Source organism: Stenella coeruleoalba, assembly GCF_951394435.1.
Source record: "Stenella coeruleoalba genome assembly, chromosome: 12".
Classification (NCBI taxonomy): domain Eukaryota; kingdom Metazoa; phylum Chordata; class Mammalia; order Artiodactyla; family Delphinidae; genus Stenella; species Stenella coeruleoalba.
The window spans coordinates 32,538,206-32,660,101 of record NC_137158.1 but is presented as its reverse complement, the minus strand read 5'-3'; the positions used below and the strand labels follow the sequence as shown (position 1 = coordinate 32,660,101).

General features: G+C 42.2%; 2 protein-coding genes and 1 pseudogene across 10 annotated transcripts; 2 read left to right on the top strand and 1 right to left on the bottom strand.

Annotated features, from left to right (window-relative positions):
* Window positions 1–531: 531 nt before the first annotated feature.
* COQ3 (coenzyme Q3, methyltransferase) lies at window positions 532–100,664 on the top strand. Of its 6 annotated transcripts, XM_079939391.1 has the most exons (11): window positions 735–1,579; window positions 9,876–10,002; window positions 10,879–11,061; window positions 12,947–13,099; window positions 15,644–15,743; window positions 19,035–19,277; window positions 22,241–22,400; window positions 23,636–23,830; window positions 31,781–31,879; window positions 42,513–42,648; window positions 68,702–68,837. In XM_079939391.1, the coding sequence occupies exons 1-9, from the start codon at window positions 1,333–1,335 to the stop codon at window positions 31,852–31,854; spliced, it is 1,482 nt and encodes a 493-aa protein (XP_079795517.1). In that variant the 5' UTR covers window positions 735–1,332; the 3' UTR covers window positions 31,855–31,879; window positions 42,513–42,648; window positions 68,702–68,837. The 6 variants fall into 6 exon arrangements, with proteins under 6 accessions (XP_079795522.1, XP_079795517.1, XP_079795519.1 ...); XM_079939393.1 differs by lacking the exons at window positions 42,513–42,648; window positions 68,702–68,837 and adding an exon at window positions 100,542–100,664; XM_079939395.1 differs by lacking the exon at window positions 10,879–11,061.
* On the top strand, window positions 36,512–113,130 carry FAXC (failed axon connections homolog, metaxin like GST domain containing). 3 transcript variants are annotated; one of them, XM_079939399.1, is made up of 7 exons: window positions 36,512–36,633; window positions 37,109–37,230; window positions 42,513–42,648; window positions 59,359–59,555; window positions 68,702–68,925; window positions 100,542–100,658; window positions 110,716–113,130. In XM_079939399.1, the coding sequence occupies exons 2-7, from the start codon at window positions 37,124–37,126 to the stop codon at window positions 111,003–111,005; spliced, it is 1,071 nt and encodes a 356-aa protein (XP_079795525.1). In that variant the 5' UTR covers window positions 36,512–36,633; window positions 37,109–37,123; the 3' UTR covers window positions 111,006–113,130. The 3 variants fall into 3 exon arrangements, with proteins under 3 accessions (XP_079795525.1, XP_079795523.1, XP_079795524.1); XM_079939397.1 differs by having other exon boundaries at window positions 36,528–37,230; XM_079939398.1 differs by lacking the exons at window positions 36,512–36,633; window positions 37,109–37,230 and adding an exon at window positions 38,566–39,587.
* On the bottom strand, window positions 85,312–86,543 carry LOC307195394 (small ribosomal subunit protein eS12-like; annotated as a pseudogene). Its single transcript has one exon. The product of its transcript is annotated as a small ribosomal subunit protein eS12-like (transcript).
* Window positions 113,131–121,896: the final 8,766 nt, after the last annotated feature.

Below are 121,896 nucleotides of genomic sequence, written 5' to 3'. Positions count from 1 at the left end.
CCAATTTATTGAATATATGGAATTTTGTAAATACAAAAATTTACCAGTTAAACCTAAGTGGATGTAGTAGTGTTATCATTTCAAAGAGGTAAAACTGTGTTAGCTGTAAGGGAGCACTTAACCCTTAACTTTAATGAAAAAAGTTTATATAAAATTGAATTTCAAAGTATTAAATAGATATTTAGTTTTATAGCAAAATAAACTGTAGACTCTGTAACACGTTTATGGGTGAGACCATGGGGATGATCTGAGAAATATCTCACAACAGCCATACATCGCATTATAGCTGCTGTTCCTCCAGTACAACTTGGGTTTAAGTGTCATTGGAAGAGCCTTTTATTGATATTTGTAGAGAAAAGTACTGCAAGCCAGTTTTGCTTTTCTGAGCCAAACTAGTGGGTATTTAAGAGGCTTTTGTTTCCTATTGGTATTAAGGCAAATCACTGATTGCCTTTGTTGAACTGAAAATGTAGTGGAGAGGCTCTGAAGCCCAGTGAGGGGAATCATTCAGAGAAAGTACATGTAAATCAAGCTCTTAGAACTTTAATCATACTTGCACTTTGCTTTTTCCTGCGATCTGTCACTCCAGCAGATATAACACATGCTAAATGTTCTTTTGTGCAGAGCTTTCTGCCTTCAGTTGGAGAGATGGTCATGCATCTTGAGGAGCTCTGAAGACAACTTGAAAAATCTGCAACCACTCTTAGGAGGAGGTCAATATTTTACTAAGAAACCATAAGGGAAAGACCATCACTGAGCAGTAAATTTGACTAATTCAAAGAACCCTTTACCAGTCTGATCCTGCCTGTTAAAAATGTATGATTTTGTCTTTGATGTTGGACATTTATCATTGTTTGTACCCAAGGAAAGGCTGTTACACATTTAGGAGTAAAATGTTAGGTTGCCTGTTCTAACCCTTAAGTGAAGTTTGCCTAGCCTGAGTGATTAACAGTTTCCTGCTATGTAATGTGTGCCCTGTCGGGAACATTATCAGGTCACTCACAGAAAACAAACTTTCAATATAGACTTCTGGCCCTCTGACATTTGAGTGCCTTGAAATGGGAAACAATTCTCTTAGGGAAGAAGTGCTTCGGATCTTTTGTAATTATAAGTTTCGGTCAGTGTCTTACAGGAGTGTCCTTGGGAGACATCTGTTTAATATGAAATAATTAGAGCTATACAGGAATAAAAGCTAGATCACATAGCTTGAAGTGGTATCATTACTGATGGCTACTTTGAGGTGGTCATACAGGAATAGGCATAATGGAGGATCTTGAAGTTAGTTTATGACAACAGAAACATTCTATAGTTTAACTGCATGCACAATTTGACATGTTGAGCGTTAAAAGTAACTACAGTCACACATCTGTAACACCCATCACTGCGACCATGATTAGTTTGGCTCTCGGAACCTTTCTGTTGGGGATCTTTTGCGGGAGGGACCGGAAGAGGTGGATCCTTTATGTCACGATGTGGGGAGGCCGCAAGCTGAGCTCCTCCGGGAGTCGATTTTTAGGAGCGCATAGGTCGGCGTTCCGGGGCACACAGGCTGACTGTCCTCGATTAACGACGTCGGCGGGTGAGTGTGTGGGTGGGGGTCACTCGCACGCAGCCCACGGCGCGGGACGGCTGTTCTGCGCAGGCGCGGGCGGCGGGCTGTCTCGGGAATCCGCGCGGGGTCAGCCAAAGACCTGTACGTCAGGTCCTGGGCCTCGCTGTCCGTAGAACGCTCAGCCTGGGCTCTTACCGTCCCTTACCCAGAGGCTGGGAAAAATAGCTGAGGACTAGAGGTCCTGGCCGAGGAGACCGCAGCCTGCGGGCCGCCGCCATGTATCCAGTGACCTTTGTCTTATTTTCGTTGAGCTCCTGCAGGAGCCGGCCGCCGCTGTGCCGGCTGGATTCTCAAGGTCATGTGCCTTTTTCCTTTGCCCCGGCGGGAAAGGACACCAGCTGTCTCATAGTTATCGCCTTTTGTTTGTGTTTTGTTTGCATGTATCTTGCCATGTTTCAGAATTTAAGGCAGCAATATTATTTTTTGATGAATAGGTTAATTCAACACATTGTATTGGCAAATAAGATCAAGAAAGTAGCACACCGAACCTGATCCTTGTAGAAGACAGTTTGATTATTTAACTCCCAATATTAACCAGAACGTTAAGTTCATTTTTTACATGAAACTCATTTAACAAATACTGCTTGCCAGGCACTGGGAATTTTTAAAGAAGTGATACCTAAGGGCCCCTTTAAAAAAACGTCAGGATGGAACTAAGATCATCTTATAAAGAGCAAAAACTGGGAAACTTAAAGGCCTCCAATAGAATTGACAAGTTGTGGGAGTTCCCTGGTAGCCTAGTGGTTAGGCTCCCGGGATTTCACTGCGGTAGCTGGGGTTCAGTCCCTGGTAGAGGAACTGAGCTTACGCAAGCTGTGTGGCCTGGCCAAAAAAACAAAAACAAAAAAAGAATTGATAAGCTGTTACTCTCAATAGAGTGAAAAATAGTGCAGCCAATAAACATGATTTAAATCAATGTGTAGCCACATGGAAAATGATTAGATGTAGTGTTAAGAAGGTAAGTTACAGAAGACCTAAATAGACATTTCTCTGAGGAAGGCGTACAGATGGCCAACGGGCACAAGAAAAGATGCTCAATATTGCTAATTATTAGAGAAATGCAAATCTACAGTGCGTTATCACCTCACACCAGTCAGAATAGCCACCATTAAAAAGTCTACAAATAATGCTGGAGAGGGTGTGGAGAAAAGGAAGGCTCCTACACTCTTGGTGGGAATGTAAATTGGTGCAGCCACTATGAAGAACGGTATGGAGGTTCCTTAAAAAACTAAAAATAGAGTTACCATATGATCTTGCATTCCCATTCCTGGGTATATACCTGGAGAAAGCTCTAATTTCAAAAGATACATGCACCTCAGTGTTCATAGCAGCACTATTTACAATAGCCAAGACACGGAAGGAAACTAAGAGTCCTTTGACAGATGAATGGATATAGAAGATGTGGTATATATACACAGTGGAATATTACTCAGCACAAAAAAGTGAAATAATGCCATTTGCAGCAACATGGATGGACCTAGAGATTATCATACTAAGTAAGTCAGACAGACAAATATCATATCGTTTATATGTGAAATCTAAAAAAATGATATAAACGAACTTATTTACGAAAACAGAAATAGACTCACAGACATAGAAAACAAACTTACGGTTACCAAAGGGGATAGTGGTGGTGGGGGGGAATAAATTATGAGTTTGGTATTAACATATATACACTAATATCTATAAAATAACAAGAACCTACTGTATAGCACAGGGAACTCTATTCAATATCTTGTAATAACCTGTAATGGAAAAGAATCTGTCTGAATCACTTTTCGGTACACCTGAAACTAATGCAACATTGTAAATTAACTATACTTCAATTTTTAAAAAGGTAAAAAAAAACCTTACAAATCAGTTTGTATTATGAACTTGGAGATATATAGTGAGAATAGAGATACATCAAAATTTTAACAGTGATTATCTGAGGTGGAGTTGGTGATCTATCATTTTATCATTCGTTATATACTTTTCATAATTTTTTTCAGTAAATATGTCTTTTATAATCAGAAATTTAGAAAAAATACAGTATAAATATTTCCAAATTTTGGAAGTGAACATAGAAGGAATAAATATTTGGGATGAGGGAAACTTCTTAAACAAGATATTTAGGGAGCTGTCTTGAAGTTGTCCAGTTTTAGAAGAAGTTGGAGTGGCCAAAGGACCAGCTTGAGTATCAATGAGGAGGTTTCTAGGAAACTGCGAGGTGTTCCTTGAAAAGTACAGTGTGGCTGGAGGGCTGGAAAAGAGGGCAGAGAATGGCCAGGGATAAGACAGAGTTTTTAGGCCATGACAACTACACGAAAGACCACGTACACCTCCTGGGATTGACTTTCTCTTCAAGACAGTGGGAAATTACGGAACGAACAACATACTCAGACTCGTTTTTTAGAAATAACACTTGGCAGCTGTGTAGACAGTGGGACGGAGGCAGACAAGACTAGGCTCAGGGAGGCCTTAGAGTAATCCAGACAATAAATGATGAATGCTGGAACCACGCCGTTGGCACGGTAGAGGGCTTGTTCACTGTCAGCGTGGTATCTGATAGGTGCTGATAAATGACTTTTTGAATAAATTAGATGAAAAATTTCCCCATTCCTTTAAAATTTCAAATACCAGAATGATCACAGATTCGAGGTAAAGAAGGAATTGGTAGCATTCTATTAATACAAACTTGATTAGTTTCTCTCTCAGTTATGGTGAGGTAGATTTTAAGGCCCTTAAGAATTCTGGCCATACTGATGACTGAGGGACTAATTTTCCAGAAATAGGGGAGGTGAGAGGGAGATTGGGGTCATCACTGACCAGAGAGCAAGGACTGTGTTGAAATCTTTGTGGCTCAATTTCATGATAATACCTTACACAGTTGACCCTTGAACAACACAAGTTTGAACTGCACCAGTCCTCTTAAATGTGGGGAGTTTTCTCCCAATAAATATGTACTACAGTACTACATTGCCTGAGGTTGGTTGAATCCAAGGACGTGGAGCAGCAGATGTGGAGGGCCGACTGCAAAGTTATACCTGGATTTTTGACTGCATGCATGCCTTGGCGCTGCTAACCGCCACATTGTTCAAGGGTCAACTGTAAATCCTTATCTGTGTATCACAGTCTACATAATTCTCTGATATCTCATTTACCTACCTAAAGTCATAAGGGAGGTGATATTTGACCTGGGTCTTAAAAAATAACACAGATAGAAATGGTGGAAGAGAGAATAACTTGAGCTAAAGCCTAGAAGCACAAACTTTTTTTCTGAGGATGTTAAAATGAATTTTGGCCAGGCTGTGAGGTCCTATTAAACAAAACAAAATTTTAAAAACATAAAAAGCTCAGGAGAAAAATGTTCAGAGACTATGAAAAGACAAGACATGAAAAATAAATGACCATTTGTCTTAGTCCATTCCTACTGCTACAGCAAAATACCACAGGCTAGGTGGCTTATTAACAAGAAAAATTTATTTCTCACAGTCCTGGAGATTGCAGAGTCCAAGATTCGGTGTCTGGTGAGCGCTCACTCCCTGGTTCATAGGTGGAGCCTTTTGCTCTCTGGGGTCTCTTTTTATAAGGGCACTAAACCCAATCATGAGGGTTCCACCCTCTCAAAGACCCCCGCCTCCTAATACCATCCCCTTGAGGGTCAGGATTTCAACATGTGAATTTGAGGGAGACACAAATATTCAGACCATAGCACCATTAAACTTAAAAAAAGACACTTAACCTCACTCATGATTAATTAAAATTATAGTGAGATACCATTTTCACCTATTGGATTAGCAAAGATAAAAAAAGTTTGATAATACACTGCATAGGTGACTATCAAAGTATTATCAGTGTGGGGAAACCAACACTAGAAACTCATAGTTTCTAGTGAGATTGCAAATTGGTTCAACGTCTAAGAAAGTAATTACAAATTTATAAATGCACATGCCAATTGACACAATTCTTGCGGTTTTACATACAGGTACTCTCAAAAAGAAATTACCTATGTAATTCAAGCTTATGTTTTCAGAATAGCAAAAGATTAGAAATAATTTAAATAAATGTACATTAATAGGGCACTGCTTAAGGCAGAAATAGAGACACATGTAGAGAACAAATGGCATTTACCAAGGGGGAAAATTGGCGGGGGGTGGTGGCGGTGGTGTGATGAATTGGGAGATTGGGATTGGCATGTATACACTGTTGTATATAAAAGGATGACTAATAAGAACCTGCTGTGTAAAAAATAAATAAAATTCAAAAAAAAATAGGGCACTGCTTAAATAAACGATGAGTTACAGCCATACAATGGATTACCTTGCAAACCTAAAAAAAAGGAAGTTCTTTATGCTCTATTATGAAAAAAATCTCCAAGATACATTGATAGGTGGAAAGAGCAAGGTGCAGAACAATGAGTATACTGTGCTACATTTTGTATAAAATAAGAGAGAAATTGATACACAAAAATGAAATATGTATAAAATATCTGGAGGCTTACATGCAAATCTAGTAACATTGGTTGCTTGCAGAGAGGGAAGTTGGATACCTAGAGTCAGGGGGAGGAGAAGCACTTTGTAGTGTCCACTTTTATACTTTTTAACTAAAAATTTTTTATTTTGAAATAGACTCATAAGAAGGTGCAAAAATAATACAGAGAATTTCCATATGCCCTTCACCCAATTCCTCAGTGATAACATCTTACATAACCATAATACATTGTCAGAGTCAGGAAATTGACGTTAGTATGATACCATCAACTAAACTACAGTCCTTTGGATTTCACCACCTTTACATGCACTCATTGTGTGTGTGTGTGTGTGTGTGTGTGTGTTACCACACATAGAGATTTGTGTAATAACCACCACAATCAGGATATGGAACTGTTCCACAATCACAGCGAAACTCCTGGTAATACTCCTTTATAGTCAAACCTTACCACCAACCTTAAACCTTGATCTATTTTCCATTACATTATATTATTATTTCCATTATAATTTTGCCATTTCACAAGTGTTATGTAAGTGGAATCTTACAGTATATACCTTTTGAAAAAATGTTTCTGCACTCAACATAAATACCCTTGAAATCCATCCAAGTTTTTGCATGTATCAGTAGTTCATTCCTCTTGATTTCTGAGTAGTATTTCATGATATGAATATGCCACAGTTTGTTTAACCATTCATCTATTGTAGGATATTTTGATTGATTCCAGTTTGGGGCTGTTATGGATAAAGTTGCTGTGAACGTTGATGTACAGGTTTTTGTGTGGATGTAAGTTTTCACTTCTCTGGGATAAATGCCCGGGAATGCACTTGCAAAGCTGCATGATAAATATATGTTTAACTTTATTAGAAACTGCTAAACTGCTTTTCATGGTGTCTGTACCATTTTACATTCCCACTAGCAATATATAAGAGATCTAGTTTTTTCATGTCTTGGTCCACACCTGGTAATATCAGGGATGGTTAAATTTTAGCCAATTTGATAGGTATGTAGTGGCTTTCATTTGCATTCCTCTAATGGCTACTGCTATTTAACATCTCTTCATGTGCTTATTTGCATCTGTATATCTTCTTTGATGAAATGTCTGTGTCTTTTTATAATACCCGCAGCCATTTTAAAATTGGATTGCTTATTTTGTTTTTCTGTTTCGTTTTACTGTTGAGTTTAAAGAGTATCTTTATATATTCCAGATACAAGTTCTTTATGGGATATATGTTTTACAAATATTTCCTCCCATTCTGTGACTTGACTTTTCTTTTTCTTAACAAGGTGTTTTGCCGAGCAAAAGTTTTAAACTTTGATTAAATCCAATTTAATCAATATTTTCTTTTATGAATTGTGATTTTGGTGTCAGATGTGAGAACTCTGTGTGTAACCCTAAATCAGGAAGAGCTTCTCCTATATTTTCTTCTAAAAGTTTTATAGTTTTGCATTTAGATCATTTTGAGTTCAGTTTTGTATAAGATGTGAGATTTCGGACAAAATTTTCTTTTTTGTCTATGACGTCTAATTGTTTTAACACCATTTACTAAAAAGACCATTCTTCCTCCTTTGAACTGCTTTTGCACCATTGTCAAAATATCAGTTGGGTGAATTTTTTTTTTTTTTTCCCTCTTGACACTCTTGTTGCATTGCTATTTCAGTCTGTCTCTCCTCCAGTACCACACTGTCTTGATTACTGTAGCTCTATGATAAGTCTTAGAATTCGGTATTTGATTTCTGCAGTTTTATTCTCCTTTTTAACATTGTTTATTCTGTCTCTTCTGATAGAAGTTGTTTCAAACATATAGATCAATTTGGGGAGGATTTATGTTGACTCTTCCAATCCATGAACACAGTATGTTTCATCATTTACTAGGTTGTCTTTGATTTCTTTCATCAGTGTTTTATATAAATTTTCAGCATACAGAATCTGAACATGTTTTGAGGGATTTATACAACAATGGAAGTATTCTTTCTTGGACTGATTTTAAATAATAGAGCATTTTGAATTTTGCTTTCCAGTTGTTCATTGTTAATGTATAGAAATAATTGACTTTTTTGTGTGTTGAATTTGTAGTCTGTTACCTTGCTGAACCGACTTATTCCAGGAGCTTTTTATTTTTATTTTTTAAAGATTTCTTGGGATTTTATACATAGACAATCATATCTGCAAATAGGGACCGTTTAATTTCTTCCTTTCCATTCTGTATGCCTTTTATTTCCTTTTCTTGCCTTATTGTACTGGCTAAGATTTTTAGTAGTACATTGAATAGGAATCATGAGAATGGGCATTCTTGCCTTGTTCTTGATTTTAGGTGTAAAGTACTTAGTCTATCACCATTAAGTACTTTGTGAGCTATAGAATTTTTATGGGTGTTCTATCAGATTGAAGAATTTCTCTTTTATTCTTAGTTTGCTGAGAGTTTTTAGTCATAAGTGGGTGTGGAGTTTGTCAAATGTTTTGTCCACATTAATTAGTAAGCTATGTGTGTTCTTCTCTCAACTATTAATATGGTAGATTACATTGATTGATTTTCTACTCTTGAACTAGTGTTGCATAGCTAGAATAAATCCTACTTGGTTATGCTATATTTTTCCTTTTATATGTTGCTGGATTCTGTTTACTAATTATTGAGAATTTTTGTGTCTTTTCATGAGAGAAATTGGTCTGTGGTTTTCTTTGCTGTACCATCTTTGTCTGGTTTTTGTCTGGTTTTTGCTAGAGTAATTTGTCTTCTTGGTGGATTCTCTCTCTCTCTTTTTTTTTAATTGAAGTATAGTTGATTTACATCTATATATGTAGACATTTATATATTTATATTTATATATACATTTATATATACATATTTATATATACATTTATATATAGATGTAAATCTATAGATTTACATCTGTATATGTAGGTTATTACATGTATATATAACCTATATATCCTGTATATAACGTATATATCCTTTATAGGTTATTACAAGATATTGAATATAGTTTCCTGTACTATATAGTAAATCCTTGCTGTTTTATCATAATGTAATGTCCCTGGTAGTTTTCTTTGCTCTAAGGTCTACTTTGTTTAAATGTTTATTGAACAACTGAATGTTCTGCAGCAGAGTAACTAGTTCATAAAGCAGATCCCTGTGTAAGTTGGAACATATAAACTGAATGACTGTTTATTTTAGGAGATATATATGTCTATAAGTGCACATTTTTTTTCCTCTGTAAAATGTGTTGAGCATACATATAAATCCATTTCATGTAGCTAACATGAAAGTGACATAATTTGAGCTGGTTTTGATAAATAATCTCAAAATTAATATTACCCTAGCTTGTGGGAATTCCCTGGTGGTCCAGTGGTTAGGACTCTGCGCTGTCACTGCTAAGGGCCCGGGTTTGATCCCTGGTTGGGGAACTAAGATCCCACAAGGTGTGTGGTGTGGCAAAAAAAAAAAAATTACTCTAGTTTAAAAGGTAATGTAGTTTTAATTTGAATATCATTTTTTAATAATTTTGTGCAGCATAATATGTATGTAAAAACAAATGGCATGAAAAACTTTACCATAGGCATTACTTATGTTTGATGATTATTATTTCAGAAATATGTGATTGGAGTTAGATGGCAGAATGCAAGATTTTTATTTTATAATTTAAAGTAAAATCCAAAATTAAGGGGAAAAAACCCTTTTGTTTATCAACTGTAATATAAGATTGCTGTATAAAATAGTTTCTTCAATTACATGCATATCAGGGATTCATACTGTGCAATGCTTTCTCTAGACATTTAATTTTCTTTTTTCAGCTTATTCAAAAAATCAGCTCAGTTGGACTCTACAAATTAAACCATCGGTTTTCAGTGAATACAGAAGCATGTGTTTCAAATCCTATAGCATGACTTTTGCCTGCCTGAATAGGATGAAAAGTTACAGGTAAGTTTATTCATTACTGTGGCAAATTTTCACATAATTATGTGCAAGAATAGTTTCGTATTGATTGTGTTTAATAAACTTTGTCAGTATAGCTCATGTGGTTTGATTAAGGTAGCTTTTATTTATTTAAATATTCTTATTTTCCCAACAGCTTTTAAATTTGGGAAATTTCAAACCCAGAGAAAATCTGTAATATAGTATACATCAAGTGCATGCCTTTCATCCATATTTAGCGATAGCTTTTATTTTATTTTTTATATATATATATTTTTGCAGTGCGCGGGCCTCTCACCGCTACGGCCTCTCCCGCTGCGGAGCACAGGCTCCGGACGCGCAGGCCCAGCGGCCATGGCTCACGGGCCCAGCTGCTCCGCGGCGGCACGTGGGATCTTCCCGGACCGGGGCACGAACCCGTGTCCCCTGCATCGGCAGGCGGACTCTCAACCACTGCACCACCAGGGAAGCCCCCGATAGCTTTTATTTTTAATGCAAGGCTATATTACTCAGAGAACTACTTTTTACTTACTCATAATATCCTTATGACAGGACACAAATAACACAGTGCTTAGATCATAAATGATTTGGGTGTAACATAAATATAAGGTGGTTAAGTATACATTCTAGATAGTAAGATTGAATCAAAGTAATATCTTTATGTATTCATATATTAGAAACCAATTTCTAACTTTGTGAAAAATATTGCATTGGGTTAAGGTATAAGCTCTGTTTTCCAAGTGCATGCTCTGCTTCTCATAAATGAACTGGCTCTTTTAAGATTGGATGTCTGTAATATCATTCTTACTCAACTGAGCAACCACCTACTGTTAACTATTGTAAGTTAGTCCTTTTTTTTTTTTTTTTTTTTGCGATAAGCAGGCCTCTCACTGTTGTGGCCTCTCCCATTGCGGAGCGCAGGCTGCGGACATACAGGCCCAGCGGCCATGGCTCACGGGCCCAGCCGTTCCGCGGCATGTGGGATCCTCCTGGACCGGGGCACGAACCCGTGTCCCCTGCATCGGCAGGCGGACTCTCAACCACTGCGCCACCAGGGAAGCCCAAGTTAGTCCTTTTTAAAAAAAATTTATTTAATTTATTTTTGGCTTCGTTGGGTCTTAGTTGTGCATGTGGGATCTTTTGTTGTGGCACACAGGCTTCTCTCTAGTTGTGGCGTGCAGATTTTTTTTTTTCTCTCTAGTTGTGGCGTGCAGGCTTCAGAGCACGTGGGCTCTCTAGTTGAGGCGCGTGGGCTCAGTAGTTGTGGTGAGGGGGCTTTGTTGCCCCCTGGCATGTGGGATCTTAGTTCCCCAACCAGGGATTGAACCCGCGTCCCCTGTGTTGGAAGGCAGATTCTTTACCACTGGACCACCAGGGAAGTCCCTGTAAGTTAGTCCTTGATTACTGAGGCTTTGCATGAAGCATGAAAAAGAGGGTAATATTCATAAAATAATATTAAAGAAGAGTGATATTGAAATCTTAAAAGGATATTAAGTAATCAATATAGAATGTAGTCTATGTAGCTTAGAAAAACGTAGTAAAAATTTAAATGGCATTACCTATGCTAATGTAACAACCTATTCTCTTTTACCCAAGAACCTCTGAAGGATTTTCCTATCGTGTACTTTGACATGGGACCTGGTGTAGTGTCTGTCTGATCCCCATTTAGTCCCTGTTTGATTCCATTTGATTAAAAAATATATTTACGTGAATTATATGCTTTTCTGGGGCTTCTCCTTCAGATTATTTATTTGACAAATGTTTCCCGAGCACCAACTGTGTTTTAGGAACTGTGCTTGTCACTAGGAATAAAATGGTAAGCGAGACAGCTTATGTTCTAATGGAGAGACATGATCAACTAATCACATAGGCTCACAAAGAAGTACAGAGTTGTAGAGGAGTTAAAATAGGACAGTATTAGATGGCATTCCATTTAAACTAAGCTCTAAAGGATGAGAAGAAATTAATTAGGTGTGTAGAGGAGGGAGGGGGGAATGTGAGAACAATGTTCCAGGCAGAGGGAATGACATGTCCAAAGTATCTGGGGAATGAACAAGCATGGCCAATTCAAAGAACTTAAACAAGGCCCATGTGGCTGGAGTGGGGAGGATGAAGAGAGTAGTGGGAAGTGACTTTGGAGAGGGAAGAAACTTGGGACCAACTAATTCAGAATACTGTATGCTATGCTAAAGATTTTGGTCTTTTCCCCAATGTCACTGGAAAGCCATGGAAGCATTTTAAGTGGGAAAATAGCATGATCATATTTATATTTCAGAACAGTCACTCTGGGTGCATTGTGGGGAACAGATTAGAGGGGGATGAAGTCCTAAGCAGGCCAACTAATTAGAAGGCTAGGACAATAGTTCAGGCAAGAGATGACGGGAGCTTGGATTAGTATGTTCAAGCAGTAGAAATGGAGAGAAGGCTGAGGCATCTGAGTTCAAATCCTGGCTCCACCACTTAACCTCTCTGAGCCTTCCTTTTCTTGTCTGTGTACTAGAGATAATAATAGTACCTACCTTATGGAGTTGCTGAGGATTAAATAAGATGACATATGACATATAGGGATTTCTTAAACAAGCAGTACCTGGTATTTAGTAAGTATTCAGTAAATAGTTACTACTACTACTACTACTACGTGACCCAAAAGGCCAAGTTTTATAAAGTTTCATTTTTGTTGTAACTTACTTCGAAAGCAAATTAATTTGTTTCATCTGTGACTATATATATATACATATATATATATATATACACATACACATATACACATATATATATATTTATAAGCAATGTGATTATAAGAAAACTTGTTTTGAAGCATCAAAAATGAGCGATACATGTATTTAGAATCTAGTAAATTGCAAATTAGAATATCTTTCTACTTAATATATCCTATGTTACATTTTTTTAAATGGCAGTTTTTGCCTGCCTCTTCCTTCTGATCTCTTAGCCTCCCTTGGACAAGACCGTACAGTACTTCCCGGACCACTGTAGACAGCAGTGAGGTGAAGACCTTCCTGGCCTTGGCGCACAGGTGGTGGGACGAGCAAGGAGTATATGCACCTCTTCACTCTATGAATGACCTGAGGGTGCCGTTCATTAGGTAATATTACAGAAATTCTAGATCTTTTAAAATACAACTCTTTTCAATAATTCATTTTCTTTCGAGTTCATTTTTCTCTCGGTTTATGCCTAGGTTCAAAATGCTGCACTTTAACTTTGCTTTAGAAATTAGGGAGATTCTCTTCAATATCCATTGTTTGACACTATTAATTTTTTTTTTTTTTTTTTTGCGGTACGCGGGCCTCTCACTGTCGCGGCCTCTCCCGTTGTGGAGCACAGGCTCCGGACGCACAGGCTCAGCGGCCGTGGCTCACGGGCCCAGCCGCTCCACGGCATGTGGGATCTTCCCGGACCGGGGCACGAATCCGTGTCCCCTGCATCGGCAGGCGGACTTTCAACCACTGTGTCACCAGGGAAGCCCTAAATATTTTTTTAAATTTATTTTATTTACTTATTTTTGGCTGCGTTGGGTCTTCGTTGCTGCACACGGGATTTCTCCAGGTGTGATGAGCAGGGGCTACTCTTCATTGCAGTGCACAGGCTTCTCATTGCGGTGGCCTCTCTTGTTGCGGAGCACAGGCTCTAGGCGCGTGGGCTCAGTAGTTGTGGCTCACCGGCTCTAGAGCGCAGGCTTAGTAGTTGTGGCACACAGGCTTAGTTGCTCCGCGGCATGTGAGATCTTCCCGGACCAGGGCTTGAACCCATGTCCCCTGCACTGGCAGGTGGATTCTTAACCACTGTCCCACCAGGGAAGTCCCGAAACTATTTATTTTTTAATAGCATCACTCGAGTTCTACACTGTTTCATAAATTAACTTGAAGTATTTTTGGATATTATCGAGTTAATTAGAATTAAATCCACATGAAAAGGAATTAGGGTCCTATGACATCAAGGTCATCTTATAGCATCTTTGGCCTTTAGGCAGTTCTGATAAAGGGAATAGTACTGAGAAAGTTCAATTCAACAGATATTTTTTTGAGAACTTACCTTGTACAGAGCCTGGGGGCTGGAATCTGTAAAAGCTACTGAGATATTCAGCATTCAAAACACAGTCTGTGTGCTTCAGGAACTTAGAGTTTGCCATGGGAGATAAAGGCAAGGGTTCATCAGACTCCACTTATCAAGACTCCACTTATCAATTGTTCATTCGTTCTTCTGTCCATTTGTTTATTTATTTATTAAACATTTTTGAGCAGCCGACATGGGCAAGGCACTGTGATAGACACAGAATATCAGATTCAGACTGCCCTCAAGGAACTTCCTGATTGGTTTTTGCTGGTTTTATCAGTGCAGCAAAAAGGAAAACATTGGCACATTCTTATTACCACTGAATTAGTGGATCATTGAAACACTAAGGCAGAGAAAAGCAGAAATGTCATTCTGTTAGGCTAGATCAGTGGTTCTCAAGGTTAGCCCTGGACTAGCAACATCAGTATCACCTGTGATCTTGATAGAAATACAAAATTCTCAGGTATCACACTGGACCTACTGCTTTGGGGGGTCAGCAGTCTGTGTTTTCCTTCCAGGTGATTCTGATGCACGCTCAGGTTGAGAACTACTCTGTTCCAACTAATGTGACACTACTAGTTAGACATCACACTAGAAAAGACCATCCAGGGCAGTACAAATTATGGTTAGAAGCTTAGATTTTATTCTGATCATAATGAAAACCATTGAAAGGGAGCAATGTGATCTAAACTATGATATAAAGAGGTCATTTTGGCCAATGTGTGAGGAATGGATTGGATTTCATTTGAAATGGGTCCTTCCTGTATATTATAACGTTCTGAAATTATCTACTTAACCACTGTCTAGGTTTTTCTTAGAAGTCAATTAATTTGAATAGCAATAAAAGATTTCCTAAGATGTCCTTACTATATATGATGTTTATTTTAATATAAGTATAATTAGAATTTGTATGTAGTCCAACTTAAAAGTTTAGTTTACGATACTGTTAGCTGTATATATCTGTGTGTGTATATGGGTGTGTATGTGTGTGTGCTTACATTTGTGTATGTGGGAAAATATTGCTATAATTATCTTAGAATTAAGTTTACTTGATTTGGGTGCCTGTTTACATGATCATGAAAACACCACTAAGAAGATGAAGAGTGACTCAATTTAGAAGGGAATGTAGGCAAATTCTGCAAATATAGATCTCCAGTCTGCTTCTACTAAACCCTGTAAAATAACCTATTTGTTGCTGATGTGAAATGGGTCTAGCAAGTACTAGCAACATAGCTAATAATACCGCAGGTGACATGATATCTCAAGTGAATAAAATTAGGTTAATCTAAATTAGATTGTTTTTAAAGTTTTTCTTTAGATTATTACTAAAGTAATAGTTAAGTCATAATTATTACTAGGTTATTTCAAGAACTTTAAACCTCCTGCTTCTGATTAATAAAAATATCTTATAAATTAAGCATAATGGCATTTTATGCTGGAAATAAGTTTTTTTACCCCCAAAATCAATAGTCTATTTAAAAAGAGAGTTTAATATGTCTTTGAAAATTATGCACTTTTAAGACTTTATTGATAAAATTAATGATTTGTTTTTATATATTTTGAATTTTTTTAAAAGAGACAATCTTTTAAAAACAGTTGCTGATCACCAGCCAGGAAAACCTTTGTCTGGGATGAAGATTCTTGATGTTGGCTGTGGTGGTGGATTGTTAACGGAGGTAAGTGATTTACAACTTTCCTGGCATTTTTCTTTTTTTTTTTAAAGGGAACTTTATATTTATTTATTTATTTATTTATGGCTGTGTTGGGTCTTCGTTGCTGTGTGGGCTTTCTCTAGTTGCGGTGAGCGGGGGCTACTCTTCATTGCGGTGCGCGGGCTTCTCATTGCAGTGGATTCTCTTGTTGCGGAGCATGGCCTCTAGGTGTGCAGGCTTCAGTAGTTGTGGCACGCAGACTCAGTAGTTGTGGCTCTCGGGCTCTAGAGCCCAGCCTCCGTAGTTGTGGCGCACGGGTTTAGTTGCTCCGCGACATGTGGGATCTTCCCGGACCCGGGCTCAAACCTGTGTCCCCTGCATTGGCAGGCGGATTCTTAACCACTGTGCCACCAGGAAAGCCCAACTTTCCTGGCATTTTTAACTGGGGAAAAAAAAAAATTGAGAAAATGTGGGCTTATGCCTCTTTTATCCTTTTAACAAATAATATTGTTCATTTTTAAAGCAGGAAGTGTATAATGTTGTTTTTAATATTTTTATGATTATAAACTAGTACATGCTTTTTACTTTCTTAAAAATATATAAGTATTTCAGAAAATTATAGTGAGGATTTTTTTTTTTACACAAAAATGGGGCACTGGTAAAAATAAATAAATGGGACTAATTAAACTTAAAAGCTTTTTCACAACAAAGGAAGCCATAATCAGAACAAAAAGATAACCTACTAAATGGGAGAAAGTATTTGCAAATGATATGATTGATAAGGGGTTAATATCCAAAATATATAAACAGCTCATACAACTCAACATCAAAAAACAAACAACCAGGTCAAAAAACAAACAACCAGGTTAAAAAACGAGCAGAAGACCTGAGTAGACATTCTTCCAAAGAAGATATACGGATGGCCAATAGGCACATGAAAAGATGCTCAACATTGCTAATCATCAGAGAAAGGCATGTCAAAACCACGATTAGATATCACCTCACACCAGTCAGAATGGCTATCATTAAAAATTCTACAAATAACAAATGCTGATGACGATGTGGAGAAAACAGAACCATAGTACACTGTTGGTGGGAATGTAAAGTGGTGCAGCCACTACAGGAAACAGTATGGAGGTTCCTCAAAAAACTAAAGATAGAACTACCATATGACCGAGCAGTTCCACTCCTGGGTATACATCTGAAGAAAACAAAAAAACTAATTCGAAAAGATACACGCACCCCAATGTTCATAGCAGCACTATTTACAAGAGCCAAGATATGGAAGCAACCTAAGTGTCCATCAACAGATAAATGGATAAAGAAGATGTCTCTCTGTCTCTCTGTCTGTCTCTCTCTGTCTCTCTCTCTGTCTCTCTCTCTCTCTCTCTCTCTCTCTCTCTCACACACACACACACACACACACACACAGGAATAATAGCCATAAAAAAGAATGAAAATTTTGCCATTTGCAACAATGTGGGTGGACCTAGAGGGTATTACACTTAGTAAAATAAGTCAGACAAAGACAAATACTGTATGTTACCGCTTATGTATGGAATCTTAAAAATAAAGCAAACAGGGCTTCCCTGGTGGCGCAGTGGTTGAGAGTCCGCCTGCCGATGCAGGGGACACGGGTTCGTGCCCTGGTCCGGGAGGATCCCACATGCCGCAGAGCGGCTGGGCCCGTGAGCCATGGCCGCTGGGCCTGTGCGTCCGGAGCCTGTGCTCCGCAACGGGAGAGGCCACAGCAGTGAGAGGCCCGCGTACCGTAGGAAAAAAAAAAAAAAATCAAACAAATGAATATAACAAAACAGAAACAGATTCACAGATACAGAGAACAAACCAGTGGTTGCCAGTGGGGAGAAGGAAGGGAACAGGTGCAAGACATGGGTAGGAGGATTAAGAAGTACAAACTACTATGCATAAAATAAATAAGCAACAAGGATATATTGTACAGCACAGGGAAATATAGCCATTATTTTATAATAACTTTAAATGGAGTATAACCTATAAAAGTATTGAATTACTATGTTGTACACCTGAAACTAATATAATATTGTAAATCAACTATACTTCAATTAAAAAAAAAGCACTGGTCATTTGAATAGCTTTGGAAATTTTGTTGTCTCTTCTCTCCCAAGATATTAGGCAATTTCCACTGGTTTAAATGCACTGATAAGCTGTCCTTTTGCACTTGCTTCAGTATCAAAACGTAACAGAATTTTGCCTGCTTTGGGGGCTCTCCCCTTCTTAGGTGCTCTAGAGTACTTCTCCCTGTGAACAATACTCGCTTTAGCTGACAGAGTATTTATGCCCTACAGTTCTATTTTGTAATATCCTATCAACACAATAACTTTTTGTTTAAATGCTGCATCATAATCTTTGCTTGAAAGATATTTTAAGCAAACAGTACAGGATACAAATGTAAGTGAAGATACAATGGTGTGTGTTACTGTCAAGGTCATAACAGCCAAGTTGACAGTGAGGTTAACAGAGGCCTTTGATACATAGCTAAGTTTCCATATGCACAGAAAATGTGTTCTTCATATGGCAGTGCGCTGGTTTCTCTTGCCATCAATTATAAAATTTCAGGAAATGTAAAATATGTGAAAATACATCCCTTAGAATCAAGAATATAAGGTGTATCAAATTGTAAATTAGTACACTTTTACTCTATGTGTTCTATGATCTTCTCCGTGTATTATTACAGATCTATGTCTCTAAAGTTAAAATAATTTGATTTATACTTTTAACTTATTAACTAAAGAGTTATAAAATAAATGCTATGCAGTTTTGATCAAAATAAAGGCTATGTTTAAAAATTGGGCATGTCATGGGAAGTGACTGACTATAAAGGCTGAAAGAAGAATTAGCTACGAAGAATCGTTTTTAGTCAGTCACAAGAGAAACTATGGAGAAAAAAATGTGCTTCAGAGAATTTGAGTATTAGAAAATTTTGCTCTTTTTACAATGACATGTTACATTTATTGCACTTTAAATATGTTAATACTGTACTGTGTGCCTGTAAATATATCTAGAGAATGTAGACAAAAATTTCCTCACTATGCTTAAGCAGTTCCTGATAAGTTTTGTTGTTGTTGTGATTATTGTTCTCACTTTTAAGCTTTTTATTATGGAAATTATCAAACATGTACAAACTAGAGAAAATGGTATATTGAACTTTCGTGTACCCATAAATGATCTCCAGCAATTAACACCTCGTGCCTAATCTTGTCTCCTTTTTGAGAAGCTTTTTATTGCTAACGTGTGTTCTATTTTCTTCCTGATGGTAATGATTTCTTATGCCATTAGCCTCTAGGGCGGCTTGGGGCTTCAGTTATTGGAATTGATCCTGTGGATGAGAACATTAAAACAGCACAGCACCATAAATCATTTGACCCAGTCCTGGATAAGAGGATAGAATACAGAGCATGTTCCCTGGAAAAGATTGTGGAAGAAACTGCAGAAACATTTGATGCTGTCGTAGCTTCTGAAGTTGTAGAACATGTGATTGATCTAGAAATGTTTATACAGTGCTGCTGTCAAGTGTTAAAAGTAAGACTTACAGAGTTTACTTATTTGTTTTTTCTTTTGAGTTTGTGTATGTATCCATAGCAATAAATGTTTTATAATACTTGAAACCAGGAAGACAGGTTGAGGGGACAGCATCTCTGCTGGAGATTACTTCTGCCTCTCAGCCTGCCCTCGATATCTGGGGTTTTCCAGATCTAGTATCTTGATGTCCAGGGATCTTGAAAAATGTTGGTGCTGAACACTGCAATACAAACAATAGATTTATAGTGGTGTTTTTCTTTGGTGTAGTCTGGATTAATTACCTAATAGGCATTGAATGACAATTACTAAGAAATTGACTTGGATTAATACTTAAAAATAAAAAACCATTATTAGCATAAATTGGTTAGCCAGCATTTGTTAAGTCACTCTGTATATGTGATATGTGTGACAGTTATCAGCTTATAAAAGAATACTTCATACAAATGATCTCATCAGATCTTACCTACAACCAGGTGAGGAAGGTAAGGCAGGCATTATGACCTCCTTTGACCCAATGAAGATCAGAATCTGAGGTGTCAGAGGTCACATGGTCTTTAAGTCAAAGGTCAGTAGGCACTTAAGTAGGGCTTAAGGCTACATCTTTTTATCTGCTCAGCGGCATGTGGGATCTTTCTGGACCAGGGCTCGAACGTGTGTCCCCTGCATTGGCAGGCGGATTCTTAACCACTGCGCCACCAGGGAAGTCCCTACATTATTATGCTTATATAATTTGACACAGTCCTCTGAAGGTGGTTCCAAATTTTCTTTTAATAAATATTTCCAAAGTATTATTATTACTATATCAACTCTGTTGTTTATGTATTCAAGAGGTAACTCCCTAAGGTCAAGAGCTAAAAGAATTAAATGCTTAGCCTTTATCTAAATAGAGCTTTTAAAAAATACTTTTAAAATAATTTTAGATTTATAGAAGAGTTGGAAAGATAGTACACAGTGTTCCCACTGTGAAGGGTGGTGAAGGGTGCCCTTCACCCAGTATCCCCTACTGTTAACATTCTACATAATAAGGGTAGGAACTGGGGTGAGGCAGGTGTGGCAGAAAGTCAAAGGCGGCACTCGCTATTCTGTGCCAGTCCTGCATTTGCATGCCCCAGAGAGTGAGTGCCTCCTTGGATTCTGTGCCCTCAGTACCTCACTTGCCTCACCGTACTCCTAGCCCTGTATGTAGCCCATGGTATATTTCTCAAAACTACAAAATTAGTTGACATTATACTATTAACTACACTACAGACCCTGTTAAATTTCATTAGTGTTTCCACTAATGTCATTTTTCTGTTGTAGGATCCAATCCAGTATTCCATATTGCATTTAGTTGCCATATCTCCGTAGTCTTCTTCAATGTGTATAGTTTCTTGGTGGTGTTTCCTCTTAAAAACAAATTTTATTAGGTATACCTCCTATTTTCCAAGGAAAATTCCCTAATTATTTCTTTTTGAGTAGTGTCTCAGTCAGTGTGTATGGATGGAAGTTCTCACATATATTAGGGATACCGGCATCATGGAATTTAAAACTAATTTTTGCTTTAATGGAAAGACTATTTAAAAAAAAATGACCAATGCTCATCACTATTTCCTTAGAGTAAGATTTTATGAAACACAGATTAGATATTTATAAGTAATTTTTCCTTTAGCTCTACTGAGATATAATTGACACATAAGTGATTTTTTTTTTTTTTTCGCGGTACGCGGACCTCTCACTGCTGTGGCCTCACCCGTTGCGGAGCACAGGCTCCGGACGCGCAGGCTCAGCGGGCATGGCTCATGGGCCCAGCCGCTCCGCGGCATGTGGGATCTTCCCGGACCGGGGCACGAACCCGTGTTCCCTGCATCAGCAGGCGGACTCTCAACCACTGCGCCACCAGGAAGCCCACACATAAGTGATTTTTAATGAGATATTTTAGAATACTAGAGTTTTACAGAGAAAAGTTATAATGTGTAATGAAGTAGTGTCTGATATTTTAGTCTTAAGGGCACATCCCAATATTTCAGGGCCTTCTCTTATCATTTTTATTTTTGGTTTAGAGTGTTATTTGAGATATTTTCATACATATATATCTTAATATGATTATTTTGGAAGGGGTCTTAGGCATTTTATCTCCATCAGGTGCTAATGAGAATGTGTGGAAGAGACATTAATGTTCTTGCCATTTGTGGGAGTACATACAGGAAACACTATAAATATAGTCACTAAAAAGTGGCAGACTAAACAATCCCGTAAGTGGTTTGCATTCACTGAAGTTCTTATCTTGATCTCTTTATATTCTTTATACTAATGAAATCAAAACAAAACAAAACACTTTCATACCTTAATCATTAAGGCTTTTGTCAGAGAACACTTATTGGCCTTGCCAGCCTGCACAAACCATGGGGCAGTGTGCACTGTACCAAACAAGTTAGGCAGACTTGGCACCCAAAAAGAAAGCAGTGTTGACACATTAAGACATCAGTGTGGACATGTAACAAGGAAGAGCAGCCGGATCTCATTTCTATATTTTTATTACAAATTATTTGATATGTACAAAAGAATGTATAAATATAAACATAAATCATAGTAATGTATGATTTTAGGAGTTAGTTGTAAGCACTGTTGCATAAACTCAGTACACGCATCTGTAGTGGACTGCCCATAACAATGAACTTCCCGAGAGAAAAAAAACCTCTATTTTGGTAGATTATATTTTATTCACACTTGTGGGTTTGTGTTTTGTTTTTTTTTTGACCACGCGGTGTGGGATCTCAGTTCCCTGACCAGGGATCGAACCTGTGCCCCCTGCACTGGGAGCACAGAGTCTTAACCACTGGACCCCCAGGGAAGTCCCCATACTTGTGTATCTTAACTGCACTTAAATTGTTTGGAAGGAAGGAGGAGGGTGGAGGAAGCCAAGCCTTTATCTAACTGTTACTCCTAACATTTAAAATTTTACTTCTACACATATTTTTTTTTAGCCTGGTGGTTCTTTATTCATTACTACAATCAACAAAACACAGCTGTCCTATGCCTTGGGAATTGTATTTTCAGAGCAGATTGCAGGTATTGTACCAAAAGGTACTCATACATGGGAGAAGTTTGTTTCACCTGAAAAGCTAGAGAGCATTCTGGAATCAAGTAAGTATTAAAATTTTTTCCAATTTCCAAGGCCTAACTGAACTTTTAATGTGCCTATAATTATTAATCACATTAACCTAGCACTTAATGAAATAGGCCACTATTCTTTGGATGTTGGTTTTCTCTCCTCAACTAGATCATAAACGCCTTGAAGTTAGGATTAAGTATTACATCCACTTTTCTCTCACCTATGGCACCTAACCCAGGGCCAAGCAAATCATAGATGATCAATGAATACTTTTTGGCTGTTTAGTCCTCACCTGTTTAAGGATGAGGTACAAATGTCTTTTAGTTACACATCCTCAGTTTGTCCTATTGAGGCCGTGCTTGAATCAGCTTATTTTACGTATTACTTCCTTCATAGTCAGATATATTTTGAACTTCCTTGTCATTTTTTTTTTTTTTTTTTTTTTTTTGCCGTATGCGGGTCTCTCACTGTTGCGGCCTCTCCCGTTGCGGAGCACAGGCTCCGGACGTGCAGGCTCAGTAGTTGTGGCTCACGGGCCTAGCCCCTCCACAGCATGTGGGATCTTCCCGGACCGGGGCATGAACCCGTGTCCCCTGCATCGGCAGGCGGACTCTCAACCACTGCGCCACCAGGGGAGCCCGTCACTTTTTATGTAGTGTTTTATGCTAGTTATAGCATGCCTTATAGTACGGTTATTTTAGTGTTCTTAACGTCTTTCTGGCTTGAAGGCAAGACTGTCTCCTTTTTGTGCTCCCCACAGTGCCTAGCTCTGCTTTACACCTTGTGAGCACTTGATTTACCTGTTGAATTCCTGTCAAGTAATAACACTTGTCAGTTCATTTATTTGGCATTTGGTATTCCTCTTAGGCTCATGTGTGTCTCATGCTTTTTGTTCATGTAATAGTATATCAATAAACTTGATTTTACTTGGAATATTATCTGTCCAATGAAATGTGGTAATTTCTTCTCTGCAAGTAACTTTTTTGAAAATAGAGTAGAAAAAATATTTTAAAGATGATTGGAACAGTCAGTTGTTGGCCGGTATTTTCTAAAAACAGCTAACATTTATTGAGTATTTACCAAATCCCAAATACCGTGCTAGAGTTTATGTTCTGCTGCAGTAAAGAATGAGCTGTACATGGCTACAAAGTATTTGTGCCTATTGAGTTAGGAATCCTTTTTTAATTTGGAGAGTTGCATGAGACTCTTGGCATGTGGAAGGTAAATATTTATTAAATATGCTCTGTCTGATATTTTTTTTTCTCAGACGGTCTGTCAGTTCAAACTGTGGCAGGAATGCTCTACAACCCCTTCTCAGGTTACTGGCATTGGAGTAAAAACACCAGCCTTAATTATGCAGCTCATGCCGTGAAATCCAGCATACAGGAACACCCAGCTCCTGCCGAGTTTGCTTTAAAGGAGGAAACAGAAGAGGTCCGAATTGAAACCTCCACCAACTCAGGTGTGCATGAAGAGCTGAAGAAATGAATTGTTTCTAAGGACTGTAGTAAAATGGCTTGAAAGTCTGATGTTTACAAATACACAAAATATACCATTTGTCTTTTTTTTTTTTTTTTTTTTTTTGGTACGCGGGCCTCTCACCGCTGTGGCCTCTCCCGTTGCGGAGCACAGGCTCCGGACGCGCAGGCTCAGCGGCCATGGCTAACGGGCCCAGCCGCCCCGTGGCATGTGGGATCCTCCCAGACCGGGGCACAAACCTGTGTCCCCTGCCTTGGCAGGTGGACTCTCTACCACTGCGCCACCAGGGAAGCCCACCATCTGTCTTTTGAGACGGGATCATAAAGAAAAGAAAGTCAATAGAAAGGGCTAAAACCTTAGAAAAAAGCTTTTGTTGTTTCATCTAATAGCTACCTTCAAGGGATTAGTCTATGGATTAAAAAAAGTTTTGATGAGGTATTATGTGATCTAGGAGTTTAAGTTTCTCAGCCTTTGTTATATAAATAGGGTATACATATTTCACTTCATCTTACAGATTATATGATATTTTTCCCGCATGTATGCACATACATATATACTGTAATGTTTTAATTTAAGTAAATGTGTATCATCTAGGTTCTTCTTTATTTGGTTTTAGTTAAAGGCAGTTATGCTTCTGACTGGTTTTATTTTATACCACTTATATTTAGGAAGATAAAATGTCTTTTTTCCTTTAAATTTTGGTTTTTGGAAAGCAAATTGATTGTTAAATATATACTGGGTTTGGTCAAACATTAGAATCAAGAAATTCAGATTATGTTGGACATTTTTCTCTGTACAGTTCTATAAATGTTTTGTGGTGCCTTTTTTAAGTAGAAAAGATTTTTGAACTCAATTTAAGAGTTTAGTTACGGAAATTTTCTTTTTCGGCTAACATTTTGTAATTAGAGGGACTGACTTGAAATATACTTTCACGCCTCTTGAAGTATGTGATTTTTTTGACTTTTTCTGAAAGTCCAGAATGTATAAGGACTTTGATAGAGGGTGTTGACCAAATATGAGAAATATAGGTTGAACACCTGTGACTCATATAGAAAGGCAGCTTTTACTTTCTAGCCTTTCTCACCATTTTTTTTTTTTTTGGCTGCACCCCACTGGACCGCCGGGAATTCCCTAGCCTTTCTCACTTTTAAGCTCATAAGCTTTCAGTATTTCTTTGTCAATGCCTGTTGGATTGGGCTCACCACGCAAACAATTCCCAACCATCTTAGCTTATCATTTGCATTCCAGGGAGGAAACTGAAATTTAAAGGGTTAAAAGAAATTTTAACTTCAGTTGCTAATGTCTAATTAGGACACTAAAAATCAGGAGTTCCCACTGGGTTTCATTTAAAAGTTTGATTCTTAGTCTGAATTCTAGTAGTTTTGTTACTAAAGCAAAGCTTCTTCATTCTATCTGTTGGGAAAAAAGAAAAGTGTTGGTATTAATCTAAATGGAAAACCAGAAACTGTAAAACTCTTAGAAGAAAACATAGGTGGAATACTCTGACATAAATTGTAGCAATGTATTTTTGTTTTTTTTTTTTTTGGTCTCCTCAAGCAAAGGAAACAAAAGCAAAAATAAATGAATGGAACCCAATTAAACTTAAAAACTTTTGCACAGCAAAGAAAACCAACAACAAAACAAAAAGACAACGTACTGAATGGGAAAAAGTATTTGCAAATGATATGATTGATAAGGGGTTAATATCCAAAATATATAAACAGCTCATACAACTCAACATCAAAAAAACAACCAGATTAAAAGATAGACAAGGCTTCCCTGGTGGCACAGTGGTTGAAAGTCCGCCTGCCGATGCAGGGGAAACGGGTTCGTGCCCCGGTCTGGGAAGATTCCACATGCCGCAGAGCGGCTGGGCCCGTGAGCCATGGCAGCTGAGCCTGTGCATCCAGAGCCTGTGCTCTGCAACGGGAGAGGCCACAACAGTGAGAGGCCCGTGTACTGCAAAAAAAAAAAAAAGATAGATGACCTGAATAGACATTTTTCCAAAGAAGATATACAGATGGCCAACAGGCACATGAAAAGATGCTCAACATCGCTAATCACCAGGGAAATGCAAATCAAAACCACAATGAGGTATCAACTCTCATCTGTCAGAATTGCTATCATCAAAAAGTCTACAAATAACAAGTGTTGGCAAGAATGTGGACAAAAGAGAACCCTTGTACACTGTTGGTGGGCATGTGAATTGGTGCAGCCCCTACAGAAAACAGTATGGAGATTCCTCAAAAAACTAAAAATAGAACTACCATATGACCCAGCAAGTCCACTCCTGAGTATTTATCCAAACAAAACAAAAACAAAAATACTAATTCAAAAAGATATGTGCACCCCAACGTTCATAGCAGCACTATTTACAATTGCCAAGATATGGAGGCAACCTAACTGTCCATCAACAGATGAATGGATAAAGAAGATGTTATTTATATATATGTATTGGGTTGGGCAAAAAGTTCGTTCAGGTTTTTCCACCCGAACAGTTTTTTTTTGCCACCCTAATACACACACACACACATACACACACACACACACAATGGAATACTACTCAGCCACAAAAAAGAATGAAATTTTGCCATTTGCAACAACATGGATATTGTTGGAGGGTCTTAGATGCTAAGTGAAATAAGACAGAAAGATAAGGTGAAGGGGCAAGATACAAGAGATACAAACTACTATGAATAAAATAAACTACAAGGATATATTGTACAGGGACTTTCCTGGTGGCACAGTGGTTAAGAATCCGCCTGCCAATGCAGGGGAGGTGGGTTCGATTCCTGGTCCAGAAAGATCCCACAGGCCGTGGAACAGTTAAGCCCGTGCACCACACCTACTGAGCCTGCGCTCTAGAGCCCGTGCACCGCAACTACAAAAGCTGGTAAACCTGGAGCCCGTGCTCTGCAACAAGAGAAGCCATTGAAATGAGAAGCGCGCGCACCGAAACGAAGAGTAGCCCTTCCTCACCACAACTAGAGAAAGCCCGTGCACAGCAGCGAAAACCCAATGCAGCCAAAAATAAATTAAAAAGTTAAAAAAAAAACGATTAATCTAAGGACTGTGTAATGAAATTGATTAAAAAGCAGCCCCCAAAGGGCATTTATTTTAGAAAGAACACTCTTTCAATTATTAAAAATATACATTGTTAAGTGATGGAAATTCAGTATGATTCAGTAATAGCCCCATTAGGTAGGGACTACCGTCCACTCCATTTCACAGAGATGTTAAATGTATTCAGCCTCTCACAAGTAGTAAGATGCAGACCCAGGCAGTCTGATTGCTGAGCTTGTGCACGTCACCACTTTGATACTTGTACCTAGTATCTGTACCATCATATGGTCATCGTGGTAGAATAACCACACACAACTGGATTATTATCACGTATGTGAATTGTCTGTATGCAAGGTAGCACCTTCAAAAGCATTTAAATCAAACAGCATCACAAAATCTAGAGTCTGGGCTATTTGCCTCAGTTCTCTTAGAGCTTCATTGCCTTTCTATGACTGTAACAATTACATGCTACTGATGGCAACTTAATAAAATGCTTTAAAGACCCCAAATAAAATTATAGCCTTACTTTCTATTATAGTTACAGGTTTTACTATTGTATTAATTATAAATTGAAGAGAAGTATTGAATTCAAGTACTACACAACAAAAATATCTCAGTCAAGCAAAAAAGTAAAAAATTTTGACATCATTTGAAATGTCTTTTTGACGTGTGCTAGGGACACTCAACGAGGGCTTCTGTGCTACCGTTGACCTGGAATACACAATATTGAGAGGCATCAAGTAAAGATTTAGAGAGACTGCTCGGTAACGAGGCATAGGAGTAAGTCATGCTTACTGGAAATATTTTTTAAACCTGGATTGGCAAGGTCCCTGCAATTCTGTAAAACATATTTGTATAATTACAGGCTTACAGACATTGATCCAAAAATCTACGAATCCTAAGAAAATGTCAGTGGAGAAATAAAGACGGAAACGAAACCAAATGAAAGTGTTAGAACAGTCAACACATAATTGCTTTTATTAACTTACAATGCGACTCTATTAGAAGGGAGATTCTTACTTGACTATTACTAATGAGACGCAAATGACATGCAAGTCTTCTCTGTATCCAAAAAAAAAAAAAAAAAAAGCCAAAAATCCTGACACTGATGGTTTGCATGAAAATCAAGCAAAAGAATTTATTGTGAGATCAATAAACCTCTTGTATCCCAGCAAGAAAAGGATGCAGCACATATAAACGAGCCACTGTCTAGGAACTAAAAGCCACCAGTTGGAGCGAAAGGAAGAAAATATGTTCTCAAGATGATGTGAACAGAACTGAGAATGGGGGTGGAGAGTTACAAAGTAAATATGGACACGAGATGTTTCCACTCTGATAGATTTGATTTTGTTTCCCGTTGATAGATGGGACCCAACAGACATAAAGTCACTGACATCATGTAAGATCTGCACATGTCTTTCTGACTCTAAAACAGGCTCTGTATCTGGGGTCCTGATATAGGCTTCTGAGGTTCTAGGAGGCCCCTGAAATAGGGAACAAAGTTTTGCGTGTGTGTGTATTTTTCTGCCGAGAATGTCCCATAGCTTTCATCAGAGTCTCAAAAGTTTCATGACCCCCAAAAAAGGTTAAAGGAGACTATAGTTAAAGTACTGCAGTAGGGAAATATAGTCTTTACTTGACAGAATATGTCAGGAAAAGAAAAATACGGTCACTCTGTCTTCTGCTTATATTTTGTAAAAGTGAACATGAAGGGTGTCACTAGCTGTGAAAGGTGAAAACTGGATCATGATTTAAATTGCCTCTTTTTGGTCATTCTTTTGATATTAAATTGAAGAGACATTCTGGGATTCCGTTTTTAGACTTAGTTTTGTCAGGATGGGATGGTAGAAGTCTAGATTAATTAACAATCAGATTTATGCAACGTTTAAAGAATTTCAACTCATTAAAAAAAAGGATTGATTTTATTATTTATGTATTTATTTTTTGGTCGCGCCCTTGGCAGTGAAAGCACAGAGTCCTAACCACTGGACCGCCAGGGAATTCCCAAAAGATTTATTTTAAATAGAGATAAATAGTTGGATTAGCCACCTAGGTAGCAGGCTAGGTGGGTGGATGGATGAGAAATACGCAACCCAATGTTATCAAAGAGCCTAAGGGAACTGCCTTGTGCGGTGGGATGTCCCAGCAGCTCTCCTCATCTTCATCTGCCCCCATCCTCACACACACCACCAGGTAGCACCCAGACTCACCGCATAGTAACGAGGGCTCTGCGCTCTCAGGCCTCTGGTTGTTTACCTGAGCACCCACAGACCTGGCAGTTTTGCTCTCGTTTTTCCCTGAGAACCAATCAATGGATGCTGAACCTTAACTCTTCCAGAGGCAAATCTCTCCGTGCTCTTGAGATGACATCTTCCTCTGAGATCAATCAGTTCAGGCCCAGGTGACTGGCACTCTACAGACCTGCTGGGGCCAAATGTTTTTGACACTTTTGTAGCCTTATAAGGATCCCTGCAATCCCTAGTCGTTGCCCAAGATTCAGACACCCACACTGATTCTTTTCTATAATCTCTCCCTAAGACTGTTTCTTGAATTTGTCTTCCCTGACTCAACCTCCCACTTCTCCCTTCTACACTTTTCTGCTGTGACCTCTATAAGCACCAGTTCATGATTTATCAACTACCCTACTTCTCAAGTCTGCCTTGAAGTTTCCTTTACTTTCTACCTTAACTGAAACCTGGCTTTCCTCTGAGGATTTGATTTCACCTGCAGCCATTCTGAGAGGAAGTTTCATATTGTCTATGAACCTCAGAGTTGCGAGATGGGATTTGAGTTCTTTTCACTCACTGCCATTACTCTTTTTTCTTTTTTTCTGCTTTTTAAAAATTCTTTTACAGAGGTGGGCTCATACTACATATGAGGTTTTATAAATGTACTGTTTCAAATTTATTTATTTATTTTAGGCCCCGCCATGTGGCATGTGGCACCTGGTTCCCTGACCATTGATTAAACCCACACACCCTGCATTGGGAGTGCAGAGTCTTAACCGCTGGACCATCAGGAAAGTCCCATTACTCTTTTTTTTAATATTTATTCATTTATTTGGCTGTGCCAGGTCTTAGTTGCGGCATGTGGGATCTTTAGTTGCAGCATGCGAACTCTTAGTTGTGCATGTGGGGTGTAGTTCCTTGACCAGGGATCAAACATGGGCCCCCTGCTTTGGGAGCGAGGAGTCTTAGCCACTGGACCACTGCCATTACTGCCATTACTCTTGAATAAAAGCTCTCATGTCTCCAAGCCTCAAGTCTGGCTCTCCTAACCTTTACTCCCTGTTTATTGCCAAACTCCACTTCTGGCCACAACCCTCAATCACAGTGTCTTTGTTCTTACCTAAGTCCTCCCAGCTTCCTGAGTAACTCCAACGTCTATGTGGATGGTTTGTGCATTACCTCATCAGCAACAGAACCTTGTCTCTAGAGACTTCTACCATACCTTTATGGTCAACACCTGAGGTTACCTAAGAACATCTGAAGCCATAGATTGGAACATCCCACTCAGAGGAGAAGGCCTCTTTGAAACTATGATAGAAAACCAAGAAGCCATAGAAGAAAAAATTGAAAAATAGCAAGCTGGGGAAAATGTTTGCAAACTAATTTACAGAAAAAGAATTCTCTTTCTCAATTAGGACCTCATATAAATCAATGAAAAATACTAATAACCCAGTGAAGAAAATGAACAGTTCATAGAAAAGTCAATACAAATGCATCTTTCAAAAAAAATGTACTCAACCTCACACATAATAAGAAACACAAATTTAAAACTACGAGACTGCTTTCTCATTGACAATTAGGAAGGATCAAAATATTTAAGAATATGTGTGGTTAGGCTATGTATGAGAAAAGAGACACTTTAAAAACACTGTCAAAACTAAGAGTGTGTATTGCTCTTTATGGAGAACAATATGGCAACATCTATCACAATTACAATGCATGGCTCTTTTGACCCAGAAATTCCATATATATATGTATCTGTGGTATTCTATGAAGAAAGAAAGAAAGAAAGAAAGGAAGGAAGGAAGAAAGAAAAACGAAGAAAGAAAAAGAGAATGAGAAAGAAAGAAAGAAAGAGAAAGAGAAAGAAAGAAAAAGAAGCTTGGAAGTTCTATGTTTACGATAAAAAAGAAAGTAAGGTGCAGGACAGGCAGTTAAATGATACAATTTGTGTAAAAATAAATAGGAAATGCTTTTATAATGCATAGAATATCTCTGGGAATAAACACAGAAGCTGATGGTTGTATTTGTCTCCGGGGAGGGGTCTGGGGAACAGTTAGGAGGAGACTGTATCCTTTAGCGTCCCAGCAGGAAACTGAAGGCACATGCAAACTGGATATTTTGAGGACCATTTAATAAAAGGACTATTTACAAAAATGCAGAACCCCAGCTCTAGCAACAGCAGGAAGCCATTGCCAGCCCTCTGGCTGAAGGAGAAATGTGTGGACTTAGTTCCTGAAACCCACAGAGGGAGCCACGTGAAGAGAGACACAGCATGGGGCAACTCTGCAGGAAAAGATACTAAGGATTTGTCATCCCTTCCTTACTCCCCTCCGGTCCTCTGATCTCCATCACAGGCAAGCTCCACGACGGCAGCTTGGGTACCCACAACCGCTGCTGTCCTTCACGAAGGTCAGCATCTGGGGCAAGGAGCAGGGTGCATCCGGAGGCGACATTGGTGTGTGTGTGGGGATATCTGGGTAGAAATTGACTTTTCATTGCATTCTTCTCTGTAGCTTTTGAATTTTGTACTGTGTTTATGTATTAATATCAAAAATAATGCATGTGATCCCTTTTTAAAAAGAATGGAGAAATATTTATTCCCCTCTCTGACGATCAACCTTTGCTTCCTCCTTTCACAGCCAAATTCATTGTGGGTGTTTTCTGCACTTACTATCCCACCTTCATTTTTCAAGCCTGGCTTCTGACCCCCTGACACTTGAAAGTGCTCGCCTGCCAAGGTCAGTAATGTCTACGCTGCTGGGCTAAATTATTTTACTTGACTTGTTAGGAGCATATGATGCAATTGATCCCATCTCACACTTTCTTGAGACGCCCTCTTCCCTTGGCTTCTGCGGCCCTACACCTGTCCGGCTTCCCTCCTGGCCTCTCTTTTCTTCTCAGTTTCCTGGTTGGTCCTATCTTCCTCTGGCCATCCTCTAACTGTGGCATTCTCAGGGCTCTGTCCTTGGCCCCTGTCTCTTCTCACTTAGCATTCACCCTCACATTCTCATGTCTACCCTTTAATGACCCCCACCTGTCTCATTCCCAGGCCCAAAGCTCTTTTCTAAACCCACACATTCTGTTGCCATCGGGCATCTCCATTTAGGCATTCAATAGGCTGTTAGGGGTTGAACTGTGTCCCCCTAAAATCCATATGTTGAAGTCCTAATCGTCCAGTACCTAAAAATGTGACTGTATTTGGAGGTAGTGCCTTCAAAGGGATAATTAAGGTAAAATGAGGTCATTAGGGTGGTTGTAATCCAATATGACTGATGCCCTTAGATAAAGAGGAGATTAGGACACAAACGTACAGAGAAAAGACCATGTAAAGACACAGGGAGAAGATGGCCATTAACAAGCTAAGGAGAGAGGCCTTAGAAGAAATCAACCCTGACAACAGCTTGATCTCAGACATCTAGCCTCCAGAACTGTGAGGAAATAAATTTCTGTTATTTAAGCCATCCAGTCTGTGGTACTTTGTTAGAGCAGCCCTAGCACACTAATGCACTGCCCAAGCTAAAAATCTTCCAAACCCTTTCATGACCCACCTTCTTAATTGCCCCTCACTTATCTGAGCCTGGTTATTATTTGAATATCTTTTCTTAGCATCAAGTCAATCTTCAGGAAATGTTTTCTGAGTGTTGCATACTGATTAATAAAATGCCCAAGTCCAGTGGATCAGAAAGTAGATAGGCAAAGTCACCTTATGGTGACAACAAGCTTCCAGCTATAATGTTGGATATCTGGGTAGGGGAGTATTAGATCTCTTCTCCACAAATCAAGCCAAGAAAGCAGAAGCTTTACAGTAAAATTCAGGGTAACATTTTCAAGTAAACTTTATTTTTTGAATAATACAGAGATATTTTAATAAAATAACATTAAATTTCATTATATAAAACCAGCAATAATGCTAACATCACATCCACCTTTTTAAAAAATATTTATTTGGTTGCTCTGGGTCTTAGTTATGGGAGGCAGGCTTCTTATTTGCGGCAGGCAGGCTCCTTAGTTGTGGCTCCAGGGCTCCTTAGTTGTGGCATGTATGTGGGATCTAGTTCCCTGACCAGGGATCGAACCTGGGCCCTCTGCATGGGGAGCATGGAGTCTTATCCACTGCGCCACCAGTGAACCCCACATCCACTTATTACTACAAGAGCAGGATCTTAAATCTCTTAAGCTATATTTTGAAGCATGAAGTATAACATTCTTGTGAAAATGTTGTCCAGGATAAAAGAAACTTATAAAATATTTTATTCACTTGTTTATGCTCTTTGTGTTGGTTCCTGAAAAAAGGTGCCATGATGTCACTACTCCCCCAGGATACTCCGTCTTCTCCCTCTTCTCCATCTAAGGCCCTACCCCACCTCTCCTGCCCCATGGCTTCCGCCCTCAGCTCCTAGAACTTGAGCATCAGATCAGCTTCTCATAAGGCATATGCATTATTCTCTGTTCTAATTGCTTTTCTTGAGTCTTGATTCATTTTCTTTCCATTTCTGATTCTACTGCTGCCCCAACCCTTTTATCTGTGTGTCTAGTGTCCAGACTCAGCAAGAATGGTGACTTAATTGGGTTGGTTAGGAACCATCCAACATGGGGTTCTGTCTCTTTGGGGCAGAGTTTTTGTTTTCTTTTTTCTTGTGTGCTTCATTTTTTTCTTTTTTTTTCTTTTTAAAACATCTTTATTGGAGTATAATTGCTTTAAAATGGTGTGTTAGTTTCTGCTTTATAACAAAGTGAATCAGCTATATGTATACATATATCCCCATATCTCCTCCCTCCTGCATCTCCCTCCCACCCTCCCTATCCCACCCCTCTGGGTGGACACAAAGCACCGAGCTGAACTCCCTGTGCTATGCAGCTGCTTCCCATTAACGAGCTGTTTTACACTGGGTAGTGTATATATGTACATGCCACTCTGGGGCAGAGTTTTTTTTGTTTTGTTTTGTTTTGTTTTGTGGTACGCAGGCCTCTCACTGTTGTGGCCTCTCCCGTGTGGAGCACAGGCTCCGGATGCACAGGCTCAGTGACCATGGCTCACACGCCCAGCCGCTCCACGGCATGTGGGATCTTCCCGGACCAGGGCACGAACCCGTGTCTCCTGCATCGGCGGGCGGACTCTGAACCACTGCACCACCAGGGAAGCCCTGGGGCAGAGTTTTTGATGCCCCTCATAAGCTAGTGTTCTAGACCACTGATAATCAAAGTGTGGTGTGGCTTCACCTGGAAGCTTGTTAGAAATGCAGAATCTCAGACCTCACCCCAGAACTCCTGAGTCAGAATTTGCATGTGAACAAGATCCCCAGTGATTTGTATACACAGTAATGTTCGAGAAACACTGATCTAATTGTCCCTTTTGATCATTGTCGCAGATTCTCAGATGATACGTATACAAAGTTTGGGAAGCACTGATTTATTTGTCCCTTGTCATATCATTATGGCCAGGCTGCAGAGTGACATGACACAGGCATAGCAATATCTGCGTAAAGGAACGGCCTAAATCTACCTTTCTCAAAAGGTGATAGCATAACAGGCAGGCGTTTGAGGCTTTGTAGTCATTGGATTTAGACGTGGTTCAGAAGACTGAGCCACAGACCGATGGCCTAAAGAAGAAATACCATAGACAGCACTCCAGCACTGGTACCTGGGATGAGAGCCATTGTAGGTGGTGGAAAGCCCAAAGGGCTGCTGGTGTGGGACACATGGGGTTTGAATCCTGGCTCTATCATTACCTAGCTCTGGGACTTGAGCTTGTTAACTTACCTCTCTGAGCCTCAGTTTTCTCATTTGTAAAATAGGGATGCCAATAGTTATTTAACACAGATTGTTTTGGCGAGTTACTGAAAAATGTATCATCACTAGACAGACAGGTGTTCAATAAATATTAGCCCCTTCCTTTTTTTTTTTTCTCTTGTAATACCTCAATAGTTAGTAAAACAAGGTTCTTGAAAAAATAAAAATAACAAGATGCCTCTAGCTTGGAGCTAATGTCATGGTTATGACGCCAAGGCTTTCAGAATTGGCTGTGGTGGTGGTAGGGGTGGAGTAAAGACGCTCACTCTGGCTCCCCAGGTCTTCATACAATCTCACTAGGTCCTCATGGCTGGACCTAGACACTCAGGCCAATAATTAGGTACAAACGGATATTCTTTAAATACTGGCTCAACATTTAAATGGAGCATAGGCGGATGCCATGGGGGAAGAACAATGGAGGATCCCTGGTGCCAGTGCTTCTTGCCCCCTCCCTGTACAGAGCCTTTAGTTCGGATCCCAAACCTGTCCACTCTGCTTCCTATGCGGCCTCCTGCTCTCTCTCCCCGGAAGACAGTCTGGTGACCACCTCTGTCTCTCCAGCAGGCCCTTGGGTTCCACTCCTTGCAACCTGCCCGTGGAAGTTTCACTTCCAACCGCATGCTCTGCTTCTTGCTGAGAGGTCTGCAGGGGTGTTTGAGACCCCTCATGTGCTGGTTCTTGGGCGCCAGCCTGGCTGCCCTTATCTGGTGGGGGCTGGCACCGCGCCCCACGTTATTAGCTGTATGACCGCCCTCATTGCCTGTTCTAAGGAGCTGGGGCGGCAGGGGAAGTAGAAGGGCGTGTCCCCCTTCACTCCAATGTCGGCTGTCTCACGCAAACGCGTGGAGGCTTCCTATATCCATCCTTTAACCTTACGAGTAATAACCGCCGCCCCCCCCCACCCCGCCACTTGAATTTTTTTTCCGTTCCTTCAAACGATTTTAAACTATCCATGCTCTTGCTAAAATTTGTGTGTACGTCATACACTTGTATGAAGCACATAGGAACTATTAAAAATGATGTTAAAGGGAAGAAAATTGATCACACAAACACACACATCCACGTTTGACAGATTTTCTGCACCGAAAAGGAAAGGAAAAACAACAGCAACACCCCACATTCCCTGAGTTCCCTGGTAATGATTTCCAAGGGGAAAGACTAGGACTTGGGCTGCGTCTGTCGGAGGGGAAATCGCTCTAGAGGACATTTTTGTTGTTATTTATCAAACCAGACATCCCTCCGTGGGCACGCTGCCGAGACTTAGGTAACTGTGTAATGTGATAAGTGTTTTTATGAGTTATGCAAAGACACAGCGCTTTCCTGACGGCCGGAGCAACGTAATTCGCGACCTTGTCCGGGCCCCGGTTCCCGGCTCGCGCTGGGCGGTGTCTCTGCCCGAGCTCCGCGCGGCCGCAGGTGAGTCCTGCGCGCGCCCAGCTCTCGCGCCTGCGGGAGGGGCTGGAGCGGAGGCGGAGGACTGGCCGGGGGTGGCGGTGGGGGACGGAGATCCGGGCCCGACTGCAGCTTCCTCCGGGGGGAGCCGCATTTCCAGCCACGTCCGCAGCCCTGCCCTCGCGCGCCGAGCCGTTCCCGGCCGTGCCGCCTGGAGGCGCGGAGCCCGCCCGGCTCGCCCAGCCCTGCAGCTCCGGCCGGGGCGGAGGCCGCCGGACCGCGGAGATGCGGGGCGGGGGCAGGGCGCGGGGTAGGTGACTTTATCCCGCCTCTGTTTCCCTGCCCCAGGGAGCAATGACATCACGCGGCCTTCTCCCGGCGCCGACACAAAGAGCGGCGCGGAGAGGCCGCTGCGGGGGGAGCCGGCGGCCGCCGCTGCCGCCCCGGGCCCCGGGGCCCCGCCGGCCAGGCCCGCCGCCCGCGGCCCGCGCCCTCCCTCTTCCTCCGCCGCCGCCTCGGTCGCTGCCGCCCGCGCCGCCCGCACCGCCAGTGCGCCGCTGAGCCAGCGCCCGGCCGCGCCGGCCCCTTCCCATGCGGGCGGCGCGGGCCCTGGGAGGGGCGCCCGCAGCCAGCCGCGCAGCATGCACTGGGGGGTTGGCTTTGCCTCGTCCAGGCCGTGCGTGGTGGATCTGAGCTGGAACCAGAGCGTCTCCTTCTTCGGCTGGTGGGCCGGGTCCGAGGAGCCCTTCTCCTTTTATGGGGACATCATCGCTTTCCCTTTGCAGGATTACGGTGGGATCATGGCAGGGCTGGGCTCCGATCCCTGGTGGAAGAAAACCCTTTACTTGACCGGGGGAGCTTTGCTGGCCGCAGCTGCGTATCTGCTCCACGAACTCCTGGTCATTAGGTGAGCCGGAGAGAGGGCCCCGCGCAGGGGCGCAGAGAGGGACACCTGGCCAGGGCAGGGTTGGCGCGAGAGGGGACCCGTGCCAGCCCCTCGGTCACAACGCCCAAACGCCCGAGTCCTGTCCTTCCCTTTCGCCAGAGGCAGTCCGTGGTCACCTGGCCGTGAGGGGCAGTTTGGAGTTGACAGGAGAATTAAACTGGTACTGGGAGGGAAAAACACTTGCCTCCCTATCATTCGGTGCTAAACGCAAACATTCTCCGGGCTGTTATGGAGCATAATAGTCTGATCTTAACTGCAGTGTGTTTGCAACAATAGAATTAGGTCCTGCAGAAATACTAAGTTACATTTTTATGCAATGCCCTATTTGTTTATAGATGATAATGCTGGGATATTAACCACTAACCTTATCTTTTACTTAAAGGTTAGTTCTCCACTGTCCGTCCCCAAGTGTCAACATCATCAAAAGGCTGAAATTGCAAAAGCTTCAGAGACCTCCGGGTCCCTTTTAGGGATGCACAGCGGAGTGTGCAATTTTGATGCAGCCTTAACCCGGTTATGTGCTAATCTGGTATCTAAAGCTAAGCACCAGCTTCAGGTTTAAATACCATTGTTGTGCGAACAGGAGGAGATCCAGAGGACTGAACTAGCACATGGGCCTGCATGGGAGTTGCCCCAGGCCCTAAACAGTTGCCTCTGCCGCCTGCCGCAGAATGTTTACAGGATTGACTTGGAAATACCAGAAAATGGAGGCCCCTGCTGTTGGTACATCCAGCCGGACACGAGATCTTTGTTTGAGTAGAATAACGCCATAGGCTGCCAGGACCAGTGGTTTGGCTAATTGATATGCCAGTTTACGGTTAAAATTTTCATGTGTTTGAGCCCTCTGTCACTGGGGGGAGGACCAGCAAAGAGCAGTTTTCAATAGCTCAGAATGTCCCTCTTGGCCAATATTTTCTAAAGAGTGAGAAAATGTGTCTTCATGTCTTCTTCCCATGGGGGAATCCTACACAATAGGTTTATAAACAAAGACAGTGGTAGGTGACCTTTAACAGGCCTGCAGGGATCCCAAGAGGACACTGTAGCAGCCTAACAGGTATTTTGAATATTTTTAGTCTCCGAGAGAGTGGAAATCATTTAGGTCTGGGGAAATGTATTGTCTTTCATAATTGGGAAGTTTTATTTTAAGCTTATCATTGAATTCTCTCACTTAGCACAGTGTCTTGAATCTAGTTGAACCAAATTAAAAAAATTAAGGGAATTATTTCTCTAGATTATTTTATATATTTTCCAGTTTTAGAACTCTATTTCAAGCTAGGTTTCAAGCCATATGGAAAACGAAAACATTTGTGCAGTGCTTGAAATGGTAACCCAGTTGTTCTGAAATTCATATTCCAGTCCAAAGCCTTTGGAGGATTCCGAACCATGTGGCTTCTCACCAGTCTTCCACTTTGAGGAGGGAGTGAGGCACAGCTTTACAGGACTGAGTCTCAAACTTGCTTAAATGACCTTGCAGAAATGGGGAGGTGGGTGGGGGAGCTCAGAGTTGACCTTGGGAGCAGGCCACGCCCTGGTAGGTGTGGTCTCTGCGCCCAGAAGAGCCCCTTGCCCACTTGGACACTTACTTGAAAAAGTGTTTTTAATCCTTGGTTTATTCACTTTTGTTTCTTGACAGATGTTTACACTGAGTTGGGAAACCCTGTTGTAATGCAAATAATAAACAAATGGCTGCCTGTTTTTGAGCCCTTAATAGGTGGCTCTGCTTAGAAGTGCTTTACCTATGTGATTGCATTTAACCTTCGCAACTGCCAACTGCCTTTGAATGCTTGATCTCCATTTCTTAGTTGAGGAAATTCAGGCTGAGAGAGGTTAAGCAATTCACCCAAGATCCCTTAGTAAGAGTAGTAGGATCCAGATTCAAATCTGAGAATGTGTGTCTGCGGAGCCCACACTTCTACTACTTTCTCCTAACAAGTACCAATTGTGGAATAAGTTTTGATGGCGGAGAGGAAGCGAACTGGGGCATTGCTCAGGGAAGACAAGTCTGTAGCACAGACCTGAGTTTTTGACAACCGCTAGGGGCACAGAGGGAATAGGGGAAGAAGACCAAGGAAAATGTGGCGCTGGGATTTGCAGCTACACGATAGAGACCTTCACTTGATGGGACATCTAAGTTTCAATTGTTTGTGTAGTTTAGGCAAAACACAAAACAATCTGAAATACGTGGGATGGAAAATCCATCTTGAAATGGCTGAGTTCACTGGCAATCATATTCTTCACCACAGTACTTGGATTTCCTGCTGCGTAGACTTAACCTTAATCTATGGGTACATCTCCAGAGTGGAAAGTAAAGTTGCCAGGTAAGAATTATTTAGGAAGTTTAATTAATGAGTATAATAACCAAAGTAGGTATTTTGGATTTTACTCATATTTTTCCCATCACAGTATTTTTAAAGAAATAGAGTCCCAGCCCTTTACTTTATCCTCCCCTAGTGGAGAGAGCCTTGCAGATCTCTTTAATTCAGTCCAGCATTTGGAAATCTGTTGTTGTTTGTAAATTGAATGACCCAGGAATGACTTGTTACCCATAGCTTGTGTGTACTTTAGGCACATGGGCTCAGCCTGCCCTAGAAAACTTAGGGAATCAGAGCAGCCCATGGGTCATGTGATCTCTATAAACTAACAGCCCATCGGCCGTACACAGAGGCATGGTCATCTGTGATATCCTTCACCATGGGCGTAGGGGTTAGTCTTGCTGCTTGACAGGTGTTCTCTTAGACAGTCCTCACTATAAGGGCACTTTATAAAATGTAGCTGTCCAGATGACCTGCTCCTCTGGTCTTAAATTACAGAGAGAGCTTCCTGACCTGGAGGGAGGGCTCTAGAGCCAGATTGGGTTCAAATTCACTCTGCCTTTAACCAACCATGTAACCTTGGACCTGAGAGTAAGCTTGGTTACTCAGTTTTCTCATCTGTGAAATGGAAATAATAATAGTAGCCTTCCTCACAGAGGTGATTGCATGAGTTAACACATGTGAAATGCTTAGCCAGAGTTCGACGTTATAGTAAGCATTCAATAAAAGATGGCCATCATTAATTATTACAGACTTTCATCAGAAAGTTCCAGGCTTGCGTGGTCTGAGTCAAGCCAGCTACTTTAATAAAATTAACTGAGGTATTGCCCACTTTCGTTGTAGTCGAAGTGCTTAAGAGCTTGGGAACTAGCGTTATTAACAACTTGATCTTAAATTGGTATTCCTTGGGCAAATTATTTAACCTCTCTGAGCTTCAGTTTCCTTGTCTACTGTAAAATATAAGTATGATATAATATTCTAAATTTAAACTGTAGCAATATCCGCTCTGTAGTGGTACTATCAGAATGAAATAATTTAATATGTATGATGTACACAAAGTCATTGGCATATGCTGGTCACATCCATTCTTATTATGACATGGCCCAAGTTAACCATCGGAATTAGATTGTTCTGGCCAGTGGAGCAGGGGATTTTACATTTATCTCCTCTCTTTCATTTCTTAAATTTTTTGCCTGGCTAATTTACATGAAATTACCACTCTGAGTTGAATTACTTGACTGGACAAAGTCAGTTAATTGTCAAAGCTACAGTTTGCACTTTTTAGAAACATAGTCTAAGTGGCATCTTAATTTTAGTATCTGACCTCCCAAACATTTCATCTAAGTGAAAACCTTTGTTTTATAACAAGTATTGTCAGAAGGCAGCAAATATTTTTATTCTTTTGACTAGTATTTTCAAACTTAGTCATTCTTAACTCTGTAAGTGGAAAGGGCGCTCCGGTGGTAAACTTCTCCAAAAGAGTGTGTTTTACTGAATGGAGTTTCTGCAGGAAGTGGGCATCGTTGTGATGATGATATGAAGAGCTTGCCCTTGCTTGCTTGGGTAGAAGGAAGTGTGGGATTACGCTAGGAACAGTGTGAAGGAACTTAGGGAAGTTCCTTCCCTAAGGAACTTAGGGAAGGCCAAGGGGGAAGAGTGAGGTTTATCTGACTGGGAAATGGTTGGGTAGAGTGAAAGATGGAAGTTGCAAAAGGTTCCCGAATGTGGTGTATGAGTGCCACTGTGTGGAATGAGATTTTTTAGTTTAAGGGGATAAGACCATGTCACTTTGAATGAGAATAAAGTCCACCACTTAATGCTTGATAACTCACCAAATGTTTACAGAAATTATCTTATTTAGTTCTCGCGATAATTGAGGCAGAATTGGTACTGTCCTCACTTTCCAAATGAGAGAGGAGGAGAGGTCTTGGGTGACGTGGCCAATAGGAAGTAGGGCTTGCACTTGACCCCAGGTATCCATAAGTGGTATCCAGCGTTTGATCTCCTATGTGGTGGCTATTGAAAAACTCTACCAGGGAAGTCCTCACCACCCAGAAAAGTAGCCAAAGGAAAAGATAGATGTGTGGCTGAGACAGAAGAAAGGGAAAAGGCAGGGGTACTGGGATATATGCTGTGTGGTGAAAGGGGGGAACCTGTGAAGGTAGAGGGGAAGAGAGCATCAGAAGCCAGGTTCCTCGGCACCACAGGTGAAAGGTCAGGTGAGGGCATGGAGAGTTTGGAAGAGGGACCAGAATATACAGAGCCTCAGATTCCCTACAGACTTGAGTCGTGGCAGAGCAAATCTGCACTGTTATTCCGAGGTCCTGTGGATGAATGGACTGTTTCATGGTACAGCCTCGTGGTCAAGAACATAGGCTCTGACTACCTGGTTTAGACCAAGTTCTGCTGTTTACTAGTAATGGCACTTTGGGCAAGTTTATTCTCTGTGCCTCAGTTTCCTTATCTGCAAAACATGGATAACGGTAGTACCTACCTCAAAAGGTTATTGTGAAGATTAAATGAGATAATACCCGTGAAGCCCTCAGAACAATGCCTGATGCACAGTAAGCACAGAATATCTCTTTTTAGCCATCCAACTTGTCCCTGGCAGGTAGACATAGCCAGCTGGAGAAGAGGTGGACCTATACCAGAAAGTACACATCCTGCCCATAGGCCACAGGTACCAGAAAGAGGTTGACATGTTATTCTCCTGAGCCCTTGCAGTTATGGTAATAGCAGAGTTTGTGAGGTTCTCTTGTGTGTTGACCAAGCTTTCCCCCTCTAAGTGCTTGTTGGAGAGGTAAGCCCCTGTGACAAACAGACCTGCTTGTCCATTGAGGAGCTACAGCCCAGCAGGGGCCTCTAAGGAACTAAGGGAACTGCATGTGTAACACGTGGATTGTTCTTTTTTTTCTGTTTTGGTTTTGACAGGAAACAGCAAGAGATTGACTCCAAAGATGCTATTATTTTGCATCAGTTTGCAAGACCTAACAATGGTGTCCCCAGTTTATCTCCTTTCTGTTTGAAAATGGAAACTTATTTAAGGATGGCTGACTTACCCTATCAGGTACTTTTGTGCAAATATATTTTATCCTCGTGGCAGCAATATTGACTAGGGGGGGAAGTACTTAATCTCACAGGGTGGGAAGGGCTCGCTCTTGGTGCCAGAGGGGTGGGTATGAAAGCAGTGGTGCCCAGTCCTTAGTAGATACTTAGGAGACTTGATCCCAGTCTGTTGATTTTTTACATCCGATTTAACGAGTGATCACAAGGGTCTGGGCTTTCGTAGTGTTCAAGGCCATGTTATTTTTTCCTGACATAGAGTATTCTTTGGTTAATAGTTTGGCCTGCTGGGAACCTATAAATAAAGGTGAGCCTGACATGGTTCTTTCCTTTAGGTTTCTATTTGTTGGAAGCATTATATTTATCTCTAATGAATCCTGGGGACAAACGTCCAGCAGGCCACCAAAGAGATACTTGTAGATTTTGTGAGAGTTTTTCCTACTGCTTCTGTTTGGGTGACTTTCAGGGAAGCACTTGCTCATTTCAGCCTTAGAGAGGGAACAGAGGAATGAATGCATTTAAAATATAAATTTTTCTCTGAGTAATGCTTGAGCTGTGTCTCACAAATTTGACAGGTTGTGTTTTCATTGTCATTCAATTATATTTTAAAAAATATTCCCTTATGTTTTTCTTTTTCACCTAAGTTCTAGTCATAGGCATTAAAAAAAACTTTGATTTTTGTTATTGTTTTTGAATTTTGTGGTCAAAGCAGGTAGTCTTTGTGATATTAATTCCTTGGAATTCACTGACATTTTAGCCTAGTGTATGGTTACTTGTTTATAAATGTTGGAAATAGAATCATATTCCCTGGGAGTAGAGCTCTCGCTTTATCTACTTGTTTGAGCATGTTTAGTGTATTGTTTAGACCTGTTATATCTCTGTTTTTTTTTTTATTTAGTTTTTTAAATTAAAAAAATTATTTTATTTTATTTATTTATTTTTGGCTGCATTGGGTCTTCATTGCTGCACGCGGGCTTTCTCTAGTTGTGGCGAGCGGGGGCTACTCTTCGTTGCAGTGTGTGGGCTTCTTATTGCGGTGGCTTCTCTTGTTGTGGAGCACGGGCTCTAGGCGTGCAGGCTCAGTAGTTGTGGCGCACAGGCTTAGTTGCTCCACAGCATGTGGGACCTTCCTGAACCAGGGCTTGAACCCGTGTCCCCTGCATTGGCAGGCGGATTCTTAACCACTACGCCACCAGGGAAGCTCCTCTCTTTATTTTTTGTCTGCCTCTTCTAACAGTTTCTGGAATGATTGGGTTGAAATATTCAAGTGTATTTGTTGATTTCTCTCTTTTCCTGTCATTCTGTCAGTTCTTGCTTTAGGTAAGAGTATGTATCTATTCGAGGTTATATTGTTAGGTCCACATACTATGAAAGATCACATCTTTTACTGCTTTATTTCTTTTTCTGGTATATATACCCATCTCTGTCCCTTATGATTTTTTTAACCTTGAATTCTATATTATCAGATATTCAGATCGATTCTCTAGCTTTCTTTTGGTTCATATTTGTTTGGGATATCTTTCTTCATCCTCTTTCTCTATTATTATTACTTTTTTTTTGTATTTGTCTCTTGTAGGCAATGTATTAGTTATAACCAATCAGAGAGTCCTTAATTGGTGAGTTTAATCCATTTCACTTGCAATGATTATTTTATTAGGACATATTTCTAACATGTTATTTAATATTTTTCTCCTTACTATACTTTGTTTTTTATTTTATCTCATTTCCTGCTTTCTAATAGGTAAAAATGTTTTCTTGTTATTTAAAAACAAATTCTATTTTTGTTGTTATGGCGGTTGCTCTTAAGATCCAAATTTGTGTTTATTTATCCCCACTCACTTCTTATATGGGTCAAAATCTGTGCTTTCCCTCTAATACTACAAGTCTGTTAGTAGATTTGCGTGAACCTTGGGTCTCTTTCTTCCCAGGGCTTATCCCAGGTGTGTTGCTGTTATCTGATATTTTAATTCTGGAATTTTGGAAATCCTTTCTCTTTTTATGGTCCTTTTTTTAGGCCAGAAAACTTACCAAGTTATTTGACTAGCTTTATTTCCCATATATCTTATCCTACAGGATTTATTTATCTTTTTTATACGAGTACTTCCTTGATGAATATTTTGAATGAGCCTTTATGGGGCAAACTTGCAGTGGCTTTGCATGCCCAAGAACATCTTTATTATGCGCACATTTGATACTTCTGTGTCCAGAGTTCGTTTCCTTCAGTGCTTTGAAAATATTACTCCATTGTCATTTTGGTTTGCTGTTGCTATTGAAAAGTCTGATGTTAATCTGGATCTTTTTCTTTCTCTCTGGAAGCTTTTAGAATTCACATTGAATCTCAACATTCTTTTCTTTTTTTTTTAATCTCAACATTCTTAAGTGTCATCATAACTGGCTTGGTGTGGGTCTTCATGTATCTTGTTTGGTCCTTTATAAACTCTTTTCACCTGAAGTCTTTAATCTCTTTTTGATTCTAAGAAATTATCAATGTTCTTCACGTTTCATTTTTTTAAAAAAATTATTTTTTATTTTTTTAATTAATTTATTTTTGGCTGCATGGGGCCTTTGTTGCTGCTCACGGGCTTTCTCTAGTTGCAGTGAGCAGGGGCTTCTCATTGCGGTGGCTTCTCTTGTCGCAGAGCATGGGCTCTAGGTGCGCGGGCTTCAGAAGTTGTGGCACGCGGGCTCAGTCGTTGTGGCTCGCGGGCTCTAGAGTGCAGGCTCAGTAGTTGTGGCGCATGGGCTTAGTTGCTCCGCGGCATGTGGGATCTTCCCGGACCAGGGCTTGAACCCGTGTCCCCTGCATTGGCAGGTGGACTCTTAACCACTGCGCCACCAGGGAAGCCCTCCTTTTCTTTTTTGTTTGTTTGTTTCTCCTTCTTCTTTTCTATTCCTGATTATCTGGATCCTGGAATCTCTGCTATTATTTTATGTGTTTCTGAACCTATCTCTTTATTCTTTTCTTCTTCCTTCTTGGAGAATTCGTCTTTCTGAGCTTCCATTGCATCCCTCTGTTCTCTTCTTGTATCCATCCTATTATTTATCTCATCCATTGTGTTTAACTTCTACATTTTTCTTCTTAACATTTTCCCTTGGTTTGTATTACAATCTCTTCCTTTATCCCTTGGAGGATATTTCTTATGCTAATTAAATTTTTCGGTCTGTCCCAATCATTCTGCCTCATGTTGTATATATTATCTGTTGCCCTTCTCTTACAGTAACTGTACCCCTCAGGTGTCTAGTTATTTTGGTTTGAGGTCTCCTTTTACCAGGGATGTCAGCTTCCCTGCCCAGGAATTTGCACTGGGCAAAGGCTAAAGCTTAGGACACAGGTTGTGTACTTCTGAAGGAGTTTAAGAAAAGTAAGGAGGTGAGCCCCAGGCATCCCCACACCACTGTGGTTCCTCCAGTCTGCTGCCACTCCTCCAAATGGCTCCCACTGGTCAGAGGTTCACCTTTAAGCTCTTACAAAGAAGCAGCATAGGGAGGGGTGGTCTTCTTAGCAGGAAGCAGAGAAGCTGGGAGGTTGGAGGGGGAAGGTTCCTCACCCAGCCAGGGTTTTGGCACCCTGCTAATGATATTACCCCCCAAGTCCTGCCTCCCCATGGCCTGTGCTTTCTGAGCTGGTTTCTGTACAGAAGAGGGCATGGGTGTGGCAGTGATGCTCCTAAGGCAGTGCTGGGACAGTTAAATGACATGCTTAGCTTGGTAAGTTGTCCTCTGGGAATATGACACTGAATCTGGACTTCAGTTAAGGGATCTGACAGGCATGAGGTGTTTGGAGAACAGAAAAAGGGTCTTTATGACGGGGAACTGGAATGCAAGGGGTCAGTCTGGACAGAGAAGCAGGGAGATTATTCAGGACTTTCTAAGCCAGCAATGGAGGAGAAAATAGCAAAAGACCAGACAAGGCTTGAATCATCTACATACATTGGATCGGATTTGAGAGATCCTTGTTCAGCTCGGTGTTGGCTGTCAGCACTTGAAGATGTGTGTCACTGAGGGACTCACGTTGAGGGAAGAGACTGCTTCCTGCGGCTGCCTGTCTCTGGGCCGTTGTCACTCCCCACCAGATCGCTGCATTTAGCTAGGACAGCTTTGGGGCAGTTAGGGCCCCAAACCTGAGTTTCGTGCTCTGCAGCCTCTGGTGGCTTTCTGGATCTCCTGTGCCTCCCACCCTTGCTGAAATCCTCTTGCAGTTGGCAGCGGCTGCAGCAGCTGCCAGGCTGTGGTGCCCTTTCCTTTCTTGCCTTCAAGCCATCAAGCACTGATTGCCCCAGGCTTGTCTCTGCCAGCAGCCTGACACCTCTGGTCATGTTTCAGAGCATGTTGCTGCACGGTTACGCAGTAACGGTTACGCAGTAACGGTTACGCAGTAACGGTTACGCAGTAACGGTTACGCAGTAACGGTTACGCAGTAACGGTTACGCAGTAACGGTTACGCAGTCGGTGCATATACTGCTTTTAGTTAGTATAACTGGAACAACTGGATACATGCCTTGCTATGAAGCCTGGAGAGGCTTTCGAGAAGGGGACTGCTTACCCCCTTCCAAAATTAGTATTTCTTGTTAAGTATATTTTTTAGGAAAGGAGTGTTTTTTCTTCTGTGAGGTCTCTATGGAAAATAGACGAAGGGAGTGTTCAGCGGGGTAGGTAACAGGAAAATGGTTCTATGGCTTAGAAAGGGATGCCCTGAGTCCCCGGGGAGGGCAGCGGGGGGGGGGGGGGGGGGAGGGACGATGCCTTGAGACCCGTGTGCCGTCAGCGAGGGTTTGTGTGCATGTAGGTGGTTCCTGGGAAGTGCTGGTGGGGCTCATTGCTTGGAGGATCAGTAGAGAGGTATTCTGTCATAGACCCAGGGAGCTCTACCCTCTTCCCCTCCTGTGTCCTGTACCTTTTAAAAAAAAGATTAAAATATCATCTTCCTAAGAGCACGACTTTAAGTACCGTTGTTTTTTTTTGTTTTTTGTTTTTGTGGTACGCGGGCCTCTCCCTGTTGTGGCCTCTCCCGTTGGGGAGCACAGGCTCCGGACGCGCAGGCTCAGCGGCCATGGCTCACGGGCCCAGCCGCTCCGCGGCATGTGGGATCCTCCCGGACCGGGGCACGAACCCGTGTCCCCTGCATCGGCAGGCGGACTCTCAACCACTGCGCCACCAGGGAAGCTCAAGAGCACGACTTTATATTTGAAGCTTTTTTATTTTTTAACATAAATGAGATGGATATGAGTATTTGATGACCATTACTGGGAACTCACAAGGGTTTTCTTAAAAAGCCTGTTGTGTTGGTTACAGTTATTATCTTTTTAAAATCAGAATATAAATATTGGTGGGTCAATTTTTAGAACTTTTCATTTTGTTATAATTATAGATTCATAGGAAGTTGTGAAAAGTGTACAAGGAGTCCTGCAGATATGGCTAATTTTTTTTCAAACTAAAAATGGATTTACTGTTTCTTTGTTTTTTTCCTGATTACATATAGATGACATAAGGTCCTTATAAGAATTTCAAACACTACAGAAAAGTGTAAGGGGAAAATGAAAATCGCCTGACATTCTACTAGCAGGAGATTATCATCACTAACTCTTCCGACCATCTTTCCATACTTGTCTTTAGACATACATACATAAAGACATGGTTTGCCATAACTGGTTGTAAAAGAAGCATGTATTTGACACAGTCATTCTTTTTAAATACGAGAAATAGAAAAGAAGGAAAATGGCTCCTTTGGAACTCTCTGCTTTGGCTCTTAGCCCTAACTTCTTTTTTAAAAAAATTTATTTATTTATTTAATGTTTGAATTTTATTTTATTTATTTTTTTATACAGCAGGTTCTTATTAGTCATCCATTTTATACACATCAGTGTATACATGTCAATCCCAATCGCCCAATTCAACACACCACCATCCCCACCCCCCCGCGGTTCTCCCCTCTTGGTGTCCATACATTTGTTCTCTACATCTGTGTCTCAATTTCTGCCCTGCAAACCTGTTCATCTGTACCATTTTTCTAGGTTCCACATATATGCGTTAATATACGATATTTGTTTTTCTTTTTCTGACTTACTTTACTCTGTATGACAGTCTCTAGATCCATCCACGTCTCAACAAATGACCCAGTAACGTTCCTTTTTAAGGATGAGTAATATTCCATTGTATATATGTATCACATCTTCTTTATCCATTTGTTGATGGGCATTTAGATTGCTTCCATGACCTGGCTATTGTAAATAGTGCTGCAGTGAACATTGGGGTGCATGTGTCTTTTTGAATTATGGTTTTCTCAGGGTATATGCCCAGTAGTGGGATTACTGGGTCATATGGTAGTTCTATTTTTGTTTTTTAAGGAACTTCCATACTGTTCTCCATAGTGGCTGTGTCAATTTACATTCCCACCAACAGTGCAAGAGGGTTCCCTTTTCTCCACACCCTCTCCAGCGTTTGTTGTTTGTAGATTTTCTGATGATACCCATTCTAATTGGTGTGAGGTGATACCTCATAGTAGTTTTGATTTGCATTTCTCTAATGATTAGTGATGTTGAGCAGCTTTTCATGTGCTTTTTGGCCATCTGTATGTCTTCTTTGGAGAAATGTCTATTTAGGTCTTCTGCCCATGTTTGGATTAGGTTGTTTGTTCTTTTAATATTGAGCTGCATGAGCTGTTTATATATTTTGGAGATTAATCCTTTGTCTGTTGATTGGTTTGCAAATATTTTCTCCCATTCTGAGGGTTGTCTTTTCATCTTGTTTATGGTTTCCTTTGCTGTGCAAAAGCTTTTACGTTTCATTAGGTCCCATTTGTTTATTTTTGTTTTTATTTCCATTACTCTAGGAGGTGGATCAAAAAAGATCTTGCTATGGTTTATGTCAAAGAGTGTTCTTCCTATGTTTTCCTTTAAGAGTTTTATAGTGTCCGGTCTTACATTTAGGTCTCTAATCCATTTTGAGTTTATTTTTGTGTATGGTGTTAGGGAGTGTTCTAATTTCATGCTTTTACATGTAGTTGTCCAGTTTTCCCAGCACCACTTATTGAAGAGACTGTCTTCTCCATTGTATATCCTTGCCTCCTTTGTCACAGATTAGTTGACCATAGGTGCATGGGTTTATCTCTGGGCTTTCTAACTTGTTCCATTGATCTATGTTTTTGTTTTTGTGCCAGTACTATATTGTCTTGATTACTGTAGCTTTATAGTATAGTCTGAAGTCAGGGCGTCTGATTTCTCCAGCTCTGTTTTCTTCCCTCAAGACTGCTTCAGCTATTCGGGGTCTTTTATGTCTCCATACAAATTTTAAGATTTTTTGTTCTAGTTCTGTAAAAAATGCCATTGGTAATTTGATAGGGATTGCATTGAATCTGTAGATTTTTTTGGGTAGTATAGTCATTTTCACAATATTGATTTTTCCAATCCAAGAACATGGTATATCTCTCCATCTGTTGGTATCATCTTTAATTTCTTTCATCAGTGTCTTACAGTTTTCTGCATACAGGTCTTTTGTCTCCCTAGGTAGGTTTATTCCTAGGTATTTTATTGTTTTTGTTGCAATGGTAAATGGGAGTGTTTCCTTAATTTCTCTTTTAGGTTTTTCATCATTAGTGTAAAGGAATGCAAGAGATTTCTGTGCATGAATTTTTTTTTTTTTTTGCAGTACGCAGGCCTCTTACTGTTGTGGCTTCTCCCGTTGCGGAGCACAGGCTCCGGACGTGCAGGCTTAGCGGCCATGGCTCACAGGCCTAGCCACTCTGCGGCATGTGGGATCTTCCCGGACCGGGGCACGAACCCGTGTCCCCTGCATCGGCAGGCGGACTCTCAGCAACTGAGCCACCAGGGAAGCCCCTGTGCATTAATTTTGTATCCTGAAACTTTACCAGAGTCATTGATTAGCTCTAGTAGTTTTCTGGTGGCATCTTTAGGATGCTCTATATATAGTATCATGTCAAATGCAAACAGTGACAGTTTTACTTCTTCTTTTCCAATTTGTATTCCTTTTATTTCTTTTTCTTCTCTGATTGCCATGGCTAGGACTTCCAAAACTATGTTGAATAATAGTGGCAAGAGTGGACATCCTTGTCTTGTTCCTGATCTTAGAGGAAATGCTTTCAGTTTTTCACCATTGAGAATGATGTTTGCTGTGGGTTTGTCGTATATGGCCTTTAATATGTTGAGGTAGGTTCCCTCTATGCCCACTTTCTGGAGAGTTTTTATCATAAATGGGTGTTGAATTTTGTCAAAAACTTTTTCTGCATCTATTGAGATGATCATATGGTTTTTATTCTTCAATTTGTTAATATGGTGTATCACATTGATTGATTTGCATATATTGGAGAATCCTTGCATCCCTGGGATAAATCCCAGTTGATCATGGTGTATGATGCTTTTAATGTGTTGTTGGATTTTGTTTTCTAGTATTTTGTTGAGGATTTTTGCATCTGTATTCATCAGTGATATTGGTCTGTAATTTTCTTTTTTTGTAGTATCTTTGTCTGGTTTTGGTATCAGGGTGATGGTGGCCTCATAGAATGCGTTTGGAAGTCTTCTTTCCTCTGTAAGTTTTTGGAAGAGTTTGAGAAGGATGGTTGTTAGCTCTTCTTTAAATGTTTGATAGAATTCCCCTGTGAAGCCATCTGGTCCTGGACTTTTGTTTGTTGGAAGATTTTTAATCACCATTTCAATTTCATTCCTTGTGATTGTTCTGTTCATATTTTATGTTTCTTCCTGGTTCACTCTTGGAAAGTTATACCTTTCTAAGAATTTGTCCATTTCTTCCAGCTTGTCCATTTTATTGGCATAGAGTTGGCTGTAGTAGTCTCTTAGGATGCTTTGTATTTCTGTGGTGTCTGTTGTAACTTCTCCTTTTTCATTTCTAATTTTATTAATTTGAGTCCTCTCCCTCTTTTTCTTGATGAGTCCAGCTAATGGTTTATGAATTTTGTTTATCTTCTCAAAGAACCAGCTTTTAGTTTTATTGATCTTTGCTATTGTTTTCTTTGTTTCTATTTCATTTATTTCTGCTCTGATCTTTATGATTTCTTTCCTTCTGCTAACTTTGGGTTTTGTTTGTTCTTCTTTCTCTAGTTCCCTTAGGTGTAAGGTTAGATTCTTTAGTTGAGATTTTTCTTGTTTCTTGAGCTAGGCTTGTATAGCTATAAACTTCCCTCTTAGAACTGCTTTTGCTGCATCCCATAGGTTTTGGATCATGGTGTTTTCATTGTCATTTGTCTCTAGGTATTTTTTGATTTCCACTTTGATTTCTTCAGTGATCTCTTGGTTATTTAGTAACATATTGTTTAACCTCCATGTGTTTGTGTTTTTTATGTTTTTTTCCCTGTAATTCATTTCTAATTTCATAGTGTTGTGGTCAGAAAAGATGCTTGATATGATTTCAATTTTCTTAAATTTACTGAGGCTTGACTTGTGACCCAATATGTGATCTATCCTGGAGAATGTTCCGTGCACACTTGAGAAGAAAGTGTAATCTGCTGTTTTTGGATGGAATGTCCCATAAATATCAATGAAATCTATCTGGTCTATTGTGTCATTTAAAGCTTCTGTTTCCTTATTTATTTTCATTTTGGATGATCTGTCCATTGGTATAAGTGAGGTGTTAAAGTCCCCCACTATTATTGTGTTACTGTCAATTTCCTGTTTTATAGCTGTTAGCAGTTGCTTTATGTTTTGAGGTGCTCCTATGTTGGGTGCATATATATTTATAATTGTTATATCTTCTTCTTGGATTGATCCCTTGATCATTATGTAGTGTCCTTCCTTGTCTCTTATAACATTCTTTATTTTAAAGTCTATTTTATCTGATATGAGTATTGCTACTCCAGCTTTGTTTTGGTTTCCATTTGCATGGAATCTCTTTTTCCATCCCCTCACTTTCAGTCTGAATGTGTCCCTAGGTCTGAAGTGGGTCTCTTGTAGACAGCATATATATGGGTCTTATTTTTGTATCCATTCAGCAAGCCTGTGTCTTTTGGTTGGAGCGTTTAATCCATTAACGTTTAAGGTAATTATCGATATTTATGTTCCTGTGACCATTTTCTGATTTGTTTTGGGTTTGTTTTTGTAGGTCCTTTTCTTCTCTTGTGTTTCCCACTTAGAGAAGTTCCTTTAGCATTTGTTGTAGAGCTGGTTTGGTGGTGCTGAATTCTCTTAGCTTTTGCTTGTCTGTAAAGCTTTTGATTTCTCCATCAAATCTGAATGAGATCCTTGCCGGTAGAGCAATCTTGGTTGTAGGTTCTTCCCTTTCATCACTTTAAGTATATCATGCCACTCCCTTCTGGCTTGTAGAGTTTCTGCTGAGAAATCAGCTGTTAACCTTATGGGAGTTCCCTTGTATGTTTTTTGTCATTTCTCCCTCGCTGCTTTCAATAATTTTTCTTTCTCTTTAATTTTTGCCAATTTGATTACTATGTATCTTGGCGTGTTTCTCCTTGGGTGTATCCTGTATGGGTCTCGCTGTGCTTCCTGGACTTGGGTGGCTGTTTCCTTTCCCATGTTAGGAAAGTTTTCGATTATAATCTCTTCAAATATTTTCTCGGGTCCTTTCTCTCTCTCTTCTCCTTCTGGGACCCCTGTAATGCGAATGTTGTTGTGTTTCATGTTGTCCCAGAGGTCTCTTAGGCTGTCTTCATTCCTTTTCATTCTTTTTTCTTTATTCTGTTCTGCAGCAGTGAATTCCACCATTGTGTCTTCCAGTGCACTTATCTGTTCTTCTGCCTCAGTTATTCTGCTATTGATTCCTTCTAGTGTCGTTTTCATTTCAGTTATTGTATTGTTCATCTCTGTTTGTTTGTTCTTTAATTCTTCTAGGTCTTTGTTAAACATTTCTTGCATCTTCTCGATTTTGCCTCCATTGTTTTTCCGAGGTCCTGGATCATCTTCACTATCATTATTCTGAATTCTTTTTCTGGAAGGTTGCCTACCTCCACTTTATTTAGTTGTTTTTCTAGGGTTTTACCTTGTTCTTTCATCTGGTACATAGCCCTCTGCCTTTTCATCTTGTCTATCTTTCTGTGAATGTGGTTTTTGTTCCACAGGCTGCAGGATTGTAGTTCTTCTTGCTTCTGCCGTCTGCCCTCTGGTGGCTGAGGCTACCTAAGAGGCTTGTGCAAGTTTCCTGATGGGAGGGACTGGTGGTGGGTAGAGCTGACTGTTGCTCTGGTGGGCAGAGCTCAGTAAAACTTTAATCCGCTTGACTGCTGATGCTGGGGCTGGGTTCCCTCCCTGTTGGTTGTTTGGCCTGAGGCAACCCAACAGTGGAGCCTACCTGGGCTCTTTGGTGGGGCTAATGGCAGACTCTGGGAGGGCTCACGCCAAGGAGTACTTCCCAGAACTTCTGCTGCCAGTGTTCTTGTCCCCATGGTGAGCCACAGCCACCCCGCCTCTGCAGGACACCCTCCAACACTAGTAGGTGGGTCTGGTTCAGTCTCCCCTGGGTTCACTTCTCCTTCCCCTGGGTCCCGATGTGCACACTACTTTGTGTGTGCCCTCCAAGAGTGGAGTCTCTGTTTCCTGCAGTCCTGTCGAAGTCTTCCAACAAATCCCACTAGCCTTTAAAGTCTGATTCTCTAGGAATTCCTCCTCCCCTTGCAGGAACCCCAGGTTGGGAAGCCTGACGTGGGGCTCAGAACCTTCACTCCAGTGGGTGGACTTCTGTGGTATAAGTGTTCTCCAGTCTGTGAGTCACCCACCCAACAGTTATGGGATTTGATTTTGCTGTGATTACACCCCTCCTACCGTCTCATTGAGGCTTCTCCTTTGTCTTTGGATGTGGGGTATCTTTTTTGTTGAGTTCTAGTGTCTTCCTGTTGATGATTGTCCAGCAGCTAGTTGTGATTCTGGTGTTCTTGCAAGCGGGAGTGAGAGCATGTCCTTCTACTCTGCCATCTTGGTTCCAATCTTGCAGTCCTCCCTTTCTTGAGCAAGGATTAAATTAGCCTTTTACATGTTAAGATTGAACAATCGTGATTTAACATTTTGAATATAGAAGCTAAAAATAGGTATTGTGAGGTTACGAGGTTAGGAAACAGAAGCTGGTCTTTCCCCTAACTTCTGATGTTCTATTTATTTGCTGTTTTTGTCTGTACACCACCTCCACCATCTTTTTATTTCAGAATTTTTCTAAGCTACAGACAAGTTAAAAGAATAATACAATGAACATCCATATACTCTTCACCTAGATTCGCCAATTGGTAGCATGTTGCCTTCTTTATTTCTCTTTGTATATACCTTTATGAATAATTTTTTTGATGCAACATTTGAACATAATCTGTAAGAATCATGACAGTTCACCCCTCAATTCTTCAGCATGCATCTCCAAAAAAGAAGGACATTCTTCTACAAAACTACTTGTAAAGGGAAGTACTCAGATTCTTCCTTCCTGTGTAGGGAAAACCAGTTCCTCCCTCCGGTGTGTTTCTCCCCATGAGTATCGTTTACTACTCACATGAAACACGTCATTTCTGACATTTATGGTCAGATGTGTGGAGTCTTTTCCCCGCACCAAGTGATTCACTGACACCAGCTGGACATCCTACAATTTAATTCAATTCTGACACTACCCAGAGATAGTATCAGATCTCACAGGTTAAGGACTCAGTCCCACAAGACTGCACCCCTACCCCGACCCCCAGATGCCAGTTGCAAGCCCTGATTGTCACCTGTGCTTCTGACCAACCGACTGTAGATCAGAGGTTTTAATGACCCCTCCTTAGGTCTGATTAATTTGCTAGAGCAGCTCACAGAACTCAGGGAAACAATTACTTACATTTACCAGTTTATTAGAGGATATGATAAGAGGTACAGATGAACAGCCAGATGAAGAGTGAGGTTTGGGAGGGTCCTGAGTGTAGGAGCTTCTGTCCCCGTGGAGTTGAGGGTGTCACCCTCCCAGTGTGGTGGTGTTCACCAACCTGGAAGCCCTCCAAACCCGATACTTTGGGGATTTTGTGGAGACTTCCTCATGTAGAGACGATCAGTTGATAACTCCATGTCCAAGACCTCTCTGGAGGACGGGGGAGGGGTTTGAAAGCGCTAAGCTTCTAATTGCGACTTGGTCTTTCTGGTGACCAGCTCACCCAGGCGCCTCCGCAGACTCACCTCCTTAGAACAAGCGGTGCTCCTATTGCTCCTGTCACTTAGGAATGTGTAAGGGCTTTAGGAGCTCTGTGCTGGGAACCAGGGGCAGGGACTAATGCCTGTATTTCTTATTCACAATAGTGGTTGCGTGAATTTATTATTATTATTATTATTTTTGCGGTACGCGGGCCTCTCACTGTTGTGGCCTCTCCCGTTGCGGAGCACAGGCTCCGGACGCGCAGGCTCAGCGGCCATGGCTCATGGGCCCATCCGCTCCGCGGCATGTGGGATCTTTCCGGACCGGGGCACGAACCCGTGTCCCCTGCATCGGCAGGCGGACTCTCAACCACTGCGCCACCAGGGAAGCCCGCGTGAATTTTTTTCATCGTGTTATAATCCACAAAAGTTGCTCAAATTATCTCAAATTTAGCCAGTGGGAGACCTTTCAAGATGGTTCCAGAGGTGCAGTGAATGTAATGGATATAAATTAAGCTGAAAAGTTGGGGGCGCTGTGGCCAGTGTAGCATGTCAGTTTCCCAAGACTCTGGGATTTTCTTTTAAGGCCTCAAGTTCTCCATTTTGAAATGGTGATAGTGATGTTAATACTTCTGACGAAGGCACTCTGTCAAACACTTGGTGTGCATTTTCTCATTTAATTCAAGCAACTGTTATTATCCCCATTATATAGATGAGCCCAGGGGGGATTAAGGGAGACCAGGGAGGTCCAAGGTCACAGAGTGACTAAATGAGGGAGCCAGATTTTTAAACCCAAAGCCTATTGTTTTCACTGCTGTGCTAATAATGTAGTGTAAGTGTAGATGCATTCAACTCATCTAGGACAGACTTGCAGGGGGAAACATCAGCTTGGAAAAGAGGTAAGAGGATTTACCTCTTCATCTTTCTTCTCCAAATTACTTTCAGAAACTACTCTTCGTGGGCCAGTCAGACCCCAATTGCTTAGATAAAAATAGACCAGGAGTTCTTTAGTATATTTAAGGAAGTTAAGGAAAATTAAGTATTATTTAAAAATTATATCTATTTATTTAAAAAGTAATATAACCACATTCAGAAAAATTGAAATTCATGGAAAAAGATCACCTGGCTCTCACACATAGTTTTGACAATTACTTTGGACATTTTTATGTTTCTTTTTAAAAATATTTTTTGAATTCATCTAATTTTTAGATATACTCATAGTATCTCTAAAATGTTGTCTCCTGCTTTTTTTATCCAGTAAGGAAAAAAAAAATTTTGATGATGAAAACCTAGTAGAACTTTCATTCCCATAAGAGTTCATCACTGATTTTTATTACCCCAATTAAAAAAAATGGTCTAGATAAAAATGTACCAAGTCCTCAGGGAAGGAATGGACTAGAGGGAAGGGCAGATGTATAAACAGCAATTCTGAAAGGGGAGGGGAATATACACTGCACAGTGGAAGCATGAAGGAAAGGCAGATAATGGTTGTGCCTTGAGGAAGTGGTTCACCAACAGGTGAAATTTGAACTGAATTTTTTAGGATTGATAGGACTTGCAGAGGATGGGCAAAGAGATTCCTGTACAAGGTACAGGAGTATACAAAGTCAGAGAGATGGCAGGACTTTGACTTGGTTAGGGGTGGGCAGTTGGAATTCAGGAAGTCAGAGGCACTGGCAGCAGGGAGGCTGGGCAGGTGGGTGGCGATTAGATGGTATGGGCCTAGACTGCTTTGTGAAGGGGGTTAGACTAGACCCATTAAAGCCGTTGGGTAATTTTGAGCAACAGAGGTCCTGCACCTTACTTGCACTACAGACAGCTCCCTCTGATGTTGGTGTGCAGGATAGAATCCATCTGTGAACGACAAGAGTCTAGAAGGTGATGTGGAAGGAGGATATGGGTGGTATCAAGAGCAGTCTGAAACAGATACTATGTTATATGGTAAATTCACATCTTTAGTGTACAAATTATAAAAATGTCAGATGTACTAGCAACTTTTAAAACTTGACATTTCTCAACTTCAGGAGTAATGTGTAGGGCTGCCATGTATAGTTGTGCAGGTTGTTCACTGCACAACAGTGCCTGGCCAAGGAGTGGGGGCAAAATCTGGACCCACCTCTTGCCAAGCTGTGAATCCTGGCATGGACTGTATCCACCCAGGGGAAGCTCCATTTTCCAAATTGCACAAAAACAATGTGGCTAGCAGCAGCCCCAATAACTCCCTTTTCCAGGCTTAGGCCTAGAATGAATTTCTTTAGAATAATCAACGAGATAAGAAATCAAGACACCAAGAGTCAGAGAACAGTTAAAGTCCCCATTGTTCTCTACCAAATTCATTGTGTGTGTATCGATAGTTCATTCCTCTTTATTGCTGAGTAGTATTCCATGGTAAGGTTACACCAGAATTTGTTTATTCATTTACCTCTTGATGAGCGTTTGATTTTTTTTTCCTGGTTTTGACAATTGAAAATAAAGCTTCTATGAACATTTGTGTACAAGTCTTTGCATGAACATATGCTTTCTTTTCTCTTGGGTAAATACCTAGGAGTGAAATGGCTGGATTGAGTGGCAGGTGTGTACTTCACTTTTTAAGAAACTGTCACATGGTTTCAAAGTGGTTGTGCTGTTTTACTTTCCCACCAGCAATATTTGAGAGTTCAGTTTCCTCCACAGGAACCAACACTTGCTATTAGCCCACAGTGTCTGAACTATCGACTTGTATGAAGTATGAGGAAGAGTTTGTAATAATCTGATTAATTTAGTCTGTGTAGACCACCCAAAAATGGATTCAGATTTAAAAATCAACTTTGGGTTCTACACAATCCAAATTTACTGAGAAAAAGGGTTGAGTAAATGCAATCATTACCACAGAATCCCCTCCATCAGTGTGGTTAAGATCTTTTAATATAGTGAGAAGATGCTACTCTGTCATTCTCAGTGTCTATGAAGTGCGTGACTCCACCTCCACCTCGCCACCCAACCCCATTCTGGGATCAGAATCGCCTCTGAGACACTGTAAGCTTCTAGTGTGGGTGTGAATCAAAGGGAGCTTGTCAAAAACACAGATTTCTGGGCACTTTTCCCTGGATTCTGACCCAGTGATCCGGGCAGGGGCCCAGGAATCTGCATTTTCACAGACACTGGAGTTAAGTCTGTTGGACACACTTTGGTACAGCTAACTTATAATTTCTGGGACCACTTGTGTGCAGTGTAGTGGTATTAAGCATTTTCAAGTGTAAGCTACTGGGTTTCAAGTGAGGTTTTTGGTCAGTAGCCTGGTCAGTACAAGCCTCCTCATGGTTTATGTTTACTTTTTGCATTTTTGGGTTGTTCATATATTGTAACTAGACTGACTCTTACCAGGATCGGGATCATTTCAACACTTCCCTTCCTCCCTGCTCTTTTTTTTTTTTTTTTTTTTAAACAGTAAGCCAGAACCCATGATAAAATCTATGGGAGTAAAATAATATTTTCATGTGAGACAAATCTTTTTTTTTAAGAGTAACTACTTATTCCCTTAAGAGTTTATATGCTGAGTTCATTCACTTGAATAGTGCAGTCACCATCAAATATGCCGTTGGAATATTTGTTTCTGTTAATCATACAGTGAAGTTTAAATAAAACATTGCTTTTCTCTTTTTAAAATTTACTTTGCTTAGAACTATTTTGGTGGAAAGCTCTCTGCTCAAGGGAAAATGCCTTGGATTGAATATAATCATGAAAAAGTTTCTGGGACAGAATTCATAATTGACTTTCTGGAAGAGAAACTTGGAGTGAATTTAAACAAAAACCTTGGTCCTCATGAAAGAGCCATCTCCAGGGCAGTGACTAAGATGGTGGAGGAGCATTTCTATTGGTGAGTCCCCACGGGCGCCTGGGTGGGTGTCCAGGGCCTGTCCCTATCGTTTGGAGTAAGCTAAGTTGTTTCACTTTTCAGACACTACCCCCCGCCTTTTCCAAAGTGTTCTACATTCTGACTGACTTAGGGGTCAAAGTTACGACTGTTAAGTTTCTAGGTATCTAGAGCAGGGTTGACATTTTCTGTGGAGGCCCAGCTAGTGCATATTTTAGGCTTTTCGAGCCATATGTGTCGGTGGCAACTACTTAACTCTGCAGTTTTAGTGCAAAAGCAGCCGCAGATTGTACACACATGAATAAGTATGACTGTGTTTCAATAATACAACAAAAGCACTGAAATTTGAATTTCATTTAATACGAAATACTATTCTTTTGATTTTTTTTTCCTCAACCATTTACAAATATGAAAACTTCTTAGCCCATGGGCTGTATAGTTGGCTGACCCCTGATCTAAGTCACTGAGGTGAGGGAGATATTTCAGTAGACTGGGCTTTTTACCAGTACAAACTGCTGAATTAAAGTGATAGTACATCAGATACTCAGAAGGAACAGAAGACTAAGGCAGGACAGAAGTCTCAGGTGACATGAATTAAGCAAGCTTTGGCAGAGTATCCTCAGTTTTCCTTGGATGACAAGAGCTTCTCTATGATCCAAAAGTAAAGCATACTACTATTTTCTGAGCAACTTTGCCCTGATTGGCTGACTGCTAGCCTGTACTTTGCTCTGATTGGCTGACTCCTATCCTGTACCTTGCCTTGATTGGCTGACTCCTATCCTGTACCTTGCCTTGATTGGCTGACTCCTAGCCCGTATTCCCTGAGTACGAAGCCTAGGACACACTGTGTGGATGAGGTAGGTACCCCTGTGCTGCACCTGGCGTGCTGGCTGTGACATCACCTGAGTTAAGCAGACTTGGTTCTTCTTGCTTTACAAGCTCATTGATATGTGGGTTTCTTCTTTTTCTTTCATCCGTCTTCTGGAGTTTTAGCATCTTTCTGTACACTCCAATAGATAAGAGACGTTTTCTTCCTGATTTCTGCACTTTATCTTGTTCCAAAGATTTAATAAAGAATTGCTGATCCCACTTTTTTTGGCATTAATTGTTACTCCTGGGTTATTGCTCATCGAGTAGCTTTTACCTCTTCCACCAAGGGATTCACTCGCTGTGGGGTTGATTGTAGAAGGTTTTTTGCCATCACATTCCTATTTCCTCCATTCAGCTCTCTTTCTAAATGGAAAACTTGTCTCTTGGATTCTGTGACCGTCTGTTTTTCGTTTTCTTTTTCCACTTTCAGTTCTTGCTCACTTTATTCCAGGGCTGACCTGAAGCACCACTTTCTTCCCCTTCTCACTGCAGAGGGTGGGAGGAAGGAGGGAACCAGACAGAGTGGAGTCAGGGGTGCAGATCAGCCTGGGAGTGATCACAGACTCCGTGTGCCCAGAATGAACTCGGGTCTGTTCCTTATAGTACCTGTGGAGAACTGCTGGCCCTCCCCTCTCAAAGAGTGCAGGGGTTGCAGTGTGGACCAAAATGCATGAGTGCAGGTGACATGCTTAGTCTCAGGGAAAAACCTTTGAGAGACAGAGTCGTCTCACCTGCTTGCCAGGTTCCAGTCCCCGCTTTGCAGCGATCAGGGGAATGAAGAACCAGCACAGGCACCCAAAAACCCTCGGTGTCTTCCCTTGCTGAGGCCCCCGTCAAAGTGCTATATCGTTTAGTGGATGGGCCCATTAATGTGGAGAGCTAGCACTTTGTCAGCTGCCTGAAAAGCCGGAAGCCTTACATTTAAGTTGGTATTTTTTTACACTCTTTGTTTTCTGTAGTGGTTCATAAAATTTATATTCAAGTTAGAAAGATTTTGATCCAGCTAGATTCCCAAGTACCACCCATCACTGCTTCTTGCTCTGGGTATTAGTGACATTTTATATATGTTTACTCTCTGGTAGAGGTTCATCTCCTGCTCTTCCCTTCCGTTCTCTTCCTAATGAGAGGGTCCCTGCTAACGAGATGGGGTGTGGTGGGGAGGGGTGGGAGAGAGAGGTGGGAGGTGGTACCCTGGTGGGGAAGAATCTTAATTTTACAGACTACAAACCCCCAAGTGCTTGGGAAGTTGCTTAGGTCATTTGTAGATTCTTCTTCTTTTAATTAAAAAAATACTTTTTTTGGGTTAGCTACTGTTTCTCATTTGTGTCTCAAGGGTTAATTTGAGGAACAGGTAGTGAAGGTGGGAGGTCAGGTCTTGACTGAGATATAAATATCCAGTGAACTTTCAAAAAAAAAAATCCGAATTCCTCCAATTTCTTTTAGTCTCTAGTAGTGGAAGGAAAAACAAACTTTCTCTGTTTCATAAACTTTCCAAACCTTTAGCCAACTTCCTGCTTTAGGGAGATCCCGAACAGGCTTTCCAGAGAGCTCTAAATCCCAGGGGAGAAAAGACACCCCCCCCCCCACCCCCCCCACCCCCGCCTCCCAGCCCCACACTGCCCGTGCAACCCATGGTAAGAAAATGTGTACCTGTGGAAACCGGGGGCCAGCATAGGGAACTGACCACAATATGTAAGAAAATATTACAAGTATGAGCTTTCCATGAGAGCTTGTTAAATTCTGACCATCAGTGTGCTCTAAGGTTGTGTTTGTACTTCCAGAAGTGGAAGAAGTGGAATCAGTTGTTTGACTCAGTTGATTCAATTATCTGGAGTTTTCAGATATGTTTATTTTGGTCTGAAACTTTAAAAATACTCCACTTCACATATGATTTTCTGAAGAGCAAAGACATTGGAAGGCTGTCATTATATAACATCACATAATTCTGAAGCTCTGAGTTAGGTCTGTTCAAATAAGCACACTCAGCTATAAAGTGGTTTTTCCTGAACTTGAAATCCATGCACTTGCATTATACAGCTATTATTGAAGATGAGGGAGATGGGTTTTCATTCCCTTTGTTCCACTGGATGCTCAAGTTAGATCTAATGCAGGGAAGCCGGTGTAAAAGCGAAGTCTGATTACTGGAACGAAATTGAGTTTTGGTAACAGAAGCTATAGCTGCTTCTGTGTGACATACTGCCCCCTTGTGGACACTACTGAGTGTCTTGAGCGCCTTACAACCCCATAGGGACGTGTGCAGGGCACCGTTGTCAAACTATCTATAGCCATAACAGTTTTACCCATAAAAATATAGGGGTTAGAATAGAGGATTCAAATTCATTTTTAGGTTGGCCATAATCTTTAAATTTTGATTTTGGCTTTTGGTGAATGGGAGAGTTGGGATGCTTTAATAAAATGACTTACCCAAGATCTCCTTCTCTAAAAGCCAGGAGACACTCTCTCCCTGATTACAGCTCAATTGACGTGGTCCCTTCTCCTTTCTTTTTTTGTCCCCCTCCACCCTTACTTTTAGATGTAGTGAGGACCCCTGTTTGGAGAGGCTAATCTAATGCCTGTGAAACGTGGTGAAATTACAGAAGCATATCACATGCTCTCGCACCCTTGAGCATTTAGAGTACAAGTGAAAGATGGCAAGGATGTAGCATGACCCAGAAAAAGGCGTTCTCATGGTTGGGAAGGCCATATGCTAAGACTCATTTGTCAAACAGTAGTTTGCCATGGTTTGCAGTTTCTCACATGTGTACTAATAGTCACTTCTGCTATGGGCCAGGCCTCATGTTAGGTTATAATGAGGGATATGGTCATTAAAACATCAGAGGTCTGCTTTTCTTTCCTGCCTTCCTAATCTGCTTTAAAAAGGTTTGAGCAGGGTTTACTCTTCTGTTCTAAGATAATCAATATTGAAGAAAGAAAAAACCTCTCTGACCTCATTTTGTAGGAGAGACCAGATACATCAGTTGCGATAACGAAAATGAGTATCAACTTCCTGAGAGAGGCTCTCAGAATGAGAAATTATTTTAATTGCTCCACCTGGTCTAGTTCCCAAATTGGCCTTCCCCGTCCTCTCCAGTTAATAATTCATGATTCCTTGTGCAGTGGGCCTCTTCCCAGTGGAGAGTGAAGAGGCAGATCCCAGAAGAGAATGGTGGCAGCCCCTTCTTCATTCTCCATAGACATCTCTCTTTCCATTTCTCTGTGTAAATATTGTCGGCCCTTAGAAGCACTACTTAGCAGAGGCTGGCTCAGAAGTGAAGGCTTTTCATTCAATCGATAATTCATTCTTTCAGCAAACTTAGTGAATGGATGACTACCCGTAGCTGGCACTGTGCTGGATGGGGGCGGGGAAGCAAGGTGACGAGATGCCGTCCCTGTCCTCAGGTGGCTCACGGGGGAGGCGGGCACCCAGCTTGCATAGTGGCCAGTGCCGGGGGAGCGTTTGAAGAACCGAGGCCAGGCAACCAGCACCTGCCGGAGCGATGAGGGGAAAGCTTCCTGAGGAGATGGTGCCACAGCAGAATCTAGGGCCGATCAGGGTGGCAGGCGAAGGGGCCAGGTGCGAGGGGAAGATGAGACACCCCAAGAAAGGGGTGTCTGGGGGGGCATGTGTAATTCTGTGTGGTGGGTGCACGGGAGGTGATGCAAGTGTTGGGGTCCGGCTGTGGGAGGGGTGGGAGGCTGGCGTGCCAAGCTAAGCAGCTATGGGGAGTTAATGGATGACTCTGAGAGGCAACAAGGTACCATTCGATTTGTGTTTTAGGAGGTTTTTTGTGGCTGCCTCGGGGGAAATGGATTTCTGGAGGGCCTTGAGGGGCTGTCAGGAGACCTGCAAGGAGGCCACTGCCCTCAGGGTTGAGCAGTGGTGCAGCCTGCATTGCAGTGTTAACTGAGTTGGAGAAAAGGGCAAAGCCACAGGGTGACTGGCTCTCAGGAGTGAGGCGTGGGGAGCGGTGAACAGGAACTCCTGGGGTTCTTTCTGGTTTGGGTGAAGAGTAGCAGAACTGGAGGAAAGCAAGAGGGTGAATCCAACTTTGGAAATGTTGGTTTGAGCTCCCGAGGCTCCTTCACACGGATCCGTGGACCTCAGGGCAGAGGTCTCATGGGCAGTCCTCACCCTATGAGTGACGTGTAAGAAGGTGGAAGGAATAAAGAGAAAAATCTTGGCAACATGGAAGAGGTGAGAGGAGAAGCAGTAGAGACGTAAGCTAAGGGAGAATTCTAAGAGGATGATAGTGTTGGCTGCTGCAGAGAGTTCAAGAAAGATAAAGATGGAAAGAAAATGTATTTGAACTTTGCAGTAAGAAGGGATTGTTGACTTGGACGAGAGTGGTTTCGGTGGAGTGGTGGGGATGGAAGACCCACCACGTGGAGAGTTTTCAGGAAGCTTGGGTGTGGGAGGACATGGATTAGTGGTTGTTATGATATGGAAGCATGCATGAGTGATGTCTTTGACCTGTAGAAGTTGACCTGACATTGTCGTTTATACACACTTTATGGGACTTGACCCTGGAAGAGGCTGCCTGGCCCTCATTTGCTTCTCTTCCCTGATACTGGTCTGTAATTTGGGGCACAGGGAGTAAAAGAGAGGAAAGAAATAGAGAGCAGGGTGGGAAAGAGAAAGGAAGAAGGCCAGACAGTTTCTGAGGTTACTTTTAGCTGCAAAATTCTGAATCAACCCAGTGTTTCTTCTCTGCCCTGCATCTGACCTGCTAACGCAGGTGGAGAACCTTACACCATTGCATCGGGGCCGGGAGGCGTTTCTCGTCCCTGCTCAGCTGTGTGGCCCGGACAGCAGCTGCCTCCTCCCTTCCCGCCTGCTCCTCTAACCTGTTGGTCTTCTCAGACTCTCTTCTCAGTGCTCCGTCCTCGTCTTCTGCCTGCGCCCTCATTTCCTGCTCTCAGAGGAGACCAAGTTCATCAGGCGGGAACCTGGAACCTCTCTGCAGCCCCTCACATCTCCATCTCACAGAGAGCGGTGTCCCTACTTCTCTCCAAGCTGGCCCTTCCAGCCTGGCCTTCTGGTCTTCTCACTTACCCTTGAACTAGGTTTCTCCCAAACCACTCCTTACCCTAGAAACTTTCTTAGGCGACCTCAGCTCCTCTTACAGCCTTGAAACTGCCACCGCCATGCCCCTGCCCATAAATTCTTTCTCTTGAGTCTAAACCTATCTTGTGAATTCGCAACCTTCGGGACATCCTCCCTTGGAGGTTCCATGGAACCTTCAGATGCAACAGGTTAATTCATCTTTGGTCACCTAAATCTGTCCCACCTCGTGTATGCTGGTACTGGTTACCATCCACTCCAACCATCAGCCTGGGAGGTGACTTCCTCTGTGGTTTCTCCACTTCCGGTCCTTTCCTCACCTTGCCACACATCTGATTATGTTTCTCGTCTGCTTAAAACCTTTTGGTGGTTAAATTTTGCTTTCTGAATAAATCTTAGCACCCTTTGCATCAGACCCCTCCTGACCCAATTCTTGCCCACCCTTCTAGCTTCAACTCTTACAAGCTCCCTCAGGCATCCCGGACCCCGCCCGCCCGTCCTGAAGTTCTTGCAGTTCATAGAGCAGCCAGGGCTCTTCGTGCACATGCCTCTGCCTCTGCTTCATGCTGGTGAACTTCTGCTCATTCTTCAAGATCAGTTGTGCTTGTGATAAAGCCCGTGCAATTTGTCTACAAAGAATGTAATCTTTTTCACATCAACCTGTCCGTTTAGAGCCACCATATTCCTCATTTTTATGCTTTAGATGCTTCCTGGATGCTATCATTACCTGGTCATACTTAACTTAGGATAATTTAGTTTTATTCTCAGATCACTGACTTCCAAAATAATCAAGGATGGTAGAGGCCTTTTATTGTGAATTTAGATCTAGTACAGTTAGAATCAAAGTGCTGATTATTCCGAAGAAATTTGAAAATTGACACCCTCATGACTGCAGGTATAAAAAGAAGAGGAAATAGAAAAGTGTTTTGTTTGCATGTGTATAAAGAATCTATTAGAATAAATGAAATCTTTTATATATTAATTAATATATAAAATATACACATTAATATTAACATATAAAATATACATATTAATATACACACATAAAATATATACATTAATATTAATTAATATCAACATATAAAATATACATACTAATATTAATTAATATTAATACACACATTAATATTAATTAATATTAATATATAAGATACATATTAATATTAATTACACATTAATTAACATATTAATTAATCACCATTGCAATATACTTTTTCTACATATTAATTAATCTACATATTAATCACCATTGCAATGTACTTTTTCCTCTTTTCAGTCAAAATTTCTTTCCTCCTCAATACTTTATTTTGAGATCCTTAGAAAAAGAGGTACACAAATATTTCTAACAAGATTTGTAAGCATCTTTTAAAAAGCTAATAAAGAAGAGTTGTGGTAGTAGTACAGAGTATGTTGGAATTGGTTGTGGGACTTTTCAGTAAAAATCAGGAAGGCTTCAAAAGATGAGAGAAATCTTTTTTTTTTTTCTTATTTTCATACTCAGGAAAGAGCACTGAAAAGAATAGAACTATATAAAATGATCAACATTTCAGGGCCTTATTTTCCGCTTTTGTTTCTTTTTCTTGAGGTGGAAAGTAGCTACAGTTGGCTATCAACCCTTGCGTTCTCTCTGTAAAAAATATTTTCATTCCTCTGATGTTTTCCAAGTGACCATTACTGCTGTATCAACCAACAGTGGGAGTAGGGATGACTCCAGTACAGCTTTTATTGCTCACTGTGAGGAAAAGCTAAAACATCTTCTGCCTGTACGCCTACAGCTACGTTTTTCTTAGCCTTCAGTAGGAAAACCTTTTAATTTCTATCTACCAACACTATGAACCATAAAAACATTCCTACGATTGCCCAGGTTCAGAGAACAAACTCAGCAAAGGCCTGGGTATTGCAACCAGCATAGCACGTGAGCAGTGAATAGCTGCTTAGCTGTACACACATACTACGCAGGAGCCCCTGGACGGGTGGGTGTTTGCCATGAGCACCACCCAGATGGGAAGACTGATCCAACCAAGTTCCTTTGGTGTTCATGCGCACTCGAGGGTCCTGGAGAGCAAACCGAAGCAGAGAGCTGCCTTTCTGGAGAATGAATCATTTATGTACTATTTATAATTTATATGGTTATAGTAAACATAGACAGCTATACCTATTCCCTGATCCTGTCAAAAAGGCAAAAAGATTTCTCTTTAAAAAATCCTTTCATATCAGGAAATATAAAATGCATACACAAAGTGTATAAGATAAAAATGTGCAGCTTAATTAATTAACACAGAGCATAAAAAAGAATAATGCCATTTGCAGTAACATGGATGGACCTAGAGATTATCACACCAAGTGAACTACACCAGACAGAGAAAGACAAGTATCATATGATATCGCTTATATGTGAAATCTAAAAAAAATGATACAAATGAACTTATTTACAAAACAGAAATAGACTCACAGACATAGAAGACAAATTTATGATTATCAAAGGGGAGGAGGGATAAATTAGGAGTTTGGGATTAAAATACACACACTACTATATATAAAACAGATAACCAACAAGGACCCACTGTATAGCACAGGGAACTAAATTCAATATCTTGTAATAACCTATAATGGAAGAGAATGTAAAAAAAGAATACATGTATATAAGTATATATATATATATATATATATATGTATAAAACTGAATCACTTTGCTGTACACCTGAAACTAACACAACATTGTAAATCACTGTAAAAATTAAAAAAAAAAAACCCACAGAGCACAGACCTTTGTAACCATTACTTTGATCAAGAAAGAATGAAGCCAGCACCCCAGTCCTTGCTGCCTCCTTCCCAATGCCCCCCACCCCGCCACGTAGGTACTCACTGTCTTGTCTAAAAGCCTTTTAAAGTGGGTGTCTACTTGTTTTCTGTGGGGCTGGCTGAGAGAAAGCAGAAGCATGGCCTTGGGGGCTGGGGGGTCTGTGGGCAGCTGCAGTTTGGTGGGATGGTAGCATGGCAAGCTATCTGCGTTTGTCACTGTTTCTCCCTCAGGCCCTAAGTCCAGGCATGGACTAGAGTCTGTTGTAATATCTGCCGTGCAGACTGCTCTTTGGAAAAGCTGCAATGATTCAGTCCTCCAGAGTGTGCTAAATTCCCAACCCCTCACTGGAACTTGACTCTGTGGACCTGCTATATATCTAACGCACAGTAGTAACTTGTTTCCACGCAATTGCAGGACCTTAGCTTATTGCCAGTGGGTGGACAATCTCAATGAGACCCGGAAGATGCTCTCTCTTAGTGGTGGCGGTCCCTTCAGTAACCTGCTGAGGTGGGTCGTGTGCCACATAACGAAAGGAATCGTGAAACGCGAGATGCACGGCCACGGCATTGGCCGCTTCTCAGAGGAAGAGATTTACATGCTGATGGAGAAGGACATGCGGTCTTTAGCAGGGCTTCTGGGTAACGTACCATGTCTTCTATTCTATATTTTCTATCCTTACTTTTTGCATGATTAGTAAAGCACTGTTAGTTTACTGACTTAAAGTTTTATTTTTGTTCGTTTCTTTGCTTCCACATGTAGGTTGCAGTCACACCATTTAATCAAGTCCCCTAATTTTCAGGAGCACATGTCTCTCTCTTTTTTTTTTTTTTTTTTTTGTGGTACGCGGTCCTCTTACTGTTGTGGCCTCTCCCATTGAGGAGCAGAGGCTCCGGACGCGCAGGCTCAGCGGCCATGGCTCACGGGCCCAGCCGCTCTGCGGCATGTGGGATCCTCCTGGATCGGGGCACGAACCCGTGTCCCCTGCATCGGCAGGCGGACTCTCAACCACTGCGCCACCAGGGAAGCCCACTTGTCTCTCTTTTTAATCACTAGAGCATGACTGTTTCTAGTGTGGCGTGGCCTCGTGTAAAGAGAACGTGGAACATGGTGTAGCCTTACTAACTAGCTGTAAGTGATGCTGGCATTTCTGAATGTGTCGTGAGCCAAGGGGGATTTTGAGCAAGGAAGCTCTTCTGTTTATAAACAGGTCAGGGTAAAAGGCTGTTTATAAACACATCTGCTCAGAAGATGCGACTGGGTACTGTCAACATCAAGCTAAGAGAGATGCTGACCCAGCCCGAGTACACGTGCAACATTTGACATTTTCTCACCTCTTTCATTTCCCTTTGTAATCCGAGTCCTCCTCTTATTAGCATGTTTTAACTCTTCTGATTTTGTATTTACTGCACCCAGTGTGTTTAGCTGTGTTGGGAGGCCTCTCAGAGAGAAGCACAGAGCGGCCTCTGTTCGTGGGTGGGTGAGGGTGCTTAGCCGATGACACTCCCTTGCTCACCTGGTCGGCTGGAGGTGGCTGGGCTGATGTGACTTTGTACTGGACAGAGTTTGCGTCTCAGCTCTGACAGGTCACAAGCAGATCATTCGAATTCAGGAGCTTCAGTGTGTGGAATGACGGCCTCTCCTGGGAACAACTAACATATACGGAGCCAAGGTCATAGGACCTAGTCTTTCGGGGCTGCTGGTTTTGTCTGGGGACAGTGGGTTTTCACTGACCCCCTCTCAGTACCCTCATTATCCATTCTGGAGCACACTGGGTACTTCACCTCCTCCAGGAAGTGGGGTTTGGGATTTGTTTTGTTGAAACCTACCTGGTGCCGAGGAACGGGGGGCTGTGCTGGGTGTAACGACCCCTGTGCAGGGTGGCCCACTCTCATGGGTTTCTTCATGCTCTTCGCTCCACTTACTGGACCTGGAGTCCTCCCCTGAACATGGCCTGCAGGGGGAGAGCCCAACAGGGCATCCAGCTCTTGGCCAGCCTTGTCATGTGGGGGGTTTGACACCGCTGGGCTCCTGCTCAAAATAGACACTCAGGAGCCCTGCCTGGCTTGGAGGTTGATGCTGTCTGGACCTCCTGGTGCTTTGCCTCCCTGGGCCCAAGTGGGCCTGCCTGATGTAGGTATGAATGGAATTTGCCTCGAGTTTGCCTCGTTCCTTTGGAAACTTAGTATCAGACTCTCGACCTCACACAGAGCAGGTACACAGAGGGCCATTTCCTCCTAGCAGCGGCTCTATCTGCTCCTGGCTTCCTTCCCAACTCACGCTGTTGGGAGCCCCAGAAAGCCAGGAGTGGAGACCCTGAAGTGATGACAGCTCATCTCTAACAACAGCGTTCGTTCCTTAACTAGAGTGGGGTGATCGTCTCCCTTCTATAGAGCATTTTTGGTTGGGAGAACCTGGGGCCAGGGCGATAGCAATAATAACGATAACGCCAGTGTCCCTCTGGTATTTAAGGACTCAGAAGAATGCTTCCACCCCAGTGATGGTGAGATGGGAGACAAGTGAATCACTGATAGCTAGGCTGTCAGTGACAAGTATTCACAACAGCATCCCAAGTCCAGGTGATTTTCTAGGATGAGAAACTGAGTGGGTTACTTGCAAAGCTGGATTTTACTAGAGTTATATTCTGTACGGGGGCCCAGGGAGCAGTCTAGCTTTGAACTCTATCACAGGAGAAGCACTTTTTCTGCATTTGGGGAGGGAGAGTCTCTGGGGCTGAACATCATAGTTTTTCTTACTAAATGAGGCAGAAAGCAGCTATTTCTCCCTTCACGCAGGGTTATAGCTTACTTTTTTTTTTTTTTTTTTTTTTTGCGGTACGCGGGCCTCTCATTGCTGTGGCCTCTCCCGTTGTGGAGCACAGGCTCCGGACGCGCAGGCTCAGCGGCCATGGCTCAGCTGCTCCGCGGCATGTGGGATCTTCCCGGACCGGGGCACGAGCCCGTGTCCCCTGAATCGGCAGGCGGACTCTCAACCACTGCGCCACCAGGGAAGCCCTGTATAGCTTACTTTTAATGTCCAGCTGCCTAAGAGACTCAAAATGCAAAATGACTTTGTATTGAATTATTTCAAGATTTGGGGAAATTGTCCAGGGATGTATTTGACTCATTAGGATAAATTAGTTATTGCTGTTTCAGTTCAACTGACTTCAGTGATTTGACACCTTTTATGTTCCAGGAGCTGGGAGATTGATTACAAAGATGAGTTAGAGCTTGTTCCCACTCTCAAGTGCCTATAGTCGAGTGGGAGGGATGAACCTATAAGCCAGGAGCAGGCAAATTACAGCCCATAGCTGGTGACCTATTGTTGTTTTGTTTTTTTAAATGGCCTGTGAGCTAAGAATCATTTTTACATTATTACAATGTAAGGAAAAAATCCAACAGAGATCAAATGTGGCCTGGATAGTATCTACAGTTTTTACGATCTGACCCTCCATTGAAGAAGTGGTTACCACGCACAAGTGCACGAGTCGGGCTGCGGTAGGGCCCGTGATAGAGGTCTGTGCTCCCAGGGGCAAAGAGGCAGGAGGACCGTGCAGGGCTCTAGGAGAGGTGGCAGCAACTGTGTTGGCTCAAGAAAGTAAACAGTTGTCCCCATGCAGAAAATAAGGAAGGGTCTCCCAGGCAAATCACGAGAAAAGGAGTCCTGGGTGAGGGGCATTTTGGGATCATGATTGAAATGAAGATCAAAAGGTAGTTGGGGCCATATTATAAAGGGTAATAATTATCATGCTCAGAGATGTATACTTTATCATACAGGAAACACGGAGGTGGGAGAGCCTGACAACATAGTTGGACAACATGAAAAAATGATATCTTCATGTCGGAAAGGAGGAGTCAGAATTATTATTTACTGAAATTAAGAGATTAAGTAGCTAAAATAATGGAGAATCAACTAAAGTTATAACAGCTAATGGGAGTGTCCAGTAAGTCTGCAAAGGTTACAAGCATGCAGACATCTATAGTTTTCTTGAGTACGCCAAATAAGCAATTAGAAAATAGAATTAAAAAAATCCATTCACAGTGGCAATAAAAATTTCAAATATTAGAAATAGAATTTGTCAGAAATATTTAGTATCTAGAGAAATAAAAATAAACAATCCTAATAAGAGAGAGAAGGATTTTTAGAAAATGGAGGGTGTACCTTGATTGATTGATTGATTGACTCATTCAAGAGTGATGACCCGAGAGCCAGAGGCAAACCCCAGCTTCCTCACTAACTAGCTCTGAGACCCGGGGCACATTTCTTAACTTCTCTAGGCCTCAGTTTCCTTATGTTTGAAATGGGGACAATCACCACGAGAAGAAAAGTAATACATGTAAAGTGCTCAGAACGGTGCGTGGCATGTTGGAAGCAATTAAACAGCAAGCAAGTTAAAGTACAAGGAGGAGAGGAAATTCAGGAAGGAGAGGTTCAAGGTGCTGTGAGAGCTGACAAGGGGGTCGCCTAGTGGTCAGTGCCAGTCCCTGTTTAGTTCTGCGTGGTCCCCTGACCCCTCTTTTTTTTTTTTTTAATAAATTTATTTATTTATTTATGGCTGAGTTGGGTCTTTGTTGCTGCGTGTGGGCTTTCTCTAGTTGTGGTGAGCGTGGGCTACTCTTCCTTGCGGTGTGCAGGCTTCTCATTGCGGTGGCTTTTCTTGATTCGGAGCACGGGCTCTAGGTGCATGGGCTTCAGTAGTTGTAGCATGTGCGCTCAGTAGTTGTGGCTCACGGGCTCTAGAGCGCAGGCTCAGTAGTTGTGGCCCATGGGCTTAGTTGCTCCGCAGCATGTGGGATCTTCCTGGACCAGGGCTTGAACCCGTGTCTCCTGCATTGGCAGGCAGAGTCTTAACCACTGCGCCACCAGGGAAGCCCGACCCCTCTGTTTAAAGCAGAGATACCCTCCACGTAGTAGGTGCTTGATTGTCACCTCAGGCAAGAAGGGCACACATTGTCTATTTCCATCCTCCGCCCCAAAGGGTAAGAGTCTGAAGAGAATGAAAGATGTAAAAATTAAAGACAAATGTTAGGTTTTGGGAAGCAGTGTGGGTGGAGGCAGGCAGCCTTGTGGCTGCACAGGAGGGAGTTCTGGAGTCAGATCCCTGGGCTCAGACCTTGGGCTCCACCACTTGCCAGCTGTGCAACTTCACATGAATAACTTGTTTTTTTCACCTGTAAAATGGGGGTCGGAAGCTAGAGAGTGTGAGGACTAAAGGTGCTAATTTATGCAATATACCTACTACGGTGTCTAGCACATAATAAATGCCAAATAAGTATTAGCTATGACCATTATCACTTTTACAGATTTTGTATGTAATACAAGTTCACTAGGAACATTGTTTTCTGGGGAAAAAAATGTTTGTGAAGAAAACCTTTTTTCTGATTTTTAAATTTATTAGTTAATTATAGAAATTTGAGGGACTTCCCTGGTGGTGCAGTGGTTAAGAATCTGCCTGCCAGTGCAGGGGACACAGGTTCAAGCCCTGGTCCAGGAAGATCCCACATGCCGCAGAGCAACGAAGTCCGTGTGCCACAACTACTGAGCCTGCACTCTAGAGCCCACGAGCCACAACTACTGAAGCCCACGTGATACAACTACTGAAGCCCGCATGCCTAGAGCCTGTGCTCCACAAGAGAAGCCACCGCAGTGAGAAGCCCACACACCGCAATGAAGAGGAGCCCATGTTCACGGCAACTAGAGAAAGCCCACGCGTAGCAACGAAGACCCAAAGCAGCCAAAAATAAATAAATAAATAATAAATTTTTAACAAAAAAGTTTTAAAAAATAAAAATATCAGAAAAGTATTTAAAAAAAAGAAATTTGGTAAGGTTCAGAAAAGCATAGAGAAGGAAGATTAAGTCCTTAATCTTATAATGTACTGCTAACCACAGTTACCATTTTGGTGTGTATCTTTCCAATATTTTTATGCATAATTTTGAATCTTATATATGATTACCTGTATTATATATATGTGTACACACACATATATAATCTTCCAACCTGTCTTTTCTCTGTTTAATATATTGCACATATTTTCCTCTATTATTAAGTATTCTATACCATGCAATTCTGTGTGACTGGTATCACATTTGATGCCATAAAAGCTGACTAAGATTCATCAGTAAAACTCTGTTTTGCGCTCTGCCTCGCTCATATTTCTGTCCTATTATTAATCCTGAGTCTACAGGTATGCACATGAAGTGGAAGGAAAATAAGACAGAATGAACATAAGAAATATGTAGCTGTATCCCTCATTAGCATAGAGATCCCCAGCTGTGGCCATTAGAGGTGAGATTAAAGTAAGAATAGAGGATGGAATGTGGTATAAAGGAACAGCACCCCTTTGGCTGATGAGGAAACCGAGGCACAGGAAGGCTGAGTGACTTGTCCACAGCTGCGCCAGTCGTAGAAAGTGGAGGCAGGAATCAAATCCAGACTGTCGGACTCTAGTCCCCTGCTATTTCCTGGCCCAGCAGCTGCCCTGCAGTTGCTTGGGAGCTGAGACTTAAAGTGGAGTGTGTGTTATGTTATGTCAGGATGACTCCTTTAGAGCATTGTCTGAAGTTGCCAGAACTTTAACTGGCAAGTTAAAATGTCATCTCCAAGGTACAGGCTGTTTTATGATGCTGATCTTGGAGGCTGAGAGCAGCACAAACTATGGAGTCTCATCATTGATGTCTATTTCCTGGGCTTTGTGAGTTGAAGTCACCCCCATCCTGAGGAGGCTGGCTCCCAACAGAGATGTGTTAAAACTCCAGGCTGAAGTGTACAAGTACTTGAGGAGAAAAGGTCTCTTTTTTAGGAGCTGTTATTGAAAGAGTCAAGTAATAAGGTGGAATTTGTAAATGAAAGTGAGAAAAACAAGCTGATTTCCAGCCAACTATACTTGATTAATATAAAGTGAAATGCACTTTCCCCTCCTGGTCTGAAGCCTTTTGTTGAGTCATGAAAATGGCTTGGGGCGTCTTTATTTTTCAGAGTCTTTGTTGCCATTGGGTTGGCACATGTCAAAGAGCCAAATCTGGGCTTCCCTGGGGGCGCAGTGGTTGAGAGTCCGCCTGCTGATGCAGGGGGCGTGGTTTCGTGCCCTGGTCCGGGAGGATCCCGCGTGCCGTGTAGCGGCTGGGCCCGTGAGCCATGGCCGCTGGACCTGCGCGTCTGGAGCCTGTGCTCCGTGGAGGGAGAGGCCACAGCGGTGAGAGGCCGTGTACTGAAAAAAAAAAAAAAAAAAGAGCCAAATCTATTGGTTATTTTAATAAACACCAATGTGTGATCTTGGCTATTTATTAAAGAGGAAAGGGATGCAATGTAGTGCTTCCTTTCAAAGGCAGCAAAGTGAGTCACTTGCCACATGTGCTTCATGTCACCCTTTTCAGCCTGTATAGTTACAATGTGGTATAATTTTTCAGAATGATTGTATTTTGCTATTGAACTGAAAAATAAAATCATTTAAAATTTGTTTATTTGTTTATTTTTCAGGTTGTAAATAATTTCATTTTTTAAATGCATAGATATTCAACTGATCACTTAGTTCTTTAGTTAAATAATATATAGAAGATTAAAACTGGCTTTGTGATTAGTAATAGAAAATCTCTAGCCCATTTTTAATCAGAAATGCCTTTGGGGTTCCATCCCTCCAGATTGAAAAACCTTGCTATGGAGCAGAAGTGGTGATGCGGTATATTAACTTTGTATCCTGCAACTTTACCGAATTCACTGGTGAACTCTAGTAGTTTTCTGGTGGCATCTTTAGGATTTTCCATGTATAATATCATGTCATCTGCAGACAGTGACAGTTTTACTTCTTCCTTTCCAATTTGGATTTCTTTTATTTCTTTTTCTTCTCTGATTGCTGTGGCTAGGACTTCCAATGCTTTGTTGAATAAAAGTGGTAAGAGTGGTTATCCTTGCCTTGTTCCTGATCTTAGGGGAAATGCTTTCAGCTTTTTCACTGTTGAGTATGATGTTAGCAGTGGGTTTGTCACATATGAACTTTATTATAAGAGAGCTGGTCTCAGAGAGCTGGGACTCCAGCGCAGGAAGCCGGGCTCGATAAGAAATAGATTAGGGGTCTTGTAGCTGCAGCACGGGAGCTGCTATCTTTGGGGAGTGTGGCTTAGTTTGTTGCCAAACTTTTTCTGCATTAAAAAAAAATATTATTTATCTATTTACTTTTGGCTGTGTTGGGTCTTCGTTGCTGCACGCGGGCTTTCTCTAGTTGCAGCAAGCGGGGGCTACTCTTCATTGCAGTGCATGGGCTTCTCATTGCAGTGGCTTCTCTTGTTGTGGAGCACGGGCTCTAGGCACGCAGGCTTCAGTAGTTGTGGCATGCGGGCTCAGTAGTTGTGGCTTGCGGGCTCTAGAGTGCAGGCTCAGTAGTTGCGGCACACGGGCTTATTAGTTACTCCACGGTATGTAGGATCTTCTGGGACCAGGGCTTGAACCCGTGTCCCCTGCATTGGCAGGGATTCTTAACCACTGTGCCACCAGGGAAGTCATTTTTCTGCAGTTTTATGCTCCATGTCTTGTGGTTCTCAAGCTTCTCCTAGTCGCAACGTAAGATCGCAGTATGATGCTTTTGGAAAGCAGCTTTTGTCAGGTCGACCGGAACTAAGGGTTATTAAGGAAAGTTGAGGTGGCAGCTCCTTGTGTGTGGGCGTTGGGGGTGGGTTGAGGCTGGATCTGAATTTCTTCTCTTGTCTCTAACTCACCCTCGGGCTCAGGCTGGGGAAACAGGCCGCAGGATGGGGGTGTCGGTGGTATTGATAGTTCAGACTATTACAAAGGGGTCTTAAAGAAGCTGTCCATTTACCTGATTGTGACGAAGCAGCACAGAGGACTGAACTCTAACGTTTGTTTGCTTTTGACTGGACTTTTGTAGACCCTGCATGGTGACATAGCACTTACGTCATGGGAAAAGCAAATGAATAACTGGCAGCTAGAGTTGATCTGGGAGACAATCATATGGGGGAGCATAATAAAGGTACAGTTTCAGTTATGAGGCTCAGCCGGGCACTGTTGGTGGGCAATAAATAACTGCTGGATGAATGAAGGAAAGCATGAATGAGCGTCAGGACACGTTCAGCAGGCAGCCAATGTGGCAGTCCAGGATCTGTGGATCTGAGAGTACTTTCTGAGTGAAAAATTGAAATTTGTGAATGCTTTTAAGAGCATTCATTGTTTGCGCCCAGAAATAGTGCTGGGCTCTCTAGGTGGAAACTGCAATTTCCTATCAAAGAATGTTCTTTTCAGCCATGGCCAGAGACCTTAGGAGGGAGAGTATACTTGTAATAGTTAGAATGCAGACTGAAAGGTAATGCCTTTGACTTAGGACTGTATGAGTCTGACTGTACGGGCACACATGCCTTCAGCTCTTTGAGAGGGGCTGTGAGCCAGGGACAGCCCTGGCTACTAGAACTGCCACCTGAGGGAGATCTTGTAATATTTATAATAGCAACACTCATGAGAAGTGCCACCCTGGAGAAGTACCAGGTGCAATGAGGGCATTTTTGGCAGGGGAAACTGATATGGTCAAGACTACTTTGAGGGGATGACATTTAAGCTGGGCTCTGAAGATAAACGGGGGTTAGGCAGGCACGTGTGTGGGGAAGAGGAATTGGATGCGGCAGGGAGGAGATGAGCATGGAACGTGGAAGGAACTTCGCCCGTGAAGGCTCTGAGTGGAAGAGCAGCTGGGAGCCTTCAAGGAATGAAAAGATGGCCAGTGTATCTGGAAACTGTGTGAGAGCAGAGGTGTGGCATGAGGTGGAGGTAGGCAGGGGCTAGATCATACAGGCCTTCCACGTCACGTAAAGAACGCAGGCTTTGTTCGAAGAGCAGTGAAAGCCATAGGAGGTTGAAAGTAGGGAAGAGGCGGGACCTTATTTATGTGTAACCCGCTGGAGGGGCCGAGGTTGGGTTCGGGGCCCAGTGAGGATGCTGGTGCAGTCCAGGAAAGGTAAGGTGGCGTTTGGACTACAACCATGGCCATAGAGTTGGGCATAAAATTTAGTGATTTTAAATGTGTGTGTGGGGGTGGGAGGTGGTGATGGAGAGGGCAGGGGTGAGGAATAACCAAGTTCTCAACACGAAAATTGAGTAATAAGCAAAGTAGCCATTCCCAGAGCTGGGGATCACTGGAGAGAAGGGGGCGATCACGAATTTCAGTTGTGGATATGCCGAGTTTGAGATCCTGGGAGACAGGTGCATGAGTGGAGAGGAAGTATATGAAAATGGCAGCCTTTTGAATCGGTGGAGAAAAGATAAATTAATTCAGTGAAATGGTGTTGGGACAGCTGGCTAACCATCTGGAACAACATAAGTACAATCCAGACTTTGTCATATACCTGAATAAATTCCAAATGGATTAAGCACTTCAGTGTAAAAAATAAAACTGTAAAGATGCCAGGATAAAATACGGGAAACATTTATATAATGTTAACTTGGGAATATTTTTCTATTAATGTCACCAAAGGGAAAAACTATAAAAAGAAAGGTTGGATTGGTGGATTACGTGAGAAAAAGAAAGCAAACATCACCATAAATAAAGTTAGAATTGAAACGGTAAGTTGGAAAATGTTTGTGACATGTGACAAAGCAATATTACTGAACTTGTGAAGAACTTCTGCAAGCCAGTAAGAAAAGTGAGTGCCTGAAAGGGAAAATTGGGCAAAAGACATAAAAAGGTAATTTGCAAAAATAATACAAATAATAAACACATGAAAAGTGTTCAATTTCTTTAGTAATCAAAGCAGTGCAAGTTAAAAAACCAGGCACCACTCTGTCGATCAAACTGGCAAAGTTTTTTTTTTTTTTTTTTTTTAATAGTGTGAAGTAGCTGCAGGGGTGTGGAAGAGGCACTAACCTCTGTTGGTAGGAATAAAAACGAATACTTCGGGCTTCCCTGGTGGCACAGTGGTTGAGAGTCCGCCTGCCGATGCAGGGGACACGGGTTCGTGCCCCGGTCCGGGAAGATCCCACATGCAGCGGAGCGGCTGGGCCCGTGAGCCATGGCCGCTGAGCCTGCGCGTCCGGAGCCTGTGCTCCGCAATGGGAGAGGCCACAACAGTGAGAGGCCCGCGTACCGCAAAAAAAACAAAAAACAAAAAACTAATACTTTCTGAAGTTGAGTTTCACAGTTTCGAAAGTCATAAAATTGTACATATTTATCAATACAGCCGGCTGTCTTTATCCACCTGGGTTCCGCATCTGCAATTCAACCAAGCGTGGCTCCTGTACTATGTTTAGGATCCGAGATTGGCTGAATCTGTAGATGCGGAACCTGCGGATATGGAGCGTCGAACAATGGACTTGAGCATCCGCGGATTTTGATATCTGCGGGAGTCCTGGAACCGATACCCCGAGGTACGACTATTTACTAAATAATTAAGCCTGTTGGGGTTTTTCCTAAGAAAAATATTACAAAGATTTTTATCTATAAAGAAGATTATAATACTGAAACATTGAAATCTTATGGTTATTAATAGTATGGATTTTTTTTTTTTTTTTTTTTTTTTGGTCCAGAGTGCTCGGTTTTTGTTTGAGATGGTAACAGGAAACTTAAGTTACTAGGCACTCACAACTCTCTCTTTCCCCACCCTCCTCTGCCCCCCTTATATTGTCAACTTTCCCTTCTTTTAGGGCAGCTCAAGGTTTAACCATGGCAGAGCACATAAAAATTGGTATATCCTTAGGTGCCCACTTATGGATCGTTTGTGAGTAATTTGCATTTTTCTCTAGAAAGAGTGATGCATTTCATCAGTTCTCTTTGGTCACAGGCATACCCAAAGAAATTATTATTACTGCCAAGGGTGCTCTATAGAGCTGAGCAGAAACCTGTAATGTCAGGGGACTGAGGTTTGTGGTTTGTAAGAGAGCTCAGGACATTTAAAAGTTTTTTTAAGGATACAAAGTTAAGTGACAGCAAGGATAAAGTCTTAACACTCAACTCATAATTTGCTTCTATATAGAATGTTGAATTGAAATCTAAACTAGGTGAGAAGGTCAAAAGAGCATTTCAGTATTTTTTAACAACTAAAGACTAACAAGCAAACTATTTGAACATTATTTTTGTATCAGTTATGCACCAGGTGCTATGCTAGACTCTTGGGAAACAAAGACGAATAAAAATGGTGTTTACTTTTAGGAAGCTTATAATATAGCAGAGCTCACGTTTCTAGGCTCAAACAATATCCTTGTATGTGAAGAATTTCCCATGTGATCTTGGAACTCTGATTGTAATCTTTCAGAAATGAGGAGGCCAGGAAAGATGTCAGAAGATGGAGATAGGAAATCATCCCTGTTTCCGAAGGGGGATGGAGAAAGTAGATTCTCATAATTAAATAAAACACTAGAATGAATTATTGAATAGATGGCTGGTTTTCTTGAAGGACTATTATTGGTTCATTGTGAATAAATCATACCAAAAAGGACTGTAGTCATCCCTCGGTATCCACTGGGAATTGGTTCCAGGACCTGCCGCTGATACCAAAATGCTCAGATGCTCAAGTCCCATAGTTGGCCCTTTGTATCTGCGGGTTCCACGTCATTGAATTCAACCAACCTCGGGTCACGTATGTATATAGTGTATTTATTGAAAAAAATCCGCCTATAAGTGGACCTGCAGCAGTTAAAACTCAGTGTTGTTCAAGGATCAACTGTACTGTGTTTTCGTGACTTGCTGGTCCTACTAACTGGATAGACGATCCCTTGGTTTCTTCAAATCACTGGAGACTCTCTCTCTCTCATGATATGCTTGTGCAAGATGGCTGGTTTTTACAGGGGGCTTCGTGGGTGCATATGGTGTCACCAAGGTTTCTTGAGAGGTCTGGTTGCGGGGTGGGGAGAGCGAGCCCTTGATGGATGGATCTTTCCACCCTTTCTTCACCTAGAGCAGCTCCTCTGTTATCTGTTTATGTATTGGGAATCTCTTTCATTTTGTTTGATAGAGAACTTCTCCTACCAAAGAAAAAAGTTTGAAAGCCCCTGGATTAATTGGTGGTGGGTGCATGCTTGGTTGAGTATCTGTAACCTCCACAGTACGCATTAATGGACTGATATCACCTGAATCTCCAGGGACACTACTCTTGACTTTTCTCAAAGACCTGTTGACAACTTCAAAGACAAGCTTAATGGTTTTTGAATGACTCCACGTGGAAGGATAGCTAAAAATTGGACAGAAAAATCGGGAATCAAAGCTGTCAACCTTAAGAAGAAGAAACCTAATAGGGATAAATGTCAAATTCTGTACTTAGGTCCCCAAATTGAATTGCACAGGGTGGGGAGAGGCATATGAAAAAAGATTTAAGGATTTTAGTTGACTTCGATCTCAGTATGTCACCAGCCTGATGGGCTTCCAGAGGTGCTAATAAAAACCTAGCCTGTTTAAACAAAGCATAATGTCTCGGCTTAAAAGTTGTTTCCGGGGCTTCCCTGGTGGCGCAGTGGTTGAGAGTCCGCCTGCTGATGCAGGGGACGTGGGTTCGTGCCCCGGTCTGGGAGGATCCCACGTGCCGCGGAGCTGCTGGGCCCGTGAGCCATGGCCACTGAGCCTGTGCTCCGCAACGGGAGAGGCCACAGCAGTTAGAGGCCCGCGTACTGCAAAAAAAAAAAAAAAAAGTTGTTTCCTCAAGGAAGCCTTTCTGGAACTTTCTCCCAGAGTGTGTCAGGCAAACCTGTTCCATGCTCCCAGGCCCCTGGTACTTTCTTCCCCAGAGCACTTCCTGTACCTTCTCTGCATGGTAGGCTTGACTGTCTCCTCAGCTGGACTGGGCACCAGGCCTGGTGGGTTGGTTTCTGCCTCTAGGGCCTGAACAAACGCCTGGCACACGTTAGGCTTTCAGCAAGTGTTTGTTGAACAAAGGATGCAATTGTCAGTTCTGGGAGCCATCTTTTAAATGGAATGTGGCCAAACTAGGGTGTATTCAGAGAAGGGTAGTTAAGAAGGTGGTTAGTCTCAAAAAATTTTCCTATGAGGAATTTGAATATACTGGGCATGGATAATGTGGAAAAGTGCAGATATAAGGGTCATAAACTAGCTTTTTTCAAGTGTTGAAAGTGGGTAGTGACTTAGGCATTGTTGCAGGTGATGGGCGTGTTTGGGCAGAGGAACGGAGGACAGAGGGGGACTGGGGTGTGTATGAGGTTAAATAACAGATTGCAACTCAGGGTAAGACAGCACTGTAGAGTAGACCCATCTAAAGTTGGGAGGGCTTGTCTTACGATGTGGTCGGAGCTGCCGTTTTTTGGAGTCACCCCCTGAGGGTGAGAACCACTATCAGAATAGCTGAGGAGTCTTTTTACAGGCAATAAGATGTTTAAGTAGAAATGGTCTCTGGGGGTCCTTTCAGTTCTGATGATTTGGTGATTTTATATTCATTCTCTAGAGAGAAGAGCAGAGACAGTTTTCCAAGTTATAAAACATATAAAATATGTTTGTCATTTACTATAGGGCGGGTGTGGGTGCTGGAAGGAGGACAGGTGGGTAAAGAGCCGTGGAAGGGGCCACATGAGGGAACTGTCTTGGTTAGGGTGACCCCGGGTGGGTCTGTCTTCATGGTTCTTAGCCCAGTCCTTCCTTCTTTCCGTGTCACAAACCTATTACGCAGACTGCAGGGGTTTTTTGTGTGTGTGGATAAATTTTAGACACTGTTTTTAACAGCGTCCTGAAGATGTTGTAGTCTTACAGCACCCCTGAGAGATAGTTATTTCACAGAAGGGAAAGCCAAATGAGGGTCAGAGAGACGAGGGAACCGGTCTCGGGCTGTGCAGCTAATGACAACGCGTTTCTTTTACTGCAGGACAACTTCTGTATATTTGCATTGGTGGTTTGTTAAAATCACCTGCAAGAATAGTAATAATTTGGCCTGGAAACCATAAATTCTATTTTTACCTGTATTGATTGGGTCCCCGTGAGTGCTTAAGCTTTTTACAACTTCATATCGGAATCCGATGCTAACTGAAGTGAACTGATCTACTCTGAAAGATCCTTACATATTATTCAGTAACTCTAAATTGCTTGCAGTTGCTAATGGAGAGGACCATTAGATCAGATGCTCAGAGAGCAGCAGCTCTTCTCTTCAGGCATCGCATCCATTCCAGACTTCCAGAAAGAGGGAGCAATGGAGGCCTGGGGGCCTGGCCATCTTAAAGAACCAGGGATTGGGAGGGGGGTCAAGCCCTGCTCATCCTAAAGTGTTTGCAGGACTTCCCTGGCGGTCCAGTAGTTATGGCTCCGCGCTTCCATTGCAGGGGGCACGGGTTCCATCCCTGGTCTGGGAGCTAAGATCCCACATGCCCTGCGGTGCAGCCAAAAATAAATAAATAAAGTGTTTGCATCGTTATGGGGAAGAGGCAGTTGTGGCTCATTTCTTTTCCAGGTTCACTGTTGCTATCTCAGTTGGTAAAAATATGTTGATTATTCACGAAAACAAAAAGAAGTTACTTTTAGCAGATTAAAATGAAATGCTAATCAGTGCTGAGTTCTTGGAAATCTTTGTGGCTTATTTAGCAACACAAATTGGTTGATGTAATTCTGACAGAAGCAGTCTGTTTTTTGCTTTATCCTGGGGGTGTTCCAGCTGTTTCTTCCCTGAGAAAAGTGACTTTGTGTTTAAATTTTCAGGGTTCCAATTCCTGAATGATTAAAATAAAAGAAAAAAAGAGGAAAAAGATTCACAAGATAGTGCCATGTAGACAATAGATTCTTAAATCTTATGTAGGTATGTATGTGTTAGGGATGAGCACAGAATGAGAAGGCTCAGTGCTTTTCCTGGGTCACCAGATATGGAAACCCTCCGCATTTGTGTCGTGGGATTGGGGAACTTTCCCTTTCCACTCCTCTCTAGTTCTTGTGGCTGGACTAACACACAAGACAGATTAACAGGAGAAAAAGAAATTTTCATTTGCGAACATGCAGGTCTCAGAAATGGTACCTAAGAAGTGGCCAAGGAAGGGAGCTTTTATATTTTTTAGACAAAGAAACAATATGCGAGAAATTGACAGGACAAAGAAACTTGGGTTTTGGGTGCTCAATTAGTGAAGAATCTAAGCAGGGTTTGGGCTTGGGGTAGTCAATTAAAGACATAATGAGGTTTGTTTATACAGGCTTCTCAGCCCTGAATTCCCTGTCTCTGAGTGGTAAGGGTGTCCTTCTACTTCCAGAGGCAAGGAGTGCACCTTCCACATGGGAGATTGGTCTCCTGTTTTCAGGAAGACAGAGAGGAGGGTCAGAGTGTCCATCTTGCATTGGCCATTTCTTAAGTGACTTTAATTCAAAATAATCAATATGCCACTGTGACATATTTTGAGTGGCCTGCCCTGAGTCCCAACAGTGTTCTTTTGGGCTGATTTGACTGAATTTGACAAAATTCATTGACTAGACTGCCTAACTCGGGAGGAATTATAATTAAATGGTGACTTGATGTATCCTAGTACAGTAAGTCAGTTGCTTGGTCCTTGGTGAACCAATCAACATATCTTAGCCCACCTCACTCCCACACTTCAGCATTGATGCCTCCAGACCTCAGGCTTCTTCCTTCTTCCCCTTCCCCCCACCCTATTATTTCATTTGCTCCTTCCCAAATTTACTTCCCTCCCACTCAGCCTAGCCTGAGATCCGTCAGGGAAGCTGCTATCTCCCCAGTGTCCTCCATCCCTCAGCTCAGCCCTCGTGGTCTGCATCCGGCAGTGCTCCGGGCAGCTGGGAGGCCTCCCTCTCCTCGCTGCACTCAGTTCCATCCCCTCCACCCCGTCCCCTCAAGTTATCTCTTCCCTCTTTCAACCCTTCTTTCTTTTTTTTTTTAATAATATGTTTTATTTTTAATTTTTTTTACAGCTTTATTGGAGTATAATTGCTTTACAGTGGTGTGTTAGTTTCTGCTTTATAACAAAGTGAATCAGTTATACATATACATATGTTCCCATATGTCTTCCCTCTTGCGTCTCCCTCCCTCCCACCCTCCCTATCCCACCCTTCCAGGCGGTCACAAAGCACCGATCTGATCTCCCTCAACCCTTATTTCTTTACAGCCTCCTTCTACTTACCATATAAGTCTTCCCTGTCTAAAAAAGATACCACTCCATACCTCATTATTTTGTAATAACCTATAAGGGAAAAGAATCTGAAAAAGAATATATATAACTGAATCACTTTGCTGTACACCTGAAACTAACACAACATTGTAAGTCAATTATACTTCAATTTAAAAAAAGTTAAAAAAAATACCACTCCACTTCTGTCCTGTCTCTTGCCTTCCCTTCACACAGAAGTTTTTTATGAAATGAATCAGTAGTCATTCTCTTCACTTATCTCCCATTTACATCATGAACCACTGTATCCTGACCCCTGGCCCCCAACCCACCTGTCTGCAGAGCGCTCTTGAAAGGGTAAATAACACCCTGCCTTTTTGCCAGATCTTATTAAAGCCAGATCTTATTGCCTGCCTTCTTAAAAGACTTATTTTTCTTTTGGCCTTTTAGTTATTAATTATTATTATTTTTCAAGAGCCAAGTTTTTTTATTTGTTCATTTTTTTTTTTTTTTTGCGGTACGCGGGCCTCTCACTGTTGTGGCCTCTCCCGTTGCGGAGCACAGGCTCCGGACGCGCAGGCTCAGCGGTCATGGCTCATGGGCCCAGCCACTCTGCGGCATGTGGGATACTCCCGGACCGGGGCACGAACCCACGTCCCCTGCATCGGCAGGCAGACTCTCAACGACTGCGCCACCAGGGAAGCCCTATTCGTTCATTTCTTGCATTTGCAGTAGTTCTCAGTGACATCCTCGGCCTGACTGAGACTCTTTGCCTTAGTCCTTGGCCACCACGCAACTGCAGCAACCACTTTACGGAGCTTCCCTCTCTTGTCAGTTTTACAGAGGCCCCCTCATTCCCCTAGTTTCTTGTTGTCATCCACTTGAATTAGGTTGATTTGGTGTTCAGCAAAAACAGCCTCCACTGGCTTGACCCACACAAGCTCATCACACGAAGATGGACGCGAGCACACAACGATGGGCTTGGCGCTGGTCTAAGGCTTTGGCAGCTTCCCGAATTCCACGTGCGAGGCCATCGGTCGGTGAGGGTGGTCTTCGGTACCTCCTGTAAAGTGTTCTTAATGTCTGTTACGCCTTCCAGCAGCAAATCAATGCCTTCCTCAGCCATGGCTGTGGGTTACGGGTGGAGCTGAAACTGGAATACACCCGCCAGCTTGGTGGCAAGAGGGAAAGAGAAACTTTTCTTTATTTTAGTTTTTAATTTTGGATTTTTAGAAGTAGGAAACTTTTACCTGAAGGAGAGGCTTTGAGGAGTCTCTTCCCTGCTGTAAGGCTGATGGAAATGACATTTCTTGGGTGTGTTGAAGTACAGAGGATTCAGGCTTCCTCTTCCCCCGGAGGCTTCATCCTCCATTTCAACTCTACAGATTTCTGGGCATGAGATGAGGAGGCATTAGTCTCCTGCTGTTTCAGGTGTCGCCGGATTGTTGGCTGGGGGGTGTGTGTGTGTGTGACCTTCTAACACATGCAGGTGCATACTTTTCATGTATTAAGTCATTTACTACTCACAGTGATCCTGTCCGTGGGGAAACTTAGGCACAAAGAGGAAACTTGTCTGGGAACACCCAGCTATCATGGATTTGAACGGAAGTAGTCTAGGAGAAGCCAGAAATCATTGCCGAACACTTTTTAGCCTTTATCTTCCTCATTGGCTCTCTCTGACCCTTTTTCCCTGCTCCCCTTTTTAGGTTCCTTAAATGTTGATTGGTCTCAGAAGTCAAGCCCCCCACCCTCTATTCATCTCCTGAATCCAGCTGTTTTCTGTATCTTCACTTAGACGTCCCACAACCACGTGAGATTCAGCACATCCCCAAACAGAAAACCCCTCACCCTCCCACCGAACCAGCATCCCCTCCTGTGGCCTCTCTCTGTGAATGGCACTGTCCTCCATTCAGTTATTCAAGTTGGGTGCCAAAAGTCCTTCTAGATTGCTCCTTCTCTGTTGTCTTCCACCTGGCTTTCAAAGCCCTAGACTGCCTGGGCCCTGCCTTCTTTCCAATCTCATTTCTTAACCCTCACCCCTTGCCCACTGTGTGCCAGCCATCCTTGTCTTCTCTCCGCTTCACAAACACAAGCTTATGCTGACCCTGGGGCACTTGTCTTAGCTGTTTCCCTTGCCTGGAATTCCCAGTCTCCAGATCTGTGCATCGGTAGATCCTTCTCGACATTCATGTCTCTGGGTAAATTTCAGCTCCACAGAGAGGCCTTCCCTGACCACCCAGTCTAACACAGCTGTCAGTCACCCTCTATCACATCACCTTACTTTAATTCTCTACATTGCACTTATCACTGGCTGATGCTTTCTTATTTATTGATTGATTTGTTTATCATCTCTCCATGGGATGTAAACTCCGTGAGAGCAGTGACCTTGTCTGTTCTGTTAGTCCCAGGATCCCAGTACCCAGAGCTGTGTCTTGCATATAGTCAAAATAATATTGATAAGAGCTGACATTTGTGAGCATTTCCAGTGTGCTTAGGCAGATAGTAGTACAATATATAATACCCTCATGTGGTAATATGTACTTTCATAATAATATACAGTGTGTATATTAATTATATAACATACAATATAATACATATATATTACACATATGATATATGTATACTATGTAATATAAAATACCTACTATATACAATATATATCATATGTACATTATATGTGTGTGTGTATGTATATCCTCATGGTAATATAATAACAATACCTATCCTCATATGGTTTGGTGAGAATTAAATGAGGCAGTATTAGTAACATCTTATTATGATTATGATTGTCATTAGTATTATGATGCCTGGTTTGTAAATGAGCAAACTGCGGTACATAGTGGTTAACTACCTTCACAAGATCGCGTGGCCGAGACATGGTGGGGTCAGGCTTGGACCCAGGAGTCTGGCTGTAGAGCCAGATGCTCAGTAAGCTCACTGGGACCTCACCGAACACCTTAACCTCTTAGCTCCTTTCTGCCCCACAGCCATAGGAGGAGCGCCCAATGTTTGTTGCCTGGATTTTGCCACAGATTCTTAGCTGATGTCCCAACCTCCAGGTCTGCTTTTGAATTCTACTAGCGTGGTCAATCTAAAATGTAAATCAGAACTGTTAGGCTCCCAGGTCTCTTAGACTAAAATCCAAACTCCTTTTCTTCATAAGCTGAATTCTCTTCACATCTCTGCCCGTATTTCCTACTTCTTCCCATGTGCATCTTTATTCCTAATGCACCAAATTACCCTTGGGTCCCTGAACACACTGTGCTGTTCTGCAGCTTCCTGCAAAACAGAGGCTGTTTCCTTTGCCTTGCTTAATTTGACAGATTCTCAAAGCTTGTTTCTATTAGAAACTTTCTTAGTGTTCTCCCTAACCTCCTCCAACCCCATGGGGCTGCCTACATTGGGTGTTCTCTTCTCTCCTGTTTCACTTTGTGCACAGTTCGATCATGGAAGTACTATATTGTACTCTTCTGGGCTCCTGCTATGCTCCCCTACCCCCCAACCTCCAGCCTTCCCTCAACCTTTCCTGTGGACGTTATCATTTTGACTGGCTTCCCTCCACCCCTGGCACCTAAGAGAAGGCCTGGTAAATATTAGGCACTCAGTAACTATTTGCTGAATGAATACTAACTTCCTAAAGGAATTTGAGGCAATCCTATATAAGACAGAGCATTATAATATATTCAACATTAATACAAACATTTCAGAAACCAACTAGAAAAAAATTATGTTCTTGGAATGAGTTTATTCCTGGAATTGGGCACAATTTAACTTTGAGGTTTTTGGCTACCAAGATAAAAAGGGAGGTGTGTGGGGGCAGTTTCATCTTCATTTTCTAGGGAGAGGAAAAGGTTCTTCCACTGAGACAAGTTTTTTCGTGGTCCTGAATTCTAGGAAGAGATTCTTCCACGGAAAGGAGATTGGATTTCCTTAAGGACAGTATTTTTGAACGTAAACATTTGTAAAAAATTTTTCTTAATAAAAGCTCAAGGTTTAACGTTGAATTGCAGCTCCAAAGGCATTTGTTTGGGGTCCTACTTTAATACAGTGCCTGTATTTTTTTTTTTTTTTTTTTTTTTTGCGGTATGCGGGCCTCTCACTGCTCCGGACATGCAGGCCCAGCGGCCATGGCTCACGGGCCCAGCCGCTCCGCGGCATGTGGGATCTTCCTGAACCGGGGCACGAACCCGCATCCCCTGAATCGGCAGGCGGACTCTCAACCACTGCGCTACCCAGAAAGCCCAACAGTGCCTGTATTTTTTATTTGGGTATATTTATTATAGGGGTGGAGCTTAGAGAGCCTAGAGATTTTGGTAACTTACCCAACAACCATAGCCCAGGCACCTCTTATCAATAGATCCACTTTCCAATGTAAGTTATTTTTTGGGAGGGGAAGTGTGTGGGTTTAGGGCAAGCTTTGGCAAGTCCTGAATCAGCTATTTTACATTTAGGTCTTTGGTGACTACCAGGGGTTTAACTTTTCCATGTTGTTCATTGAAGAGATTTCTTGCATTAGACACCAGGTGGTCGGTCCACCTTTGGAGGATCTCTCGTCAGAACTTAAGGGCCTGCACAACTACTGAGCCCGCGTGCCACAACTACTGAAGCCCGCGTGCTTAGAGCCCGTGCTCTGCAACAAGAGAAGCCACCACAGTGAGGAGCCCATGCACCACAACAAAGAGTAGCCCCTGCTCGCCACAACTAGAGAAAGCCCGCATGCAGCAACGAGGACCCAACACAGCCAAAAAAAAAAAGAAAAAAAATTAATTAAAAAATGAAAAAGAAAAAGAACTTAAGGGCCTGGCTTGTGCTGCCTGGTTCGAAGGCCATGTTGCCTTCATGAAACAGTGAGCTCCAGCAGTGTGGGGCAGGGCCACTGTAGTTCTTCACAAACTATTAGCTCAAGCACCTATATAAGCCCCGGCTGGGCCTCAGAGTTGTACATCCTAGAGTTCTGTGCCATCAAGTATTGGGAGGGATAATTTTGTTCTAAAAGATTTAAGGACAAAGTATTATAAAATAGTCTGCATTCACTGAAAAATATATTTACTGAGCACCTGTTGGGCGCCGGGCACTGGTGGGTACCGGGGGATAGTCTTAGTGCCCAGGTAGAGCTCACCGTCTAGTATGATTTCTGTCTTCACTGATTTTACAATCTAGACAGAATCATAAGAGAACCATTCTGATGAGACTGTCAGAGCATCCGTGTACCAAATAAACTCCTAGGTAGCTGAGTTCATTCACCTGTTAGATGAGGATGATTTAGGATTGTCCATTTAAACATTGGAGGGTGTCTGCCAAATGTTATCATTTGAGATTTAGCATAGTCGATACAGTCTCTTCCCTTGGCCCCTTGTCAGTGAACAAGATCAGGTATTTTTTTGTTTTGTTTTTTCATTATGAAAATTTTCAAACACACAGAAAAGTAGAATAGTAGTCCAATGAACAGCTTTATAACCATCACCTCTATTCAATAGTTGTTAACATTTTGTCATATTTGCCTCAACTATTTTTTTTCTTGATGTGGATGTGTTTTAAAATTAGTTACAGATATCATGACATTTAACCTCCAAACACTTTTGAATGTAGCACTGATATTTTTGTCATGTGGTCAGCAGCCTCCAAGGTGGCCCCCAGTGATCCCTGCCTCCTGGGATTCATGCTCTTGGGTAATCCCCTTCCATTGAGTGTAGGCTGGACTTATTGATTTGCTTCTAAGAAATAGAATATGGCAGAAGCAATGCGATGTCCCTTCCAAGATTAGGTTATAAAAAGATTATAGCTTATATCTTGGGCATCCCCTCTCTCCTGTTCTTGATCTTTCACTTGCTCTGATGCAAACCAGCACGGTTGTGAGCTGCTCTATGGAGAGGTCCACGTGGCAAGGAACTCATCTCTGGCCAGGAGCCAGCAAGGACCTGAGGCCTGTTAACCATGTGAATGAGTTTGGAAACATCCTCCCCTAGTCAAGGCTTGAGATAACTGCAACCTGGCTGACATCTTTTTTTTTTTAATATTTGGGATTTTATTTTATTTTTTTAATTAAAAAAAATTGAAGTGGGCTTCCCTGGTGGCTTAGTGGTTGAGAGTCCGCCTGCCGATGCAGGGGACACGGGTTCGTGCCCTGGTCCGGGAAGATCCCATATGCTGCGGAGCAGCTAGGCCCGTGAGCCATGGCCGCTGAGCCTGCGTGTCCGGAGCCTGTGCTCTGCAACAGGAGAGGCCACAACAGTGAGAGGCCCGCGTACCGCAAAAAAAAAAAAAAAAATTGAAGTATAGTTTATTTACAATGTGTTTATTTCTGCTGTACAGCAAAGTGACTCAGTTATACACATATACAAATTCTTTTTTTATATTCTTTTCCATTATAATTTATCCCAGGATATTAAATATAATTCCCTGTACTATGTAGTAGGACCTTGTTGTTTATCCATTCTATATGTAATAGTTTGCATCTACTAACCCCAAACTCCCAGTCTATCCCTCTCCCTCCCCCCTCCCCCTTGGCAACCACAAGTCTGTTCTCTATGTGTGTGAATCTGTTTCTGTTTCATAGATGAGTTCATTGGTGCTGTATTTTAGATTCCACATATAAGTGATATCATATGGTAGTTGTCTTTCTCTTTCTGACTTACTTCACTTAGTATGATAATCTCTAGTTGCATCCCTGGCTGACATCTTCATTGCAGCCTGTGAGAGACCCTGAGCCAGAGGCACCCAGCTAAAGCTGCCTGGATTCTTGACTCACAGAAACTGTGAGGTAATAAATATTTGGCCTTTTAAGCTGCTAAATTTTTGAGGAAATTTATTATGCAGCTATCAATAACAAACACACCTACATAACTCCATCCCATTAATCCTAGTAGGAGCCTCTTTGAGCAGCTGCTGAGCTGTGAAGGGTACAGCCAAGTTGTCAAGAGGGAAGAGTGCTTATCCTGCTATGATGGGCGGCAGGCATCGAATTTCAGTTGCCTCAAGTTACATAGATAAAAGGTGTTACATCTTTTAGAAGTAGAATCTTATCTTTTAGTCTCTCAGGAGACTATTATTACTACCCATTCTGATTTTAGCAGTGTTCTTGTCTTGGCTCCGAAGAAACCTGGATCTATTCCGAGATTGTAGAGCTTGGCACACAGGAGCTTTCTGTCTCTGGATTCAATGATCTTTGAGAAAGTAGTGTGCAATGGGGAGAGAGTTATGTGGGACATTCTTAACCATCTAATGGTCAGGATACATGGACAAGAATGTTCAGTAGGGGAGTAATAAGGCCTCCCACAGAGTAGGAGCTAAAGACTCAGTCCTATACTCGGAAAGAAGCGTCACACAGAATTGTATGTGATATCCAGCATACTCATGCGTATATCATTTGAGAAGGTGTTAGATTCCCTTTTTTTTTTTTTTTTTTGGCCATTCTCAGACCAGGGATCGAACCCAGGGCCCGGCAGTGAAAGCGCTGAGTCCTAACCACTGGACCACCAGGGAATTCCCCAGATTCCCATTTTTAAAGATGAGGTCAATAGCAGTTTGGTTTCATCCAAAGGGACCTATGCCTATTGTGTGAATCTGAGTAAGGTCCACCACTCTGGGCAGGTGCTAAACAGTTCTGGTGGTTAAAGGTTTGCACCGGTTTTTGGTGATTGCTCAGATCTTTGAAAATGGTTGCAGATCCTGGATTCCAGGTAAGGTGAAACCTGGAGTCCATAAAATGATGACAGATCCTCCAGAAATGTGGAGTCTGCTTGCAGGGTCCTGATGGCCAGACACAAAACCTGCCATTAGAATCTGCTACTATTCGTCGTTCTTAAAAGAAGGATAAGTTCCTTATAAAAGGATTTGAATTTAAATTTCAGCATGACATTGAATTCAGTCTGATGTGTTGTTTCATTAATTAAACCATATTTAGGGGCTACCAGATAGTCTTTATTGAATAAAGAGACAGAACAGCTGGTGCCTCTGATTACCCAAATACAGAATAGCCAGGGCAGAAATGAAATTAAGGGGAAAGCCTCTCCTGGGATGTAGTTTGAGTTGGGTGCTCTATATTCTTTACCCTCAGAAGGTGTACTTGGGAAAGTGAAACAGGGGAGACCCATAGAACTTTTACACCCCTCAAATCTCACTGTTTCAGTTGAATGTCTAGTCAGATTCAAAAGCAGCAATACTTCAGCAACTTCAAGAAGAGAGATAAATAAGAAGGCCGATCATCAGTGAGTCAGTAATGCTGCGTCATCATTAGAGATGTTAGCTTTGGTTCTTGAAGACTTCCAGAAGCTGCTGTTTAATGTGATTAAATTATAGTAATAAGTGAATCTGAGCAGGCGTTTGCCTCCTCCTGAGAAATATTTTCCTAAACTGGATTTCCTGTGTGTGAAATTTTTCCACAACTGGTACAAATCCTTTATCCAAATTTCCTAAAATTACAGTATATGTGCATGAATGCTTTGAGTGCATGGAGTTCAGAAGGTGCTCAGAAACATTAATAGGAGGACTGAAGTACAGAAGAGCAAGTGCAATCCCAAGTGCAAGTGTATGTTCATCCTTGTCTCATCCATAGGGAACTTTAAGAGCTGGGACATCAACAAAGAGAAGATTGGGAGAAAGAGGTGAGATGATTGGTATTGGTGGTCATTGGGGAAGGGGTCAAGATAGTTCATACTCTCTGGAAAGAATTTTCTTGTATGTTCTTCTAGAGAGTTTTGTAGAAGATTGGAGGAGTATCTAGTTGCCTTCCAGAATGAAATCTGAGGAGGGATTAAATTTAGGGGCTCCTTCTGGTATCCCCCCACCCACCTTTATTTTTTTCCAGAGTGTGAGCCAGTTGGTGCAACTAGTAAATGTCAGAAAGTTGTCAAAGTTAATGGTTTTAATTCTGATATTTACTCATAAGGACCATTAATAACCTCATATATAAGATAGCACCACCCCCCTCATAGTTGAAAGAATCACATATTCAGTGATTTTAGAGTATGCTGGGAATATGAGCAAGAGCTCTTTAAAGGAAGTGGCCTGCCATATGATTTCTGACAAAGAGAGGTCTGACCAGGAGTGTAAGAGAGACTGGAACATAGATTTCCTTCAGCTTTGCCCTCTGGGAGAGTCACATGCAGGAAAAAGAGCTTCAAGGATGTGTTCTTTGAAGGTTGGCTGGTAAGATTACTGTGACCTGTGCTATCCTTGGGGAAAGCACTCAAAGTCTTTGTCTCTCAAGTGTTCTTAAAGTCCCAGTTAATTAAAGGTTGAGAGGGACAATTAGAAATAGGAATGATATCAACATTGACTTCACTGGAGTTATCTGCTTATAAACCCATCAGTGCTCAAGTGTAGGGAACGCTAAGTAGGTGAAACTCGTAATTACTCTTAATTCTTAGATTAATAGAAAAATGAGTGCTTGAAAATCTTTTGACTATTAATCTTTAATTTCTCTCTAGAACGATATTCTCTCCACAGCCAGTCTTTTATCTTCTGCCACTTATAGCATTTGGAAATTTAGCTAAATGGCAGGAATGGAGCTGACAGTGGCCAGTAAAAGCTGGGAGCAGAATTAGTAAGGGAATAGTGGATATAATTCAGAGGTTCATTTCTACTTCCAGTGCTCTGGAACAAACATTCTGCCCACTATCCCACAGTGATATATGTGAACACAAGTCATCGGTTTTTACTTAGAAGTATGTTAGTGGAGACTTACTTTCCTAGGGTATTGTGCAAAATAAATATGGCCGTAAATTCTTTGTGTGATTCCAGAGGAAAGAACTGGGATCAATGGTAGATGTACCAAGGGGACATATTTTGTCTCAGTGTAAGGAATTATCTAACCAGAGAATTGCCTGCCTTGCCCAGGAAATGAGGGAGAAGTCCCTAGAGGGGCTGCAGTTGGGGACTATCTGGTAGGGAAATGGGAGAAGGGATTTCTACACCGCATGGGAGGTTAGACTGTTCTGCCCACAGCTGTAGTACTTGTTCTATTATTGTTGACGAGTGTAAAATAATTCCTTATGTTAGAATAGCACCTTCTAGTTTGCAAAATGCTTTCACATTATTACATTTTTCAATCCTTATAGTAGTTCTCTAATCTAAGAAAAGACAGATCAAACATACTTAAGGCTATCAACATCTTGACTGATGATTTCTACTGTGATAGGCACCAGATGGACAGAAAAGTAAAACAGAGGGTTACCTGCCCTCAGGAGATTAAAAACTACTTGAGGAGATAGGACACACACATAAATAAGACTGTGAGATGACGTGTGGATTACCTAATGAGTGATCTAGACCAGTGGTTCTTAAAGTGTCGTCCCTCAGCAGCATCAACATTACCTGAGATCTTGTTAGCAAGGCAGATTCTTGGGTGCCACTCCATACCTACTGAATCAGAAACTCCTGGCTTGGGGTTGCATGGGGGATAAATCAGTAGTTTTAAAAAGCCCGCTAGGTGTTGCTGATGCATGCTCGAGTTTAAGACCACTGACATACTCTAGTCTGGACCAGTGGTTCTCAAACTTCAGCGTGCATAAGAATCATCTGGAACAGCTCTATTCAGAGTGTGGTCTAAGAACTGCAGGCTCTCCAGGGAATTTTTATGCCTCTAAAGTTTAAGAAACACTGACCTGGAAGCTTGTTGAAACACATACTTTCTCCCAGTCATTCTGATTCAGTAGATGGGACCTGAGCATGTGTGATGCTGATGCTGGCATCAGGTTATCCTTTGAGCAGCCCTGCTCTAAGCAGTTGTCCCTCTGGGGTTTGGCAGGGGAGTGGGCAATGAGAGGTGCTAGGGGAGTGGACAGTGCAGGTAGCCTTCCTGGACTGGAGGAGGGAGAACTTGATCTGAGTCATAAGGGAAGGGTTGGGTTAGACAAGTGGAGGTTATTTGAGACAGGAAGGATGGGGTGAAGGATGGTGGTGGGATGAGCTCCCAGCATATTTGACTTAAGTAGAGCATTCGCATGAGGTAGACCTTGACTTGTCCTGCCGGGGCCTGGAGAGACCTATCTGCTGGCAGCTCTCATGCATCCTCCCCGAGGAAGAGGCTGAGAGGCAGGCAGGAGGCAAACAGCCTTGCTCTGTTTTGCGGTCCCTCCCTCTGGTGGGACTTTTAAGATCCATGTTCCTCTCTATTTGTCCTCTCCTCGTCCCTCGGCCCTTAGGGAGTCCCATGTGCCCTGGGTTCCTCACCTCCCAGTGTTTCTGATATTTTCAATCTTTATTTGCTCCCACCAATGGTTCATGGTCCACACACCAAATCTGGGGGCTGGCAGGGAGTTACAGGTGCTCAGATATCCCTCAGCTCCCTCTGTCCATCTCTACAGAAACTGGGGGGCTGGTTTACCTACTGAAAATGAGGCTTGAGTTGCCTCGTCACCCAAGCCTGCTCCTTCAGTGCCCTTCGGAAGTGCCCGTAGTGTTTGTTTTTGCTAACACCCTCCACTAATGAAAAATGGGCTCACTTGGTGAAGCCTGGGCGTGCTGCAGACTTGAGACTTGGGCTTGTCCTCTTCACCTCTAAGCAGAGTCTAATCTAAACTCAGTCTCCCTCTTAAAAATACTTCCTGCCAAGCTCAAAAGGCCAAATCTGGAACAATTTGAACAGCAAAAAGAATAATGAGAGTACTGGATTATAGGCCATAGAATAAAATATATATCGACAAGTGCACACTTAAATAAATAATGGAATACGTCAGTAAATGGGGGATGAAGGGAGCAGTAGCATTTGGATCAATACATGTAGAAGGATTGAGAGAAATAGAAAATCCTGATTAGGCAAACACCACAGTAATAATTGTTTCAGATGACATCTACTGATGGATACTAAAATTAGTGGGCCAAAGTTTGAGGAGAAACAGGGTATTTATACAGTCTCAAAGTTTCTCTCCCAAGGCTATTAACTGCAAAAGGAAAAATAGTGACATTACAGTGAAGAAAACTTATAGACACCACCTTCACCGCATGGTCAAGGTTAACATCCCCAGTGATATGGACATATGGACATTGTGGACCCCCTGATATGATGCCCCGAGAAGGGGTATTAGGGTTCTCCAGAGAAACAAGCCAATAGGAGATCTAGATCTAGATATCTAGATCTATCCATGTCTATTTCTCTTCTACAATAAAGTCATATTGACTTATACAACTGTGGAGGCTGACAAGTCCCAAGATCTGCAGGGTGGGTTGGCAGGTGGAGACTTGGGAGGGCTGATGGTGTAGTTCCAGTATGAACTGGCTCAAGACCAAGAAAGAGACAATGTTTCCATTTAAGTCTGAAGGCAAGAAAAAGCCCATGTCCCAGTGCAGAGGCAGTCAGGCAGGAGGAATTCTCTCTTACTCCAGGGAGTCAGCCCTATCGTCCAATAAGGCCTTCATCTAATGGGACGAGGCCCACCCACATTAGGGAGAGCATTCTGCTTTACTCACTCTACCACTTAAATGTTAATCTCATCCAAAACACCCTCACAGAAACACCCAGAATAATGTTTGACCACATAACTTAGCACCCATAGTCCAGTCAGGTTGGCACATAAAATAACCATCACAGAAGGGTTCATAAAAATGCATGACTACTCTAATTATTAACCACCTTAGACAAACCCAAGTTGATGAAAATTTTACAAAATCACTGACCAGTATTCTTTAATAAGAGTGTCAAGGCTATGAAAGACAATGCAAGCCTGAGGAGATTGGAGGAGACTAAGGCAACCTGATAACTAAATGCAGTGTGGGATCCTAGCTGGTACCCTGGAACAGAAAAGGATACTAGTTGAAAAACTAATAAAATTTGAATGAAGCCTATAGTGCAGTTAATTGTATTATATTGATGTTAATTTTTTAGTTTTGGTAAACGTACTATGGTTAGCTAAGATGTTAATCTTAGCAGAAGCTGCTTGAAGGGTATACAGAAAGACCGGAGGATTTCTTAGTAACAGAGGGTATTTTTATATTCTTTAAATTTATAACTGTCTTGTGTGTATATATACATATAATTGTGTATCTACCATGAAGGCTAAATTCTATCCTTTTTTTCTTTTTGGCAAGTTCCTTTAAAAACCCTTAGACTTTTGTTCTTTTTTTCCTTCTGTATTCTGTGTTCCCTCCTGACTAAAGCATCCTTTTGTAAACGTCCGCAGCTCAACCCTCTTGCTGTTGCATGGAGGGTCTTTATCTCTGAGGTGGTTCTGCTCACGGCATATTGTACAGAGCAGAGAGCATCAGGCTGGGAGTCAGGAGGCCCAGGTGCCAGCATTTTTAGTCTGGTTCTGTTACTGACTCAGTGCCCTTCCGGTTTTAACATTCTGAGTCAAGTGGCAAATTTGGGCTGAACACTATATGCGGTAGTTGATGTACGGATCCAAATGATTATGTTTAGTATTTTTTCCCTTTTATCAAGGTCTTAAGTGCTCAGATTTCCTAAGTTTTTATAAACTCATGTACGTTTTTTCCTCTTGCCCCCCAAAGTCTTTGGAGTCTACAACAGAATTCACAATTTACTCTGGCATTTCCCTTAGACTCTTTCCTTTTAGCCATTTAAGGAAATCAACATTTTGGGGGGCCAGGAAGCCAGTGTAGCTCTCCTTTAACTTGTTTTCTCCTCTCTGAAACTGGGTCATATGTGTAAAAGTGAGATTTGAAACAGGGCTGTCTGAACTGAAAGCTTCTATTGCCCTGAGACGGCTTTGAAAGGAGGCTTCTGGTGGAAAGATGGATAGAATCTACCAGATGGAGAGAAGTGGGGGGCACAGATGGGTTTTGGGGGGCAGAGGTGTGGCAGTGGGAAGCATGAAGTGTGCTGGGGAGTGGAGCTGTTCTGGGTCTGCTGGGGTAAAGGAGGATGAGGGATGAAGCTGGAACATGGGTGGGAACAGAGTGCGATGAGCCTTGGATTCCAGGTTGAGTTTGGACTGTATTTCATAGCCCATAAACCATTGAAGGTCTTTGTGAAAGGGAGTGCCACAGTGAAAAGAGTGTCTTACAGATTTAAGTATGGGTGGGATATGGAATGGACCGGAGAAACAGAGGTCTCTCCTCATGAGTGCTGGTGTTTGATGAGTTAACCAGATACGGTGCTAAGTGCTTTACATGTGTTATGTCATTTAATTCTCACAGTAGCCCTAAGAAATACCCTTAATAGCATCCCCATTTTCCAGATGGGAAAGCTGAAGCTTTGCGAGGTTAGTTAATGACCAGGCTTTCCGTAGTGAATAACAGTGGTGACAGGATGTGACGTAGGATGGATCCGTTTCCACCTGGGCTGCCTCTTTATCCTGCAACACAGTGGCCTGGAGACGACCTGGGGCAATTGTAGTGGGTAAGATGTGATAAGTCCAGGTGATAAGGCCTGAACTAGGTCAGCCGTGGTAGAAAAGGAGAGCTGGGAGCGGCAAAGTGAGACATCCCTGTATGGGAGCCTGATCCCAGGGCTGGGTCTGCAATTTTAAAGCTTCTCTTTATGTTTGTTTCCTGCTGGTGCTCAGTGGTGAGAACTTTGCCAAGACCATGGAGACATCATGGGAAGCCTTGCCTCCAAACTTCCTAAGTAGCTTAGGCTTCTTGTTTCTCCCGAGGAAATGAATTAATTTAATAAAGTAAGTGCTGAGGCTGGGTGTGCTTGGCTGGGGTTACTAGAGATGGTTTAAGCAAACTTCCAGGTGTTCTCAAGCACCTCAGACTTTAATGGCTAGAGTTGGAGACAAGGAGGTGCCTCTGGAGGTCTGGGGGTGATCAATTCTTCCTTTTTCCCAGGAACCCCCTCTCTCATCCACGTATCTTGATATGTTTCCAGTTACTTCCCTGCTTTGCTGTTGTATGGGTTGATATATCACAGAATTGTTTAACTTGCTTTACTTTTGTTTCTAGTTATAAGTCAAAGGGGGTACATGCATTTGGTTTTGCAAAGCTTTTTTTTTTTTTTTTTTTTTTTTTTTGCGGTACGCGGGCCTCTCACTGCTGCGGCCCCTCCCGCCGCGGAGCACAGGCTCTGGACGCGCAGGCCCAGGGGCCATGGCTCACGGGCCCAGCCGCTCCGCGGCATGTGGGATCTTCCCGGACCGAGGCACGAACCCGCGGCCCCCGCATCGGCAGGCGGACTCCCATCCACTGCGCCACCAGGGAAGCCCTGGTTTTGCAAAGCTTTGGATGCACACTTAAACGGGCATATAATGGGTGCGTGCTGAATGCTGTTGTGACGTAGTGGGACGGTGAGGGCTGGCCCAGTGACCTCTCTCTGCTCTCTCTGCTGCAGGTGATAAGAAGTACATCATGGGGCCCAAACTTTCCACTCTAGACGCCACCGTCTTTGGACACTTGGCACAGGCAATGTGGACCTTACCCGGGACGAGACCTGAGCGGCTGATAAAAGGCAAGCCCTACAAAGCTCTTCAGGTTTGGGGAGTCGCGGGGGGCGTAGAGGATGGGAGCAGCACAATGGAGAATCCCAGGCCAATGCCCCTGAGCTTGGCTGTGCTTCATGGAGGCACCAGGCCGTGGTGTGTGGGGCCAGGGTTGGTTTCCTGTGCTCAGGACATGTAGAGGCCGAGGAGAGACCCGGCTTCTCACCTGCCATCTCGCTCGGACCATGTTCTTTGCAAAGCTGACACAAATCCTGCCGCGTTCTACACCAGGGCTCTTCTTCCAGCTCCTTACGTAGTGGACTTAATACTTGTCACTGAAACAGGGCTTGCATTCCCCCTAGTGCCCTTGTTTTGTTGGTCTCCCTTACTTTCCTTTGGACTGTGGTGGCTCACCAGTTTCTGGTTTATCCAGCACTGCGGCAGCCATGGTCGGGTGGGGCTGATGAGCTCACTGCCCATCTCACATGCTCCTTTTGAATCTGAACTGGTCTCAGATATTTCACACGTGCGTATAGGTACGTATGATTCTGCGTCATTTGAGTTCAAAGCACTCCCTTCTCCTTTTCCAGCGGGGTGTCTGTGGATCATACGCGGAGAGTAGTAGAGCTGGAAAGTTCAAGATAGTGGGAAAATGGGGAAAGTGTCAACAAATGCTTTGTAAGTCTAGTGCTATGTGAGGTGTTATTATTGATATTATTATACATGCATTTTGACCAAAGAAATGGTATCTTTGTTGTGTGATCTTGATGTAAGGCCCATGAGAATTACAATTCTAAACTGGAGGGGTCGAAGTGGGATGAGTGGGACCGGAGCTAGAGGATGCACATATGTGTGGGGTGGGGATGGGGGTGGTTGCCAGAAGTAAAATTGGCAGTGGGGCAGGGAAAGTCAGCTCAACCTGGGTTGATGTCAAGGGACCAGATCTTCATGTGTGTATGTGTGTGTGTGTGCGTGCGTGCATGTGCGTTGGAGTGGGGTGGTGGGATGTACATGGCAGCTGGGGCCTCTGGGAGAGGCTTCCTCTGCCTTGATGAATGGGAACCATTTTGAGTCGTCTCTGGTTTTAAACAGTACCTAAGCAAGTGCCCAGGGCCTAGGAATGTGGGCATCAAGGTTCCATATTTCGATTTGGGGAAGGGGATTGACAAGAGTTAGTCAGGATTTTTATACCCCAGCTGAGAGACTGGAGGTGTACCTGAGATCACCAGTGAGTAACATATAGAGTACTCTTAATTAATGTTGGATGGACTGATGGATGGATGGATGGATGGATGGATTGAGGGATGGATGGATGGATTGAGGGATGGATGGATGGATGGAACCAAGCAAGACAGAATCATACAAGAAACTGAGGCAGGTGAGCAAGTCATGTGTGGTAGTCGTGGGTGGGTGGGTGGGGAGGTTGGTGAAGTCTATAGGTGTGTGTGTGTGTGTGTGTATACTCATGTGCATGCCCAGAGATTCAGAACAGGCTAAAGGCAGCAGGAGTAACTCTCCAGATTGGTGGGGATGGGGCTCTAGATACGTTACCAGACTTGGTTGGAATGGATCAGGCATTGGCTGAAGGTCTTTTAGAACAATAGCTAGGTGGGGACAGGGATAGTATGGACTTATATTTAATTTCCTAAGTGATCAGTATGGAGGTGTTCCTTGTCTTGTGATGTGTTGGAAGTTATCTAAATTGAATATGTTATCATATTGGTGATGTTTGTAGCACTTAAAGTAGTTTCCCTTTATTTTAGTCAGGTTTTCCATGGTGGTCTAAAAGATAGTGATTCCTTTTTGTTCATCTAGGGGTGTGTTTTGTATTTACTCTTGCTTCCTGTTTCTTTGTACTCCCTCCTTCCCTACCACACCACCTTTACACACCTATGAGTACACACACACTCACATCTACTCATATGCTTCTATACCCACATGCCGTGTACACACTCACTCGTACACATACATTTACATTTCTACCCAAGCACATACACACACACCCTATGCATACACACTCACACACACACCTTATGTGCACACACACACACACACACACACTACAGTTGACACTCAAACAACACAGGTTTGTACTGCATGAATCACTTATATGTGGTTATTTTTCAGTAGTAATGACTACAGTACCACACAGTCCATCTTGGTTGAATCCACGAATGCGGAGGAACCTTGGATACAGGGGACAGACTCTAAGTTCTTTGCGAATTAACCCCCATGTTGGTTAAGGGTCAAGTGTATTGAGGTCATCTGTTATTTAGTCAGAAAGATTTAGGTATCCAGTATCAGTAGAAATCTCAGATTGTACAGAAACCCTTCTCGAAGAAATGAAGCATCTTTTGTGAATTTATTTATGACTTGGCCCTTTCCTCTATTATTTCCTGGAGGGACTTGAGGCATTTAGTGTTCTTTTTAAATAAATGATCAGTGTTTTTGGAGAATTGATTTTGAGTCCCATGCGGAGACGCACACATTTGGGGGAATCTGATGCTGTCACCTGCAGGGCACTTTGGCACGTAGATGCAGATTCTTAAAATAAGCCGTAGCTTCCAGCTCTCCATGGGGACTGGAGGAGGACAAATCATTCAAGTGCACAGCAAGCCTCTAAAGCTCATTTCAGTCATTATTCTATGCCCCTTTCTAACCTTTTGATCGGAGCTGCTAATGCAGGCAAACTACTAATTTGATCTCAACTTCTTTCTCTGCCTTTGCTCTTTTTGTGGTGGAGACCTTCAACGGAGAAGTAGAAACAAACAACCAAGAGTCTGGATAATTTAGAACTGGCTCACATCCAGGAGTGGAAGTGGCTTGGATCTGACAGTTTTCTGCCTTAGCTTTGGAACAGCCAAGACACTATTGTCCTTGCCATCTGTGTGAGTGTGTGTGTATCAATATTAGCTTTTTGGTCCTAGATATTATTTAAAATAATCTAGCCACACAGGCTACTCTGGGAAACATCCAGAATCATGAGAACTTTTCCTTAATTTAGGTGAGTAGGAGGACAGACTTTGAATACTCAGCAGTTCTTAAAATATACATAATATGTTTGTGTATGATATGAAATGTCATTTCCTTACTAGAGAAAATTTAGAAAAGATAGAAAAGTTTAAAGAAAATAAAATTAACTTGTGACCCCATCACCCGCAGAGAATATCCGTTAATATTGTGGCATGTTTCCTTATCTTTTATCAAGTACATGTATATATGTATGTTTAAAAGTTGGGATCATTATGTTGATATAGTTATAACCTGCAGTTTTTTTCAAAAAATTATTTATACTTGGCTGCGTTGGGTCTTCATTGCTGCGCTCAGGCTTTCTCTAGTTGTGGCGAGCGGGGGCTGCTCTTCCTTGCGGTGCATGGGCTTCTCACTGCGGAGGCTTGTCTTGTTGCGGAGCACGGGCGCTAGGTGTGCGGGCTTCAGTAGTTGTGGCACGCAGGCTCAGTAGTTGTGGCTCACGGGCTCTAGAGCACAGGCTCAGTAGTTGTGGTGCACAGCCTTAGTTGTTTCGCGGCAGGTGGGATCCTCCCAGACCAGGGCTCGAACCCGTGTCCCCTGCATTGGCAGGCGGATTCTTAACCACTGTGCCACCAGGGAAGTCTGTAACCTGCAGTTTTTAATTAACTGTGTATTATGGCCATTTCCCTTGTCATTAAATATTCTTCAAAACAGTGTATTTAGTAGTTGCATAATATCCTATCCCATGGCTACATTGTAATTTGTGTGATTAATCTTTTTCTGGACTTGTGGGTTGTTTCAAGTAATTTTTACTAACATTCTGTATTAACCACGGTGCCACCAGGGAAGTCCCGAATCTCAGTTTTATTATCAGCAAGTTTTTTTTATTAAAATATAATTGACATACAGTGTTATATTAATTTCAGGTGTACCACATTCAATGTCTATGTCCATTTTGAAATGATCACCACAATAAGTCTAGTTACTGTCATCATACAAAGTTAATACAATATTATTGACTATATTTCCCCATGGTGTACATTACATCCCCATGACCTATTCTCTTTATAAACTGCAGGTTTGTACCTCTCAACCTCCCCCATTCATGTCCCCACCCCCCGACCTCCCCTCTCCTCTGACAACCACCAGTCTGTTCTCTGTATCTGTGAGTCTGGTTTTGTTTTGATTTTTTTGTTTGTTTTTAATTAAAAATTTTCTTTTTTTTAAATTAATTTTTAAAATTATAGTTGATATACAATGCTGTTTTTCTAGTTTTTTTATTATAGTTTTTTTTATTATAGTTGATTTACAATGCTGTGTTTCTGCTGTACAGCAAAGTGAGTCAGTTATACATACACTGCTTGTTTGTTTTTTTAGATTCCACATATAAGTGAAATCTTATGATATTTGTCTTTCTCTGTCTGACTTATTTCACCTAGCATAATACCCTCAAGTTACATCCATGTTGTCACAAATGGCAAGATTTCATTTTTTATGGCTGCATAATATTTCATACTATGTATGTATGTGTGTGTGTGTGTGTGTGTATCTTCTTTATCGATTCATCTATCAATGGACACTTTGGTTCCTTCCATATCCTGGCTATTATGCTGCAGTGAACATAGGGATGCATGTATCTTTTTGAATTAGTGTTATTGTCTTCTTTAGTAAATACTCAGGAGTGGAATTGCTGGACCATATGGTAATTTTATTTTTAGTTTTTTGAGTAACCTCCATACTGTTTTCCATAGTGGCTGTACCAATTTACAGTCCCACCAGCAGTGCACGAGGGTTCCCTTTTCTCTACACCCTCACCAACACTTGTTATTTCTTGTCTTTTTTAGCAACCCTCTTAATGTGGAGTCACATTTGATTTTTTTTTTTTTGTGGTACATGGGCCTCTCACTGTTGTGGCCTCTCCCGTTGCGGAGCACAGGCTCCGGATGCGCAGGCTCAGCGGCCATGGCTCACGGGCCCAGCCGCTCCGCAGCATGTGGGATCTTCCTGGACCAGGGCACGAACCCATGTCCCCTGCATCGGCAGGTGGACTCTCAATCACTGTGCCACCAGGGAAGCCCATGTTTGATATTTTGATCAAAGTATCCTTATTAGAGAATTGCATGTGGATTTGGCACTCTTTAAAATAGACATGGAGAGTTGGAGAGCCTAGAAAAGTGAAAGTAAAGCACAAAAGGGAACGGGTTCTGTCGCACAGCTGCTTGCCCTGGAGAGCCGTACCAAACCCAGAGAACCTAACACTGCTTTTCTGAATTTGTAAGGAACACAACCTTGTGTGTTTTAAGAAAAACAAACACTGTTCAGCAGCTCTTTTAGCATCAGTTATTTATTGTATGTGGATTATTATTTTTTGGCTTATTATTTGATAGAGTAAAAGGTGGAAAAAATGCTGGATATCTTTGAAAAACATACACGTATATGCCCACCCCATACTCTTACTGTTCTCCATTCAAAGTGTTTAGGAAGAGGTTGTGGGGGAATTCAGGTCTCAGGGAAGGGCTGGCTCAAATGATCTTTGCTGGTCTTTGTATCCTGAGATCTGTGAACTAGCTTCAGTGAGACTGGGGAAGGTGGGAGTGTCCTCATTACCGCATTCAAGTTTGCTAAGAACTTTTTTTAAAATATTTTTTAAAAATTTTATTTACGTATTTATTTTTGGCTGTGTTGGGTCTTCATTGCTGCACGCGGGCTTTCTCTAGTTGTGACAAGCGGGGGCTGCTCTTCGTTGTGGAGCACAGGCGCTAGGTTGGTGGACTTCAGTAGTTGTGGCACATGGGCTCAGTAGTTGTGGCTCGCGGGCTCTAGAGCGCAGGCTCAGTATTTGTGGCGCATGGGCTTAGTTGCTCCACGGCATGTGGGATCTTCCCGGACCAGGGCTCAAACCTGCGTCCCCTGAATTGGCAGGCGGATTCTTAACCACTGCGCCACCAGGGAAGCCCTGCTAAGAACTTTTCTGAAGAGGAAATGTTCAACGTCCTTGCTGCCTGTGTGACACAGCGTTATAGGGAGCAACGAAAGACACAGCCAGCACCTACCACAGGCGTGGAGCCAGGAGGTGCTGAGTAAATACTTGGAAACCAAAAGAATGTGAAGAATGTGTGTGAGCGCCAGCCCTAGGTTTTCCAGATATTGGTTGGTTAAGAACCCGGGGCTGACAGTGGTGCTGGGAAGAATTGGAGAAATATAGGAAAATAAAAGGAGTCACTTTTTTCAAAGAGCCATGGGGAATATTTCCATTTGAGAAACTCCAAGAGAAAAGCTCTTTATTCTGTCTGGGAGTGTCCTTGGGGTAGAGGGCCATTTGACTTTCTGATAAATATCCTTTCAAGTTGTCTGAGAATATCAGTAATCACTCATTAGTCATTTTACTAATTTATTTTATTGGATTTTTACATTAAAAAGGTAATACATATTGTCACAATAAGTTGAATTAAACAGGTGTATTTTAAAAGATTTATTACCTTCCCCTCACCCATGTCCAGTGTCACTCCCATAGAAAACAAATATTAAGGATTTGGAGTGAACCCTCTGTGCCTTTTTTTTTTTTATATACAAATTTACATACATGTATATAGCTGTTTTGGTTTATTTTTATTGATTTAAAACTAAACAGTGGAATTGCATTATACACATTACTTTATAACTTGTTTTTTTCACTTAATAGAATATTATGTCTTTTTAACAGTTGCCCAATAGTCTATAGAATTGATATACCAGAATTTATTCAATCAATCCCTACTGATGGACATTCAGGTGTTTCCATCTTTCTTTTCTTTCTCTTTGTTTTTATTGACATAATACTGCATTCGGCATCCATGCTCATCTATCTTTACATACTGATGATTTTATTTTAGTAGAATAGAGTACTAAAAGTGGAGTCCTGAGCCAACAGATAACTGAATTTAAAATTTCACTAGATAACATCAGATTACTTTCCTAAAAAGCTTATAGCAATTTATACTTCCACTAGCCATGTAGTATAATGCCTGACCCTCCACACTGGATGGTATTAGACTTTTTTATCTGATAGGTGACATTATCTGATTGTTGAGTACACTTTGAAAGAAACCCTGCAGTTTTAAAAAAATTATTTCACAAAGTTTACATCTTCAGTATAGGCATTTATGTTAACATGGGCATCTCTCTCTCTCTCTCTCTCTCTCTCTCTCTCTCTCTCTCTCACACACACACACACACACACACACACACACACACACACACACACTACACATAGCCTGTTTCTACTGCTGACTTTTTTCATTCTTTTTGGCTGGTAGCACATTGAGTGGGTCAGCTGGTGGAGAACCTCGGAACAAGCAAGGATTGGCAAAACCAGATAAATGGAGAACTCAACTGTAAATTTTCCCTCTTCGTTTCACTCTTTTTATCAGGGGCAGGATATGAGGATGGGCATGTGAGCTCGCAGCCCTTGCTTATCAAAAAGCACACCCTTTCTTCACTGTGTGATGGAGGGATCTCTTCTTCGTGACAACCCATTATCTTTGAGTGACAACACCTGTCTCCTCAAAATTCTTGAGACTCCAGAAAGAATTACAGAAAAATATTCTGTAACAGGTAGTGGGAAGCTATTAATTCCCAGGCCAGGCTGTCAGCTCATCAGGAGAGAGGCAGAGTCCAGTCATGGTGAAGGGAATGGAGTCTGGAGACTGCTTGTGTCTGAATCCTGGCTCAGCCACTATATAGTTACGTGACCGTAGGCAAGTTAATTAACCTCTCTGTTGCTTCAGTTTTCCTATTACAGATGGAGATATTAATAGCTCCTGCCTCATAGGATTGTTGCCAGGACTAGGGATGGGAATTAATATAATTCAACAATAAATAAAGCACTTCAAGTAGTGCCTGGTACATAGTAAGGCCTATATACATGTGTGCTATTATTAATTTTTATTATTGCAGACTGAAGGGGTTCTAATGTCACACAGTCATGAAGGGGGCAGCTCTCCTGGAAGAAAGGTAAAGAAACAGGCTGTAGAGAGAATGGCTACAAAAGAAGTAGAGACAGTCATATATTGTGTAGATCCCATGGACATTGTGACTAGATTCTTACTTTCTGGGAATGGACCTGATTGAAGCAAACAGGGTTGTCCCCAGGGCCTGCTGTGAAGTGACCACAATTCATCTTTGATATTCCCTGCCCCCAATAGCCCCTTGCTGCTGCTTCTGCGTCTTTATCTAATTTTTGGTTACCAGCAATACCTGGTGAGGCGTTTTGTAACTGCTTCCCTGAGGGAGAAAATAAGGGAAAGTTTTGCGTGCATCTGCCCAAAAAGGAGCAATGATATTGGCTTGTTAGCTTCCGAGCGCGTACAGAAAGTCTTCGAGTTGGGGGCAATCAGAATGGACTCATATAAATGTGAGTTGAACAGTTTTGATCTGAGAAGACTGAAAATGGTGACCTGGAACCAATACAAATCCACTGGTTTACAGGATCCATGAAGCGGGGGGATTTGCCTTATTATGTTTTGTAATGGATGTATTTAAGCAGAACAGCAATCAAGTTTTGAAAAATTTTAGTGGGAAAATGCTTATAATGTTACAGGAAGTGACAGGTAATGATAGTAATGACAATAAATAAATAGAAAAAAATACTGAAAGAAATCACACCAAAATGTTAATTGTGATTACCTTGGATTGGTGAGATTATAGGTGCTTTTGTTTTCTTCTTTATATATATATATATGTATTATGTATATTTATACCATTTCTATATACAGACTTCTAATTTTCCAAAATGAGCATATATTATTTTCTCTGGTAGAAAATAAAATAGAGTAGTTACAGGCTATAACCACTAGAGCTGTTGATATAGAAACAGCCTAAATGGCTATAATAGGGGATTGGAAAAAACAAAATGAAACTGTGGTACATCTGTATAATGAAGTACTATGCAATTATCAAGGTGGTCATGGAGTGAAATTAAAAGGTTTACATTATATGTTGCTAAGTGAAGAAAGTAGCATAGGAAACAGAATATATAGTAAATGCTATATAGCAAATGTAAATATATGTAAATGCATATATAAATATGTAAATTTCAGGAAGAGTTTAAATGAAAATGTTATGGCAAATGGGATTATTGGTAATTCTTTTATTTTTTGCTTATCTGTATTTTCTAATTTCCTGCAATAAAACATGGACTACCTACACAACAAGTGAATGTTTATATAACTTTAAAAAAAATAAACATCCAGAGAATATTCTTAGGGCAATAAAGTCCTATAAGAGACAGTGACAAATTATATACTTATGAGGAGTGTTGCCATCTGGTGGATCAAAAGCAAAAACTCACCCTCTTTCTACATTTTTCATTTGGAATTAGGAAATGAAAGCCACATACCGTGCCGTATTTCAGATGAATGCCTGGACAATTTTAGCAACTTAACGAAAATGTTCCTTTGATTCACAGGAAAAAGAAGTAGACCAACGACCAAGCCCAACGAACCCAATCGTGGGTGCACTGTTGAATTTTATTTAAAAAATAAAAAAATCTCTGTTTTACGAAATATGTTTACAGGCATGCTCGTCCATAAAGACAATTCTGAGTTACCTGTTTTATGGATGATTCAGGGCAAAATTTCCATCCTAACCTAATTTTTTTCAACTAGTTGGCGTACTGACCAGCCCATAATGACACTACAAATATTTGTGGAATGAAGGATCACTTCTGGCTGACTTAATCCAACTAACAGTTGGTGTGTTTTCATGGGCTATAAATTAATTTAGATATGAACCAGTCGAAGCACTAGTTCTCTTGATATGCAAACATAAAATGATAAAATACTTCACAAAGCCAAATGATGGTAGTTTAGCCGCCATTCTGGATAAGCTACCTCCTCTCTTCTCACCACCATCAGACTCACTCGGAAATTTCATTCAGCCCATTCACTGAATTTAACTCTTCCCACTCACCTTTCTCCTTCTGTGTATAAAAATCTAAACATTTTGACAGTGCCTCTGTGGAAAAACATGGTTAATGCCTACTCTACCCCATCCTTCTAAGTTTCCCAGAAAGCCAAGTGGCTGGTAGATTGTTGCCTTTGAGAACTAACCCTCGCTTTCCTCACCACCCTGCAGGTGAGCTGATCAATCTTGCCATGTACTGTGAGAGGATAAGGAGGAAATTCTGGCCTGAGTGGCACCATGATGATGACAACACCATCTATGAGTCCGAGGAGAGCTGTGAAGGCAGCAAAACGCATACGCCCCTGCTGGATTTCAGCTCTTACTCAAGGACAGAGACCTTTGAAGATGAGGGAGCAGAGAACAGTTTTTCCAGAACCCCAGACACGGATTTCACTGGACACTCGCTCTTTGATTCTGATGTGGACTTGGATGACTACACAGACCATGAACAGTGCAAGTGACATTCAGCCCTGCTGACCCTCCTCTGTTGGAGCTGCCATTCCCTGGGGTCAGTCCAGTTTCCCAGGTAGAAGTCCATCCGAGCTGGGAGGAGATCTTCGTGCTTGACACAGTTCTCACAAGCTAACTGGACTAGAGCAGCCTTATTTCTTTTTTGTACAAACAAGACACAGAACCATTCCGATGGCTCCATTTAAAACAAACAGGCAGAAGAAAAAGTCAGCATGGTTCCTGAAACCCACTTTTGTTTTCATTAGAAAACTAAGATGGTGTGGTAGAGCAGGTGCAAGAGCAGGTTGTCCACAGATGGTGTGTACATCGATCCCCTGCAACCCGAGGGCTTAGGTGCAAGATGGATTCTTGAACATCCTTCATCCAGCAGGGTTCAAAGTCAGGAGAGATGTCGTCAGAAGGAATGTAGGAGATAAATGTTCTATGGTGGCTGCTTGTTATTTCCTGTGTGTATATTGTATGTTGAGATATAAGTCAAATAAAATCCATAGATATTCAGTGAACACCTACTACGTGCAAAGCACTGTGCTAGGTGCTAGCCAGTATGAGTTTTGTCCTACGCCCTGCCAGTGGCTAGCTGTGTGATTCTGGGCAAGTCCCTTAATTCTTGTGTGCCTCATTTCCCTCACCTGTAAAGTGGGGGTAACAATAGTCCCCACCTACCTACCTCACAGGGGTGTTGTGAGGATTCATGTGGTAACATACGGCGCTTTAAACCTCTCGGAAGAGGTGTGACATAAACACATTTTATTCTTTAACGTGCTTCGTGTGTGTGGAGATTGGAGGGCAAAGGAATTCCACATCTAGGCAACAGCGGCCACAGTCACTCGCCCAAGCGGAGCCAATGGAACACACACCAAGGCACAGTTAGGACTCTGTCATCATCCTCTTTGTGACCTTGCTTGAATCGAAATCTTTTGTTCAAAGAACCTTGGAAATGTTTCTACAGATCATCAACAGCTACAAACAGTCTTCAATTCTACTGTACGTTTGCAGAGAAGCCTTTCTTTCGTTGCCTGAATGCACACTGGAACCTTGTCCTTTGTTGATTCTGGAGTGTTAAGTTGCCTACGTTTGGTTTACTTGGGGGAATAAAGCTCAGGAATAGGATGGATTTAATAGTGGTGAAAGGGAAAGGATTTGACTGATTTTTGTAAGCAGAAGCTCGCCAACTTGTAATGTCTTTTTTGAAAACAAACCTTGCAAGATGTATTGGAAAGATGAAGTAGGAAGAGGATCATTGTAACGGGTAGCAGAGCACTTTGTGCAGTGTGGACCCTATGCAGTTTTATTAACGCAACTTTTCTGGTGTTCTCAGCCATTGTCCGGCGAGGGGAAGGCAACGCTGAGGAAAATCTTAATGTTTCTTAAGGATTTTTCCTCCCCTCCCCGTCCTCTCTCTCCCTCCCCATAGAGCCCCTGAACTCTTGCGGTTACTGTGTTGACTGAGGCACTCCATCTCTGAAGACATAGTTTTGGTTGACTTAGAACATTTTCTAGTGAAATATGGGTTGAAGATCCTAGGGTGATGGCTGTGGATTTGGGCTTCTGACCACAACTGACTGGGGAAGGGTTATTCCTTATGGGGTTAAAGAGGAACTTCTTAAAAAACAGCATCTTCTGGTAAGTTCACGTACTTTACTTGAAAAAGACTCTCTTTGAATATGGTTTTGACAAAATAGTCCTAAAATGCTGTGGATTCACAAAGAAGTAAAAGGGGGAGAGTTTTTGAGGTTATTTACCATTTAAGCAACAGGGTAGGGCATATGTAACTGGGAAGAAATGCTGAAATACCCTAAGCTAGACACTTTTATGCCACAGAAAACTCAGTTGTTAATATCTTATTAAAGCCCTTCATCTTTTGAGAGGACTGTTCGATGACTAATAAGAATGTGTTGGAGGATGTATGAATGGTTAAGCGTGTTTTGTTTCCAGCATCATTTGGACTGTTCACCTCTCCTCTCTCTAGCTTAGTGTGTTGCAAGGCCAGCTGGTGGTAGTTCTGTGTGACAGGGAAGCTCCTGGACTGAAAATGTGAATGTAGTGAACAGGTAAACTGTGGACCAATCTCCACAAAGACCGAGTTCCCCTTTCCCCACCCTCAGCTGGAAAGAGTTGTGTTTGAAATTTTGTCTACAGTTTATTCTTCCTGTATAGCACCAAGTGTGCTGTATCTTCAAGCCATGAATGATTAAGTTATGAGTGTGCAGAAGTCACAGATACTTTTTATTGTGTGTTACTTGGAGGGCAAGTCCATGGAGAGCCAACATTCAAAGTGAAGTTGTAAGACCTTCATTCCTTCTTTTCAGGAGCCTCCCGCAGGGACTTGAATGGACGTTGCTGGAGTCCTGGGTACTCCCTGACAGCTCATGACCGGGTATTCAGCATTTTGTATGGGTAACTTGATTAGGAACCCTAGAGTAGACCCAGGTTTTACTTTCCCAAAGTTGGTTATGGAAACAAAATGACCAAGACAAAACCCACTGTGGAGTGGGTGACTGATGCACTCTTGATTGGGAGGCTTTAATTTTCTGCTTCATTCTAAAGCTCTCCAGGTTTGAAGTGTTCTCCAAGTTGATGAACAGGTGCTACTTATAAGAAAAATAAGAAATTAGGGGATATTTTGGTCATCTGGCTTACTTGTTCAAGTTGTGTATTTCTTTTTTACTGGAAGGTAACTTAAGGAAATGTGATCTTTAATGGTAATAGATGCTTTGGGATGGACAGAAGACCCATGGGCTACCTGTTCTTTTTCTTACCTCTCACTGTAAAATTAAATTCTGCCCTTCTCTCCGCTTCCCTTTGCCTCACCCCACCCCTGTCTCCACTCATCAGGATGAAGGAGCGGCATCACGCTTTGCCCTGCATAAGCCAGAGTAGATACAAGGATGATTTAAATGTACCCAGAAGTAAACGATATTGTCAGAGGTTCCCATTTCTTGTTGTAACACTCATGAGTTGTGAATAGTGACACTACCAAGGCCACATGCTACCCAGATGACTGATCACAGACTTAGAGCAACTGGACTTGAATCAGAACTGCAGTCTGGTCCTCACGTGAGCCCTGCCTGTGTGCACTGAGGTAGGAGGATATGTGTTTGTGAAACAACTAGGGTTCAAGGAAAGGAAGCGTTAAGGGTTATAGCCGTGGGGGTCTTGCCTAGGTTATTTGAGAGAAAGTATAGACTCATAGAAATGGATAGCTGGGCCGTGGATTCACTCTAGAAAGCCATATTTATTTGGAGGACAGGCCCGGAACGGAGGTCTTTCACCTTGCCTTTTACAGGGTTCTTCCCATTACATCACCTTGACTTGGGTTCTTTTTAAAACCCACCTCCCCAAGAGGTCACTCCATGTTCATAGAACCAGCACATCCCTAGTCTCTCTCTGACAGTGCTTGGAATTCTCCACTCTTGTCCCCTGTATCTCTTCAGCCTGGTCTAGGCCAATTCAAAGGATCTTTCTTCGGTATCTACTCTGTGCAAGGCGCTGCTGGGCTCAGTGAATGATACCCAGAGGATGTCCAAGTCACCAAGACTCTTCATTCTCGGATTATATCTTTTAAGGAATCCATGCCCATATGGTCTCTCACTGGATATTTAGTTACTCACTGGTGAGTTGATAGCCACCTACCCTGTGCCTGGCCCCAGGATCCACACTGGATATAGATACAGTGGTGAACAGAACAGATGTGGCACCCTCATTTTAGGGTATTCTCTTTTACCTAAGCTTCTGTGTTAGCCTCTTTTACGTGCTTAGCCACTTCCCTGATCCATTCCACTCATCACCACTAGATTAATGTTTCTAAAAAGCTCTAATAGGGCACCGTATTGCTCCAGGCTGAAGTATTCCGTAGAGCCTGGTGTTCTCACCTCTTTCTTCACCTTGTTTCCTGGGGCTCCTCCACGTGGTCCGTCCAGTGCATCCAAGCTGGGCCATTTGCCATTGCCTAGACATGCCTCATGTACCTGTGCTCATGCCAGCCCTCTCCTGAAATGCCTGCCCTTCCTCTCCACTGGCGCAAGTCGTATGCACCTCACAAGGCCCAACTTGGTCAGTTCTGCAAGGAGAGGTCTCAGCTCATTATAATCTCCCCTTCCTCTAGAAACACAGCTCCCATCATTTCCTTCCCTGAAGGCTGCATGGGAAAGGTATGCCCAGAAAGTGGGCCGTACACTAGAAAGTAATGGTTTTTAATTCTTTTGTCTCCATTGATAATCTGATTCAAGTCCTATGCCCTAGTCCAAGAAAAATACGTATATGCAGATATATGAAATTTTACATGTAAGTTCAGGAGATTTAGAGACATCTTGACATTATCCGTGGATTCCTTAGGGGGTTCATGGACTGCAGGTGAAGAAGCCTTCTTCTAAAGAGTCTTTAAAAGTCACTGTTGGGGCTTCCCTGGTGGCACAGTGGTTGAGAGTCCGCCTGCCGATGCAGGGGACACGAGTTTGTGCCCCGGTCCGGGAAGATCCCACATGCCGCGGAGCGGCTGGGCCCGTGAGCCATGACCGCTGAGCCTGCGCGTCCGGAGCCTGTGCTCCGCAACGGGAGAGGCCACAACAGTGAGAGGCCTGCGTACTGCAAAAAAAAAAAAAAAAAAGTCACTGTTGTTTAGTGTTTGTTCTTGCTTGCTTTTATCACAGCCAGACAGGAGACAAATTGGAATGGGATGTGCAAGCAAAAGTGATCTCTGTCATTATCCCCGCGGAGAGTGTGCTGAGTGACAGGGGAGGAGGATAAGGCCTCTCACATTAGTTGAGAAAATATCTTTGTTTTGACAAGTGTGGCATTTTGAAAGTGACAGGGTTTCGTTGTCATTGTCATTGTCATCTCCCTTCCGACCACCCAAAAAGTTGATTTCGCAAAATCAATTCAGGGCCAGGGGAGCTTCCCTTCAGCCCTGAAACCCACCACTTCTGCTGACCGACCTGGGCTTAAGGTGGGAGAGAAGATGATGGATTTTTCCTTACAGGAAAAAGTTCTACACAATCAGGTTGTTCTGCATTAATTAAGCAATTAATTAATTCTTAGAACAGTTGAGTGTATTTTCAATAAAAGGATGGTGCCTTTTGTTGATAGGGAACAACTCAGGTTCTTCCTCTTCTTCTTTTCCTTCCTCTTCTCCTTTCTCCTGACCCGCGCCCCCCCTTCTTCCTTTTTGTTTTCAGGGCGAAGCTCCTTTCGTATGACCCAGGATCCTTTGTTCTCCTTTATATGTAGTGCTGTTTAAGATGAACACAGACTGATGAAGGTACATCAATGACAAATACTTCTTGAGTCTAAATGCTGAACTCTGGCAACCCGTTTCTAACAGGTCCGGGATCGACGGCTTGACCTTCCTTCACTTGCTTCTGGTGGCCTGGATGCAACTTGCAAAGTTCAAAAGGACCCCTTGGTGGATGGGACCCCTCCTCTGGCCGGCAAAACCCTTGCTAGTGCCAGGAGTAAATGCAAATGGATGTGAGGCTTTCCTCATTTCAATTTCTTACCAGAAATTTAGGTTTTTAGTCCCTGACTTTAAAGAATATCTTGAAGATATTTAATATTCTTTAGTCTTTAAGGTAACTGGAACCAGCAGCACATTGACCTTGCACCTTTGAGAAGGTTACAGAGAATATGAAAAATAGCGTAAAAGGAAGCAACTCACTGTTCTGGGGCTAACAGTGTGACCTTCTCAACCATTCTGGCTCTTGCCAAAGCAGGGAACTTGCCCCCAGACCAAAGCTTCTCTGAAGCTTCTGCTGCTGGCTAGACCATTAGGATGGTCTCAGCGTTCAAGAGGATTATTGCCCCTAATTGTCAAATTTGTAGACAGTAAAGGGGACCATTGCAATAATAAGACAACTTAGGAATGTGGTCCAGCCAGCACCAGCACTCTTGATTATTTCCGTGGGGAAACAAGTTATCTAGAGCAAAAGATTGGTACAGTACTTCTGGTGTTCAGTACCAAATAATTTCAGCAATTAACTTGATGGCCTTCTTGAATATTTTTCAATTGCTGTTGTTCCTAATTACAGCTTTAAATATTTTGAAACAATTCACTAACTATAGAGCAATATATATTTATGATGATATTTCATTTTATGAAAAGTAGTATTACTAAATATGACCAATTCACCTCCTTCCCCCCATCCATTGGCAAGCATCCTTCCCTCCCCACCCCCCCCCACCCCACCCCCCTGCTTTTTTTTCTGTTTTACTTTTAGCTCTAGAATAGAGTAACTTTTATTTATCAGTAAAATTTAAACCTTCTTTAGCATTAAAAAAAAAAAAGTTACCCCGTGGCTTTAAAAACAATAGGATTTAGCTCCTGAATTGTCAAGTTAATCAGCAGTGGCTAAACAGATAGCAGAGGGAATGTGATATAATTGGAGGCTAGAAAAGAGTAATGCTTTGGGTATTTACTACCTCCCTCCCTTAAAGAAATACGACAATCTATGGACTTTTCTCTTTAATAGTTGTTCAGAATTGGAAGTGTTCTCTCATATTTGCTTCTAGCCCCCAACAAGAGATCACATTTGGCTTATTAAAACATCAACGATGTCCAAATGATTGTATTTTTACCTTTAACAAATTATATCTGAAATTTTTTGCAGCAATAAGACTAAAGATAACGCTCAACTTTTGGAGGGATCTCTGCTTCAGTAGGGGCAACATGTTTGTGTTACTTCTGTCAAAATGATTTTACCTCGGGCTTCCCTGGTGGCACAGTGGTTGAGAGTCCGCCTGCCGATGCAGGGGACACGGGTTCGTGCCCCGGTCCGGGAAGATCCCACATGCTGCGGAGCGGCTGGGCCTGTGAGCCATGGCCGCTGGGCCTGCGTGTCCGGAGCCTGTGCTCTGCAACGGGAGGGGCCGCAATAGTGAGAGGCCCGCGTACGGGGTGGGGGAGGGGGGGAATTTTACCTCAAGTGATCAGTCTCACAGGATCATGCTTATTGTAAACATGTTTTTTTCCCAGCGATCTGTACCCTGCTGAGTGTCTGACAACTCCACCGTTGATGAGGGTGACGGTTCCTCGATGGTGGTGATTGAAAAGATGAGGGTCCGAGTCCTTCATCTGGTGGTATTTGAATTTCACTGAGTGGGAGGAGAGAAGGAATGATGAACAGATACTGGGGCTTCAAGCAACCACGAGGTGTGGCTGTGTTAGAGATGTGTCAGGCACACTGAACGTTTTCTGGGTGGTGGCATCTTACTAAAACCATCCAAGGGACTACGGGTTTAAATCAGAAACAAATGCAGTCTGTAGGGAAGGATTGTCTGTGAATATCCTGTTCATCTTTGTCCTGGTTTCTGGCTTGTTCTCCCGGTTTGCCCCGCCTGAGGCTGGGCCTGGGAACTGGAGGAGTGGTCCCAGGGTGTTCACTCCTTTGATTCCGGAACTTCCTTCTAGTCTCTCAGAAGTGTTTGTGGCATATAGTTGCCATTTTATGATAGAAAATGTACAGAGTATATTTGTATATTCGTTTTATAGAAGACCTTTAAATGTTTAGAGACACCCCAAAGGATCCCTGTATAGGCAGTGCGCTCCAAACCTTTGTGCCACTGACCTCATCAGTAAAACTATCTGAGCATGCCCTGCAGCTTATTTATTTATAAACACACACACTGCTCTACTGATATGTTATATACATTAAAAACCATAGCAAACATAGAAATTTACAAAGAATAATCTCTACTCAATAGAGTTTAGAGTATGGGGCCAGGAAGGCTTAGGCGTAGCACCCAGAATGTGGCAGTTGGTAACGTTGGTGGGAAAATGGATGTAAAATAGGCATGGACGCATGATTTTAGGTCAAGGTTATTCATTTATTCATTCAATCTTTTTTTTTTTTTTTTTTTTTTGGCCATGCCGCACAGCATGCGGGATCTTAGTTCCCTGACCAGGGATGGAACCCGTGGCCCCTGCAGTGGAAGCGTGGAGTCCTAACCACTGGACCTCCAGGGAATTCCCCATTCATTCATTCTTAAAACAGGCATTTTTGGTTAGGAGAAGAAAAGAGTGAATAATTAGATATGACGTTTACAAGAGCTCTTTTAAATTCTGTTTTTGGGACCACTTGATCTAGAACGTCTTGTCAATTCCTGCAAGATTTCCCAGGACACTGATTTAAGCAAAACAAGAAAAGAAAGGAGGGGGAAAATCCCCATTAATGCAGATGCTGGCTCTAATGCCTGAGAATTTCTGAATCTGAAAAGCAAGTTTTGATCATTCCTGGTAATCATGATCTCACTGATTATGTGTCTTTTTTCTTTCCTTCTTTCTTTTAATAGATCTTTATTGGAGTATAATTGCTTCACAATACTTAGTTTCTGCTGTACAACAAAGTGAATCAGCCATATGCATACGTATATCCCCATATCCCCTCCCTCTTGCGTCTCCCTCCCACCCTCCCTATCCCACCCCTCTAGGTGGTCACAAAGCACCGAGCTGACCTCTCTGTGCTATGCAGCTGCTTCCCACTAGCTATCTATTTTACATCTGGTAGTGTTCATATGTCCATGCCACTCTCTCACTTCGTCCCAGCTTCCCCTCCCCCCACCCCGCGCCCTTTCTTCTATTTGTTTATTACCCTGTGTCTCCAAACGTGTGGAAGATGTACGGATTTATTTTCAGATATCTGAGATAGGAAGGACCAATGTTGGTGTGATTCAAACCCACATTTCAGCTGCTAGGGGGCTGATGGGTGGACACTGCCTGGAAAACATTTACCTGCCCCATCTGTTTTGCGAACACAATGAATAGCATCTTGCTGAACGAAGGCCTCGCCGTGGAGGTGTTTATTTCTGGACCTATGAGTTACGTTAGCAGTTATTGTTAGTAGTTTATAAAGCCATATTTAAACTTGTACACTTGACTGTAAGATAGATTGGAATTGTGCACTATGTTGATTACTGTATATAAATGTGGAAATTCTGTATATTTGGTCTTAATGCTGTATGTATTTGATGTGTAAATGATAACTAATGGATATGAAATAGCTGGCTGTGAATGTCTTTATTCCAATTCACTTCTCTTTTGCAAATTTGAATGTTTAAACTTTACACCCATGGGGAAAATCTGAGATTTTTGCATCTAATATACTGTTAAGTGGTGGTCTCAGATGATTGGGAGAATATTTTAGTCGTAAGGCTCTTGTATAATTAGAACAGAGGTAATGAATTTTTTAGGCATTATGACTTTCTGATAGAATTTTAAATGAATGTTTTTTAAGTAGAAAAACAGGTCTGTGGATGACGTTGTCTTTACTCTCCTGCCTTTGTTTCATGTCCAGTGTTCCCGTCGGAGCCCTGTAAGGACTGATGTCCACTGGCAGAGAGAATAAAAATAGGTAGAGAGACTGGAACACGTGTGAACCTCTACTGTGGCGTCTGGGCCTGATGATAGACCAATTTTCCTTCTATATAAATATGTCTCAATTAGTTTTCCCAACTGTTCAGTGAAGTAATTCTGATTCCCATTTTGCAGATGAGGAAAGAGGCTTGGGGAGGTAAATTAGGACAACGTGGCTGAGATGCTCAAGTTATATATATTGGGATCAGAGATTCACAGCGAGGTTTTAGAAACACAAATCTTATTACCGTTTCACACACACGTGCCTGGCAAGGAACCGCGAAGGATAGCTGGGCCTGTGGGCATTTCAGGATGGGTAGAGACATCCGGGATGTTTGAAATCTGATCTACAAATTTGACCAACTATTATTCAAATGTTAGCTTCTTACCATGTAGAGCAAATTACATTAAAATCCCCAAATCCCAAACTCCCCCAAATATGGGGATATCTATTAAGTAACAAATGAGAGAACCCCCTAATCCCACATTCTAGAGATAATGGTTTGGTTTTTATCCTTTTAGAACTCCTTTCTCTCTTGACCTATAAATCCTAACTATTCAGCTCTGCTTGTTAATAACACAGATGCCGACTGGAAATGCTTTGGGGCAAATCTATTATATATCTACTTCTAGAACATGTGTGAGGTCTTACCCTCAAGCTTGGTGTCTGTACCTTTATGGAAGCTTTATTCTCCTTGCTTTCAGGAGGAAGGGGGTTGTTTGCCCTTCCAACGCGCAGTGCTCTCAGAAGTGTTAAGAGAAATACTTTGTGAACAGTTGTACCGAATATTGCATGAAGCCATTTTTCACATTTTTGTCCTTCTTTCCTTTTAGGGCAGAGACAGCATGGTCGGCCTCCTGTTCTCTCAGGGGCTACCTGTGTTTTTTGTAGATGGTGCCACTGTCAGCACCCATGAAACGCTGCCCAGCTGGGCTGGTACTCATTAGCAACAGACTTTTAAACTCTGCCAAGGTTAAAGTAGCTTATCCTCCGGATGAAAGGGGACTTTGGAAAACAAAGAGGAAAGAGAACCAGATTCCTTCCTCACGGGAATGACTGCATTGCTGCCCTGTGTGGCTAAGCGGTACCTGGTCGGTTTCAGTGATGGTGTTCTTATTGTGAAGACATGGGGGTCATCTCCGGGTGAGGGACCATCAGGGCTGGAGTTTACCTCCCTGGGTGTTTGGCCTGGGGGAGCACACTGGGTAACTCGTGCTCCGCACGTATCCAGGAAAACCCTGATTAAAACAGCATCCCAGGCAGCCTTGAAAGGGAGGAGACTTGAGGAAAGGTCTGAGTGTGGGAGACAGCAGCCCCGGGCCTCTTCCCAACCCTACTGTGTCCTCGGATTTATTGTGTGGAAGCCCGGCTGCTGCTTCCCCACCCTCACAAGGCTCCTCCAGCTTTAGCTGGTGCATTCCAAGGAAAATAGCAGAAATTTTATGGGCTGCTCAGGGGTGTCAATAGTCCCGATTCACCGGTGGCACAAAAATGGGAAGGGGGGTAAGTGGGGAGGAAGGACTCGGGGCCAGACTGT

Excerpts from the sequence above, each read along its gene's own strand:
- FAXC (XM_079939397.1), top strand. The coding sequence starts at position 36,965 with ATGCACTGGGGGGTTGGCTTTGCCTCGTCCAGGCCGTGCGTGGTGGAT. Across the intron at positions 59,556-68,701 it reads GTGGAGGAGCATTTCTATTG|GACCTTAGCTTATTGCCAGT; the intron begins GTGAGTCCCCAC and ends ACGCAATTGCAG. Across the intron at positions 100,659-110,715 it reads ACCTGAGCGGCTGATAAAAG|GTGAGCTGATCAATCTTGCC; the intron begins GCAAGCCCTACA and ends ACCACCCTGCAG.
- COQ3 (XM_079939393.1), top strand. The coding sequence starts at position 1,333 with ATGTTGAGCGTTAAAAGTAACTACAGTCACACATCTGTAACACCCATC. Across the intron at positions 13,100-15,643 it reads CTGAGGGTGCCGTTCATTAG|AGACAATCTTTTAAAAACAG; the intron begins GTAATATTACAG and ends TTTTTTTAAAAG. Across the intron at positions 15,744-19,034 it reads GTGGTGGATTGTTAACGGAG|CCTCTAGGGCGGCTTGGGGC; the intron begins GTAAGTGATTTA and ends TTATGCCATTAG.